The 144,179-nt window shown below is 37.7% G+C and overlaps 1 long non-coding RNA gene across 2 annotated transcripts; it reads right to left on the bottom strand.

Annotated features, from left to right (window-relative positions):
- Window positions 1-28,688: 28,688 nt before the first annotated feature.
- LOC132418770 (uncharacterized) lies at window positions 28,689-119,439 on the bottom strand. 2 transcript variants are annotated; one of them, XR_009518036.1, is made up of 4 exons: window positions 119,204-119,439; window positions 117,486-117,538; window positions 39,261-39,300; window positions 28,689-28,778 (listed from the first exon to the last, which is right to left on the bottom strand). It is a non-coding gene; the product is annotated as an uncharacterized lncRNA (long non-coding RNA). The 2 variants fall into 2 exon arrangements; XR_009518037.1 differs by lacking the exons at window positions 28,689-28,778; window positions 39,261-39,300 and adding exons at window positions 113,500-113,581; window positions 114,784-114,837.
- Window positions 119,440-144,179: the final 24,740 nt, after the last annotated feature.

Raw genomic sequence — 144,179 nt, 5'->3', positions numbered from 1 at the left:
AGGAATAGAGATGCAGATGTAGAGAATGGACATGTGGGCACAGTGGGGGAAGGGGAGGGTGGGACAAATTGGGATATTAGGATTGACATATATACACTACCATATGTAAAATAGATAGCTAGTGGGAACGTGGTGTATAGCACAGGGAACTCAGCTTGGTGCTCTGTGATGACCTAGATGAGTGGGATGGAGGGGTGGGAGGGAGGTCCAAGAGGGTGGGTATATATGTATACATATAGCTGATTCACTTCATTGTACAGCAGAAACTATTACAGCATTGTAAACAATTTGTAGTAAGGTGGACGGACCTAGAGACTGTCATACAGAGTGAAGTAAGTCAGAAAGAGAAAAACAAATACCGTATGCTAACACATATATATAGAATCTAAAAAAAAAAAAAAAAGGTCATGAAGAACCTAGGGGCAAGATGGGAATAAAGATGCAGACCTACTAGAGAATGGACTTGAGGATATGGTGAGTGCGAAGGGTAAGCTGGGACAAAGTGAGAGAGTGGCAAGGACATATATACACTACCAAACATAAAATAGATAGCTAGTGGGAAGCAGCCACATAGCACAGGGAGATCAGCTCTGTGCTTTGTGACCACCTAGAGGGGTGGTATAGGGAGGGTGGGAGGGAGGGAGACACAAGAGTGAAGAGATATGGGGACATATGTATAACTGATTCACTTTGTTATAAAGCAGAAACTAACACACCATTGTAAAGCAATTATACTCCAATAAAGATGTTAAAATAATTAAAAAATAAAACGTCATCACTATACCCAAGATCACCTAGTTTTCTCCTACATTGTTGTCTAGGAATTTTATAATTTTACATTTTGTTTTTGCATTGATGATCCATTTTGAGTTAATTTTTTGAAGGTTGTAAAGTCTCTACTTAATTTCTTTTTTTTAATTTTTTGACACGTAGATGTCCAACTGTTCCAGCACCATTTACTGAAAAAGAAAAAAAATCCTGTCTGTTTCATTTTATTGTCTTTACTCCTTTGTCAAACATCCATTGACTGTATTTATGTGGGTCTATTTCTGGGCTCTCTCTTCTATTCAACTGATCCATTTATTCCTTCACCAACATCACACTCTCTTGATTATTATAGCTTTGTAGTAGGTCTTAAGGCAGGTAGTGTCAGTCTTCAATATTTTTTCTTCTGTGTCTTTGCCTTTAGAATCAGTTTGTCCATACCCACAAAATTTTCTGGAATTTTACTGAGACTATGTTAAATCTGTAGATCATGTTGGGAAGAACTGACATCTTGACAATACTGAGTTTTCCTATCCATCATCATGTAATATCTCTCCATTTATTTAGTTCTTTACTTCATTCATCAGCTTTTTAGTTTTTCTCATGTAGACTTTATACATATTTTGTTAGATTAATATCTAAGTATTTCATTTTGGGGGTTGCTAATTGCAATTGGCATTGCATATTTTTATTGAAGTATGGTTGATTTACAACAGTGTGTTAGTTTCAGGTGTACAGCAAAGTGATTCAGTTATATATATATTTCAGATTATATTCCATTATAGGATATTATAAGATATTATATATACATATATTTACAGGTAATCCAAGTCTACTTTCAAATAACACTGTGTCACTTCATGGGTAGTGTGAATACCTTATAATAACAAAATAATGCTAATTTCTTCCTCCTGTCCCTTGTATCATTGTTGTCATCCATTTCACTTATATATAACCATACCTAAGGACACATATATATACATAAAATATATATATAAGCATACATACTTGAATACATCTTTGGTATTATTATTTTGAACAAATTGTTATCTGCTAGATCAATTAAGAATGAGAAAACAATTTTTATTTTACTTTCACTTATTCCTTCTCCAGTGCTATTCCTTACTTTATGTAGATCCAAGTTTCTGACGTATTATTTTCTTTCTCTCTAAAGAACTTCTTTTAATGCTACACTGGAAACAGATTTCCTGAAGTTTCGTTTATTTGAGAAATCTTTCTTTTTCACTTTTGAAGAATTTTGCAGGGTATCGAATTTTAGGTTGGTGGGTTTATTCCCTTAACACTAAATATTTCACTTCACTCTCCTCTTTGTTTGCATGATTTCTGAGGAAAAGTTGGATGTAATTCCTATCTTTGTTCTTCTATAGGTAAGGTATTTTTTTCCTCTCACTTCTTTCAGGATTTTTTCTTTATTTTTTATTTTCTGTAGCTTGAAAATCATATGCCTAGGTGTAAATTTTTGGCATTTATCCTGCTTGGTCTTCTCTGAGCTTCCTGGATCTATGGTTTGCTGCCTTACATTAATATAAGGAAATTCTCAGTCATTAATATATCAAATATTTCTTCTGTTTCTTTGTCTCTTCTCCTTCTGGTATTTGTATTATGCGAATGATACAGCAGTTGTAGTTGTCCCACAGTCCTTGGTTTTCTATTTTTTCCAGTCTTTGTTCTCTTTGCTTTTCATATTTTGAGGATTCTATTGATATATCATCTAGTTCAGAGGTTCTATTCTTAGCTCAGTCCAGTATATTAATAAGCTCCTCAAATGCATTATTCATTTATATTATAGCATTTTTCTTTTTCTTATATTTTTTTATTGAAGTACAGTTAATTTACAATATATCACCTCACACCAGCCAGAAAGGCCATCATTAAAAAGTCTACAGAAAATAAATGCTGCAGAGGATGTGGAGAAAAGGGAACCTTCCTACACTGGCAGTGGGAATGTAAGTTGATGCAACCACTATGAAGAACAGTATGGAGGTTCCTTAAAAATAGAGTTACCATATGATCCTTAAATCCCACTCCTGGGCATATATCCAGAGAAAACTCTAATTCGAAAAAATACCTGCACCCCAATGTTTATAGCAGCACTATTTACAATAGTGGCAATTACCATTTTACTCTCTGCTGCATGAGTTTATTTTATAATAGATATCTCATGTAAGTGGAATCATGTAGTACTTGTCTTTCTGTAATTGGCTTATTTCCCTTAGCTTAATGTTCTCCAGGTTCATCCATATGAATGCATATGGCAGGATTTCCTTCTTTGCTGATGCTGAATAATATTTCCATAATATGAATATACTGCATTTATTTTCTTTATCAAATCATACATTGATGGACATTTAGATTGTTCCCATAGCTTAGTTATTATTAATAATGTTGCAATGACCATGGTAGTGCAGATACAGCAAGTCACCTACATATGAACGAGTTCTGTTCTAAGAGTACATTCGTGAGTCCTATTTGTTCATAAGTCCAACAAAGCTAGTCTAGCTGTGCAACTAACACACTATATAGTACTGTACTGTAATAGGTTTATAATACTTTTCACACAAATAATACATAACAAACAAACACAATTGTAAATATTTATGCACCCAACATAGGAGCACCTCTATACATAAGGCAAATATTAACAGCCATAAAAGGGGAAATTGACAGTAACACATTCATAGTAGGGGAATTTAACACCCCAGTTTCACCAATGGACAGATCATCCAAAATGAAAATAAATAAGGAAACACAAGCTTTAAATGATATATTAAACAAGATGGACTTAATTGATATTTATAGGACATTCCATCCAGAAACAACAGAATACACATTTTTCTCTAGTGCTCATGGAACATTCTCTAGTGCTAGTGCTCAGGATAGATCATATCTTGGGTCACAAATCAAGCCTTGGTAAATTAAAGAAAATTGAAATTGTATCAAGTATCTTTTCTGACCACAACGCCATGAGACTAGATATCAATTACAGGAAAAGATCTGTAAAAAATACAAACACGTGGAGGCTAAACAATACACTACTTAATAACGAAGTGATCACTGAAGAAATCAAAGAGGAAATCAAAAAATACCTAGAAACAAATGACAATGGAGACACAACGACCCAAAACCTATGGGATGCAGGAAAAGCAGTTCTAAGAGAGAAGTTTATAGCAATAAAATCCTACCTTAAGAAACAGGAAACATCTCGAATAAACAACCTAACCTTGCACCTAAAGCAATTAGAGAAAGAAGAACAAAAAAACCCCAAAGTTAGCAGAAGGAAAGAAATCATAAAGATCAGATCAGAAATAAATGAAAAAGAAATGAAGGAAACGATAGCAAAGATCAATAAAACTAAAAGCTGGTTCTTTGAGAAGATAAACAAAATTGATAAACCATTAACCAGACTCATCAAGAAAAAAAGGGAGAAGACACAAATCAATAGAATTAGAAATGAAAAAGGAGAAGTAACAACTGACACTGCAGAAATACAAAAGATCATGAGAGATTACTACAAGCAACTCTATGCCAATAAAATGGACAACCTGGAAGAAATGGACAAATTCTTAGAAATGCACAACCTGCCAAGACTGAATCAGGAAGAAACAAAAATATGAACAGACCAATCACAAGCACTGAAATTGAAACTGTGATTAAAAATTTTCCAACAAACAAAAGCCCAAGACCAGATGGCTTCACAGGCAAATTCTATCAAACATTTAAAAAATAAAGGAAACATTTTTAATCTTACAGTACAGTACCTTCGAAAGTACAGTAGTACCACCTACATCACTGCTGCTTTTATGCTTGCTTCTGGACATCCTGAGCTTGAAGTGAAGATACTGTACTCTACACAGTACTGTACAGTAAAGTACATAAAATCACAACCACTTGTAGAGGATGCACACACGTGAAAATGTACCCCAGGCACCTGAACTAATTTATGTGATTGGACATGTGAACACACGTTCGCATCTGTGAAAATTCACAACTTGAAGGTTTGTATGTAGGGGACTTACTGTATCTCTTTGAGATTCTGATTTTGATGATTTTGGACATATACCTAGAAGTGGGATTGCTGGATCATATGGTACTTCTATTTTTTTAGTTTTTGAGGAACCTCCATAATGTTTTCCATAGCAGCTGTGCCATTTAAAATTCCCAGTAACATTGTACAAGGATTCCAATTTATCCACATCCTCAAAAACACTTGCTAGCTTTTTTTTTTAATAATAGCCATCCTAACAGGTGTGAGGTGATATCTCAATGTAGTTTTGATTTGCATTTCCCTGACGATTAGTGATGACAAGCACCTTTTCATATACCTTTAAGCTATTTGTGTATCTTCTTTGGTGAAATGTCTATTCAAGTCCTTAGCCCATTTTTAATTGGATTATTTGTATGTTTGTTATTGAGTTGTAGAAGTTCCCTGTATATTTTGGATATTAGTTCCTTTTCAGATATATGGGTAAAGTTAACATTTAAATCAGTGCACTTGGAGTAAAGCAGATTGCCATCCAAGATATGAGTGGGCCTCATCCGATCAGTTGAAGTCCTGAATAAAACAAAAGAATGACCTTCCCTGAGCAGGAGGGATTTCTGCAGCATATGGTAGCAACATTTATTGAAAAGACTCTCCTTTCCCCATTGAACAGACTTGGCATCCTTGTCAAAAATCACTTGACCATAGCTATATGAGTTTTATTTCTGGATGCTCAATTCTATTACATTGGTCTATATGTCTAGTCTTCTACTAGTACCATATTATTTTGATTACTGTAGATTTGTAATAAGTTTTGAAATCAGAAGTGTGAGTCCTCCAACTTTTTTTTCAATATCATTTTTGATTTTTGTAGCCCCTTGCAATTCCATATGAATTTAAGGATCAGCTTTTCCATTTCTGGAAACAAATAAAGACTGTGGGAATTTTAATAGGGATGACATTGAATCTGTAGATCACTTTGAGCAGTATTGCTGACATAATATTAAGTCTTTCAATCCATGAACACAGGATGTCACTCACTTTACTTATGTCTTCTTTAATGTCCTTACCAATGTTTAGTAATTTTCAGTATACAAGTCTTCCACCTGCTTGGTGAAATTTATCCCTAGGTATTTAATTCTTTTAGATGCTATTTTAAATGTAATTGTTGTCTTAATTTCATTTTAGGATTTTTCTTTACTAGCATATACAAATACATCTGACTTTTGTGTGTTGATCTTGTATCCTGAAACTTTACTGAATTTGTTTATGAATGCTAATAGCTTCTTTTTGTGGATTCTTTGGGGTTTTCTATGTATATGATTATGACAACTGCAAACTGAGATAGTTTTATTGCTTCCTCTCCAATTTGGATGTCTACATTGATTTTTATTGGTTAATTATTCTACTAGGTCTTCCTGGTACAAGGTTGAATAAAAGTGGAAAAAATAGGCATCCATATATTGTTCTTAGGGGAAAGTTTTCAGTCTTTTACACTGCATGATTTTGGCTGTGGATTTCACATAAAGCCCTTTATCTGGTTGAAGACATTTTCTCCCAATCTTAGTTTGTTATCTGTTTTTATCATAAAAATATTGTGGATTTTGCCAAATGATTTCCCTCCATCAATAGAGATGATCATGTGGGGTTTTTTACTTTATTCTATTAATGTAGTATATTACATTGATTGATTTTTGTATTTTGGACCATGCTTGCATTTGTTAATAGAAAATCCCAATTGATCATGATGTAAAGTTCCTTTCATGTTCTGCTAGATTTGTTTGTTAGAATTTCGTTCAGGATTTTCACGTTATATTCATAAGAGATATTTATCTGTAGTTTTCTTTTCTTGTGATGGCTTTGGCTTTGATGTTGGGATAATGCTGACCTGATAGAATGAGTTAGGAAGTATTCCCTCCTCTTCAGTTTTCTGGAAGTGTTTGAGAAGAGTTGGTGTTAATTCTTTAAATGACCTGTAGAATTCATTAGTGAAATCCTCTGGCCCTGGATTTTCATTTTTGCAAGGCTTTTGATTAATTATTTTATCTTTTTACATGTTATAGGTCTTTGTCTTAATCCATTCAAGCTGCTATTACAAAAATAACATAGATTGGGTGACTTAAGCAACAAACATTTATTTCTCACACTTCTGGAGGCTGGGAAGTCCAAGATCAAGGTGCCAGCAATTTGTTGCCTGGTGGAAGCCTACTTCCTAGTTCATTGACAGCAATCTTCTTGCTGTGTCCTCACTTGGAGCAAGGGGTGAGAGAGCTCTCTGGGGTCTCTTTAATAAGGGCACTAATCACATTCATGAGGGCTCCACACTCATGACCTAATCACCTACCAATAGTTTCCACCTCCTAATAAAATCACATTGGGGGCTAGTATTTCACCAAATGAATTTTGGGAGTACACAAAAATTCCATCCATAGTAGAACTGTTCCAATTTTCTATTTCTTCTTGAGTCAATTTTGATAGTTTGTGTGTTTCTGGGAATTTTTTTTCATTTTATCTATACTATCTAATCCATTGGTGTACAATTGCTTATAGTATTCTCTTATAATCCTTTTTATTTCTGTAAGGTTGGTAGTATGATTCTCCACTTTCATTTCTGATTTTAATAATTTGAGTTTTCTCTTTTTTTCTTAGTCAATATAGCTAAAGATTTGTCAATTTTGTAGATTGTTTTCGAAGAACCAACTTTTGGTCTCATTAATTTTCTCCATTGTTTTTCTCTTTGCTATTTTGATTATTTCTGCTATAATCTTTATTATTCCCTTCCTTCCATTGTATTTGGGTTTATCTTTCTCTCTTTTCCTAATTATTTTCCAAATAAATAACTTTAAGGTGTAAGGTTATTTATTTGAATTTTATCGATTATTATTAAATTTTCCTCTAAGCATTGTTTTTACTGTATCCTATAAGTTTTGGTATGTTGGAAATATTTTTCATTTGCCTCAAAGTATTTTCTTTTTTTCTAGTTTTACTGAGATAAAATTGACATACAGCACTGTATAAGTTTAAGGTGCACAGCATAATGATTTGACTTACACTGTGAAATGATTACCACAATAAGTTTAGTAAATATTCATCATCTCATATAGATAAAAAAAGAAGAAAAAAATTTTATTCCTTGTGATGGACTTCTTAGTGTTTTCTCTCTTAACAACTTTGAAATATATCATACAGCAGTATTAACTATAGTCATCATGTTGTAAATTTCATCCCCAGTACTTATTTATATTATAACTGAAAGTTTGTATGTTTTGCCTATCCCCTTCCAATTCTTCCTCCCCTCACACCACTCCTATGGTAATCATAAATCTGATCTATTTTTCTATGGGTTTGTTTTTGGTTTGCTTGTTTATTTTTTAGATTCCACATATGAGGTCATACAGTATTTGTCTTTCTCTTTCTGGCTTATTTCACTTAGCATAAAGTGCTCAAGATTCATCCACTTTGTCAAACATGGCTGGATTTCCTTCTTTTTTATGGCTGAATAATATTTCAAAGTGTTTCCCTTGTGATTTCTTCTTTGAACCATTGGTAGCTCAAGAGTGTGTTGTTAACATCTACATATTTGTACATTTCCAAAATTTCCTTGTTATAGATTTCTAGTTTCATTCCTTTGTGGTTGGTGAACAGACTTTGTATGATTTCAATCTTTTAATTTATTCAAATTTATTTGTGGCCTAACTTACAATCTATCTTGAAGACTGTTCCATGTGGCCTTGGAGAAAATATGTATTCCAGTATTGCTAGGTGAAATGTCCTGTACATGACTGTTAGGACTAGTTGGTTTATAGTGTTGTTCAAGTCCTCAATTTCCTTATTGATCTTCTGTCTAGTTGTTCTGTCCATTATTAATATTGGGGTATTATTATAGAACTGTCTTTTTCTTCCATCAATTCTGACAAGGTTTGCAGGTTTGCTTCACATATTTTGGGTTCCTTCCTTCCTTCCTTCCTTCCTTCCTTCCTTCCTTCTTTCTTTCTTTCTTTCTTTCTTTCTTTCTTTCTTTCTTTCTTGTGTGTACATTTATAATTATTATGTTCTTGAGGAAATAATCTTTAACCAATATGCAATGTACTTACTAATTTCTATTAACAGTTTTTAACCTATTTTTTATATTACTATAGCCACCTCAGGTCTCATTTAGATACTATTCACATGAAATATCTTTTCCATCCTTTTACTTTCAACCCATTTGTGTCTTTAGATCTACAGTGATTTTCATAGACAGCATATAGTTTGATCATATTTTTAAAATTCATTCTTCCAATTTCTGCTTTTTTATAGATCAATGGCAAATTTTATATATATATATAATTTTAATACTTATTTTTTTACCATCTTAAGCATTTTTAAGTTTACAGTTCAATAGTGTTAAGTATATTTACATTATTGTGAAACATATTTCCAGAACTTTTTGTCTTGTAAAACTGAAACTCTATACCTATTAAATGACAACTCCCCTTTTCCCCCTACTTATCCCTTGGTAACCACCATTCTACTTTCTATCTCTATGAATTTGACTATTTTAGATACCTCATATAAGTGGAAACATATAGCATTTGTCTTTTTGTAACTGGCTTATTTCACTTACTGTAATGTTCTCAAGTTTCATCCATGTTGTAACATGTGTCAGAATTTCCTTCCTTTTAAAAGCTGCATAATATGTCATTCTATACATATACATCACATTTTCTTTATCCATCCGTCAATGAACATTTGAGTTGCTTCCACCCCTTGTCTATTATGAATAATGCTGCAATAAACATTGATATGCAAAAATCTTTTGAAGACTCTGCTTTATATTTTTTTGTGTATGCACCCAGAAGCAGAATTGCTAGATAATAAGGTAAATTTATTTTGAGGAACTTCCATAGTATTTTCCATAACAGCTGCACCATTTTTACATTCCAAACTACATACACAAGGGTTCAAATGTCTCTTCACCAACACTTGTTATTTTCTGTTTTGTTGTTTTTTTTATAGTAGCTGTATTGGTCAGGGTGCTTCTGAGAAACAGAACCAATAAGATGTATGTGTATGAAGAGATTTATTATAAGAAATTGGCTCATACAATTATGGAGGATAACAAGCCCCAAGATCTTCAGGGTGAGTTGGAAAGCTAGAAATCCAGGAGAGTTGATGGTTTAATTCCAATCCTAGTCTGAAGGCCTGGGAAACGAGAGACAACTGGGTCATTCCAGTCCAAAGGATGGCAGGCTCAAGTGTCAGGAAGATCTAATGTTTCAGTTTGAGTCCAAAAGCAAGAAAAAAGCCACTCTCCCAGTTCAAAGACTCTCAGGAGGACAGAATTCTCTTACTTGGGAAAGGGTCAGCCTTTTTATTCTATTTAGGACTTTGAAATATTAGATGACATACACCTACACTATAGAAGGCCATCTGCTTTACTCAGTCTATCAATTTAGATGTTAATCTCATCCAAAACACCCTCACAGAAACACCCAGAATAATGTTTGACCAAATATTTGAATACAATCATGGCCAGTCATGGTGACACATAAAATTAACCATCATGGTAGCCAGCCTAATGGGTGTGATGTGGTTTCCACTTCCTTTTTTCCCCCAGATTTTTTAATTTTATTTTTTAACTCTTTTATACAATTTTAAAGGTTATTTTCCATTTACGTTTATTACAAAATATTGACTATATATTCCCCATGTTGTACAATACATCCTTGAGCCTATCTTACATCCAATAGTTTTGTACCTCCCACTCCCCCACCCTTATATTGCCCCTCCCACTCACTGGTAACCACTAGTTTGTTCTCTATGTGAGTCTGCTTCTTTTTGTTATATTCACCAGATTGTTGTATTTTTTAGATTCCACATATAAGTGATATCATACAGTATTCGTCTATCTCTGTCTGACTTATTTCACTTACCATAACACCCTCCAAAGTCCATCCCACGTTGCTGTAAATGGCAAGGTGTCATTCTTTTTTTATGGCTGAGTAGTATTCCATTGTATGTATGTATGTGTGTGTGTGTGTGTGTGTGTGTGTGTGTATATATATATATATATATATATATATATATATATATACCACATCTTTATCCATTCATTTGTTGATAGACACAGATTGTTTCCATATGTTGGCTATTGTAAATAATGCTGCTACAAACATTAGGGTGCATGTATCTTTTCAAATTAGCGGGGTGTTTTTTTTGATATATACCCAGGAGAGGAATTGCTCAGTCATATGGTAGTTCTAGATTAGTTTTTTGAAAAACCTCCATACTGTTTTCCACAGTGACTCCACCAACTTACATTCCCACCAACAGTATAAGAGGGTTCCCTTTTCTCCACATCCTTGCCAACATTTGTTATTTATATTCTTTTGCTGATAGCCATTCTGACAGGTGTGAAGTGATATCTCATTATGATTTTGATTTGCATTTCCCTGATTATTAGCAATGTTGAGCCTTTTTTCATGTGCTTGTTGGTCATTTGCATTTCCTCTTTGGAAAAACATCTACTCAGTTCTTCTGAATAGTTCTTCTGCCCAGTTTTAATTGGGTTGTTTGTTTTTTCTGATGTTGAGTTGTATGAGCTGTTTATAAATGTTGAATATTAACCCCTTATCAGTCATACCATTTGCAAATATTTTCTCCCATTCAGTAGGTTGTCTTTTCATTTTGTCAGTGGTTTCCTTTGCTGTGCAAATGCTTTTAAGTTTAATTAGGTCCCATTTGTTTATTTTTTTCTTTTATATCCTTTACTTTAGGAGGTGGATCCAAGAAAAAATTATTGCTAAGATTTATGTCAAAAAGTGTTCCTCCTATGTTTTATGTTTCCATTTACTTTTAAAGTAATTACTGATGAAGAATAATTTACTTCTTCCTATTTGCTATTTTTTTCCTATATGTCATATCCTTTTTGTTCTTCATTTTTTCTATTACTGCTTCCTTCTGGGTTTAATTGATTTCTTGATAGTGTACCACTTTCATTCCTTTCTCATTCCCTTTCTGCATATTTTAATTATTTTCTTAGTTGGTGACGTTGGGATCTATAATTATTTCTATAATATACAATATATATAATATGCAATATGATATACAAATATATACAATTAAATTATAATAATTAATTTTTAATTAATACCACCTTTGCTTCAATAGTATACAAAAACTCTGCTCTTATACATTCCCATTCTTTTCCCTTCATGTTGTTACAAATTACCTTTTTATACATTTGGTGTTCATTAACATAGATTTATAATTATTGTTTTATGTATTTAAAAGAAAAAAATATATATATATGAGGAGTTATAAATCAATAATACAATAATACTATACAATGCAACAATACTTTTATATTTTCCTATGTAGTTAACTTTACCAGAGTTCTATACTTCTTGTATGGCTTCAAGTTACTGTCCAGTGTCTTTTTATTTCAGTGTGAATGACTCCCTTTAGCAATTCTTGTAGGACAAGGCTACTAGCGACAAATTTCCTCAGGTTTTGTTATCTGGAATGTCTTAATTACTCCTTCATTTTTGAGGACAGTTTTACTGGATATAGAATTCTTGGTTGACAGGCTTTTTTCCCTTTCAACACTATAAATATCCCATCCCATTTTCTTTGGGCCTCCATGATTTCTAAAGCTAAATTGGCTGTTAAACTTATTGAGGACCCCATTGTATGTGATAAGTTGCTTCTCTCTTACTGCTTTCAAGATTCAACCTGTCTTTGTGTGGACATCTGTTCATCAATTCTTGGAGTTCACTGTTTCTTAGAATTGTAGATTCATGACTTTTATTAAATTTGGGACAGTTTTTGGTCATTATTTCTTAAAATATTCTTTCTGCCCTTCTCTCTCCTTTCCTTATGAGACTATCATTATGTGTTTCTTGGTACACTTGATGGTATCCCACAGATCTCTTAGACTTTGTTCATTTTTCTTTATTCCTTTTTTTTCTCTCCTCAGATTGGATAATTTTAATTGCCCTACTTTTAAGTTCACTACTTCTTTCTTCTGCTTGATCAAATCTGCTATTGAATATGTCTATTGAATTTTTAAATTTCAATGATTGTACTTTTCAGCTCCAGAATTGCCATTTGGTTCTTTTATCTAGTTTCTGTTTCTTTACTGATATCCTCTATTTGTTAAGACATCATCCTCCTGGTTTCCTTTAGCTCTTTGTACATGTTTAAGACAATAGATTTACTAATCTTTGTCTAGTAAATCCAATGTCTGTGCTTCCTCTGGGACATTTAGGTTAATTTGTTCTGTGAATGGGCCATACTTTGTTGTTTATTTGCATGCTTCATGACTTTTTGTTGAAATATGAACATTTTGAATATTATAATGTGGTAAGCCTAGAATTCAGATATTTTACCTCCTCTGTGTTTGTTTTTGTTGCTTGTTGTGGGTTGTAGTTGTTTTTTTCTTAGTGACTTTTATAAACTATTTTTATAAAGTCTGTATTCTTTTTTATGTGTGCTTTCTAAAGTCTCTTTTCCTATAACTTGTGGTCAGCTAGTCTCCTTTTTAAGGAGATTTCCTTGAATATCTGGAGTCACAAAAAAAGAAGAAAGAAAGAAAAAAACCCCACTATCCCAGACCTTGCAAATTGGTTTTTTATTAACGCACTCCTGCATCACTTAACCAAGTCATTTATAACTGCCTTACCTTTCACTCACTGCTAATGTTGAGCTTAGAGATCAGTCAGATATGACAGATTGTGTTCTTCTGAAGTCTTTTCTGAACTACATCCTGCCCTGGGAACATACATGGCTTTCTAAATTCCAAACTATATACACATGCTTTTTGAATGTCCTAAAGAAATGTCCCAAAGAAACTCTCTCCTAGATTTTCCTCCCAGGCTTTCAGCATATCTATTGTTTGCCTCAATTGTAATGTTTTGACAAAGGTTGCGGCAGGTTATTCAGTTGCCTTATAATGTTTTTGAGGAATGTCCTCTGCATAACCACTTCTCTAGCTTTTTTTAACAGCTTTATTGAGGTGTAATTGATATACAAAAAAATGACACATATTTAATATATACAGTTTGATGTGTTTGGATACATGAATGCACCCATGAAACCATCACCACCATGAAGGTAATAGACATCTCCTTCACCTCTAAAATTTTCCTTGTGTCCACTTGTTCTTTATAATAACTTAACATGGGATCTAACTTCTTCAAATTTAAGTGCACAATACTGTATTGTTATGTAAGGTGTATAGGTGTTATGTAAGTTCTAGAGATATGCTGTACAACATAGTGCTTTTCTATCTTGAGTGAGTTCTCACGTAGGTGGAACAAAGACAAGCACCTTGCATCAGTTCTTCAGATAGCCCCAAGAAGGTCAGAACAGACAAAATCAATTCTTTGAGCATGAGATCTGCTCTGCTCTATCTGGAACCATGGACCAGAGTCCCACACTGGGAATGCAGATTGCTATCTTCAAGAATGCAGGTGAACTGGGGAAGGGGTTAGGGAAAGGGCAAGTAAAAATTCTGCAAAGTTTCCTACCATTCAAAAATTTTTCCTTTTTTATTGAAATATATTGACATATTACATTATATTAGTTTCAGGTTGTGCAAGATAATAATTTGATATTTGTATATATTGTGAAATGGTTACTACAAGTCTAGTTAACATCTGTCACCATACTTAGTTACAAAATATTTTTCTTGTGATGAGTACTTTTAAGATTTACTCTCTTTAGCAGCTTTCAAATGTGCAATACAGTATTTTTAACTATAGTCACTATGCTATAAATGATATCCCCATGACTTATTTATTCTATAACTGGCAGTGTGTACCTTTTGAGTATCTTCCCACATTTCACCCACTCCCCAACTCTTGCAATTACCAATCTGTTCTCTGTATCTTTGAGCTCATTTGTTGTTGCTGTTTTGTTTCCTTTTGTTTTTAGATTCCACATATAAGTGAGATCATAAAGTACTTGCCTTTCTCTGCCTGACATTTCACTTGGCACAATGCCATCAAGCTCCATTCACATTGTCACAAATAGCAAGATTTCCTTATTTTTTGTGGTTGAGTAATATTACAGTGTGTGTGTGCATGTGTATGTTTCTACAGTTGACCCTTGAATAACATGGGGGCTAGGGGTTCTGATTCCCCCACTCACAGTAGAAAATATATGTATAATTTTACAGTCAGCCCTCTATATCTACAGTTCAATACCCACAGATTCAATCAACCATGAATTGTGAAGTACTGTAGTATGTATTTATTGAAAAAAGTCGGTATATAAGTGGACAAGCGCAGTTCAAACCCATGATGTTCAATGGTCAACTGTACATGTAACACATTTTCTTTATTCATCCATTGATGAACACTTAGTTTGCTCCCATATGATGACTATTGTAGATAATGCTGCGATGAATATGGGGATGCAGGTATCTTTTCAAATTAGTGTTTTTGTTTCCCTGGGATTTATACCCAGAAGTGGAATTGCTGGATCATATTGTAGTTCTATTTTGAATATTTTGAGGAAGCTCCACACTGTTTTGTATAGTGGCAGTACCAATTTACATTCTCACTAACAATGCACAAGTGTTTGCCTTTCTCTATATCCCTGTCAACACTTGTTATTTGTTGTCTTTTTGATGATAGCCATTTTAACAGTTGTGAGGTGATATCACATTGTGCTTTTTTTTAACATCTTTATTGGAGTATAATGGTTTTACAATGGTGTGTTAGTTTCTGCTGTATAACAAAATGAATCAGCTATACATATACATATATCACCATATCTCCTACCTCTTGTGTCTCCCTTCCACCCTCCCTACCCCACCCCTCGAGGTGGACACAAAGCACCGAGCTGATCTCCCTGTGCTATGAGGCTGCTTCCCACTAGCTATTTATTTTACATTTGGTAGTGCATATATGTCCATGCCACTCTCTCAGTTCATCCCAGCTTACCCTTCTCCCTCCCCATGTCCTCAAGTCTATTCTCTATGTCTGCATCTTTATTCCTGTCCTGCCCCTAGGTTCTTCAGAACCAATTTTTGTTTTTTAGATTCCATATATATGTGTTAGCATATGGTATTTATTTTTCTCTTTCTGACTTACTTCACTCTGTATGACAGTATCTAGGTCCATCCACCTCACTACAATTAACTCAATTTCATTTCTTTTTATGGCTGAGTAATATGCCATTCTATATATGTGCCATATCTTTATCCACTCATCTGTCGATGGACAGTTAGGTTGCTTCCATGTCCTGGCTATTGTAAATAGAGCTGCAATGAACATTGTGGTACATGGCTCTTTTTGAATTATGGTTTTCTCCAGGTATATGCCCAGTAGTAGGGATTGCTGGGTCATATGGTAGTTGTAGTTTTAGTTTTTAAGGAAACTCCATACTGTTCTCCATAGTGGCTGTATCAATTTACATTCCCACTAACAGTGCAAGAGGGTTCCCTTTTCTCCACACCCTCTCCAGCATTTATTGTTTGTAGATTTTTTGATTATGGGCATTCTGACCAGTGTGAGGTGATACCTCAATGTAGTTTTGATTTACATTTCTGTAATGATTAATGATGTTGAGCATCCTTTCATGAGTTTGTTGGAAATCTGTATATCTTCTTGGAAGAAATGTCTATTTAGGTCTTCTGCCCATTTTTGGATTGGGTTGTTTGTTTTTTTGATATTGAGCATCATGAGCTGCTTGTATGTTTTGGAGATTAATCCTTTGTCAGTTTCTTCATTTGCAAATATTTCCTCCCATTCGGAGGGTCTTTTCATCATGTTTATGGTTTCCTTTGTTGTGCCAAAGCTTTTAAGTTTCATTAGGTCCCATTTGTTTATTTTTGCTTTTATTTCCATTTCTGTAGGAGGTGGGTCAAAAAGGATCTTGCTGTGATTTATGTCATAGAGTGTTCTGCCTATGTTTTCCTCTAAGAGTTTGATAGTGTCTGGCCTTACAGTTAGGCCTTTAATAAATTTTGAGTTTATTTTTGTGTATGGTGTTAGAGAGTGTTCTAATTTCATTCTTTAACATGTAGCTGTCCAGTTTTCCCAGCACCACTTATTGAAGAGGCTCTCTTTTCTCCATTGTATATTCTTGCCTCCTTTACCAAAGGTAATGTGACCATATGTGTGTGTGGGTATATCTCTGGGCTTTCTATCCTGTTCCATTAGTCTATATTTCTGTTTTTGTGCCTATACCATACTGTCTTGATTACTGTAGCTTTGCAGTATAGTCTGAAGTCCTGGAGCCTGATTCCTCCAGCTCCATTTTTCTTTCTCAAGATCGCTTTGTCTATTCGGGGTCTTTTGTGTTTCCATACAAATTGTGAAATCTTTTGTTCTAGTTCTGTGAAAAATGCCATTGGTTGTTTCATAGGGATTGCATTGAATCTGTAGATTGCTTTGGGTAGTAGAGTCATATTCACAATGTTGATTCTTCCAATCCAGGAACATGGTATATCTCTCCATCTGATTATATCATCTTTAATTTCTTTCATCAGTGTCTTATACTTCTCTGCATACAGGTCTTTTGTCTCCTTAGGTAGGTTTATCCCTAGGTATTTTATTCTTTTTGTTGCCATGGTAAATGACAGTGTTTCCTTAATTTCTCATTCAGATTTTATGTCATTAGTGTATAGGAATGCAAGAGATTTCTGTGCATTAATTCTGTATCCCGCTACTTTACCAAATTCTTTGAATAGCTCTAGTACTTTCCTGGTAGAATCTTTAGGACTCCCTATGTATAGTATCATGTCATCTGCAAACAGTGACAGCTTTACTTCTTCTTTTCCAGTTTGGATTCCTTTTATTTCTTTTTCTTGTCTGATTGCTGTGGTTAAATCTTCCAGAACTATGTTGAATAATAATGGTGAGAGTGGACAACCTTGTCTTCATTCTGATCTTAGTGGAAATCTTTTCAGTTTTTCACCATTGAGAATGATGTTGGCTGTTGGTTTGTCATATATTGCCTTTATTATGTTTAGGTAAGTTCCCTCTATGCCTAATTTCTGGAGGTTTTTTTTTTATCATAAATGGGTGTTGAATTTTGTCAAAAGCTTTTTCTGCATCTATTGAGATGATCATATGGTTTTTCTCCTGCAATTTGTTAAGATAGTTTATCACATTGATTGATTTGCATATATTGAAGAATCCTTGCATTCCTGTGATAAACCTCACTTGATCGTGGTGTATGATCCTTTTAATGTGCTGTTGGGTTCTGTTTGCTAGTATTTTATTGAGGATTTTTGCATCTATGTACATCAGTGATATAGGATTGTAGTTTTCTTTTCTTCGTGACATCTTTGTCTGGTTTTGGTATCTTTCACTGTGGTTTTGATTTCCATTTCCCTGATGATGTCGAACAACTTTTGATGTGCCTGTTGACCATCTATTTGTCTTCTTTACAAAAAATGTCTATTCAGTTCCTCTGCCCATTTTTAAATCCCATTTTTTTTTTACTATTTATTTGTCTGAACTCTTTTTATTTTTGTATATTATCCTATATGAGATTTACAAATATTTTCTCCCATTCAGTAGGTTGCCTTTTCATTTTGTTGATGGTTTCCTTTGTTGTATAGAAGCTTTTTAGTTTGATGTAGTCCCACTTCTTTATTTTGCTTTGTTGCCTTTGCATTTGGTATCAAATCCAAAAAAAAAATTATCTCCACTACAGACGTCAAGGAGCTTACCATTCATGTTTTCATCTAGGAATTTTATGGTGTCAGGTCTTATGCTCAAGTCTTTAATCCATTTTGAGTTAATTTTTGTGTATGGTGTAAGATCATGGTCCAGTTTCATTCTTCTGTATGTGGCTGTCCAAGTTGCCTTTTTCCTGATTGAGAATTTTCTTGGTTGCTCTGAAGTTTTGAATATTTTGCATAGTTCTTACAAAGTTGATTCTGACAGATTTTTGCTCAGTTATTTAGTGTTTCTTTTGAGGAATTGATCCTGTGCTACCTACTCCACCAATTTTGCTTCCCCTTTGTTTCTTTTAAAACTGTGTCAAAGGCATTTTTATTCTTCAGTGGCAGCTAGAGTAGCCAGCTCTGGACCTGTTTTGCACCAGCCCATTCAGAACTCATGAGAACCTCAGTCTGCTTCCTGAGCTATCATATTGAATGAGATGTCTCTAGTGAGTGTCAGCCGAATCTAAAATTATATTTCTCATTCTCTTGGTAAATAGAACCTTCAAAATCCACACTCACACATTCTTTCCAAGATATCTCCCAATATTCATTAGAAAATCCAGTAATAGTTTTATGGGTGGAATTCTTTTTATTCTGACTCTAATTATTCATACTACTCTATGGATATTTAGTTTTAATTATATTTAAGTGTGAGCTAAAATTATTGTGGCACACATCAGGAGGAAATAATACTTTCTTACTACAAGTAGTAAGTATTTTTATGGGGCCTGTGTTATTTCCCACATACTCTGTACTCTCAGGTTAGAAATATTGGAAACCAATTTTATCTTACTTAAGCAAAAAAAGTAAGTAATTAGGATGAAACTAGGGTATGTCACAGAATTCAAGATACCACGGCAGCTCTGGGGACCTCAGCAACAAGAGTGTTTGAGCCTTCCTCCTACTGCTTTGTCATTAAGGTGATATATTTTAATCTCTCTGTGTCTAAGTTCAGAATCACAATTTTGTGAGAGAGAATCTGATCGATCTTGTTTGGATTAAGTGTACCTATCCTTAAACCATTCATCTATGGCATACATACATCACATGTTACGGTCTGAATGTTTATATTTCCCCAAGATTCATATGTTGACATCCTCAACATACACTCAATGTAATGATATTAGGATGTGGGGCTTTGGGACGGTACTTAGGCCATGAGGGTGGAGCTCTTATGAATAGGATTAGTACTGTTATAAAAGAGACATCACAGAGCTCCCTGGTTCCCTTCCACCATGTGATAACACAGTGAGAAGTCAAAAGTCTGCTCCCTGGAAGAGGGCTTTCACCAGAACTTGACCATGTTAGCACCTTGATCTTGGACTTTCCAGCCTACAAACTGTGAGAAAGAAATTTCTATTGTTTATAAGTTACCCAGTCTGTAGTAATTTGTTATAGCAGCCTGAATGGATTAAGACAATATATCTAGAGCTATATTAAATAGATATTATAGATAATAATATATGTATTGTATGTATTAAGAGATTTATTAGTAATTGGCTCATGTGATTGTGGGAGCTGACTAGGCAAATCCAAAATCCATAGGGCAGACCATCAGAAAATATATGTTAGATATCTTGGGCACAAGCTGAAGCTGCTATCCACAGACAGATAATTTATTCTTCTTCGGGGAAGCTTTTACTTTCCTCTTAAGGCCTTACAACTGATTGGATAAGAGCCACCTATACTATCTAGGATAATCCTCTTAAAGTTAACTGATTATAGACTTCAATCACATCTACAAAACACCTTCCACAGCAACAACTAGATTAGTGTTTGAGTGAATAATGGGGGACTGTAGCCTAGCCAAGTTGACACATAAAAATGACCATCACAATGAGTGAGACCTCATCTCTGTGGCTCTGGGCTCAGGTCTGTAGATTAAAACAGAGTAGTAACCAGAAAAGGAAGAATTGCAGAGATCTGGGGAGGCAATCCTGAGGATACGTTAAAATGTCCACTCAACAGTTCTGAAGTTAACATAAGCAGCATTATAATTTATTGAGACACTAATTTGTGGGGGTTTCTCTGCATATATATATATTTTTTAAGGTTTTCAAAATAACATTTATTTCTTAAAAGTTAACATGTGCATAATAGGAAACCAAAGAACACAAGAAGCAAAAAACAAAGTCAATCATCATCACAAGCAGTTTACCATTTGATGTGTCCTTCTAGGTCTCGTTTGTGTATTTAAACACAACTAAGCATCCATTTTTATGTAATTAAGGTCATACAGTTATGTATCATGCTTTTTCACACATCATGAATATTTACCATTTGAAAGTCCCAAAGCTATGAATATTTTCATAATCAAAAATACACTACACCAACTCAATCTGGAAGGAAAAAAAATGTAATCCTTTCTTGGTGATGAAAACTTCAGAAAAGACAAAAATGGCAACAGGCCTCTAGATAAAGATATTGGCAGAGTTATGATTAAAATACTACATTCCCTTAACGTTCAATTAAAAATGAGACATAAAACCACAAAGTACCCACAGTATCATGCTTTTAAGAGGATTCATTATCTGATCTAAACTATTAAAGTATTAGCAAGGAGGTATGTTTCCACTGAATTACTTAACAATATATTCCTATAGTACAGCTAAGAGATGCACACACATCAATGGTTATCATCAAAATATAAAAAGGAACACATCCACATACTTCCCTCCCTTTTATACTCCCTTCTGCCCCTCTGCTGCCAACCTAATGAACAAGTCCTGGTGTACATTTCACAGATGGTTTAACAATTCCATATCCAAGATGCTACTTTTTTACCAATTATAACAAGGATATTTACAAATTGGTTAACTCATTAGCTCTACATTTTATCATACATTGTCACCTCAGGACTCCTAAAAAGCCTAGACGTTGCAAAATAATGAATGAACCTTGTCCATAGTAAGCATTGGTACTTTACAAAAATGCACATTTAGACCTATGGTTATAACCTAAAACTGTCTTCTAGATATGGAGATATTAGCTAAGAGCCCTTCCCTTCACCCTTCCTCTTACCCCTCCTCCAGCATATCAGCGACTAAGTACAGGGCTATATCTAGCTCCAAGAGGTGGATTAACATAGACGCTCCCAGAAGACACAGCCCTTACTAAAAACCAACAAAAGGGCATTTATTAAGGGGTTATTTTACTACCTCTACTTTTAATATACTTTGGGCATTAGGACTTGCTTATTCTTTAATACACAGCAATATTAACTAAAACACACAAATAGAACAATGGTTAGACAATCTGAACTTGTCTAAAGACTCATGGGCACAGATCCCTTCTTTGTACTTCCTTCCCTGTCCGTTCCCCACCTCCCCACCACCCAGTGAATAGTCAGCTTACTCTCCAATACTCAAGTTTAACAATTTCCACTCCCCCAATACAACCATTCCTATGAATTAACAGAAAAAAAATACTTAAAATGTGTTACTTTTAACTCTCTATTTTCAACATATGTTGTGCACTTTTACACATCTAGAAAGATTAGATGTTTCAAATACAGATTTAACTTTGTCCACCATGTATACACATAGTAGCACTGAAGAAACTGCACACAAAGGCTATAGTCACAAAGTGTCTCCTAAACAGGAACACTCTGGCCTAGAAGCTTCCCCTTCTCATCTCTATCAACCCAGTGGACAAGAATAATAAGCAACTGTAATGCTTAGAGGGGATTTTAACAATTTTACTTCCTCCAGTTGTTTTCAGAAGTCTTTCCTATGAATTTTAACACAAAGTGTACACAATGTTATTATCGGCTATTTTTGTCATACACTGGCAACCTCTTTAACATCTAGGAAGACTAGATGTTGTGAATTTGGACCCTCTGTCCTTTATGTACACTATGTACACAGCCAAGTAAAACAAAACACAGAGACACACCAGACAATGGTTAGTCTTGGTATAAAGCCCTTTACACTTCTTTTTTCTCCCTGAACTAGCACAAATAAAATAATGTGTACTGCTCAAAGAGGTGGTTTGATCATTTTGATCACTCCATTTCTAAAAGAGTATTTCATATGAATTTTAACAAAAGGATATATCTACAAAATATGTTACTTCACTACCTCTACTTTTAACATACTTTGTGCACTTCTAAACGTCTAGAAAGACTAGATGTTTCAAATAATGGCTTAAGTTTGTCCACTATATACACAGTAGTCTTGAATAAACTACACACATGTAACAATGGTTATATCTGAAAATGTCTTCTACATAGGAACATTCTAATCTAGAACACTTCATTTCTCCCAGTACCTCCTTTCTGCCATCCATCCAACATTGGGCAAGTACAGGCACAGGTGTCACTTAGATGTGATTTACAATTTCACTTCCAAAGGCCCTTTTCAGAAGACGGCCTTTCAATGAATTTTAACACAAAGTGTCCTAAATGTGTTAGTTTACTAACTCTACTTTTGTCATACATTGGCAACCTCTTTAATGTCTAGAGACTAGATATTATAAAATTGGGACCCATTGGTCCAGTATATACAAAATATATACAGTAAAGTTAAACAAAATGCATGTAACATATAGAGCAATGGATAAGTTGAAATGTTCTAGTACCTGCTAGCAAAACATCTTTTGCAATCTTCCTTCCCACCTCCCTAAACCAAATGAACAAGCACAGAGTATATTGTTCAGAGAGGAGGTTTAACAATTCCATTTCCAAAAACAGTATTTCCCATCAGTTTTTAAAAGCTATTTACAAGAAGCATTATTCTACTAAAACTACTTTTAAATACATCAAGCACTTCTAAACATCTAAAAAGAATAGATATTTCATATAAGAACTTACTTGTCCACTATCCATATATTTTTTTCCTATTCCATTATAAAAGCAAAGACTTTTGTATTTTCTTACCTCAGAGGTGTTAGAACCAAAACCAGAAGATACCTACAGAAAATCTCTTTTTGTGGTTAAAAAAATAATCTCACCCATAGTTATCACAGAAGCTATAGAGCCACCAGATTTCAAGGGTAGTAAGCAGGCACGGACAATAAGGATATCATCACTAAATTGTTCCAGAACCACACAAACCTCTAATAGTCTTCTATAACTTATGGGAATGGGAGGACCTCAAAATTTACTTGCATTTAACTTCTCACCAGCTCAGTGAGGTGAAAATTTGGAGTTGGATTTAATTATTTAATTAAATTTAAATAAAATAATGGATTTAATTAAAGTTAAATAAAATAATGTAGCATTACCCACGCTCCCATTTGTGGAGTTCAGAGTTATACTTCCTACACGTATAGTAAGCTTGGCCACAGAAAAAATTTTCTCCCTTTATCCCAATTCTAACTCTGTAGGGAAGAGACTCTGAATAGCTCAGCTGAGTCTGACTCCTACCCCCGATCCAATCAGCTATGATCATAGGAATATTGTAATTATTAGAGATCATAGGAATAGTGTAAAAATGATCATTATGATCATAGACATAGTGTAATATTGAAATACAGCCACTGGGAACCCTTATGATCATGTATATTGGGAATGTCATTTCCCAGAAGAAGTGGGGGTCATGTTTAAAATACCCACTACAACACCACCATTGGCTTCTTTCCCTTGGTCTAATCCAGAGGGTGTCATCATGTACCTAATTATTATCTGGCTCTTCAGCAGCTTCAGTTTAAGTCACCTTTCATAAGTGATGCAGCTCCAAAATCTTACTATTTGAACCCAAGTATCTCTCTGTCTTACATTTCCAAAGTTAATATCCTAAATTCCCAAATCCTCCTCTTGATGTCTACCACAAATATAGCCAATATTAATTGGCCTTCCAGGGATATGGACAGATATCCCATATAGATACCTAGTATACATATGCCCCAAAAAGAGGAAATTCTGTCATTTCTAGAAACTTGACTACTAAGGGAGGTGCTGGGATGAGAGGTCCTGTTCATTCTACAGCATATGGGAAGATTTTTTTCAACTGAGCTTGTGAGGATTATTCATGTTTTTTGACTACCATCTGGTTATGTTTGTTTGCCTCACCCAGGTGTCTCTGAGTGGAAATACCAGATAATTTTTATTTATAAAACAAATAACTTGATTTTTTCAGGCATTTATGTGGAAATACCAGATAAATATTGCAGAAATACCATGCAAATATTCATTCAATTAATCATTAATCCAATCAACAAATATTTATTAAATGCTTTCTACTACTAGATACCAGTATAAGTACTAAGTATACAAGCCCTCTCAATCCACCACTCTTAAGTGACAAGGTTATACATTGCACAAGCATCATTATACTGCATATAATATGATAGCATCACTCTAAAATGCCACAAATTTCCCCCTCACATTTAACTATATAAATATCCTTCCTTTCCAACAAAGCTCAACAGTGAATAATATATGTTGTTCAGAATATAACAGAATCATTATAATTCAAATAATATAATGACATCAATTTAAAATACTAATGACATTCTCCTTCAATAACAATACAACCCTTCACCCCAGAAATCTCACTACAAAGGTTATATATTTTATACTCTAAAAGAGCATCATCAAAACCAAACAACATATGACAGAGGCATAAAATGTCAACTATCCTCCATCCTCTAACATTTAAAACTATTAATTCCCTTCTATCAATTCAACCACTTCTTCAAAAATAAATTAAATGCCCAAAATATTTACAAAGAATCAGTTTTCTTCCCTCACCCTCTGCCTCACCATTATCTTCTCAGTCTTCTCAGATCCAACTTTTCAAATTCCTGGTTGGGATTATTAGACAAATGTAAATCAAAACTACAATGAGGTGTCACCTCATACCAGTTAGAATGGTCATCATCAAAAAATCCACAAACAATAAATGCTGGAGAGAGTGTGGAGAAAATGGAACCCTCCTACACTGTTGGTGTGAATGTAAACGGGTACAGCCACTATGGAGAACAGTATGGAAGTTCCTTAAAAAAACTAAAAATAGAGCTACCGTATGATCCAGCAATCCCATTCCTGGGCATATATCTGGAGAAAACCATAATTCAAAAGGATACATGCACCCCATTTTTCATTGCAGCACTACTTACATTAGCCATAACATGGAAGCAACCTAAATGTCCATCGAAAGAGGAATGGATAAAGAAGATGTGGTACATATATATACAAATGAATATTCCTCAGCTAAAGAAGAAAATAATGACATTTACAGCCACATGGATGGACCTAGAGATTTTCATGCTGAGTGAAGTAAGTCAGACAGAGAAAGACAAAGATGATATGATATTGCTTACATGTGGAATCTAAAAAAAGGGTAAAAAGGAAATTATTTACAAAACAGAAATAGAGTCCCAGATGTAGAAAACAAACTTATGGTTACTGGGGGGTGGGGGGGAGAGATAAATTGGAAGATTGGGATTGACATGTACATGCTGCTATATATAAAACAGATAACTAATAAGGACCTACTGTATAGCACAGGGAACTCTACTCAGTACTCTGTAATGGTCTATATGGGAAAAGAATCTAAAAAAGAGTGGATATATATTTATGCATAACTGATTCACTTTGCTTAACACAACATTGTAAATGAACTATATGCCAATAAAATTTTTTTAAAAAATCCTGGTTTGAGCCCAGGTCCCTCCTTCAGTTGTAGACTAAGGTGCCTTCTGGTATAAGTAATGAGCCCTGCTGCTATATTATTTAAACCCCAGATCTCTCATGTGTCCTATAATTTTCAAAGTTTCTGATCAGATACCAAAAATTTCCCTTCTGGCATCTACACCTCCAGTAGATAATAACAAAAACATATTTCAAATAATGTATTTCTATACAAATTTCTTCTTACTGTCAATTCAGCTCTTAATCCTCCAGATAAAGTCCCAACATATATACAAAACTTTTTAAATATAGCTTTCATTTAAAATATTTAATTCCAGGGAGAGTGATCTCATTCTCAAGAAATTGGTTTGATTTTGGGTCTCTTTAGCAACTGCACACTGATATTTCTCCCACTGGAAGTGACAAAGCATCTCCAAAGTCTTTCGTGAGTCTCAGCTTTCTAAAGTTTAAAGAGCAGCTATTAGAGTATGTAAGAATATAACATCAGTCCCACTCTCATGAAAACTTGAAAACAAAATAAAATTCCTGAACTAAATGTGATCCTTCAAGTGGCTGAGACTCTAAAGAACCATCTCTTATATAAGAGCATTTCCCAAAGAAAAGTGATATTCCTAGAACTACATTTTTATTAGAAAAATAGTCCATAACAGAGGCTTAATGTTATTTGGACAAAAGGGAGAGAGAGAGAGAATCAAAGAGATAAAAGAAGTACTGGTCAATCCATGACAGCTTCTCAGATCCTACAAAGTATGAATTTAAATATCCCATTTAAAATCCACCACTCATTCAAAATACCTTCTCTCTTAAGAAGGGCACTTAAGAAACATTCCTATAGTTTAGAAAAAAATAGAAATGTGTAATATTGCCACCTGTCTTTTTAAGTTTTTTCCTACGACTCCACCCTATGCACACTTTCCTTTAATTTCCAGTTTATATATTTAAATCTATTTTTCCACCATGCCTGACATACTCTCCACTTTGTCCTGCAACACAACCTTTTCTCTTGTGTTCCAGCCCTCATTTTTCTGAATTAGAACATGTATACAGCGACCGATTAGGGTCCTTCCTTACTTCCTGGACATGCTACTAGAGAATTAGTGTTTATGGCCGTATGCAGAATTAGTGTTTATGGCCATATGCAGAAGTGTCCAGATGCTCTAGAGACTGGCTTCTTGATAGTTCCTGGGCCAGCTGTTAGGATGTAGTGGCATGCTGACTGGCTGTTCCCCCTTGCAGATCTGATGAATGGCAGCTCTGGTCAGAAACTCCTGGGTGGGACAAACAAACATAACCAAATGGTAGTCAGAAACCATAAATAATTCTCACTTGCCCAATTGAAAAAATTATCCTCCCATTCACTGTAGAATGAACAGGATTCATCTCAACACCACCCTTATTAGTCAAGATTCTAGAAATACCAGCCTGACAGGTTTTCCTAGTAAACGAGTATACTAGATACTTTTGAATTTTATAATATTTGTAATTTTTATAAGGAAACATATACATATGTATGGATTTTCCATATCTATTTTCTGAAGGATGGAGTTGGACTGGTATTGAGGGTGTTGCAGGGGTCTTTGGGGAGAAGAACCTATGAATATACACTGATCACCCAGACAGTTGGGTGAAAATCAGGAGAACCTCTTACCTGCAATTATGCTGTGTAGATCTGGAGTAAGAATACAGACTATCAGGTCTGAAAGAAGGGGAAACATTCAAGCCAGAAATGCACGTCCAAATTAACTCATCAAGCTTTTAAGTAGTCATGAGTTGAGGATCAAAAAGCAAAGGTGTGAAGCCAAATTGGGTTCAGAGATGTTGGAAACAAGGAACAGTAGGTCTAAACAAGAGAAGTGGTGCATATTTTTTAGAGAAAAGAGCATTAATCCATGGCTGACTTTTTACTAGCTAATTGTCTGTGTTTGCTCGCACAAGTGAGTCCATTGAAGAGGCTGAGTTGGGATGAACTTTTGTCCCCAAGATACCCTTCCTTAGACAGAGTCTGGGGTTTTACAGGTTTACCCATAGAGATCCCTAATGCTCTCTTGTGCATTCCTGAGGTGGTAGGCAGTTAACATGACTGCTTTTGTAATTTGTACACGTTTCAGGGAACCAGGTACCCAAGCTGGCTACTGTCTCACCATGATTACAGCATATTTTTCATGTTATACTTGTATTATCCTTCTTGGGTTGGAGAAATTAGTAGGATGAAACATAAAGCATGAAAACTTGAATGAATGTTTATGAATTGGCAAGGGTATTCAGTATAAAATTGTAGTGAAGGGAACTAAAAGAAGTCTCCCACTTTGATGTCCTTGCCTGAGCCTTTGTGTTGATTAGAATACTCTTTATATGTCTCTCTGTAAGTTGTCAAGATATTGGTGAAACTAGGAAACACAAGGAGGTAGCAAGATTGGCAATTGTAATTGTTCTGAAAGTGAATATTCAGGATAGAGAAATGCAGTGAGTTGTTATAGGGAATATCATGGTAGTAAACTAGTTAGCCCAGCTGGATTATCATTAGGAGACATAGCAGTAGTCATAATCCAGTACCTTGTTTGATACAAATGATCTGGCCATTAGTCTCCTGGTGTTTGGCAGGAGAATGTGTATATGTGAAGCTTTCACCAGAAGGAGTCAAATGTGCAATAAAAATAAGGGATACAAACTAGGCACAGTAGTCAAAATCTGTCAGATGAAGATCCCATAGAAGTGGAAGGCTTTCTTCAGGAATGAGGTATCCATGGCCTGTGCTGTAAAGGAGGTGAAAGAAACTGAAAGTGAAAGACTTGTGAACAAAGTAGCCATGGTCAATGCTGACAAAGAGAATATTTGTTCATAAACAAAGTAAACACAGTGTTTGGAACAGTAAGGCAAATGGAAGCTTTCTTTCTTAAACAAAGTAGCCATGTGGCCAGTGGAAACAAGATATGGAATACTTACTTTCTGAAGCTATGGTTGGCACAAATTTGGAGATCAAAGACATTTTATGATCCAAGTAGACAGGACTAGTACAGACTAGAAAGCAAACCAAATTATCTAGTCCATTCAGGCTGATACAACAAAATACCACAGATTGGGTGGCTTATAAAAAACAGGAATTTATTTCTCACAGCTCTGGAGGCTAAGAAGTCCACGATTAAGGCACTAGCAGATTTGGTGTCTGGTGAAGGCCTACATTCTGGATCATAGTTAGCTGTTTTTTGCTATAATCTCACATGGTAGAAGGGGCTAAGGAGCACTGTGGGGTCTCTTTTAGAAGGGCAGTCATTAATCCCATTCATGAGGTCTCCATCCTCATGACTTAAGCACCTCTGAAAGGCCCCACCTCCTAATGCCATCACGTTGGGGGTTAGGATTTCAACATAAGAATTCGGAAGGGACACAATATTCAGACAATAGCACACATCTTTTGTGAACAAAACATCATCAACGATGCTGACAAAGAGGTGACAAATTGTTTAGGAAAGCCTTCTTTCCTAAACAATATAGCCATGGCCAATGCAAGAAGTAATAGGGAAGACTTTTTAATAAAAATTTTACCCATGGTCATTGTAGGCATGGGAAGTTGAACAGTTATTCATGAAAAAAGCACTTAGGTCTGGAGCTCTTTATATATTTTTCTTGTTGATTTGCAATATATAATATGAAAAAATAATATTATCCAACACTTCTAGTATTTACTGTGTGTTTTAGGCATTTTACATAGATTGTCATATTTAATCATGAAAACAAACTATGAAGTAGATATTATTCTATTGTTATTCCCGTCTTACAGATGAGGGAACTGAGGCATAAGGCAATTAAATTAATTATTCAAGGTTATACAACTAGTAAGGGATAGAGCCATACTTTAAATCCAAGCAGTATAACTGTAGGCATTCTGCTCCTAATCACTTTATGATACTTCCTCTGAAGGGAGGTGGGAGACTTAGTTAGAGAAAAAACTTAGCTATGGCCAGTTCAAAGAGGGAAGAAGGAGACTACTTTTCATATCAAAGAACTATGAACCATATAAGGAGGTTGAAGATTTATTTCATGAATACTGGAGCCATGGTTGGGGCAGACAAGGAAGTGGGAAACTGTATGTGGTGATTGGGTGTGTGAGATGGGGAAGAAGGGAGAATTTGTCTCAGCAAGGTCATGATGGTGGAAGAAATTTCCCATGTAAGTCAGTTATGTCCCTTGCAGGCACAGGAAGAAGAGTTCTTTTGTTAATAAATTTGCTGGGGCTAGTGAAGATTGAGAGGTAGAGTTAGAAAATGTGTTTACTAAGTACGTTGTCTATGGATAATTGCAAAAGAAATATGGAAGATTTATTTCATGAACAAGGTGATCAGCTATGACAAGTTTAAACTGGGAATTAGAAGACTTCTTGAATGAGCAAAGTAGCCATACCTGAGCAGATACAAGGGATGAATGACTACTAGTCTGGACAAGTGACCACTGCTAATATAAAGAAAGATATGGGAAAACTTTCTTCAAGAATGAAGTAACCACATCTAGTTTAGAGAACGAAACAACTACTGCTGAGATACTCAAAGAATAGGAAGACTTGTTTCATTATTTTTTAAAAAAGAAAAAGAAATCTATGCCAGTGCAGACATAGCAATATAAGATTTTCATTAGTAAAGTAACTATAGATGAAGCAAACAGGGATGAAAAGTGGAAGACTTCTCTCAAAAACAAAATAGTCATTGCTGTGACAGCCAAGGAGATAAAATAAATTTCATTAATTAAGTTACTATAACCAGAACATATAAGAAAATGGAAGACTTTCATCAATAAGGTAGGCAACTCTAAGGTAAATGGGGCAGTGGGATGATAAGATTTGTAAATAATATAGCTGCAGCCACTACAGAAAAAGAGATGAAAATTTCCTGTAAGACTTTTCTTTTTCCATGAACAAAGCAGTCCTGACGAATGTGAATTAAGAGATGGAAAATTTGTCTCCTGAACCATGCTGTCATCGCCAATGTAAATGAAAAAATCAAAACCTTATATATATTGAGATTATCATATAGTTTTTATCCTTCAATTTGTTAATATGGTGTATCGCATTGATTGATTAGAGTATATTAAAGAATCCTTGCATTCCAGGGATAAACCCCAGTTGATCAAGGGGTATGATCCATTTAATGTGCTGTTAGATTCTGTTTGCTAGTGTTTTGTTGAGGATTATTGCATCTATGTTCACCAGTGATATTGGCCTGCAGTTTTCTATTCTGTGAATTCTTTGTCTGGTTTTGGTATCAGGGTGGTGGTGGCCTCGTGAAATGAGTTTCAGAGTGTTCCTCCCTCTGCTATATTTTGGAAGAGTTTGAGAAGGATAGGTGTTAGCTCTTCTCTAAATGTTTGAAAGAATTTGCCCGTGAAGCCACCTGGTCCTGGGCTTTTGTTTGTTGGAAGATTTTTAATCACAGTTTCAATTTCAGTGCTTGTGATTGGTCTGTTCATATTTTCTATATCTTCCTGGTTCAGTCTGGAAGGTTGTGCTTTTCTAAGAATTTGTCCATTTCTTCCAGGTTGTCCATTTTATTGGCATACAGTTGCTTGTAGTAATCTCATGATCCTTTGTATTTCTGCAGTATCAGTTGTTACTTCTCCTTTTTCATTTCTAATTCTGTTGATTTGAGTCTTCTCACTTTTTCTCTTGAAAAGTTTTGACAAAATTCAACACCCATTTATGACAAAAACTCTCCAGAATGTAGGCATAGAGGAAACCTACCTCAACATAATAAAGTCCATATATGACAAACCCACAGCTAACATCGTTCTCAATGGTGAAAAACTGAAACCATTTCCTCTAAGATCAGGAAAAAGACAAGGTTGCCCACTCTCACCACTATTATTCAATATAGTTTTGGAAGTTTTAGCCATGGAAATCAGAGAAGAAAAAGAAACAAAAGGAATACAAGTCAGAAAAGAAGTAAAGCTGTCGCTCTTTGCAGATGACATGATACTATACAAAGAGCATCCTAAAGATGCTACCAGAAAACTAGTAGAGCTAATCAATGAATTTGGTAAAGTAGCAGGATACAAAATGCACAGAAATCTCTTGCATTCCTATACACTAACAACAAAAAATCTGAAAGAGAAATTAAGGAAACTCTCCCATTTACCATTGCAAAAAAGAATAAAGTACCAAAGAATAAACCTACTTAAGGAGACAAAAGACCTGTATGCAGAAAACTATAAGACACTGATGAAAGAAATCAAAGATGACACAAACAGATGGAAAGATATACCATGTTCTTGGATTGGAAGAATCAACGTTGTGAAAATGACTATACTACCCAAAGCAATCTGCAGATTCAATACAATCCCTTTCAAACTATCAAGGTCATTTTTCACAAAATTAACACAAAAAAATTAAAATTTGAATGGAAACACAAAAGACTACAAATAACCAAAGCAGTCTTGAGAAAGAAAAACAGAGTTGGAGGAATCAGACTCCCTGACTTCAGACTATACTACAAAGTTATAGTAATCCAACAGTATGGTACTCACACAAAAACAGAAACATAGATCAATGGAACAGGTTAGAAATTCCAGACATAAGCCCACTCACCTTGGTCACCTAATCTATGACAAAGGAGACAAGAATATACAATGGAGAAAATACAGTCTCTTCAATAATTGGTGCTGGGCAAACTGGACAGCTACATGTAAAAGAATGAAAGTAGAACACTCCCTAACACCATACACAAAAATAAACTGAAAATGGATTAAAGACCTAAATATAAGGCTAGATACTCTAAAACTCTTAGAGGAAAACATAGGCAGAACACTCTTTTTTAAAAAAATTTATTTATTTATTTTTTATATAGCAGGTTCTTACTAGTTATCTATTTTACACATATTAGTGTATATATGTCAATCCCAATATCCCAATTCATCCCACCACCATCAACAATCACCCCCGCCACCGCTTTCCTCCCTTGATGTCCATATGTTTGTTCTCTACATCCGTGTCTCTACTTCTGCCCTGCAAACTGGTTCATCAGTGCCATTTTGGCAGAACACTCTTTGATATAAATCACAAAAGATCTTTTTTGATCTACCTCCTAGAGTGATGAAAATAAAAACAAAAATAAATAAATTGGATCTCATTAAACTTAAAACCTTTTGTACAGCAATGGAAACTATAAACAAAAATACATCCCTCAGAGTGGGAGAAATTATTTGCAAATGAAGTGACTGACAAGGAATTAATCTCCAAAATATAGAAACAGCTCATGCAGCTTAATATCAAAAAAACAAGCAACCCAATCGAAAAATGGGCAGAAGATCTAAACAGACATTTCTCCAGAGAAAACATACAGATGGCCAAAAAAGCACATGAAAAGATGTTCAACATCACTAATTATTATAGAAATGTAAATCAAAACTACAATGAGGTGTCACCTCACACCGATTAAATGGACATGATCAAAAAATCTACAAACAATAAATGCTGTAGAGGGAACCCTTTTACACTGTTTGTGGGAATGTAAATTAGTACAGCCACTATGGAGACCAATATGCAGTTTCCTTGAGAAACTAATAATAGAACTACCATATGACCCAGCAATCCCACTCCTAGGCCTATACCCAGAGAAAACCATAATTCGAAAAGATACATGCACCCCAATGTTCATTACAGCACTATTTACAGTAGCCAGGATATGGTAGCAACCTAAATGTCCATTGATAGAGGAATGGATAAAGAAGATGTGGTACATATATACAATGGAATATTACACAGCCCTTAAAAAGATCAAAATAATTTCATCTGCAGCAACATGGATGGATCTAGAGATTGTCATACTGAGTGAAGTAAGTCAGACAAAGACAAATATCATATGATACTAGTTGTATGTGAAATCTAAAAAAATGGATAAAAATGAACCTATTTACAAAACAGAAATAGAGTCACAGATGTAGAAAACAAACTTATGGTTACCAAGGGGGAAATCAGGGGAGGGATAAATTGGGGGGTTGGTATTGACATATACACACTACTATATATCAAATGGATAATTAATAAGATCCTACTGTATAGCCCAGGGAACTCTATTCAATATTCTGTAATGACCTATATGGGAACAGAATCTTTAAAAAGAATTGATATATGTATATGTATAACTGATTCACTTTGATGTATACCTGAAACTAACACAACACTGTAAATCAACTATACTCCAATAAAAATTTTTAAAAGAAGATAACAAAAAAAGAGGTTTGGTTCAACATATGACAATCAGTCAAGGCAATAAACCACATTAATGGAATGCTGAGGAAAAAAATCCATGATCTTCTCAACTGAAGCAAAAAGAACATTTGACCAAATACTATACCATTTCATGATTAAAAATTAATAAACTAGAAAGAGAAGGGAGCTTCCTCAACATGATAAAGACTGTATATGAAAAGCCCACAACTAACATCATATTCAATGGTGAAAGACTATAAGCTTTTCCTCTAGCATCAGGAGCAAGTCAAGTTTGTGCACTTTCACCACTTCTACTCAACATAGTACTGGATGTCCTACCCAAAGCATTAGGCAAGAAAAAGAAATAAAATACATCTAAATTGGAAAGAAAGATGAGATTTATTTTATTTACATATGATATGATCTTATAGAGAGAAATATCTGAAGAACATTTTTAAACTGTTAGAGCTAATAAACTAATCAGCAAAGTTACATGACACAAAATCAACCTCAAATGTCCTCAAATATCAGTTGTATTTCTAAAGACTAGCAATGAACAATCTGAAAAGAAAATTAAGAAAAAAATTTACAATAGCATACAAAAGAGTAAATTATATAGGGATAACCTTAGCCAAGGAGGTTGCTATGGACTGAATCTTTATGTTTCCCCAAAATTCATATGTTAAAGCCCTAATCCTCAACGGTGGCATTTGGAGGTGGGTGGGGTCTTTGGGAGGTAATTAGGTCATGATATTGTAGCCTTCATGTATGGGATTAGTGCCTTTATTAGAAGATACACGAGAGTGATAAACTCTCTATCCATCATGTGAGGATACAATGAGAAGATGGCCATCTGCAAAGCAGGAAGAGGGCCCTCACCAAGAACCAAATTGACTAACACCTGGATCTTGGACTTCTTAGCCTCCAGAACTGTGAGAAATAAATTTCTGTTGTTTAAGCCACCTATTTATTCTATGGCATTTGTTATAGCAGCCCATGCTAAGACAGAGGTGAAAGTCTTGTACAGTGAAAACTATAAAACATTGCTGAAAGAAATTAAAGACCTAAATAAATGAAAGACATGTCATGTCCATAGACTGCAAGACTTATGGTTAAAATGACAATAATACCCAAAGAAATATACAGATTCAATGCAATCCTTATCAAAATACCAATGGCACTGTTTTTGCAGAAATTGAAAACCATATCCTAAAATTCATGTTGAATTTCAAGTGACTCACAATAGCCAAAACAATATTGAAAAAGAAGAACAAAGCTGGAGGACACATTTTCTGATACCAAAACTTACCGTAAAACTACAGTAACCAAGACAGTATGGAAGTGGCTTAAAGATAGACATAAACCAATGGAATAGGATTGAGAATCTGTAAATAAACCCATACATCTATAATCAACTGATTTTCAACAAGGGTATCAAGACTTTTCAATGGGAAATAATAAGAATAGTCTCTTCAATAAATGGTGCTGAGAAAACTGGATATCCATATGCAAAAGAATAAAGTTGGACCTATACCTTATATCTTATACAAAACTTAACTCAGAATGGATCAAAGACTTCAATTTAAGAGCTAAAGCTATAAAACACATAAAGGAAAACATAGGAGCAAATCTGCATGATCTTAGTTATGGCAATGGTTTCTTAAATATGACATAAGAGCATAGGCAACAAAAGCAAAAAATAGATAAATTGGACTTCATTAAACTTTCAAACTTTTGTGCATCAAAAGACACTATCAGAGAGTGAGAATACAAACCAGACAATGGAAGAAAAACATTTACAAATCATTTATCTGATAAGCTTTGTTATGGGCTGAATTGTGTCTCCCCCAAATTCATATTTTGAAGCTCTAATCCTCAGTACGATAGAATGTGACTGTTTTTGTAGATAGGGCCTTTAAAGACGTAATTAAGTTAAAGTGAAGCTGCTAGCATGGGTCCTAATCCAATATGACTGGTGTCCTTATAAGAAGGGGAGATTAGGACACAGAGGAACAGCCATCCGATGACAGAGTGAGAAGATGACCATCTATCTGCAAGCCAACGAGAGAGGCCTCAGAAGAATATAAACCTGTTGACTCCTTGATCTTGGATTACTAGCCTCTAGAATTGTAAGAAAATAAATTTCTGCTGTTTAAGTCACCCAGTCTATGGCGTTTTGTTATGGCAGCCCAATCAAGCTAATACAGGTTTAATATCAAGAATATGTAAATAACTCCTAAAATGAAACAACAAACAACCCAATTAAAAATGGGCAAAGGACTTAAATAGATATTTCTCCAAGGAAGTATATACATGAGTAATAAACACATAAAAATATACTCAAAATCATTTGTCATTAGGGAAGTAGAAATCAAAATCACATTGCAATGTTTTTACACCTACTAGAATGGCTGTTTTTAAAAAGGAAAAAAACAGGTTTGGCAGGATGTGGAGAAAGGTATTACATTCCCATACATTACTGGTGGGAATGTAAAATGATACAGCCACTGTGGAAGCTGGTAGTTCCTCAAAAATTAAACATAGAACTACAGTATGACCCAGCAATTCCACTCCTAGGTATATACTCAAAAGAACTGAAAACAGGGACTCAAACAGGTACTTGTACGACAATCTCCAAGAAAGAATTACAATAACCAAAAGGGGAAAACAACTCAAATGTCCATTAATAGATGAATGGATAAACAAAATGTGGCATGTACACACAATGGGATAATATTCAGCCATGAAATAGAACTCTGATATGTTCTGCAACATAGGTGAACCTTGAAAACATTATGTTAAGTGAAAAAAGCCAGAGACAAAATGTCACATATTGTATAATTCCATTCATATGAAATATCTAGAGCAGGCAAACTCATAGGGATATAAAGTAAACTAGAGGTTACCATGGGCTGGGAGGAGGGGGTTTTAGAGTTACCGCTTAATGGGAACAAAGTTTCTCTTTGGAGTCATGAAACATTTTGCAAATAGTGATCATGGTTATACAACTTTATTAATATAATTAATGCCACTAAATTATACACTTAAATTTGTTAAAATGCCAACTTTTATGCTACATGTATTTTACCACGATTTTTTGAAGTTAAAAAGAGAGAGAGATTAGCAGAGGATAAAAAACTGTGACCCAACTATAGACTGTCTACAATAAATTCACTTCAAATATAATGATATAGGTAATTATTTTAGCATGGTACAACCATAACCAGACATTGGATCTACAAAACTATAAGAAAATAAATTCATGTGGTTTTTATGCCAGTAACTTTGTGGTAATTCATTATGGCAGCAAAAAAAATACAAACTATCACATCTCATCTATTTTATATATAGAAAATTTATGAAAAAATCTATCAGAATGGGCTTCCCTGGTGGCACAGTGGTTAAGAATCTGCCTGCCAATGCAGGGCACATGGGTTCGAGCCCTGATCCAGGAAGATCCCATATGCCACAGAGCAACTAAGCCCGTGTGCCACAACTACTGAGCCTGCACTCTAGAGCCCGCGAGCCACAACTGCTAAAGCCCGTGCCCCTAGAGCCCGTGCTCCTCAACAAGAGAAGCCACCACAATGAGAAGCCTGCACAATGAAGAGTAGCCCCCATTTGCTGCAACTAGAGAAAGCAAAGACCCAACGCAGCCAAAAATAAATTTATATAAAAAAACTATCAGAACTAATAACTTTCAGCAAGATTGCAGGATACAAGATCAATATAAAAAATCAGTTGTATTTCTACACATTTGCAATGAACAATCTGAAAATAAAATTAAGAAAACAATTCCACTTACATTAGCAAAAATAAAAATAAAATAGGAATAAATTTAACAAAAGAAGTGCCAAATTTATGCTCTAAAAATGATAAAACATTGTTAAAATAAATTAAAGAAGATCTAAATAAATGGGAAAATATCCCATGCTCATAGATCAAAATAGGCAATATTGTTAAGATGACAACACTTCCTAAAATGATCTACAAATTCAACACAATCCCTATCAGAATCCCAGCTGAGTTTTTGCAGCTGAAATTGTTTTATTCATTGTAATGGCTTCATATGTCATATACTCTTTTTTTAGTTTGGTTTAGTTTAGGTTATGATTAACACAATTCCAAAGGTAGTTAAATAATATAATCTATTATATAAATGACACTCTGTACAGTAAAGCACATACTCAATATATTTTTAACTTAACACTGAAATTATTTGTATCAAATATCTTTAAGTCAAATAATCTAATACAGCTAGTGATGATTGATAATTTTATTACCTTTAAATACATGGCAAGATTTCTCCTCTATACTCTTTTTCCAAAGGACTTTGTTAGACACGGTTGCTACTCATTTTTAATTGGAAAGAGATTTGCATAGATTTCCTGGTAACTTTGTGAGAACTTCAGCATGTCTTTAGTCATTATTCATTACACAGACAGAATCTAACTCTTAAGAAAACAAAAACTTTACATAGTGTATTTTCAAGTGACTTGTGTTTAATTTAAAATAACTTTTCCACAGGTTCATGTTTAATCTCAGTTTTCATCTTGAATACAGAGTAAAGCAAACCAGCTGAGTTCTTTGTAGGAACTGACAAGCTTACTCTAGCTGATTCATTTTGTTGTACAGCAGAAACTAGCACAAGATTGTATAGCAATTATACTCCAATAAAGATGTAAAAACAAACAAAAAAAGGTACCAACCAGGGAGAAAGCAAAAATTCATTTGGAACTGCAAGGGACCCAGAATAGCCAAAACAACTCGAAATGAAGAATATAGTAGGAGGACTAAAACTTCCAAATGTCAAAATTTACTGCAAAGCAGTAGTAATCAAGACAATGTAGTCCTGGCACAAAGAGAGACATATAGATCAGTAGAATAGAATTGAGAGTCCAGAAATCATTGCATATATCTATGGTCAACTAATTTTGACAAGAGTATCAAGACTATTTAATGAGGAAAGAAAAGTCTCTTCAACAAATATCACTAGGATAACTGGATAGCCACATGCAAAAGAATGAAATTGGACACTTACCTTATGCCATAAACAAGAAAACTCAAGACAGGTCAAAAACCTAAAAGGAAGGGCAAAATCTATAAACCTCTTAGAAGAAAACACAGGAGTAAATCTTCATGACCTTGGATTTGGCACGAGCACATGCAACAAAAGAAAAAAGATAAATTGAATTTCATCAAAATTTTAAAAATTTGTGCTTCCAAGGACACTATGAAGAAAGTGAAAACACAACCCACAGAATGAGAGAAAATGTTTGCAAATTATATATCTGATAAAGTATTTGTGTCTAGAATTTATAAAGAATTCTTACAACTCAATAATAAAGGCAGATATAATTTTAAAATGGTCAAAGACTCTGAATAGACATTTCTCCAAAGGAGACTTACAAATGATAAATAATCACATGAAAAAATGCTTTTAGTTTCAATATGAAAGCCCAGAAAATGGTTTATATAGTATAATAGTGTATTCTATGTTATGTGCATGTTACCACAATTTTTTTTTTTTTGCGGTATGCAGGCCTCTCACTGTTGTGGCCTCTCCCTTTGCAGAGCACAGGCTCCAGACGCGCAGGCTCAGTGGCCATGGCTCATGGGCCCAGCTGCTCCGTGACATGTGGGATCTTCCTGGACCGGGGCACGAACCTGTGTCCCCTGCATCAGCAGGCGGACTCTCAACCACTGCACCACCAGGGAAGCCCCTACCACAATTTTTTAATGGGAAAAAAAGAGAAAAACAAACTAAAAAAGAAAAATCATATAATCTTATCATGTGATGCAGAAAAAGCATTTCACAAAATACAACTGTCCTTCATGATAAATACTGTCAGAAAAATAGGAATAGATGGAAACATCTTCAATGTCACAAAGAGCATCTACAAAAACAACTATAGCTAACAACACATATAATGGTAAAAGACTGAATGCTTTTTCCTTAAGATCAGGAACAATGCAAGGATGTCTACTCCCAGTACTCTTTTTTCTTTATTGAAGTAATATATATATAGAAGTAATATATAAACATATATACTGTATATATTATATATTATATATATACTATATATATTCTTTTTCAGATTCTTTTCCATTATAGGTTATCACAGGATATTGAATATAGTTCCCTGTGCTATACAGGTAGGTCCTTGTTTATCTATTTTATATATAGTAGTGAGTATCTGTTAATCCCAAACTCCTAATTTATCCCTCCCCCACTTTCCCCTTTGGTAACCATAAGTTTGTTATCTATGTCTGTGGCTCTATTTCTATTTTGTAAACAAGTTCATTTGTATCATTATTTTAGATTCCATATATGAGATATCATATGATATTTTTCTTTCTCTTTATGATTTACTTCACTTAATATGGTAATCTCTAGGTCCATCTATGTTGCTGCAAATGGCATAATTTCATTCATTTTTTATGGCTGAGTAATATTCCATTGCATAAACATACCACATCTTCTTTATACATTCATCTGTCAAAGGACATTTGGGTTGCTTCCATGTCTTGTTTATTATAAATAGTGTTACTATGAACATTGGGGTGCATGTATATTTTCAAATCAGAGTTTTTGTATTTTCCTGATATATGCCCAGGAGTGGGATTGCTGGATCATAGGTAACTCTATACTTAGGAATAAACCTACCTAAAGAGGCAAAAAGACCTATACTCTGAAAACTATAAGATGCTGATGACAAAATTGAAGATGACACAAACAGATGGAAAGATGTACTGTGTTCTTGGATTGCATGAATCAATATTGTTAAAATGGCCATACTATCCAAGGCAATCTACATATTTAATGCAATCCCTACAAATTACCAATGGCATTTTTCACAGAACTAGAACAAATAATGTTAAAATTTGTATGGAACACAAAAGACTCCAAATAGCCAAAACAATCTTGAGAAAGAAGAACGGAGATGAATGAATCATGCTCCCTGACTTCAGACTATACTACAGTGATAGTAATCAAAACAATATGGTACTGGCACAAAAACAGACACACAGATCAATGGAACAGGATATAAAGCCCAGATATAAACCTACACACTTATGGTCAGTTAATCTATGACAAAAGAGGCAAGAATATACAATGGAGAAAGAACAGTCTCTGCAATAAATGATGCTGGGAAAACTGGACAGCTACATGTAAAAGAATGAAATTAGAATATTGTCTAATACCAGATACAAAAATAAACTCAAAATGGATTAAAGATCTAAATGTAAGACTGGATACTATAAAACTCCTAGAAGAAAACATAGGCAGAACACCCTTTGACATAAATTGCAGCAATATTTTTTAGATCCGTCTCTTAGAGTAATGGAAATAAAAGCAAAAATAAACAAATAAAACCTTTTGCACATCAAAGGAAACCACAAACAAAATGAAAAGACAACCTACAGAATAGGAGAAAATATTTGCAAACAATGAGACTGACAAGGGATTAATTTCCAAAATATACAAACTGTTCATAAGCTCAATATAAAAAACAAAACAACCCAATCAAAAAATGGGTGGAAAATGTAGACATTTCTCCAAAGGAAACATACAGACAGCCAACAGGTACATGAAAAGAAGCTCAACATTGCTAATTTTTAGAGAAATGCAGTTAAAAACTAAAATGAGGTAGTACCACACACTTTTCAGAATGGCCATCTTCAAAAAGTCTACAAATAATAAATGCTGGAGAGGTTGTGGAGGAAAGGGAACCCTCCTACACACTGTTTAAAATTGATGCAGCCACCATGGAAAACAGTATGAGGTTCCTTAAAAAACTGAAAATAGAGTTACCATATGATCCAACTCCCAGTACTCTTATTCAACATAGTACTGGAAGTTCTAGCCAGTGCAATAAGGTAAGAAAAGAAAATAAACAGCATAGATATCAGAGAGGGAAGATTAAACTGTCCTTATTTGCAGATGACATATGATCTACATAGAAAATACCAAAGAATTTATAAATAAACTCATAAAAATAATGAGCTCAGCAATGTAACAAGATACAAGATTACATACAAAATTGATTCTATTTTTATATACTAACAATGAACATGTAGACACCATAATTAAACATATAATACTATTTACAATCATTAAAATTTTCCTTGTAAATCTAACAAAACATGTAGAAGATTTGTATACTGAAAATTACAAAGCACTGAGGAAAGAAATCAAAGATTTAAATAAATGAAGAGGCATACTACATCCCTGGATTGGAAGACTCAATATTGTAAAGCCAGTTCTTCTTAAATTGATCTGTAGTTTAATGTAGTCCTTATGAAAATCCCAGCAAAGTTTCTTGTAGAAATAAAGAAGCTTATTCTAAAAATTTGTATTACTTTTATTTCTTTTTCTTCTCTGATTGCCATAGCTAGGACTTCCAGAACTATGCTGAATAACATTGGCGAGAGTGAACATCCTTGTCCTGTTCCTGATCTTAGTGGAAATGCTTTCAGATTTTCACCACTGAGTACAATGTTAACTGTGGGTTTTTCATATATGGCCTTTATTATATTGAGGTAGGTTCCCTCTATGGCCACTTTCTGGAGAGTTTTTATTTTTTATCATAAAAGGGTGTTGAATTTTATCAAAAGTTTTTTCTGCTTCTATTGAGATGATCATATGGTTTTTATTCTTCAACTTGTTAATGTGGTGCATCACACTGATTCATTTGCAGATATTGAAAAATACTTGCATCACCGGGATAAATCCCACTTGATCGTGGTGTATGATACTTTTAATGTATTTTTGGATTTGTTAGTATTTTGTTGAGGGTTTTTGCTTCTATGTTCATCAGTGATATTGGCCTGTAATTTTCTTTTTTGTGGGAATTTTGTCTGGTTTTGGTATCAGGGTGATGGTAGCCTCATAGAATGTGTTTGGGAGTGTTCCTTCCTGTGCAAATTTTTGGAACAGTTTGAGAAGGATAGGTGTTAACTCTTCTCTAAATGTTTGATAGAATTTGTTGGTGAAGCCATCTGGTCGTGGACTTTTGTTCGTTGGGAGTTTTTTAATCACAGTTTCAATTGCAGTACTTGTGACTGGTCTGTTCATATTTTCTATTTCTTCCTGCTTCAGTCTTGGAAATTGGACCTTTCTAAGAATTTGTCCATTTCTTCTAGGTTGTCCACTTTATTGGCATATAGTTGCTTATAGTAGTCTCTTATGATCCTTTGTATTTCTGCTGTGTCAGCTGTAACTTCTCTTTTTTCATCTCTAATTTTATTGATTTGAGCTCTCTCCCATTTTTTCCTGATGAGTCTGGCTAAAGGTTTATCAATTTTGTTTATATTTTTTAAAAAACAGCTTTTAGTTTCATTGATATTTCCTATTGTTTTCTATTTTTTTACATCTTTATTAGAGTATAATTGCTTTACAATACTGTGTTAGTTTCTGCTATATAACAAAGTGAATCAGCTCTGTGTATACATATATCCACATATCCCTTCCCTCTTGCATCTCCCTACCACCCTCCCTATTCCACCTCTCTAGGTGGTCAGAGAGCATCAAGCTGATCTCCCTGTGCTATGCAGCTGCTTCCCACTAGCTATCTATTTTACATTTGGTAGTGTATATATGTCAACGCTACTCTCTCACTTCATCCCAGTTTACCCTCTCCCCACTCCCCATGTCCTCAAGTTCATACTCTACATCTGCGTCTTTATTCCTGTCCTGCTCCTAGGTTCATCAGACCCCCCCCTTTTTTTTTTAGATTCCATATATATGTGTTAGCATACGGTATTTATTTTTCTATTTCTGACTTACTTCACTCTGTATGACGGACTCTAGGTCCATCTACCTCATCACAAATAACTCAATTTCATTTCTTCTTATGGCTGAGTAATATTCCATTGTATATATGTGCCACATCTTCTTTATCCATTCATCTGTTGATGGACACTTAGGTTGTTTCCATGTCCTGGCTATTGTAAATAGAGCTGCAATGAACATTGTGGTACATGTCTCTTTGAATTATGGTTTTCTCAGGGTATATGCCCAGTAGTGGGATTCCTGGGTCATATGGTAGTTCTATTTTTAGAATCATAAAGATCAGAGCAGAAATAAATGAAATAGAGATGAAGAAAACAATAGATCAACCCTCAGAATGGGAGAAGATATTTGCAAATGAAGCAACTGACAAAGGATTAATCATAATCTTTATGATTTCTTTCTGTCCACTAACTTTGAGTTTTGTTTGTTCTTCTTTCTCTAGTTGTTTTAGGTGTATATTTTTTTAATGTTTTGAGGGAATTTCTTTTTCTTTTCTAATTGGTCTGGCTAGTACTTCTAGTACTATGCGGAATAGGAGTGGTAAGAGTGGGCACCCTCACCTTAGAAGCAAAGTCTTTACCCTTTCACCATGAGTATGATGTTAGCTGTGGCTTGTCATATATGGGATTTATTATGTTGAGGTATGTTCCTTCCCTGCCCAATTTGCTGAGAGTTTTTTTCACAAACATACGTTAACTTTTGTCAAATGCTTTTTCTGCATCTATTGAGATACTCACATGGCAAAAAAACTAGAATAGTTAAAAGCAACTATGAAAAACAGGAAGAAAGTGAGTGACTCACTCTAACCAACTTTAAAACTTATTATATAGCTCCAGTCATTAAAACAATGTGGTTCTGGTGGAGGGATAAACACATAAATCAGTGGAACACAATAGAGAAACCAGAAATAGCTCTACACAAATATTCCCAATTTCTTTTTATAAAGATGAAAAATCAATTGTTTGAAGGTGTAAATAACAAATGGTGTTGGGGCAATTGGATATCCATAGGCGAAAAGTTATACTCACACCTTATATAATAATTAACTCAAAATGTATCATAGTCCTAAGTAAAAAACATAAAACTATAAAACTTTTAGAACAAAACATAAGAGAAAATCCTTGGGACCTAGGGCTTGGTGATGAGTTCTGATATTTGACACCAAAAGCACAACCCATTACAGGGAAAATTGATGAATTGGACCTGACGTTATCAACATTAAAACCTTCTTCTCTGTAAAAGACCCTGTTAAAATAATGAAAAAACAGCTACATGCTGGAAGACAATATTTGCAAACCATATATCTGTCAAAGGACTTATATCTAGAACATATAAATAACTCACTGGGCTCCCAGAATTTGTCAGATTTGAGGAGTGTCTAGCCCTTGTTCTTGTGTCTGTAAGATATGCCTAAATTTTATATCATCAGGCCTGTCTAAATGTGACCCTTATAATTCAGACCCTTAGTCTGATTCTGATGCCTAATAATAACCTCCTGAAATTTCATACCTTGATACAGGAGATCTAAGCAATCTACCATTAATTTACAGACACTTTGCTGTCCACAAACTGCCCTGAGAATTCCTCTAGCTGTAAAAAAGGATTGATAGTACCTGGACTACCAGTAAGGCAACACTCTTGTTGCAAGTTTAAAAATTATTATTATCCTAGTTTTCCAGATTGAACTAATGAGGACCTAAGAAATGCAGCGACTTGCCCAAGATTATATACTTAAGTAATAGCAGAGCTGAGACTAGAACCCAGAGGTTTTGCTTCCTAGTTGGATGCTTTCTTTCCACCTCATAGCATTTCTCATACCAAGCTCCCTCACTAATATCAGAATGTAATGATACCTGAAAGAGAATTTTTTAACTCTTCAAATTAATAAAATTTGTAGTATATAAAATTGAGTAATATACTCATTCATCATTTCAACAAACATGTGCTGAGATCTTGCTATGTTGCAGACCTTGGGCTAAGTAGTGTGGATGTATTTGAGGTATTCAAATAGGAATCACTACTGGATAATTCTCATTAAATAAGTCTCTAGGAGCACTATTGTATATAACAGTCTGAATTTTTCTGAGACCTATTTAGAATCCCACATTTAAAAGGTTTTGCCAGAGATCAAGCCTCCAAGTAGAGGCACACCCAACTTAAGCATAGTTAATGCTAAGCACTGATCTAAGCGCTATACATACAAGTGCACACACACAGAGTAATTTAATCCACTCTATAATTCTAAGAGATAGGTGCTATTATCTCCACTTTAGAGATGAGGGAATTAAGGCTAGGACGATTAAGTGACTTGTCCATAACAATATAGCTAGTAAGTAGCTGAGCCAAGATTTCAACTCAGTCTGTTTTGGGAATCTACACTCTTAATCACTTCACTATTCAGCGTCTACATTATTTGGTGGCTATTGAACAGTATTCCCCAAATATCTCCACTAACCTAAAGTGAAAGACAGAAAGCAAAAAGGAAGGAAACAAAATAGTAGTCTAATAGTACTCTGTATTTACCTTTAAGCTCAAAGAAACTTATGGCACCATACCAAGCAAAAGCAAAAGTCATAGCATTTTCATAAAGGAGAGATGGAGACATTAAACTTGGACTTTTATTAGATTCCCTTACAAGGTTATACAATTGAAAATGTTCTGGGGGGAGATTTCTGGTGCCGTTTTTTAAATTTATTTTTTATTTTATTTATATCTTTATTAGAGTATAATTGCTTTACAATGTTGTGTTAATTTCTGCTGTATAACAAAGTGAATCAGCTATACGTATACATATATCCCCATATCCCCTCCCTCTTGCATCTCCCTTCCACCCTCCCTATCCCACCCCTCTAGGTCTTCACGAAGCACCGAGCTGATCTCCCTGTGTTATACAGAAGCTTCCCACTAGCCATCCATTTTATACTTGGTAGGGTAAATATGTCAGTGCTACTCTCTCACTTGGTTCCAGCTATGCCTTCACCCTCTGTGTCCTCAAGTCCGTTGTCTATGTCTGCATCTTTTCCCCTGCCCTGCCACTAGGTTTACCAATACCGATTTTTTAGGTTCCATATACATGTGTTATCATACGGTGTTTGTTTTTCTCTTTCTGACTTACTTCATTCTGTATGACAGACTCTAGGTCCATCCACCTCATTAGAAATAGTTTCTTCCTTCTTATCACCATCTCATTTTAATCTTCAGAGCAATCTCGTGAAGGAGGTAGGACAGATTCTTCTTTTTTTAACTTTTTAAAAACATCTTTATTGGAGTATAATTGCCTTACAATGGTGTTAGTTTCTGCTTTATAACAAAGTGAAACAATTATACATATACATATGTCCCCATATCTCTTTCCTCATGCATCTCCCTCCCTCCGACCTTCCTTATCCCACCACTCTAGGTGGTCACAAAGCACTGAGCTAATCTCCCTGTCCTATGCGGCTGCTTCCCACTAGCTACCTATTTTAGGTTTGGTAGTGTACATATGTCCATGACACTGTCTCACTTTGTCCCAGCTTACCATTACCCCTCACAGTATCCTCATGTCCATTTTCTAGTAGGTCTGCATCTTTATTCTCGTGTTGCCCCTGGGTATTTCTGATCTTTTTATTTCTTTTCCTTTCTTTCTTAGATTCCATACGTATGTGTTAGCATAAGGTATTTGTTTTTCCCTTTATGACTTACTTCACTCTGTATGAGAGTCTCTAGGTCCATCCACATCACTACAAGTAACTCAGTTTCGTTCCCTTTTATGGCTGACTAATATTCCATTGTACATATGTGCCACATCTTCTTTATCCATACATCTGTTGATGGACACTTAGGTTGCTTCCATGTCCTGGCTATTGTAAATAGTGCTGCAATGAACATTTTGGTACATGACTCTTTTGAATTACGGTTTTCTCAGGGGATATGCCCAATAGTGGGATTGCTGAGTCGTATGGTAGTCCTATTTTTAGTTTTCTAAGGAATCTCCATACTGTTCTCCATAGTGGCTGTATCAATTTACATTCCCACCAACAGTGCAAGAGGGTGTCCCTTTCTCCACACCCTCTCCAGCATTCATTGTTCGTAGATTTTTTGATGATGGGCATTCTGACCGGTGTGAAATGATATCTCATTGTAGTTTTGAATTGCATTTCTAATGATTAATGATGTTGAGCATTCTTTCATGTGTTTGCTGGCAATCTGTATATCTTCTTTGGAGAAATGTCTAATTAGCTCTTCTGCCCATTTTTGGATTGGGTTGTTTTTTTTTTTGTGTTGAGCTGCATGAGTTGCTTGTATGTTTTGGAGATTAATCCTTTGTCAGCAGCTTCATGTGCAAATATGTTCTCACATTCTGCGGGTTGTCTTTTCGTGTTGTTTATGGTTTCCTTTGCTTTGCAAAAGCTTTGAAGTTTCATTAGACCCCATTTGTTTATTTTTGTTTTTATTTCCATTTCTCTAGGACGTGGGTCAAAAAGGATCTTGCTGTGATTTATGCCACAGAGTGTTCTGCCTATGTTTTCCTCTAAGAGTTTGATATGTCTGGCCTTACATTTAGGTCTTTAATCTCTTTTGAGTTTATTTTTGTGTATGGTGTTAGGGAGTGTTCTAATTTCATTCTTGTACATGTAGCTGTCCAGTTTTTCCAGCACCACTTAATGAACAGGCTGTCTTTTCTCCACTGTATATTCTTGCCTCCTTTATCAAAGTTAATGTGACCCTATGTGCATGGGTTTATCTCTGGGCTTTCTAGCCTGTTCCATTGATCTATATTTCTATCTTCTGCCAGTACCATACTGTCTTGATTACTGTAGTTTTGTAGTATAGGCTGAAGTCAGGGAGTCTGATTCCTCCAGCACCATTTTTCTTTCTCAATATTGCTTTGGCTATTCAGGGTCTTTTGTGTTTCCATAAAATTGTGAACATTTTGGTTCTAGTTCTGTGAAAAATGCCAGTGGTAGTTTGATAGGGATTGCATTGAATCTGTAGATTGCTTTGGGTGCAAAGTCATTTTCACAATGTTGATTCTTCCAATCCAAGAACACAGCATATCTCTCCAACTATTTGTATCATCTTTAATTTCTTTCATCAGTGTCTTATAATTTTCTGCATACAGGTCTTTTGTCTCCTTAGGTAGGTTTATTCCTAGATATTTTATTCTTTATATTGCAGTGGTAAAAGGGAGTGTTTTCTTGATTTCACTTTCAGATTTTTCATCATTAGTGTATAGGAATGCAAGAGATTTCTGTGCATTAATTTTAAATCCTGCTACTTTACCAAATTCATTGATTAGCTCTAGTAGTTTTCTGGTAGGATCTTTGGGATGCTCTATGTATAGTATCATGTCATCTGCAAACAGTGACAGCTTTACTTCTTCTTTTCCAATTTGGATTCCATTTATTTCTTTTTCTTCTCTGATTGCTGTGGCTAAAACTTCCAAAACTATGTTGAATAATACTGGTGAGAGAGGGCAACCTTGTCTTGTTCCTGTTCTTAGTGGAAATTGTTTCAGATTTTCACCATTGAGGATGATGTTGCCTGTGGGTTTGTCACATATGGCCTTCATTATGTTGAGGAAAGTTCCCTCTATGCCTACTTTCTGGAGGGTTTTTATCATAAATAGGTGTTGAATTTTGTCGAAAGCTTTCTCTGTATCTATTGAGATGATCATATGGTTTTTCTCCTTCAATTTGTTGATATGGTGTATCACGTTCTTTGATTTGCATATATTGAAAAATCCTTGCATTTCTGGGATAAACCCCACTTGATCATGGTGAATGGCCCTTTTAATGTGTTGCTGGATTCTGTTTCCTAGTATTTTGTTCAAGATTTTAGCATTTATGTTCATCAGTGATATTGGCCTGTAGTTTTCTTTTTTTGTGACATCTTTGTCTGGTTTTGGTATCAGAGTGATGGTGGCCTCATAGAATAAGTTTGGGAGTGTTCCTCCTTCTGCTATATTTTGGAAGAGTTTGAGAAGAATAGGTGTTAACTCATCTCTAAATGTTTGATAGAATTCACCTGTGAAGCCAACTGGTCCTGGACTTTTGTTTGTTGGAAGATTTTAAATTACAGTTTCAATTTCAGTTCTTGTGATTGGTCTGTTCATATTTTCTATTTCTTCCTGGTTCAGTTTCAGAAGGTTGTGCATTTCTAAGAATTTGTCCGTTTCTTCCAGGTTGTCCATTTTATTGGCATATAGTTGTTTGTAGTAATCTCTCATGATCCTTTCTATTTCTGCAGTGTCAGTTGTTACTTCTCCTTTTACATTTCTAATTCTGTTGATTTGAGTCTTCTCCCTTTTTTTCTTGATGCGTCTGGCTAATGGTTTATCAATTTTGTTTATCTTCTCAAAGAACCACCATTTAATTTTATTGATCTCTGCTATCATTTCCTTCATTCTTTTTCATTTATTTCTGATCTGATCTTCATGATTTCTTTCCTTCTGCTAACTTTGGGGTATTTTGGTTCTTCTTTCTCTAATTGTTTTAGGTGTAAGGTTTGGTTTTTTATTTGAGATGTTTCTTGTTTCTTAAGGTAGGCTTGTGTAGCTATAAACTTCCCTCTTAGAACTGCTTTTGATGCATCCCATAGGTTTTGGGTTGTTGTGTTTTCACTGTCATTTTTTTCTAGGAATTTTTTGATTTCCTCTTTGATTTCTTCAGTGATCCCTTGGTTATTAAGTAGTGTATTGTTTAGCCTCCATGTGTTTGTATTTCTTACAGATTTTTTCCTGTCATTGATATCTAGTCTCATAATGTTGTGGTCAGAAAAGGTACTTGATACAATTTCAAGTTTCTTAAATTTACCAAGGCTTGATTTGTGAACCAAGATATGACCTATCCTGAAGAATGTTCCATGAGCACTTGAGAAGAATGTGTATTCTGTGTTTTTGGATGGGATGTGCTATAAATATCAATTAAGTGCATCAGGTTTAATGTATCACTTAACACTTGGGTTTCCTTATTTATTTTCATTTTGGATTATCTGTCCATTGGTGAAAGTGGGGTGTTAAAGTCCCCTACTATGATTGTGTTACTGTTGATTTCCCCTTTTATGGCTATTAGTATTTGCCTTATGTATTGAGGTGCTCCTATACTGGGTACATAAATATTTACAATTGTTATATCTTAGTCTTGGATTGATCATTATGTAGTGTCCTTCTTTGTCTCTTGTAATACTTTTTGTTTTAAAGTCTTTTCTGTCTGATATGATAATTGCTACTCCAGTTTTCTTTTGATTTCCTTTTGCATGGAATATCTTTTTCCATCCCCTCTCTTTCAATCTGTATGTGTCCCTAGGTCTGAAGTGGGTCTCTTACAGACAGCATATATACGGCTTTGTTTCTGTATCCATTGAGCCAGTCTATGTCTTTTGGTTGGAGCATTTAATCCATTTACATTTAACGTAATTATTGATATGTATGTTGCTATTACCATTTTCTTAATTGTTTTGGGTTTGTTATTGTAGGTCTTTTCCTTCTCTTGTTTTTCCTGCCTAGAGAAGTTCCTTTAGCATTTGTTGTAAAGCTGGTTTAGTGGTGCTGAATTCTCTTAGCTTTTGCTTGTCTGTAAAGCTTTTAATTTCTCCATCAAATCTGAATGAGATCCTTCATGGATAGAGTAATCTTGGTTGTAGGTTCTTCTCTTTCACCAGTTTAAATATGTCCAGCCACACCCTTCTGGCTTGCAGAGTTTCTGCTGAACATTCAGCTGTTAACCTTATGGGGATTCCCATATATGTTTCTTGTTGTTTTTCCCTTGCTTATTTTAATATTTGTTCTTTGTATTTAATTTTTGATAGTTTGATTAATATGTGTATTGGCATATTTCTCCTTGGATTTATCCTGTGTGGGACTCTCTGTGCTTCATGGACTTTATTAGTTATTTCCTTTCCCATATTAGGGAAGTGTTCAACTATAATCTCTTCAAATATTTTCTCAGTCCCTTTCTTTTTCTCTTCTTCTTCTGGGACCCCTTTAATTCGAATGTTGGTGCATTTAATGTTGTCCCAGAGGTTTCTGAGACTGTCTTCAATTCTTTTCATTCTTTTTTCTGTATTCTGCTCTGCAGTCGTTATTTCCACTATTTTATCTTCCAGGTCACTTATCCTTTCTTCCTCCTCAGTTATTCTACTATCGATCCATTCTAGAGAATTTTTAATTTCATTTATTGTGTTGTTCATCTCTGTTTGTTTGCTCTTTAGTTCTTCTAGGTCCTTGTTAAACGTTCCTTGTATTTTCTCCATTCTATTTCCAAAGTTTTGGATCACCTTTACTATCATTATTCTGAATTCTTTTTTATGTAGACTACCTGTCTCTTCTTCATTTGTTAGGTCTGGTGGGTTTTTTCCTTGTTCCTTCATCTGCTGTGTTTTTCTGTTTTCTCATTTTGCTTATCTTACTGTGTTTGAGGTCTCCTTTTCGTAGGCTGCAGGTTTGTAGTTTCTGTTGTTTTTGGTGTCTGTCCCCAGTGGTTAAGTTTGGATCAGTGGGTGGTGTAGGCTTCCTGGTTGAGGGGACTAGTGCCTCTGTTCTGGTGGATGAGGCTGGAACTTGTCTTTCTGGTAATCAGGTCCATGTCTGGTGGTGTGCTTTGGGGTGTCTGTGGCCTTATGATTTTAGGCAGCCTTTGTGCTAATGGCTGGTGTTGTGTTTCTGTCTTGCTAGTTGTTTGGCATAGGGTGTCCTGCACTGTAGCTTGCTGCTCACTGAGTGGAGCTGGGTCTTGGCATTGAGATGGAGATCTCTGGGAGATTTTCACCATTTGATATTACATGGAGCTGGGAGGTCTCTTGTGGAGCAGTGTCCTGAACTTATCTCTCACACCTCAGTGGCACAGCCCCATCACCTGGCTGGAGCACCAAGAGCCTGTCCTCCACATGGCTCAGAAGAAAAGGGAGAAAAAAAAAGAAAGGAAGGAAGAAGAAGATAAAATAAAATAAAATAAAGTAAACTACAATAAAATAATGATATTAAAATAAAAAATAATTTTTTAATTAAAAAAAAGGGACAGTCAGAACCCTAGGACAAATGGTAAAAGCAAAACTCTACAGACAAAGTCACACACAGAAGCATACTCATACACACTCACAAAAAGAGAAAAAGGGAATACACATATATATATTGTTGCTCCCGAAGTCCACCTCCTCAATTTGGGATGATTCGTTGTCTCTCCAGGTATTCCACAGATGCAGGGTACATTAAGTTTATTGTGGAGATTTAATCCACTGCTCCTGAGGCTGCTGGGAGAAATTTCCCTTTCTCTTCTTTGTTCCCACAGCTCCCTGGGTTCAGCTTTGGATTTGGGCCTGCCTCTGCATGTAGGTCGCCTGAGGGTGTCTGTTCTTCGCTCAGACAGGACGGGGTTAAAGGAGCAGCTGATTCGGTAGCTCTGGCTCACTCAGGCCATGGGGAGGGAGGGGTACGGATGCGGTGCGAGCCTGCAGCAGCAGAGGCCAGCGTGATGTTGCACCAGCCTGAGGCGGGCTGTGCATTCTCCCGGGGAAGTTGTCCCTGGATCACGGGAACATGGCATTGGCGGGCTGCACAGGCTCGTGGGAAGGAGGTGTGGATAGTGACCTGTGCTTGCACACACACTTCTTGGTGGCTTCAGCAGCAGCCTTAGCGTCTCATGCCCCTCTCTGGGGTCAGCACTGATAGCCGCGGCTCAAGCCCGTCTCTCAAGCTCCTTTACATGACGCTCTTAAACCCCTCTCATTGTGCACCAGGAAACAAAGAGGCAAGGGAAAGTCTCTTGTCTGTTCGGCAGCTCCAGACTTTTTCCTGGACTCCCTCCCGGCTAGCTGTGGCACACTAGCCCCTTCCGGCTGTGTTCATGCAGCGACCCCAGTCCTCTCCCTGGGATCCAACTGAAGCCCAACCCTCAACTCCCAACCCCCACTCGTCCTGGCGCGTGAGCAGAGCAGCCTCTTGGGCCGGTGAGTGCTGGTAGGCACTGATCCTCCTTGCGGGAATCTCTCCGCTTTGCCCTCCGCACCCCTGTTGCTGTGCTCTCCTCCATGGCTCCAAAGCTTCCCGCCCGCCCACCCCCTTCTCCACCAGTGAAGCGGCTTCCTAGTGTGTGGAAAATTTTCCTCCTTCACAGCTCCCTCCCACTGGTGCAGGTCCCGTACCTATTCTTTGTCTCTGTTTTTTCTTTTACCCTACCCAGGTACGTGGGGAGTTTCTTGCCTTTTGGGAGGTCTGAGGTCTTCTGCCAGCCTTCAGTAGGTGTTCTGTAGGAGTTGTTCCACATGTATATGTATTTCTGATGTATTTGTGGGGAGGAAGGTGATCTCCGCGTCTTACTCTTCCGCCATCTTGAAGCTCCTCTTAGCTGCCATTTTTTTTATTATTATTATTTTGGTCTCTTTAATATAGTCTCAACTTGCCATAAAATGGGAAAAAATGTAGCATTTCCCCTCAGCTTTTGAGTCCTTTGACATACACTCCAAAAGTGTTACTCATCCTACTTCCACCCCCCACTCCCACTGCCACTGCCACGCTGTAACAATCCAAGAAGTACTATAATGTACCTTTTGGGAAAAATGACTCTTTCCAATAGTTTTGGATCATAAGAATGTACACTTTTCTCCCCTGATGATTTCCCTCTTCAATTTCCCAGCAAAGAGTGTTTCCTAATGCCTAGACTGTTGGCAGTATTTCCACCAAGAAAAGCTGCTTCCCAGTCCTGCAGCATTCTCAAGCAGATAGTAATGCTGGAAATCCCAACAACTCTGCCAGCAAGGGTGACAGAGAGTCAGGCTACCTGCCCAGTGATTTCTGCTGCAATAAGGTTTCTGTGAGAGTGGTTACCCTGCAAGAACCCATGCACTGGACCTGTCTGTGTCACAGGAGATAAATGAAAGGAAAGTATGAGTGTTTGGGAGAGGATGGAAGAGGACAAACAGCACATGAACAAAAGGCATTAAGCTGTTTCAAGAATGGAGAGAAAAATGAAGGGCAACAAACTCTGTAACTCTCTGGCCTACCCCCAGAGAATGTGATGATGGTTTTGCAGGGAAGAATTTGATGTATTAGACATATTCCATCAGAAGAGTCACAACAGATCTGATCCATCTATCACAGAATCCTCAGGCTAGGGCGTATATCTTCCCTTCCACTGCTTTCCAGCCAGAGAGTACTAGAAAAGATGGTTTGTCTGCCTGGGTTTGGGTTTAGAGTTCAGGAATATTCAATCATGCCACAGGAGATTCCCTTGACTCATCCTTCTGATGACCCCTGAGATGGGCTGGGCCTCCAGTAAGAACTTGGAAGGGTGTGGCTCCAGGCTGCTTATCCCTACTGACCCCTTAGGTAATACACCCACACCCTGGAGCCAAAGCTCCCATTAGTCTGGCCTTACCTGGCATAGCTACCCCTGTTATTCTTGGCCAAGATGGAAATTACAGCAAACTGCTTCATGCTTTTCAGCAGGCTCAGCAGTGAGGAAAGCTGAAGCCTCATGGCAGACAGGTGCAGAGAAACTGAAGGTAGAGAATTCCATTCAGTGCCTTCATGGCACAAATACAGTCAATTTTTGGGTTAGAAGTGAGGAATGAGGTGTGGCAACTAGGAAAAAAAGATCAAAGATCAGCTTCTAAAAAATCCTTTTCACTAAATGAAAACAAACACAGAAATACAGAGAACAGCGTAGTGTCTACAAGAGGGAAAGGGGCAGCGGGGAGGGTGAAATGAGTAAAGGGGACCAACTGTATTGTGATGGATGGAAAGTAAATCTTTGGAGGTGAATACACTGTAGTGTATATAGAAGTAGAAATAGTGTAGTGTATACAGAAGTATACAATATAATGTTTTATACATGAAACATATAATTTTATAAACCAATGTTACCTCAATAAAAAATAAATTAAAAACCTTTTCACTCTGACATGTTTCCATGTTAGAGAGATAGCCCCCAAAAAACTGCTTTATATTTTAGAGGTAAATTTTTGTCCTAGAGGTATATATATCCAAGCCTACCTGTGTCTCCAAAACAAGAGAGTACAAAGATAGGATTGGGAAGGCATGACTTTGCAACAGCACAGGTTTTGTACACTCAGGCCCAGTAAGTTGATTCTGAGCTCAGGATGAGTTAGCAATCTGTCAAAATTCTAATGTAGGGCTTCCCTGGTGGCACAGTGGTTAAGAATCCACCTGCCACATATACACAATGGAATATTATTCAGCCATAAAAAGAAATGAAACTGAGTTATTTTTAGTGAGGTGGATGGACCTAGAGTCTCTCATACAGAGTGAAGTAAGTCAGAAAGAGAAAAACAAATACCATATGCTAACACATATGTATGGAATCTAAAAAAAAAAATGGTTCTGATGAACCTAGGGCAGGACAGGAATTAAAACACAGACATAGAGAATGGACTTGAGGACACGGGGAGGGGGAAGGGTAAGCTGGGACGAAGTGAGAGAGTGGCATGGACATATATGCACTACCAAATGTGAAATAGATAGCTAGTGGGAAGCATCCGCATAGCACAGGGAGATCAGTTCAGTGCTTTGTGTCCACCTAAAGGGGTGGGATAGGGAGGGTAGGAGGGAGACTCAAGAGGGAGGGGATATGGGGATATATGTATATGTATAGCTGATTCACTTTTTTATACAGCAGAAACTAACACAACACTGTAAAGCAATTATACTCCAATAAATATGTTAAAAAAAAAAAAAAAAGAACCCACCTGCCAATGCAGGGGACAAGGATTCGGGCCCTGATCTGGGAAAATCCCACATGCCGGGAAGCAACTAAGCCCGTGTGACACAATTACTGACCCTGTGCTCTAGAGTCCACAACTACTGATCTCACATGCCAAAACTACTGAAGCCCACGTGCCTAGAGCCCGGGCTCCACAAGAGAAGCCACCACAATGAGAAGCCCACATACCACAATGAAGTGTAGCCCCCACTCACCTCAACTAGAGAAAGCCTGCACACAGCAACGAAGACCCAACACAACCATAAATAAATAAATAAATAAATTTAAATCAACTATACTTCAATAAAAATTTTTAAAAATTCTAATGTAAAGTTAGGTTGTATCAATAGGACCATAATGCTCAGAATTAGAGAAGTGAAAGTTTCACTTTATTCTGGGTTTGTAAGACCACTTGAGATATTATTTTTCCTGCTGGCTACCATAGTTTATAACTGATATTGGTAAACTGGATCAGGTCACAAAACAGTAGTCAGGATGGTGAATGAAGAGGAACCTGAAAACTATTGAATGTGAGGAACAGTAAAATGAACTAGAGATGTTTATCATGAAGAATATATATATATATATATATATATATATATAATAGATTTATATATATAGATAATAGATTTATATATATATATATATATATATATATATATATATAAAATAGGGCTATAATAGGAGACTGAAATTAGACTTTCCTATATAATACAAATAAAAGTAGGACTACTGGATGGAAGCTGCTGACAAGTGCAGCTTTTCTAACAAATCTGGGAATATGCCAGAACTCAAAGAGATAGTTCCTAAAATCAGTTCTAAAGTGACTGGAGTGATTGCTTACCAATAGCAGGTAGAAGCAACAGTGAGCTGGCAGAAAGAGGGACCATCAGAGGACACAGACTGATGGGGAAAGCTGTGAATTTCATTGAAGTGAGGATAAAAGTAAACTCAAAAAGAACAAAAAATGCAACAGTGGGAAAGCAAAAAAAAATAAGAATAAAGCAAGGTGGAGTCCCAGACAGTACCAGTGGAAACCAAACAACCAGAAGAAATGCACATAGTAGTTTCAGATAAAGTCCAATTAGGAGAACCAACACAGAAACAGTAGCCATGGCCAGAAACATTAGTGACAGTTGAATTTTACCTAGTAAGTTATGTCATAGCTCCTTCAGAAATAGAAAATTTTTAAGAGGGTGACTCAAAAGGACAACTGACTATAAAGGTCACTGCCCCCAAGTGACTGAGGAATCTTAAAGCTAAAAGACAACTTAGAGAGCATATAGTCCATCCTCTTTCAGTTTCAGTTCTATCCTTGAAACTCTATTTTCTGCAGTGTTGAGTACAATTTTCCATAACATGCTAGTTTCAAACTGACAACCAGAAAAAGCACACAAACTTCACACTTGAGGAACACCATTTACAACAAGACAACTAGGTAGCCTTTCTCACTAGGGCAGCTGTCTTTTACAATATTGCAATGTACTTCATCTGAACACTATTTTCATGCCTGTATTTTCATACAGGTCAAAACCCAAGGACTTCCCTCATCCTGCCTCTTTCCACAACTTTCTCCACTTTATACAATTACCTTACATACACAGAGCAGTGTAGGCCGACATCCAATTATTCCTTCAACAGCCCAAGGACTTATATAAATGACCAAATGGAAATAGTACTCCTCAAGGAATCCTACTACCCTAGAAATAACATGCAGCTGCTCAGCCAGTTCCTGTTCATCGTGTTGTAAATTCCATAGCCTTTTAGTTAGAGCTATCAAATATTCTCAAGATCTATATCATCTTCCACTGATCCTCAGCTAAAGTTAGCCCTACATCCTAGTCACTATCAAAAAATGCCCTTTTTAATACAAGTGAAAATAAAAAGGAGATATACACATAGGACGTCCTATATGGGCAAAATTGTGTAAATTCATATCTCTCTCCCTTTCTCCCACTAAGTACAATTACATGTGACAAACAAAGAAGAACTCTGAAAGGTAGAACTGGTTAGGGAGCCCCCAGGATTGCAGGAAAAACACAGCAGCAGGGTGCCTTACATCATGCCATTCAATGGAAGAAAGTAACCCATGCCTGGAATTTCCCAACCTCCAACTTGACAACAGAACGTGGTGCAAGTAGGCTCATTTCTCCCCCAGCTCACCTGAAGTGCTGCCTACAACACCAGGCCAGCCTAGCATCACAGGAAAGGGGGACGTTGATCTACCCACTGACAATAAGTAGCCAGAGAAGTGCTCTCCTTCCCTGTAGGCCTGAAACTCCCCTCCCTCACCAAAAGATACTCAGTGGCTGGGTAGCACTGACAAAGAGATCTCATCACAACAACCATCAACAGCTGGGTATGAAGTACAGTTTATTCTCACAGGCTAGAGACTCCATTCCCCCACTTAGAAGCACCAGATGACTTCTCATGGGGAAACTCCTTCTGCCTCTCCAATTAGTATCACCTGAGACCAGTGGGAGCCCCAGAGCACAAGATAAACCAAACAGATGAGAATAGCACTGGAAAGGTTCTGAAAATTACACATTCATTGAAACTACAGCTCACAAAACCTTCATGTTAAATCTAAACAGGGTGAGTACCTACTAAAATAAAAAATTTAAATAGGACTCAGAATCTGCTAATGCAATAGAAAAATATATCCAGGAAACAATCAAAAATCACCTATAACAACAAGAACAATGAAAATCACAACCTGGATGAAAAAAGACAATCAATTAATGACATCATCAAAATGAAACATACTGTTCATTATTGGAATTATCTGATGAAAATTTTAAAGCAGCAAGGATTTTAAATCAAAAAAGGATTCGGTAAGCATTACAAATTCTTAGAAAATCTCAGCAAAGAAAGAGAAGTTATAATAAAAACCAAATGGAGGAGACCTTCAAAATGGCAGAGGAGTAAGACATGGAGATGACCTTCTTCCCCACAAATACATCAGAAATACATCTATGTGTGGAACAGCTCCTACAGAACACCTACTGAGTGCTGGCAGAAGACCTCACACTTCCCAAAATGCAAGAAACTCCCCACATACCTGGATAGGACAAAAGAAAAAACAGAGACAAAAGAAGAAGGATGGGACCTGCACCTCTGGGAGGGAGCTGGGAAGGAGGAAAAGTTTCCACACACTAGGAAGCCGCTTCACTGGTGGAGAAGGGGGTGGGCGGGCGGGAAACTTTGGAGCCATGGAGGAGAGAACAGCAACAGGGGTGCGGAGGGCAAAGCGGAGAGATTCCCACACAGAGGATCAGTGCTGACCAGCACTCACCAGCCTGAGAGGCTTGTCTGCTCACCAGCCAGGGCGGGTGGGGGCTGGGAGCTGAGGCTTAGGCTTCGGAGGTCAGATCCCAGGGACAGGAATGGGGTTGGCTGCGTGAACACAGCCTGAAGGGGGCTAGTGCACCACAGCTAGCTAGGAGGGAGTCCGGGAAAATGTCTGGAACTGCCTAAGAGTCAAGAGACCATTGTTTCAGGGTCCGCGAGGAAAGGGGATTCAGAGCACTGCCTAAACGAGCTCCAGAGATGGGCTCGAGCTGCGGCTATCAGAGCGAACACCAGGGATGGGCATGAAATGCTAAGGCTGCTGCTGCAGCCACCAAGAAGCCTGTGTGCAAGCACAGGTCACTATCCACACCTCCCCTCCTAGGAATCTGTGCAGCCTGCCACTGCCAGGGTCCCGTGATCCAGGGACAAATTCCCTGGGAGAATACACAGTACACCTCAAGCTGTTGCAACATCACGCTGGCCTCTGCCACTGCAAGCTCGCCCCACATTCCTTACCCCTCCTTCCCCCCAGCCTGAGTGAGCCAGAGCACCTTAATCAGCTGCTACTTTAACCCCGTCCTGTCTGAGTGAAGAACAGATGCCCTCAGGTGACCTACATGCAGAGGCAGGGCCAAATCCAAAGCTGAAGCCCAGGAGCTCTGCGAACAAAGAAGAGAAAGGGAAATTTCTCCCAGCAGCCTCAGGAGCAGTGGATTAAATCTCCACAATCAACTTGGTGTACCCTGCATCTGTGGAATACCTGAATAGACAAGGAATCATCCTAAAATTGAAGCAGTGGACTTTGGGAGCAACTGTAAACTTGGGGTTTGTTTTCTGCATCTAATTTGTTTCTGGTTTTATGATATCATAGTTTAGTAGTTAGAGTTTATTATCATTGGTAGATTTGTTTATTGATTTAGTTGTTCTCTTCCTTTTTTCTTATATATAGATATATATATTATTTTCCTTTTTCTCTTTCTGTGAGTGTGTACATGTATGCTTCTTTGTGTGATGCTGTTTGTATAGCATTGCTTTTACCATTTGTCCTAGGGTACTGTCTGCTCTTTTTTTTTTTTAGTATACTTTTTAGCACTTGTTATCATTGGTGGATTTGTTTTTAGGTTGGCTGCTCTCTTCCTTCTTTCTTTCTTTCCTTTTTCTTTTTTAAATTACATTATAATTTTTTATTTTTAATAATTTTTTACTTTAATAACTATTTTATTTTACTCTCTTTTTTCTTTCTATTTTTTCTCCCTTTTTTTCTGAGCTGTGTGGCTGACAGGGTCTTGGTGCTCTGGCCAGGTGTCAGGCCTGAGCCTCTGAGATGGGAGAGCCAAGTTCAGGACACTGGGCCAGCAGAGACCTCCCAGCCCCACATAATATCAATCAGCGAGAGCTCTCACAGAGACTTCCATCTCAAGCTAAGACCCACCTCCACTCAATGACCAGCAAGCTACAGTGCTGGACACCCCATTACAAACAACTAGGAAGACAGAAACACAACTCCACCCATCAGCAGACAGGATGCCTAAAATCATAATAAGGTCACACACACCCCAAAACACACCATCAGATGCAGTCCTGCTCACCAGAAAGACAAGATTCAGCCTCATCCACCAGAACACAGGCACTAGTCCCCTCCACCAGGAAACCTACACAACCCACTGAACCAACCTTACCCACTGTGGGTAGACACCAAAAACAATGGGAACTATGAACCTGAAGCCAGCAAAAAGGAGACCCCAAACACAGTAAGTTAAGCAAAATGAGAAGACAGAGAAACACACAGCAGATGAAGGAGCAAGGTAAAAACCGACCAGACCAAACAAATGAAGAGGAAAAAGGCAGTCTACCTGAAAAACAATTCAGAGTAATGATAGTAAAGATATCCAAAATCTTGGAAGTAGAAAGGAGAAAATACAAGAAATGCTTAACAAGGACCTAGAAGAACTAAAGAGCAAACAAAAAAATGATGAAAAACACAATAAATGAAATTAAAAATTCTCTAGAAGGAATCAGTAGCAGAATAACTGAGGCAGAAGAATGGATAAGTGACATGGAAGATAAAATAGTGGAAATAACTACCACAGAGCAGAATAAGGAAAAAAGAATAAAAAGAATTGAGGACAGACTCAGAGACATCTGGGACAACATTAAATGCAAGAACATTCAAATTATAGGGGTTCCAGAAGAAGAAGAGAAAAAGAAAGGGACTGAGAAAATATTTGAAGTGATGACAGTTGGAAACTTCCCTAATATGGGAAGGGAATTAGTCAATCAAGTCCAGGAAGAACAGAGAGTCCCATAAAGGATAAATCCAAGGAGAAATGTGTCAAGGCACATATTAATCAAACTATCAAAAATTAAATATAATTTTTATTTAAAAATATATTAAAAATATATTTTAAAATATTTTAAAAATTTATATTTTTACAAAAAAATTTATAAAATTTTATAATTTTAAAATAATTTTATAATAATAATATAATTTTATAATAATTTTATTATAATTTTATAATTATATATTAATTATAAATTTTATAATTTTATAATAATAATATAATTTTAAAACTAAAATAATTTTAAAAATTTTATAAATTTTTATAAAATTTATAAAAATATTTATTTAAAAAATTTATATTTTTATAAAAAATATATAAAAAATAAAAAATATATATATTAAAAGCAGCAAGGGAAAAGCAACAAATAACATACAAGGGAATCCCCAATAAGGTTAACAGCTGATCTTTCACCAGAAACTCTGCAAGCCAGATGAGAGTGGCAGGACATATTTAAACTGATGAAAAGGAAAAACCTACAACCAAGATTAGTCTACCCTGCGAGGATCTCATTCAGATTCAATGGAGAAATTAAAATATTTACGGACAGGCAAAAGCTAACAGAATTCAGCACCATCAAGCCAGCTTTACAACAAATGCTAAAGGAACTTGTTTTTAGAAATCTAAAGATTTCTTAATTGGATTAAGAAAATGGTAATAGGAACATACATATCAATAATTATCTTAAATGGAAATGGATTAAATGCTCCACACAAAAGACATGGACTGGCTGAATGGATACACAAATGAGACCCATATATATGTTGTCTACAAGGGACCCACTTCAGACCTAGGGAAACATACAGACTGAAAGTGAGGAGATGGAAAAAATATATTCCATGCAAATGGAAATCAAAAGAAAGCTGGAGTAGCAATTCTCATATCAGACAAAATAGGCTATAAAATAAGGACTATTAAAAGAGACAAAGAAGGACACTACATAATGATCAAGGGATCAATTCAAGAAGAAGATATAACAATTGTAAATATTTATGCACCCAATATAGGAGCATATCAATACATAAGGCAAATGTTAATAGCAATAAAAGAGGAAATCGACAGTAACACAATAATAGTAGGGGATTTTAAAAGCCCACTTTCAGCAATAGACAGATGAATGAAAATGAAAATAAATAAGGAAACACAAGCTTTAAATGATACATTAAATAAGATGGACTTAATTGATATTTATAGGACATTCCATCCAAAAACAACAGAATACACTGTGTTCTCAAGTGCACATGGAACATTCTCCAAGATAGATCACATCTTGGGGCACAAATCAAGTCTTGGTAAATTTAGGAAAATTGAAATCATATCAAGTATCATTTCCGGACACAACTCTATGAGACTAGATATCAATTACAGGAAAAATATCTGTAAAAAATACAAACACATGCAGGCTAAACAATACAAAACTAAATAACCAAGAGATCACTGAAGAAATCAAAAAGGAAACCAAAAAATACCTAGAAACACATGACAATGGAAACACGATGACCCAAAAACTATGGGATGCAGCAAAAGCAGTTCTAAGAGGGAAGTTTATAGCAATATAACCCTACCTAAAGAAACAAGAAGTATCCCACATAAACAGCCTAAGCTTACACCTAAAGTAACTAAAGAAAACAACAACAAAAAAATCCCAAAATTAGCAGAAAGAAAGAAATAATAAAGATCAGATCAGAAATAAATGAAAAAGAAATGAAGGAAATGATAGCAAGGATCAGTAAAACTAAAAGCTGGTTCTTTGAGAAGATAAAAAAATTGATAAACCATTAGCCAAACTCATCAAGAAAAAAGAGGGAGAAGACTCACATCAACAGAATTAGAAATGAAAACAGAGAAGTAACAACTGATACTTCAGAAATACAAAGTATCATGAGAGATTACTACAAGCAACTGTAAGCCAATAAACTGGACAAGCTAGATGGAATGGACACATTCTTAGAAAAGCACAACCTTCCAAGACTAAACCAGGAAGAAACAGAAAATATAAACAGAACAATCACAAGCACTGAAATTGAAACTGTGATAAAAAATCTTCCAGAAAACAAACGCCCAGGACCAGATGGATTAATAGGTGAATTCTATCAAACATTTAGAGAAGAGCTAACACCTATCCTTCTCAAAGTCTTCCAAAATATAGGAGAGGGAGGAACACTCCCAAACTCATTCTACAAGGCCACCATCACCCTGATACTAAAACCAGACAAAGATGTCACAAAAAAAGAAAACTACAGGCCAATATCAATGATGAATACAGATGCAAAAATCCTCAGCAAAATACTACCAAACAGAATCTAACAACACATTAAAAGGATCATACACCATGATCAAGTGGGGTTTATCCCAGGAATGCAAGGATTCTTCAATATACACAAATCAATCAATGTGATACTGCTTATTAAAAAACAGAAGGATAAATACCATCTGATAATCTGAATAGATCCAGAAAAAAGCTTTAGAAAAAATTCAACAGCCATTTATGATAAAAATTCTCCAGAAAGTAGGCATAGAGGGAACTTACCTCAACATAATAAAGGCCATGTATGACAAACCCACAGCCAACATCATTTTCAATGGTGAAAAACTGAAACCATTTCCACTAAGATCAAGAACAAGACAAGGTTGCCCACTCTCACCACTATTATTCAACATAGTTTTGGAAGTTTTAGCCACAGCAATCAGAGAAGAAAAGGAAATAAAAGGAATCCAAATCGGAAAAGAGGAAGTAAACTGTCACTGTTTGCAGCTGGCATGATATTATATAGAGAGAACCCTAAATACACTAGCAGAAAACTGCTAGAGCTAATCAATGAAATTGAGAAAGTAGCAGGATACAAAATTAATGAACAGAAATCTCTTGCATTCCTATACACTAATGATGAAAAATATGAAAGAGAAATGAAGGAAACACTCCCATTTACCATTGTAACAAAAAGAATAAAATACCTAGGAATAAACCGACCTAAGGAGACAAAGACCTGTATGAAGAAAACTGTAAGACACTGACAAAAGAAATTAAAGATGATACAAACAGATGGAGAGATATACTATGTAACTGGATTGGAAGAATCAACATTGTGAAAATGAATATACTATCCAAAGCAGTCTACATATTAAATGCAACCCTTATGAAACTACCAATGGCATTTTTCACAGAACTAGAACAAAAAAATTTCACAATTTGTATGGAAACACAAAAGAGCCCGAATAGTCAAAGCAAGCTTGGGAAAGAAAAACGGACATGCAAGAATCAGGCTCCCTGAGTTCAGACTATACTACAAACCTACAGCAATCAAGACAGTTTGGTACTGACACAAAAACAGAAATATAGGGGCTTCCCTGGTGGTGCAGTGGTTGAGAGGCCGCCTGCCGATGCAGGGGACGCGGGTTCATGCCCAGGTCCGGGAAGATCCCACGTGCCGCGGAGCGGCTGGGCCCATGAGCCATGGCCGCTGGGCCTGCCTGTGCTCCGCAGCAGGAGAGGCCACAGCAGTGAGAGGCCTGCGTACCGCAAAAAAAAAAAAAAAAAAAAAAAAAAAAAAAAAAAAAAAAAAAAAACAGAAATATAGATCAATGGAACAGGATAGAAAGCCCAGAGATAAACCCATGTACATATGGTCACCTTGTCTTTGTTAAAGGAGGCAAGAATATACAATGGAGAAAAGACAGCCTCTTTAATAAGTGGTGCTAGGAAAACTGGACAGCTACATGTTAAAGAATGAAATTAGAACACTCCCAAACACCATACACACAAAAAAACTCAAAATGGATTAAAGACCTAAATGTAAGACCAGGCACTATCAAACTCTTAGGGGAAAACATAGGCAGAGCACTCTATGACATAAATCACATCAAGATCCTTTTTGACCCACCTCCTAGAGAAATGGAAATAAAAACAAAAATAAACAAATGGGACCTAATGAAACTTAAAAGCTTTTGCCCTGCAAAGGAAACCATAAACAAGACGAAAAGACAACCTTCAAAATGGGGGAAAATATTTGCCAATGAAGCAACTGACAAAGGATTAATTTCCAAAATATACAAGCAGCTCATGAAGCGCAATATAAAAAAACAAACAACCAAATCCCCAAATGGGCAGAAGACCTAGGTAGACATTTCTCCAAAGAAGATATTCAGATTGCCAACAAACACATTAAAGGATGGTCAAAATCACTAATCATTAGAGAAATGCAAATCAAAACTACAATGAGGTATCACCTCCCACTGGTCAGAATGGCCATCATCAAAAATCTACAAACAATAAATGCTACAGAGGGTGTGGAGAAAAGGGAACCCTCTTGCACTATTGGTGGGAATGTAAATTGATACAGCCACTATGGAGAACAGTATGGATGTTCCTTAAAAAACGACAAATAGAACTATCATATGACCCAGCAATCCCATTACTGGGCATATACCCTCAAAAAACCATAATTCCAAAAGAGTCACATACCACAACGTTCATCGCAGCTCTATCTACAATAGCCAGGACATGGAAGCAACCTCAGCATCCATCAACAGATGAATGGGTAAAGAAGATGTAGCACATATATACAATGGAATATTACTCAGCCATAAAAAGAAATGAAATTGAGTTATTTGTAATGAGGTGGATGGACCTAAAGTCTGTCATACAGAGTGAAGTATGTCAGAAAGAGAAAAACAAATACCATATGTTAACAGATATATATGGAATCTAAAAAAAATGCATGTGAAGAACCTAGGGACAGGACAGGAATAAAGACACAGATGTAGAGAATGGACTTGAGGACATGGGGAAGGGGAAGGTTAAACTGGGATGAAGTGAGAGAGTGACATGGACATATATACACTACCAAATGTAAAATAGGTAGCTAGTGGAAAGCAGCCGTATAGCACAGGGAGACCAGCTCGGTGCTTTGTGACCACCTAGAGCAGTGGGCTTGGGAGGGTGGAAGGCATACGCAAGAGGGAGGAGATATATGGTGTTATATGTATATGTATAGCTGATTCACTTTGGTATAAAGCAGAAACTAACCTACCATCGTAAAGCAATTATACTCCAATATGTTAAAAAATGAAAAAGAGACATGCACCCCAATGTTCATTGTAGCACTATTTACAATAGCCCGGTCATGGAAGCAACCTAAATGCCCATCAACAGACGAATGGATAAAGAAGATGTGGTACATATGTACAATGAAATATTACTCAGCCATAAAAAGGAATTAAATTGCGTCATTTGTAGAGACATGGATGGACTTAGAGACTGTCATACAGAATGAAGTAAGTCAGAAAGAAAAGCAAATATTGTATATTAATGCATATATGTGGAATCTAGAAAAATGGTACAGATGAACCACTTTGCAAGGCAGAAATAGAGAAACAGATGTAGAGAACAAACATATGGACACCAAGGGTGGGACAGTGGAGGGCAGGGGTGGTGGTGGTGGGATGAATTGGGAGATTAGGATTGACATATATACACTAATGTGTATAAAATAGATAACTAATAAGAACCTGCTGTATAAAAATAAATTAATTAAATTAAATTTAAAAAACTAAAAATAGAACTGCCATATGACCCAGCAATCCCACTACTGAGCAGATACCTGGAGAAAACCATAATTCAAAAAGAGTCATGTACCACAATGTTCATTGCAGCTCTATTTACAATAGCCAGGAGATGGAAGCAACCTAAGTGGCCATTGACAGATGAATGGATAAAGAAGATGTGGTACATATATACAATGGAATATTACTCAGCCATACAAAGAAACAAAATTGAGTTATTTGTAGTGAGGTGGATGGACCTAGAGTCTGTCATACAGAGTGAAGTAAGTCAGAAAGAGAAAAACAAATACCGTATGTTTACACATATATATGGAATATATTAAAAAATGGTCTGACGAACCTAGGGACAGGACAGTAATAAAGACGTAGGCGTAGAGAATGGGCTTGAGGACATGGGAATGGGGAACGGTAAGCTGCAATGAAGTGAGAGAGTGGCATGTACACATATACACTACCAAATGTAAAATAGATAGCTAATGGGAAGCAGCCACATAGCACAGGGAGATCAGCTCCATGCTTTTTGACCACCTAGAGTGGTGGGATAGGGAGGGTTGGAGGGAGATGCAAGAGGGAGGGGATATGGCGATATATGTATACGTATAGCTGATTCAGTTTGTTATACACCAGAAACTAACACACCATTGTAAAGCAATTTTACTCCAATAAAGATGTTTTTTAAAAAAATAGGGACTAGTTCAGTAAAGCTGGAGAATAGGGTATATGAAAGTAATGGTAAAAGTTGAACCTAAGTTAGACTAGGTTCAGAATGTGAAGGGCCTTATATGCAATTCTGTTAGGATTAATCATATAGGTTCAACTCCAATGGGTAGTCACTGAGGATTTGTTAACTAGGGAGGGACAGGATCACGTCTGTGTTTTAGAACCAAACCTCTGTCTGCAGTGCAAAAGTTAGATTTGAGGAGGGCAGCCTGGAGGTAAAGAAGCTTCTCATTGCAGAAATCTAAATAGAAGGTGATGAGAGCCTGAATCTCACTTTCTAGGAGACAATGAGGAAGGTAATGGGGCAGAGAAATGTGGGTGGTACTTTTGTGAGAAAATAATATCAACTTAACCATGTGACCCTTCCAGATCATGAGCAAAGCTTTACATTTCTTTGTCTCCCACAATGCCCTGTTTTCTGCTGGGCCCACAACAGACATAGGATACACTAATCTCCAGAAATTGAAGACTTAGGAATTTTTGGCTCTACTAAGCTTTCTAAGCTAGTTTTCACTTGAAGTAACACATAATTGAGCATGGAGGAGTCCACATGGTGATGCTCCAAGTGAGTCAAGAAGTCTGGTTTGGATAACTTTAAGCTCTTATTTTTTTTTAAATAAGGATTAATTTGGCAGTCTCTACTGATGAGGCAGGACTAGGCTTATAAGGCCTTGACAGGAGATTTTTGTGCATCTTTTGATTAGAGCCTTTATTTCTTGGACCATATTACCTGTTGTTACATTTATCAAAAAATTATACCTTAAAGCTTATTTTATTTAACTAGTCCCTATTCCAGCCTAATACAGAGACCCCCTCATAACATCCTTGACAGGTATTACCCAGCCCAGCATCTGCCTAAAATTCCCTAAGGATGGAATTCCCATTACTTCCCAAGACACCTAGATTCAGAACCTAAGGGCAGAGGAATTTAGTTAGTCTATGACCATGTACTAATTTTTCAAAGCCAAGGCAACTATTTTGAACATGCAGTAGTTTGTTCTTAGCACCTCTCAACCCCCTACCTTGTACTTTAATAGTATTCTGTTTATATGTTACTAGGTAAATAACATATTTACAAGCATTCAGTATTTTAACAATACTTATTGAACTCTTAAACTATGTGCAGGACTCTGTTGTGGCTAGGCAGCAGGAGGGGAAGGTGGTTGAATGGGGCTAGAGAAGGAAGTTAGACACAGACATTAGCCTCAATGAGTATGGCATCTAGTAGGACCAGATCACTGGTGCCAAATACAGCATAAGCCATTGGTGCCAAAGATCATTTACCAAGCTACGTGTGATTAAGAACATGGCTTGGCCTCTTAAGAATTGACAGAACCAACTTTTCCAATGAATCTTCTAAATTTATCCAGTGGCTCGCCACATGGTGGAAAGTGTTTATCTCCTGCTTTCAGTTTTTGTTGGCATACCAGAACCTACTCTGTGAATGATGGCTTCCAAATGCACCCTCTCTTGGGCCCATTAATCATGAGTACTATCCAGTAGAGGAACTAGATTTTAAAATGCTTCCTTAAGGATTCCAGAATTTGTTGATGATATCCAATCTAAAGAATATCTAAAACCATTATTCTCTCCCTACTAAGACCTCAAAGATCTCTAGTTTCCCTGAATTGCCAAGAAATGCTATTAGCATTTGTCAAAAGGAGCAAAAGAACACTATATCACCATGTATGTGACTTTTCTAAGTTCAATAGATTTTATTAGCAGGAGTATTCCATCTTGCCTTTCATCATCTGCACTGTTATTCCCCTCAAAATAACTACTTCTTATGTTTGGAAATGATTTGTATCTTACACAAATCTTATCTCTTTCTCAGTATGAAAAAATTCAAGATGCTGTAGTGAGGCTTTCCAATTTGATTAGGAAGAGTATCTCAGAGCCTTATTTTTTTTAATTCATAAATTCCATGTGAATAAGTAGATGGAATATAATTTGTTTTAATGACTCAAGGTTACCACTACAAGCATGAATTGCTGTACTATGCTATGCTTCTCTCAGGTGTAATTAAGGTGTGTAGGTAGATTAGCCCCTAAGCTAACTGATCCAGCTTACTGTTCTTAAATAATTCTCTTCACTTTTATCCCCTCCTCACTGTAATCTGTCCCTTCTTGTTGCTGTCAGCATGTATGACTCTAGATGAAATGGCTGCTTTCTGCTCCTTAATGGATTAACTATTCTGCTCCACAATGGATTAACTAGCTATTTTATTAACTAATAGAGCTCAAAATTAATGGATAAAAATAGTTTAATATCCCTTATGGGATCTGCCAGTCTTAAATGAATCTAAACACCTCTCCAATCTATCTTCTCAACCTGTACAATCTCTCAAAATATCAGGTTCCATGTGCTTATCACCCTTGCTTATCACACTTTTATTTTCCTGAATTTACTTGAAATTTTGATATGCAGGAATATAGGTAGCCCAGTGAAGGATTCTAGAATTTGGTAATCAAATCCAAGTTCGTGTAATCCATATCCTTATAGACTTAAGTGAAACCTCTTTAACTTGTCTTCCAAATAATGAGGCTCATCTTTTCATACTACCTTTATATGATGTCTTATGTGACATGATCCATATATAATATCTTTTTCCACTTGTACATTTTGTTGCCCTTCCTCCTTTTCCAATTGTTTTTTACTTTTTCAAGATCATTACATCATTCCTCATGCACAGTGATAAGACATTTGGGCAATGCCTTTCTGTATTGTATACTGCAAAGAACATCGGTGTTCTTCACTTGTAACTTAGTAGATGCCACCTTGCATCCTTCTTTATTTCTGTATTATCAATAAAACCCAATATTGAATATTTAATAGGTGAAGGACACAGAGAGGAATAAGCATCTGTTTTTCAGGGTACTGCTAATTTCAAATAGTCTACCCAAATTTTCACATGGTGTGCTCCGATTTTTGGTTTGGAAAATATGGTCACCATAAGTACAAGGTATACATGAAAAATATCACACAGTAAATAATTAGATCAGTGTAATTCAGTCCTAGAGACAAAATGAATTTAAATAAGGCTAAAGGAGTTCAAAGAAAAAACAGTGTGGCCTGAAGGAACTAGAGGGGCTTCACAAGGGAGATGCGCATGAGCAAGGCCTCTGAGAGATGGGTCATATCTGGATACAGTGGGGATGGAAATGAGGGTGAGGGTCATCATCTGAGAAAATTAAAGGACTCACTTATGTGACTGTCAAATCCTGCTTAGCAACATCTTATCCTACCAACCATTCCTTGGCACCTATACTACTAGATTCTGAGGTCACTTGTCAGAAGGCCCTGTCCAGCCACTCAGATGTTTCCCTCTTGGTCCCACAGCCCATTTTGCCAGTTCATTCCCTGGAATCATCTCACTGATCTCTAGTTCCAATGGTCAATCAGAAGCTGACCAAATCAGTTTAGTTGTCTAGAGGGACGAAAAATGTTCCAGCCTGTGAGGATAAAGAATTCCAGTCAGTGATTTGATATGACCTTAACACTCAAAAGCTAGACTAACTCAACTTTTTTTTCCTTCATCTACAAATTAGTTTGGGGTGGTTACATAGATATAACCCATAACAGACAATGATGACATAAACCATTTCAAAATAGTGAATGAAAACAAGATAAATTTGGTCAGGAACCAAATATGCAGAATTAAACAATTACACTATGTGTAGACCCAGCCCCATTAGTGGGGAAATGAACAGGGACAGGCAAAAAAGTTTCATGTTTAGACAGACTGAGATTGATAAAAATTACTAGGTTTCTTTTGAGTGGCCTAGGAAAGCTTGGAAGAGTTAGGGTATCAAAAACTACTTGGGTAGAGTCTAGTGGTTCAAGGAAAAAAACAAGGGAGCTTGAGCTAAAGCCTGTGAACAGAAATAAGAAAATTTGGACAGGGCTTTAGAATATCCAACAAACAAGATTCTCTTTACTCTTATTTATTGGTTTCTTTTATTCCTAGTGCCTTTCAACATGAGCATGTCCAAAACTTTGGCTCACCAAAAAGCTGGTAAAAATCCAGGAACCTGTAAGAGCTATGAAAATATGGTAGTACCATTATTACTTGAATTATTATCAATATCTAGACATACAAACAGATAAATAAGCAGAATTGTAAATGCAAATGTTACAATCCAGGGATGACATGGGGATGGCCAGTTAGCATCTTGAAGGCTTCCTATATATTTCGGGCATCTTGCTAGTTGCTTATATGTTACAGGCATTGTGAACAATTTCTAGGAATGACTTACAAACATTATACACATTACCTAGGAATTGTTTACAATTCCTGATTTAACATTCTGCCTGTAACATAAATACCAGTTAAAATACAAAGAACTTGATCATACACTGGCATCAAGTCAGAAGGCAGTATTTCTGCAGTTCTATCATATAACCAGAAGATTGATTTATATATTTAAAATGTAATATAGCATAGGTAATGGCCAAATAACTATGCTATACTTTTAAAGACCTATATGCAGAAGACTATGTATTAATTGACTGAAAGAACCTAAGTACAAAGAAAAATTTGATTCAGTACTTTTAAAATAAGCTAATTTTATAACTGCTTACTGAGTTGTACAACTCTAATTCAAACATATAATGGATACATATTAAAAAACTATTTTTTAGTTCAAGTTTTTTATTTCACTGTTTTTTTAAAATAAATTAACTGCTAACTTAATATTTATTTTAAAGACATACCAGAACTTGTACATCAAAATGCATGCTGTACTATTCAAAGTAGTCCCCTTGGGACTATTTTTACTTATTTTGATCATGATGCTATTGCCCAGAATATTTTTGAAATGCTGCTTTAGAACTGCCTTCAAAGCCAGTTTATGAGCTACACAATTAAAAGTCATATTTTCTTATCATAATTCAAATGGTAATGTTTATGATATACACCAGCTATACAACATATTAGCTATATAATTTATATAAACCAAATTAAACTGATAAATCTAGTCATTTCATTATTAAAGCCCTTTCCCAAACTACCCTCTGAGCCTTTTCTCAGGCTAGATCCAAGAGTAGCTCCTCCCGCTCCACCCAACCCTGCCTCCCAGAAGATATGTTCAATTGAAAAGTATTGACCATCATTTGTTTCAAAAATCTAGACTGAACTTACCCCAACAAAGTGTCTTAGTATACTACATTTGGCCAGACCAAGCAGCTAGATGTGAGCTTCATGATATAGCAGGGAACTTTTCTGTCTGGTTCACTGCTGTATCCCCAGTGCCTAGAGCAGTGTCTGGCATGTCGAAGTTGCTCATTAAATATTTGTTGAATGAGTGAATGAATGGAAGAAATAATGAAATTTCTTTCCGAGTCATTATGGATCAACAAACATAGGTGGACATATGTGAAATATCAAGGTGATGGCTATATTGAAGTAAAACCTAGCTTCCATCTGACAATGAGCCCAAGAAATCACTGTTTGGCAGTGGTTAACAAAGATACTGGTGGTGACTATAGCTTGTCTCTGGATTAGGAGCTGTTTAGCTTAGTGTGACTTTAGAGGCTGGTACCATGCCCCTTGTGGACCAGTTTGCTCATACCATATTCCATTCATAGATTAGGGCTCTGGTACAGGCCAGGTGGCTTGCAAATAAGTGCCATGGGGCTTTATTTTCAAGGGTAGTTACCAAAACCTAGAGATTTAAAGTAGTTTGGGCTAGGTCACATAGCAAACTAATGAAAACTGGAAGAGCTTGGGTCTGAGATAAGAGAAACACAATACCAGGTCTCTGTACTCTGGTATTTACCCTGTTCCAAGCTAGAATTACAGTCCTGCAATCTTCTTCATTGATACTACCACCTTCTTTATAAGCTAGGAAATCATGACCTTGAGACCCTCTACGACACTTCAACTCATTTGGGAAAAGCTCTCATTGCCAGGAGTAGTAGAAAAAGAAGTAGTAGTAATAGTAGTAGTAGTAGTTATTGTTGTTATAGTTGTAGTAGTAGTAGAAGTAGTAAAGGTAGAAATACTTCTAGTAGTAATGTACTGAGTGCTTAATACATGACATACACTGTGCAAACTCTACATGTCTTAGTTCTCTTCACAAACCTATCAAGTAAGCAATGCTATTATCACCATTTTACAGATGAGGAAACTGAGGCTATGAGAGGTTAAATCACTCACCTAGTCAGAAGTCTAAGTCTTTGCCTGCCTAACTCTGAAGCCAAGGCACTGAGGCATGACAGAATTCTGCCTCCTTAGCATTATGCTCTGTTATCCGAGCCATCCTTCTCCTGGCTTACAATAAAGCTACAAGTAAAATCTGAAGAACCACCATGGTTCAAACCTTGAAGTAATTTGGTTGTACTTATAACATTCAATAATAATGGCTGTAAATCAATACAATCCTAGAGACTGAACATCTGTTTTAAGACCTCAAATGAGTAGGTTTTTCTGGAATATCCCCTTAGAAATGTTTTTTGAACATTTGTTCAAACAAGTTGAAGTCTGGACACCCTCTGATGCCTTTCTCGATTGGTTATGTGCCAAGTATGACGTGATCCTTCTGCATGTGGTTTGAGTTAGGTGGAAGCATTGTACATGCCTGGGACACTGGGCAAGCCCTCCAGAGCTGCCCCTAAATCCAGACGAGCAGGCCCACTGAGGAAATATCAGCCCTGGAGTGGCTAGCCTGGAACTACTGATTGGCTGGATCACCCAGAACCCGCAATGAGGAGGCAGCCTTTGCCTTAGAGTTTCAGGGGCTCTGAGCCAAACAACTAGCCCAGGGCTGCTACAGCCTTACTTTCCTGCTGCAAGCCACCTGAGCTCTACCTGCTGTACCATGAAATCATTAGGAAACATTAATGTCATCGGCAGGTGTCTCAGTGCACATAACTGGAAGGGACTACAATTCCAGACAGCTTAACAGCTTTGGCAGGGTGGGAGTATATTCTGTGGACAGACTGAATGTCACACCTTAGCCTACATTTGTGGGAGATGGTTGCAGAGCCCATCAGCAAACCTGCCACATGGCCAAGTACATGTGAGTGATGGAAACATGACTGTGGTAAGAGGCCAAGGCTGGTAATGAGGAGGGAGATACTAAAATCTAAGGGAAATCCCTGAATTCCCAACATTTGTGAGACGATTAGATGAGACTAGAGGGTAAAAAGCAACAGAAAAGCATTCAGCTGATATAGGTATATAAGGAAGGAAGCAAAGAAGATCAAATCTTATGTTGAGGCCAACGGGAATGCTATAGATGTCAGGTCTACTTCAGCATGCAAACTAGGAGATAAAATATATAATGGGAGTGCTTCAGAGTTAGACACAAATCTAACTATGGGAGCATCTTTCCTTAGTCTATGATGAACTCCTGAAATTTCCTCCAGCTACTCTAGGAAGTCCTGCAAACTAATGCTATTCCTTCTTCACCTCTCTTAATATAAAACACACTTGTACCACTAAAAACTGAGGTTATCACCTCCCCGTAAACTTGGTCTAACCTCACTGATGGGAAAAAAAACTAAGCTCAAAGTTGTTGTATTGATTGAAGTTAAGGTTTAGAGGGAATGGACCAGAAAATGTTATTATAATATTTGAAATGAGAAGTTATGAAGGTCTAAATGAGGGTTGTAGTAGTGAGTATGGAAAGGACTTCTTGGTTGTGAGAGAGATTATGAAGAAATATCCACACAACTTGGGAACTAACTGGATTTAGTGGGGCAATAAAAAGAATCAGAGATATTGCCAAGGTTATTAGTCTTAGTGATTGGGAAAATTAAAATGGTGATGTCAATAATAGAAAGAGTAAATTCAGAAGAATAAAAAGGTATTATAGGGAAGATAAAGGAGTTTGAGGTGCCATACTGAGAGACAGAACAGGCAATTTAACATTCTAGTCTGGTACTCACGAGAGGTTGGGCTGGAGATAAAAATTCAAGTAGACATCACTTGCCTGCTCCTTCACCTAAGTACAAATTTTCTGGCTCTCAATCCCTATAAGCAGCAGCCATACACAAAGGATATTTGAAACTTTCCTTTCTCTGCTTCTGCTGATATTCCTCCCCATTCCATGGGTTCTTCTGCCCTCTAATTATCTCTAGAACCTTACTGTAGAGAAACTTAGTTGATCTCTTTGTTCAAGCATTCAATGTAAATGTCTATTTTTAAGAATAGTTCTTTATATTCCCAAATACATGTCATTTGTGAGTAGGAAGTGATCCAAGCAGATTACATTTATAGAAAGTTTCAATTACTTTGAAAATTATTTATACCAATGAAAAATTAATATACATGAGAAAAACCTAGAAAGGAAAGATCAGGTGAGTGCTACACAGTTAAAATGACCATATTTTCTGAAGCAAAAAATGGGCATTGGTTTCTGATAAAAAAAAATATTTGTGATCTGAAGTCCTTTCTGACTGAATGAGGAAATTCAGGAGATGCAATTAGAATGGTGAAACATTGCAATTACCAGGGCATTTGGATTGTTTCTAGGGACAATGGGATAAGATATTTATCCTGGGAAATCTGGGAATTGCATAGAGTGGAATACTAATAACACAATGCATATTTTACATTTTTGTACTATAAAATTATTTTATTATTTTATATTCTGTAACTTTCAGTTTAGGATACCTGACTGTCTTGGTATTTGCTCCCTTTCTAAATAACTTTGAGGACTCAAAAGTATTGAAGGTCAGAGTGAGAAGGTATCTTGGATATCAATTAATCCAACCACTTAAAAAAATATAAAGAAACTGAGGATCAGAACTAAGAAATTACTTGCCCAAGTTCACACATCAAGTCAATGGCAGAACTAGGACTAGAATCCAAGTAGCCTAATCTCCCATACATCCTTTCTCCAAACACCAAGTCTCCATTTAGGCAACAGTTTTTCCACTCCTTCTTCTTCACATTTCATCCCCACCCTTTGCCTTGGGAATCCCTGGAGGAATGGGGCCCACTGCTAGGAGGGCACAGTGTAAAAGTGCAGAACACTCAATGCCTATCATCTTGAATTCCTTTGATCTAGAAGGAGCACCACCTCCCCTCACCGAGACATCTTTCTCTCTTCTCAGCTGAAACACCCATACTGCTGTTACAGCAGATGTTTTAGGGTCAAATGGGACATCAAGGGGGAATGCAGGTGAAACTTGGATAGCTGATATTCCGAGGTGATTACAGGTTGAGAACTTTGCACATACCTGGACTGCTGGAATGTCAACACATTTCCTTCATTTCAAGCTTCTCTTAAAGTTGTTGGAAGGACCAAACCTCCTATTCAGGGGCAAAGATTCACTATTAAGATAAAATTCACTGATGGTCATACCTCATTCCTTGAGGTTTGTTCAACTCCTCCCTATGGTTAAACAGGAAAACAATATTGCTTTGTATATCTTGCAAAAAGTGAATTGCCCAAAACCAGCACAACAGAGCTAGAACCCAGGACTTACACTTCACGTATCCAAGACCTCCCAAGGCTGACAGAAAAACCAATGGCCAGGAATGGAACAGGGGTAGCTCACGCTCCCTCATGTATGACATCTTTACATGGAGCAAGCTCCTATAATTCCATTAACCATGTATGACACTTTAGAAGTTTCCCCTATGAACTTCTGAGCTTTTTGAAGGAGGGATTGTAGATAGATTGGTCTGTCTATCCCCAGGGACTAGGATGCAACCAGTAAGTATGTCACAAATGAGCGCAACAGGTTAGAATGTGGAGGGCTTTGAGTGATACTCCTGGAGTCTATAGTTCCCAACATAGACTGAGACTGTGCATCTTTGTGTTTTATGCAAAACAGAACACTTTCAACATTGGAGTATATAGTTCTGTGCCAAGTAGGAATTTTTAAAATTATCTCCTTGGTTACTTCAGTGCCTATACAAGAAGTGTTCAGCCTTTTTTTTTTTTAATATTTGAGGAACTCATAGTTCCCAGGCACTCACTCCAATATGTCGCAAGCAATTTGATTGAAGTATTGCATATATCTTGGGCCTGAGACCAAGTGTGAGAAATTTCACCCCATCAGAAAAACCACTGAGGCAGCTTAAGGTAATGGAAACTGGTGCTTTGGAGACTAAACCTGTCTCTTTCCATCTCTGTTTTTGGTGCTTGGATAATGCCTTTGAAGGATAAAACAGAGAGCATATAGATTTAATACTTTGGATTAAAGAGGAAAGAAAGACAAAATGGAAAGGATATAGAGATATGTTAAAGTTTTTAATTCAGGTGCCAACTGAGATCTAAAGACTGACAAACAGATAAGTCATGATCAATAAGGTAGAGTAGGAGGACAGGGAACTAACCTCCTCCAACAAACACATAAAAAATACATCTACATTGCCAACAAACACGTGAAAGGATGCTCAACATCATTAATCACTAGAGAAATGCAAATCAAAACTACAATGAGGTATCACCTCACACTGGTCAGAATGGCCATCATCAAAAAATCTACAAACAATAAATGCTGGAGAAGTTGTGGAGAAAAGGGAACCTTCTTGCACTGTTGGTGGGAATGTAAATTGATACAGCCACTATGGAGAACAGTATGGAGGTTCCTTAAAAAAGTAAAAATAGAACTACCATACGACCCAGCAATCCCACTACTGGGTATATACCCTGAGAAATCCATAATTCAAAAAAAGACATGTTCCACAATGTTCATTGCAGCCCTATTTACAATAGCCGGGACATGGAATCAACCTAAGTGTCCATCAACAGATGAATGGATAAAGAAGATATGGCACATATATACAATGGAATATTACTCAGCCATAAAACGAAACAAAATTGAGTTATTTGTAGTGAGATGGATGGACCTAGAGTCTGTCATACAGAGTGAAGTAAGTCAGAAAGGGAAAAAAAATACTGTATGCTAACACATATATATGGAATCTAAAACAAAGAAAAATGGTTCTGATGTACCTAGGGGCAGGACAGGAATAAAGACGCAGACGTAGAGAATGGACTTGAGGACATGGGGAGGGGGAAGTGTAAGCTGGGGCAAAGTGAGAGAGTGGACATGGACATATACACACTACCAAATGTAAAATAGATAGCTAGTGGAAAGCAGCTGCATCGCACAAGGAGAACAGCTCAGTGCCTTGTGACCACCTAGAGGGGTAGGATAGGAAGGGTGGGAGGGAGACACAAGAGGGAGGGGATATGGGGATATATATATACATATAGCTGATTCACTTTGTTATACAGCAGAAACTAACACAACATTGTAAAGCAATTATACTCCAATAAAAATGTTAAAAAATACATCTACATGTGGAACAATTCTCACTGAAAACTAACTGGAGCATGGCAGACGTGTACAACCAAGGATGTAAGCAAGATCCACGTGGGAAACTGGTAGGAAGGGAAGAAAGCAATCAGGTTGGGACCTGTGCCCCTGGGAGGGGACTCAGAAGTAAAGGGGGATTACCCTGGCAGAGATCGTCATTGAGGATAGAGTGGTTGGAGCCACATATTGGGCGCCCCAGCCCTGGGATCCAACACCAGAAAGATGAGTCCCCTTGGCTGGCTAGAGGGCCTGTGTGACTAACGGGAGGGCTGTGGGAAGTTTGAAATCCACTTGTGAGGAGCATGCACACACTTGCTTATTCCTGAAACAGGGCAGAGAGGGCAGACTGAAACTCCATGGGACTCTGGCACAGCAAAGGAAACCAACGGCGAAACTAAAAGACAACCTATTGAATGGGAGAAAATATTTGCAAATGATATGAAAAATAAAGGGTCAATATCCAAAATATATAAACAGTTCATAAAACTCCATATTAAGAAACAAACAACCTGATTAAAAAGTGGACAGAAGACCTGAAAAGACATTTTCCCAAAGACGACACACAGATGGCCAACAGGCACATGAAAAAATGCTCAATATCGCTAATCATCAGAAAAATGCAAATCAAAACCATAATGAGATGTCACCTCACACCTGTCAGAATGGCTATCATCAAAAAGAACACAAATAACAAATGTTGGCGAGCATATGTAGAAAAGGGAATGCTCATACATTGTTGGTAGGAATGCAAATTGGTGCAGCCAATATGGAAAACATTATGGGGGTTCCACAAAAAACTAAAAATAGAAGTACCATATGATCCAGCAATTTCACTCCTGGATATATATCTGAAGAAAATGAAAACACTAATTCAGAAAGATACATGCACCCCAATGCTCACAGAAGAATTATTTATAATAGCCAAGATATGTAAGCAACCCAAGAGCCCATCATATATATGTGTGTGTGTGTGTGTGTGTATATATATATATACTTACATACACAATGGAATATTACTCAACCATTAAAAAGAATGAAATTCTGTCATTTGCAACAATGTGGATGGACCTAGAGGGTATTATGCTTAGTGAAATAAGTCAGACAGAGAAAGACAAATACTGTATGGTAACACTTATATGTGGAATCTAAAAAATAACATGAATGAATATAACAATACAGAAACAAATTCACAGATATAGAGAACAAACTACTGGTTATTAGTGGGGAGAGAGAAGAGGGGAGGGGAAAGATAGGAGTAGGGGATTAAGAGGTACAAACTCCTATGTGTAAAATAAATAAGCAACAAGAATATATTGTACAGCACAGGGAAATATAGCCATTATTTTATAATAATTTTAAATGGAATATAACCTATTTGTATATTGAATCACTATGTTGTACACCTGAAACTAATATAATATTGTAAATCAACTATACTATAAATAAATAAATAAATAAATAGTAACATAAAAAGAAAACTTTCAAACCAGGGGCACCCCACAGGCCAGTAGGTTCCACTGTCACTACTCAAGCTTAGAACATTTGCTCTTTTGACTAAAATACAGGACTACGGCCTTTCCCCTTGTCTCTTCTTGTGTTTCCCAACCTTCTGTAGTGTATTACAATGACAGTGTCTGTTAGAATTCATTTACTACAGTGTTGGATATAAAACACTAAAGGCTAATGGTAAATAAGTTGCAGGCTTATAGCATAGTTACCGATTACAGTTTTAAATGGCTTAGTTACAATAAAAGGAGTATTAACAAGAATACTTAAAATTCATATAAAGCTTTACCATATTCAAATATCATTTGCTTTGAATTAACGTTCACAATATTAAAAAGTAGGTATTTGTATTAGTCTGCTCAGGCTGTCATAACAAACTACCATACACTGGATAGCTTAAACAACCCACATTTATCTTCACACAATTCTGGAGGATAGATGTACAAGAGCAAGGTACCAGGGATGGTTTCTGGTGAGACATCTCTTCTTGTCTTGTAGATGGCCACTTTCTCAGTATATTCTCAAATTGCCTTTCCTGTGTGCTTATGCAGAGAGAGAGATATCACCAGTGTTTCTTCTTCTTATGAGGTCACGGATACTATCAGATTAGGAGGCATTTATGCCTCATTTAACCTTAACTACCTCCCTAAAGGCCCTGTTTCCAAACACAGTCACATGGAGGGTTAGGACTTCAACATACAAAATTTGGAGGTGTACAAAACAGTATTATCATTAGTCATACTTTACTGGTGAAGAAACTAAGACTCAAAGAGGTTTAGTGATTTGTACATACTAATAAGTAATAGAAGCCAAGGCTAGAACTCAGAACTTTAACCTCTAGCCTTATGTTTTTTCTGTTATATCATGTTGCCTTATTGAATGAGTTTGAATGTATTCCTTCAACTTCTGTTTTCTGGAAGAAATTATAGAGAATTGGTATAATACCTTTAAATGTTTGGTAGAATTCATCAGTGAACACAACTGTGCCTGGTACTTTCTGTTTTAGAAGGTTATTATTGATTCAATTTCTTTAATAGACATAAACCTATTCATATTCTCTCTCTCTCATTGCATGAGTTTTGGTAGATTGTGTCTTTCAAGGAACTGGTCCCTTTCATCTAGGTTATCAAACTTGTGGTCATAGAGCTGTTCATAATATACCTTTATTATCTTTTTAATATCTATGGGATCAGTAGTTATTGCCTCTCTTTCATTTTAAATGTTAGTCATTTGGGTCTTCTCTCTTTTTTTTAGTACCTGGCTAGAGGTTTATCAATTTTATTAGTCTTTTCAAAGAAGCAAATTTTAGTGTGTTGATTTTCTCTGTTGATCTCCTGTTTTCAATTTCACTGATTTCTGTTCTAATTTTTATCACTTCTTTCTTCTGCTTACTTAGGATTTAATTTACTCTTTTCCTAGTTCCCTAAGGTGGAAGCTTAGATTATTGATGGCAGATCTTTCTTCTTTTCTAAAATATGCATTCAGTGTCATAAATTGCCCTCTAAGTACTACTTTTGCTGCATCCCACAAATTGTGATGTTATATTTTTTCATTTAATGTGAAATATTTTGTAATTTCTCATACTTTTTAAAACATCTTTATTGGAGTATAATTGCTTTACAATGTTGTGCTAATTTCTGCTTTATAGCAAAGTGAATCAGCTATATGTATACATATATCCCCATATACCCTCCCTCTTGCATCTCCCTCCCACCCTCCCTATCCCACCCCTCTAGGTGGTCACAAAGCACCAAGCTGATTTCCCTGTGTTATGCGGCTGCTTCCCACTAGCTATCTATTTCACATTTGGTAGTGTATATATGTCCATGCCACTCTCTCACTTCGTCCCAGCTTACCCTTCCCCCTCCCCGTGTCCTCAAGCCCGTTCTCTACATCTGCATCTTCATTCATGTCCTGCCTCTAGGTTCTTCAGAACCTTGTTTTTTTTTTTTTAGATTCCATATATATGTGTTAGCACACAGTATTTGTTTTTCTCTTTCTGACTTACTTCACTCTGTATGACAGACTCTAGGTCCATCCACCTCATTACAAATAACTCAATTTTGTTTCTTTTATTGGCTGAGTAATATTCTACTGTATATATGTGCCACAGTACTTCTTTTTTGACATCTGTTTTATTTAAAAGCATGTTTTTTAATCGCCAACATTGTGAGGTTTTCCAACTATCTTTCTGTTATCGATTTTAGTTCAATTCCATTGTTATCTGAGAGCATACTTTGTATGATTTCTATTCTCTTAAAATTTGTCAAGGTATGTTTTATGGCCCAGAATGTGGTCTTGGTAAATATTCAATGTGATCTAGAAAAGAATGTACATTCTGCTGTTGTTGGATAAAGTATTCTATAAAATACTTATAGAACTGATTAATCCACTTGACTGATGGTGCTGTTCAGTTCATCTATGTCCCTATTGACTTTCTGTCTCCTGGATCTGTCAAGTACTAATAGACAGGTATTGAAATCTCCAACTATTATAGTGAGCTTATCTATTTCTCCTTGCAGTTCTATAAGATTTTGCCTCACATATTTTGATGCTTTATTGCTAGGTGCATACATATTAAGGATTTTTATGTGTTCTTGGAGTAGTGACCCCTTTATCATTATATAATGTCTGTGTTTATCCCTGATAAGTTTACTTGCTCTGAAGTCTGCTTTGTCTGAAACTATTATAGCTACTCCAGCATTCTTTTGATTAGTATTAGCATGGTATATCTTTCCCTATTCTTTTACTTAAGTTATCTTTGTCTTTATTTTTTAAATTTGGCTTCTTATACAACAGCTCAGCTTCTTATAGTTGAGTCTTTTTTTAATCCACTATAAAAGACTCTATTTCATTTTTATGCTTTTTTCCAGCTAAAAGTCTTTAGTTAAAATAAATTGACTTAAATGGTTTAAATGAGATAAGTACCACTAGAAAAAAAATGTTAAAAATCAGTGTCTCAAGTTGTCAGGAACTATTTTAATCACATGGTCTTCAAAATGGTTCTATAATATATATGAAAGAAACAAAAATTGTAAAATGCTTCCCAGCTAGAGTTAGTTTTCTGCTTTCCTCCCATGATGGCATGGTTACAGTTCCTTTCAAAAGCTCACCTGTGTGTCCAGAAGCAGATTTGCTAAGATGTTAATGAATTTAAGCTACCAGGCCTCTCACTTGTGGGGCTCCTGGAAGTATGTTCATGTGAATGACAGATATCATTGCAAAATTTGCAAAAGTAATTTTATATTCTTTTTTCTTAAAGAGGGCCCACAAAATGTTGTAAGTTTCAGGCCTCCCAAATCCTGGCTCTGATGAAGGCTGTTACGGTTCTAAGGTGCAGAGGCCTGCTCAAGTTAGCCCATGTTCTGAAACATGGACTCTGGGGGTATATGTGGGAAGAAACGAAACTGGGGTGTCCCTAAATGTAGCCAGACACAGATATAGGACCCTCTGCCTCCCCATCACCCCATCACCTTCTTTCTTTGGGCTTTTGTTTCTTTCTCTCTCTTTCCCTACTGACTGCCCATCTCACTCCACGTACCATTTCTCTCCCTCATCCTTTCTCTTTAACCATGGAGTCTTCTCCCTTATGGCTTCAGCTTGCTTTTGGCCTGCTACAGCCTCCCCAGCCTCTCCCCATCCTCTCAGATTCAGCTCCTCTCCCTGCCTGCCCCGAACTCTTCATGGTCCCCAGTTCATACCCTTGCAAGAGAGAAGCTCACAGGCCAGCCATTGTTTTTCTCACATTCGATCTCGTCAATGGTCTCTGGGCAACTTTGGGTTCATTTTCTTTGCATCAGTGGCCATAGTCTGATGGAATGCACTGTGGTGACCTGAGGGTCAGGGGTTCAAAAGAAAAGCCATGAAAGACCTGCAGCTCTGGTTAATCAAACAAAACACGCATGCACTACATGAGATTCAAGGAAGTGGGCAAAAAATAACGCAATTTATCAGAGCAGGAGGAAAACAAATGGCTAGCAAGTGTGGGTGAGGGGAGTGGAATTTTAAGTTACACCTGGAAAGAAGCTTTGATTTGCAAACATTTAGAGGAGAACAATTTAATTAAATTAAAACTGCACGCATTTCACGTGTACGTTGACAGCTTGCCATGTGTGGGGCTCTGCGTCAGCACCTTGGCAGAGAGGTGAGCCAGATTAGGATAGGGTGTGGTATGGTCAAGGAGGAAAGGACTCTGTCTTTCAACTGAGGGTATTTATACCATTGACATTTAAAGTGATGATTGATATAGTTGGATTAATAGCTATCATATTTGTTACTGTTTTCTATTTGTTGCCCTTGTTCTTTGTTTCTTTTTTTGTCTTCCACTCTATTTCTGCCTTATCTGATCTTAAATATTTTATATGATTTCATTTTCTCTCTTTTCTTAGTATATCAAATATACTACTTTAGTGGTGGCCTAGAATTTTCAATATACATTTACAACCAATGCAAGTCCACTTTCAAATAACAGTATACTACTTCACGAGTAGTGCAAATATCTTATAACAGAGCATTCCCAATTCATTCTCCCCACCCTGTATAACACTGCTGTCATTCATTTTATTTATGCATAAGCTAGAATCACCAAATAAAATGTTATCATTATTATTTAGAACAGTTATCTATCAGATAAATTAAGAATAAGAAAACTATTGGGAGTTTGGTATTAGCGGATGCAAACTATTATATAGAGAATGGATAAACAACAAGGTCCTACTGTATAGCACAGGGAACTATATTCACTATCCTGTGATAAACCATAATGGAAAAGAATATGAAAAAGAATGTGTGTGTGTGTGTATATATACATATACATATATATATATATATATATATATATATATATGAATCACTTTGCTGTACAGAAGTTAACACATTGTAAATCAAGTATACTTCAATAAAATAAATTTTTAAAAAATAATAAGAAAAATAATATATTTTATTTTACTTTCATTTATTCCTTCTCTAATGTTCTTCCTTAATGAAGATCCAAGTTTCTGACCTATATCCTTTTCCTTCTTTCTGAAGAACTTTAAACATTTCTTGCAAGGCAGGTCTACTGGTGACAAATTCTCTCAACTTTTATCGCAGAAAGCATTTATTTCTCTTTCAATTTTGAAGTGTAATTTCTCTAGATACAGAATTCTCAGTTCCTGGGATTCTTCTTTTGATACTTTAAATATTTCATTACACTCCCTTCTTGCTTGTATAGTTTCTGAAGAGAAGTCTGATGTAGTTCTTATCCTTGGTCCTCTACAGGTCAGGATTTTTGTTCCTCTGGCTACTTTCACGATTTTTCCTTTGTCTTTGATTTTCTGCAGTTTGAGTATGATATGCCTAGGAATAGGTTTTTTCTTTTTTTTGTATCTATCCTGCTTGGTGTTCTCTGAGATTCCTGGATCTGTGGTTTGGTGTCTTCCATTAGTTTGAGAACATTTGCAGTCATTATTACATTAAATATTTCTTCTGCTCCTTTCTTTCTCTTCTCTCCTAATATTTGTCCTGTGCATTTATTACACATTTTGTAATTATCCCATAGTTCTTGGATATTCTGTTCTGTTTTTTTCATTCTTTTTTCTCTTTGTATTTCAGTCTTAGACGTTTCTACTGACATTTCTTTAAGCTCATTAATTCTTTCTTCAGCTGTGTCCAGTCTACTGCTTTTGATAAATCTATCAAATGTATTCTTCATTTATGTTACAATGTTTTTTTATTTTTAGCATTTCCTTTTGATTCTTTCTTAGAGTTTCCATATTTCTGCTCACATTATCCATCTGTTTTTACATGTCATCCATTTTTTCCATTAGAGCCTTTAGCATATTAATATAGTTGTTTTATATTCCCAGTCTGATAATTCCAATATCTCTGCCATATTTGAGTCTGATTCTCATTCTTTCTCTGTCTCTTCAAACTGTTTTTTTGTCTTTTATTTTATTTATTTATTTATTTATTTTTAACTTTCTGTCTTTTAGTATGTTTTAATTTTTGTTGATAGATGGACATGATTACTGAGTAAAAGGAACTGAGGTAAATAGGCCTTTAATGTGAGGTTTCATGTTTATCTGTCTAGGAGTTAGACTGCGTTTACTGTTTGCTTTAGCTATAGGTGTCAGAGACTAAAATTTATTCTGGTGCCCTTGTTTTTTTCTCCCCTGTTGTCTTTGGATTTCCCTAGAGACTTCTTAAATAAGGTTTGAGACACTTGGCTATTTCAGTTGCATCCCTCTGTTATTATACAGAAGTCTTATTGATGTAGTGGTAAGGTATGGGGAGAAGGGAAGCATTCTACAGTCCCATGATTAGGCTTCAGTCTTTTAGTGGGCCTCTGCCCCTGAGTTGTGACCTTCATAAGTACTTCTAGGTTTTTACCCTCTTAGGTGAGACAGGAAGGAAAGAGGGGGCTGGAGTTGGGTATTTCTCTTCCTCTAGGTCACTTAGGCTCTGGCAAAGCCCAAGTCAGACTTTGGTAAATAGTTTCCCTTGGAGGCAGGCCTTGTTAAGAGGAGCAGAATGTTCTAGGCATATTTCAAAATGGCTATTTCCCCCTCCCTCTGCTGAAAGCACAAGGGGATTTTTCTCAGATCCTTGCTGTGAGAACTTGGTAGGGCTCCTGGAAATAAAACTCATGAAAATGTGGGCACTCCCCTAAAACTTGTGTCCCCTGGGGGTTTTAACTCACAAGCTTGTCCACACTGGGTTTTCAGCAATTCACCAACTACAATTTATTTTCCTACCCCAGTACTACTTCCAGTGGTGGTTTCTGCTCCTGGCCTTCTGCTTTGGTAATCTGTGATTCTCTGTAACTGCCTGCATGTCTCTCCAATTTGGGGGACAGCAATTTTCTCTGTGACTTCAACTCTCCAGTGCATCTAAGAAGAGTTATTGATTTTCTGCTTGTTTCATTTTTTCTTGTTATGAGGACAGGAGTGATGATTTCCAAGCTCCATACATGCCAGAACAGACACCAGAAAAGTCACTTTCAGCTCTAAACTTCTTAGCTTGTTCTTGGAATCCCTAGTCCTAGGAAACCCTCAAGCTTATCCTATTCAGTTTCAAACCCTTTTCACTCCATACCTCACTTAGTCTCAGATCAAAACTTCTTAGTCTTCACCATCAGCATCTACCTGTTAGTGGAAGCTCCAATTAAAACATTTGTGTTGCTTCATTATTAGTTTTGTTTCAAGTTCAAATAATTAGCTACATCTGTGTACTCCAATATCCAAGCTCCAATACCTTGTTTATGTACATTTTTTGTATTCCTTATAGAGTTTGGCACATAGTAGGTATGCTACAAATGGGGAATTTCTTTTAAAGGATTTTTTTTTAGTGACTAGGGCAAACACTATAATGTGTATGATCAATTCCATGTGTTTGGCAAGAGCCTCATGTTTTGGAATGATCAAGAAAGTATTCATGATGGAGGCTGAAACTGAATATTGCTTTGAAGAATGGATAGGATTTATATTGATTGAGAGGAGAATAAAATGGCATTTCAAATTTTGGGCACAGTATGAGCAAAAGTGCAGAGACAGAATAAGAAAAAACATCTGCTTTGAAGGACATATTCTGTCTGCTACTAAAATGAGCAGTTATTAGGACAGCTTGGGTGACTTGAAAGCTTTGAAAATATTAACGTACTCCAGCATTGATTAAGTATGGTTACATTGAGGAAATACACCCAGTTTGGAAGATATTGACTGAGTCAATAACAAGCAATAACCAAAGCCTTATCACAAAGTATTTAATGCTTAAGCGTTAACTGTTCTGATTTAAAATATTTATTATAATATTGGGAAGGTCTCAAGTTCTTTTGTGGGCTCAGGTAGAGACATATATATATGGGGGAAGTTGTTAAGTGAAGTTCAGAGAGATAAAGCAACTTCCTCATTATCACCCAATAAAGTATGGAGGCAGGATTCAAATCCAGGTCTGTCTAACTTTCTTAAAAAATCATACTATTTAAATAACATTGTGCTTTATCTAAATAAGAAAAGTCCAAAAATGGAATGGACTGCCTTGTAAGGGATTGACTACCTTAAACTCCAAGTGTGGGGCCAGAGGCTGAATCACTGTCAGGAAAGGATTTTATAGAGGTGATTCAAACGTGGGGGTTAAGGGATGAGGTGCACTTGCTACTTAACTATTAAAGATCCCTTCCAACTTGAAGAATCTCTGATCTAATCTAAATGATTTAAGGGCACTTTATTTTACTGTTATACTTTCAGAGTAGATGCACACACACACACACACACACACACACACACACACACACATACACACTAATTATACAATAAATGACTTTTCCTTCCCAGCAAAATTTCCTCCAAGTATCCTTCCTTGGAACTTATATTTCAGCTTTCCAGTGTTCTCAATCATTATTGCCTAAGGTTTTCTGGCTGGAAAATGCTACTTCTTTGAAGGCTTCTTTTATTCTGAAATAAATCACTGGGCCCTCTACCCAGGAATGTTGAACCTGCAGAGTTCTCCGGACAAAACTAAGGGTGTCATAGTTACTGTAAAGTAAAATGGCTGTCCAGTGAATGGCCTAGAACTGCACAAGATAACTGAGCATATCACTGCAGTAATTTAGAAACATCATAGAAGAAAATTGGCCTCTGTTGCTTGAAATCAAATAAAAAGATATCAAGGGTGTCACTGTACAAGTTTGGGAACTATTAAAATCTTATGATGTTGTCTTTACTTAACACTATCAGTGTGCTACACTGAGTACTGTCAAAGAAAAATGAACATTTACAACACATGGTAAACATTGTACTCTGGTTATCAAAGCATCTGTGGGGAATATCTGGTGATGGTGCTTCTGATTTCCTCTCTGAGACCCCATCATGGCTGTAGGACAGACCGCCACTTCATAGCTATAACAATCAAACAAATTTTAATAAAATGGATCTTCTGCTTTAGACAGCTACACAGAGGAAGACAGCTTGAATCAGGCCTTAATAGCTGTCAAGAAAAACATCTTGCTTCATCTCTCTCCCCTCCCACCCTCCAGGTTTAGGGTCAATCACCTGGAACTGAAATGATTGTCAGGAGCAAATTTCTAGTTCAGAGCAAGAAAAAATTTGGAATGATTTCTTTTTAATGACAACAGGATTTAGTTTGCTTAGCATAACCTAATTGCATTATCCTATTCATATCTTCTCCGTAATTTACTTTTACTTTTACTTCTTTTTCTTTGCATTGAGTTGTAGAAAGCTTCCCTCTCTCTCCCTTCCTCTCCCCACCACCTCCTTTCTCTCTCTATCACTCATTATCTCTCTCTTTCCCCCAACTAAAATTATGAGAATAACCCCCTGTTGAGGTCAGCCAACTAAACTTCCTCTTATAGTTATGTATGAGAGATGGGAAATGCCTCTCCCCTACTTGACTATAAATTAATTCAGAAAAGACCAACCACACTTTGACAACTTGAGGGTCCCCAGCTTATAATAGACCTTAAAATAATAATAATTTTTGTAAAACAGCAAACTAGCACAGTGCCATAGATGTTCACCTCTATTGCCTTACTACCAACCCCATCCTCTTGCAGGAAACCAAGAATATAACACAACCTTCATATCTAAAGGCTTGAAAAAAGTATCTGGGGTCAGAAATCACTATTTGGCCATGAATGAAAGGCAAGCTGGAGTTATAAGTTGCAACCCTGTGCTGAAAGCCTCTGAACCAGGGCAGAATTAAAGCAGTTGTCCACAACCAACAGTCTTTTCCCAGAACTAAACCTGACTGAAAAGCTTCCAAAACAGATTTTGAACAGCTTTCCTTGAGGAGTCAGTCCTCCAAAGATTTCCCAAATGAGTACTACTAAGTCTAAGACAGCAAATTCAGTTCTCTCTGTGTCCAGCTGCAATTCCTCTACTGGATATCATCTTGATATTAGGGGGAAAAAAGAACTTGACTCTTACAGACTGTTCTTTTAAATATCAATGGTTCTGAGTTTATGCAGCATGAAATCCTACCTATTAAGGATCTCAAAACCAAAAGGAATAAGGTCACAGCTTTGGGTATCTAATATGCGGTCTTATCCAATGTGTGACTGAATTTTTCCAACTGCTATGTATATTATTTTAGGAAGAGAAGAATGAGCCATGAAAGAATGAACTATTTTTATCGATGATTTCATACATTTAACTTTACCAAGGGGTGAAAAGGTTAGTTGAGATGAGAAGGGGGCAGGAACAAACCTAAGCCCTGAGCTGCCACTCTGGGACTCATTGTCACTGGAAATGCTAGACTCTGAATAACAGTAACAACACATTTTAACTGATCTCTTACTATGTGTCTTCATGTTTTCTATGGATACAGGAAAAAAGATTCAGTCATATCCTCAAGGAGCTATTGCAATCCAATAGGGTAGGCTTTCTCCAGACACTCTAGCAGTTTGTGCTTCCCTATCACTGTGTTCATAGAACAATTAAAACTCTTATTGTCATCCATATATTTATAGTGAATGTCTTCCCATCTGGGCTGTGAGGCTTTTGAGGGCAGTTCTTTTCACTTATATATCAATTACATCTAGAAAAGATAGTGGACACCCACTGAAAAGTGTTTCAATAAATAAATAAACAAATAAAAGAAGACAGGTATGGCCTACACAGAACAAAATCAGGAGTGGGTCAAAGTTGAAAGCTTCTAATCTCAGCTTTCTCCAATATACTTTCTACACTTCTAGCATAGTGAACTTTCCCACAAATTTGATCAGATCACTACCTTAGTTGAATAAGTCTGCACTGCCTTGGGGCTACAACCTGAACCCATTAAGCACAGTACACAAGGCCATCATGACGTGCCCTCTGTCTGCCTTATCTCTCACCATAGCATGGGTCATACTACTGTAAACATGGCTGACTCCAACTAGACTATAAGTTGCTTGAGGGTAAAAATCTTGTCTACTTTATCTGCATGGTACAAGTGCCTAAGCAGACTGTCTTAATACCTGCTAAACATTTACTATTTACCAGATCCCTCCAGTGATACTGGGATACTACCACATATTCATTTATTCTTATAGTCTCTTTTATTTAACTGTGCCTCATAACCCTTATAAAATTTGTCAAATAAACAATAATTCCCAAGCCTTTTTATGAATCACTAAATTCAGCTTCTAGTCATGGCTATCCTACTATTTAGCTGAATTCATCTCTGATTTTTTCCTCACTCATAAAACAAAAATAATATCACCTATATTTTTTACCTTACATGATATTCTAAGCTGACATACTTTCTGGAATATGGTAGAATATAAATAAATACCCACATACACAAATGTTATATAAAGAAAATAATGTAATTATATAAGTATAAAGTGGTATAGTTATAATATTTTATATGGATTGACTGAGCCTGGATTCAAATCTTGACTTAGCCACCTGTGATCAAGGGTTCTCTTTTAATCAATGTCTTAACCTATAAATAGAGATACTAATTGTACTTACTTCTTTGGGTTGTATTAAAGATAAGTAAATTCATGTAAAATGCTTAGAACATTACCTGGCATGTAGTAGATACTCAACAAATGTCAAAACAAGTGTTTTCTCCAGTTATCTGTGACTTGATTGTGGCAGTGACTGTCAAGTTATCCATCCAGTAAAGACATCAGCTGTACACATCTGATAGCTACCTAAGCCCTAAGAGCTAAATCCCAGCATGCTCAGAGGTAGACTCACCTCTAAATTCTACCCAAAATGTAATATGCATGGCCAACTCTTGAGAACTTTCCAAACACTTAAGGTATGCCACCTAGTCCTCAAGATTGAGTACATTTTTGCTTATTTGAAAACTTTGTGAATTTTCCCAAGTAACCAGGGAAAGTTCCAAGTTTATATATATCCAATGTAATAGCCAACTCCCCTCAGGTAGGTGTGATATGAGAGGCTCCCCAAAACCCGTTTTCAATAAATCCCTACTGAACTTCTCTTTCCACCACCCTCCCGTTTGATAAGACAGCCAATTGTCAGACCTCTCTTGAGTCAGCAAAATCTTCAGAGAATGAAAGGTTGGCGAGAGCTTTTTATGCTAATCACTTCTCAGAGTTGCAAACAGGGTAACTGAGCTCCCTTGAGACAGTTCAGCTAGGATTATATCTTATCACAGTTTCCCAAATCCTATTCAAAGGATATCATAGAGAATTTGATTTGGAAGGGAAGTCAAGAAGAAGGGGTAGGATGTACACAGAAGGTAAATGTGCTTGATTTTAGACATCTGAATTTGCAGTGTAGGTGGAACCAGACATTCTTATTGATCCTAAAGTCAGATTCCCAGGGATGGAAGATTTTTTTCCTGTTTCACACAACAAAAGAAAATTTGAAAAAGGGCAATTTGATTGGAGGGTATGAGCTAGAGGTAATTTTGAAAGGATGAAAGAGATTTGAGTCTTATTTAAAATACTAGAAGAATGGACCTAGAAAGGAAAAGGAAGAGTTCACCAAATGGCTTACTTTAGAAAAACTGATCCAAAGATGAGCTACAAACATGAGAAGTCACTATGTTGGCCCAATTCTGATTGCCTCATCCCTACCCCAGCCTTTCATCTGCTAGCAGATAGGGTAGTATTGTTTTGGTTTCCAGCAGTCTGTTAAAGTTGAATTTATGATGCTTGCAATGAATTCTAAGTGTATTTTTAGTATGTGTATTTTTCTCGATCCTCCTCCAATGTACTTATTTTTGATGTTACTTTTAAAATGACCTATTTCAGTTGCTTCTGCAGATCACACCCAATTCCCAATAACTAATTTTAAGTTTTTCATCTGGTTCCAAGAATAAGCCAGTGCCCAGCAGAGAGCTGATGTTGCTCTTGGAAAACTGCACTCTCTCAAAATTCATCAGACCAATGGGCCTCTCTAGGTACAGTTAATAGGCTTAGATAGGAGACGTGATGTGTGCAAGCTCAAAACTTCTCAATCAGACTCTCAATTCAGAGTTGTTCTTTTTTAACTCCTATATGCCAAGGAGATGAAAATTTCCTATTCTGTAATTCTTTTCCAATTTTGCTTATGGTCAACATGATGTTAACAAGCCAATCATTTTGATGAAACAGATTAGTTAGTTGTCTCTAGCAAGGAAAGAGTTGATTCAGTCCTACAGTCAAGTCCATTTTTTAAAGTCAGTCTTAAAAAATTAAGTCAATTTGGTCAAGGGAACATTCTGCCAGTCAATTCAATCAAGGAATTACTTCAGTCAAATAGATAATTCCATCTATCAACAAGTCAGTTCCGTTTCACAAGTAATTAATTCAGTATAACCATTTATTAGTTCTGTCAATTAATCAGTTTATTCAGCCTATCAAACAACCAGATTTAACAGATTCTATTCACCTCATTGGATAAGCTGACAAGAATAGACAAAAATGCTTGGGGGTGGGGGGAAGAGGGCTCAGAGTTCCTCAAAGATTCCTGCATCTAGAGTAAGAGGTTGCTCTCTTTCCTGGTATGTATTGAATGTGCCCAGCCAAAGCAAACTCATGAGAACTCTGAACTAAGGGAAATTTGTGGGAAAATAAAATTGCAAATAATAGCTTATTGTTAACATGATATACTCAAGACAGACTGTGGAAACATTTTTTGATGTATCATTCACACCTGGAAATGTTGGTTCAGAGTTTTCAGTTCCACTGTGAGAAAAGATTTATCAATTTTATCCTTAATAGGCCATTCCAGAAATGACTATCAGCATCATCAGTAGCCTCAAAATGCATTTAGTAAGAAACTTACCACACAGGAGTATTGGAACAAAATTTACACAAGCTTTGGCCTGCTTACTGGCAGCTAATATTCTAAAGATGAGTCAAATATGTATTTATAGGAAATATATACAACCATATCAAAACATTAAACTTAAGATGTGAACAAGCATTAAGATATATGCATCCAGGTCAAAGGTAAATGTAACCTAGGAGCAAAGATCAGTAGGAAAGTTTTTCTGTTCGACTAATGTGATATCAAGGGAGGCTTCACCTCTTCTCTCACTAATTCCAGAAGACTTCATAAAGTTGGAAACCCATCTTGACTTAATCAGATCCTCTTACACACTAACTTCACCTCCCTCCCATAATTTATACACCACATATCCACATGGTACAGACATTGGAACACTTCTAAATTCTCTAGAATAAACTTTTTTTCTTCCTCTAGCCCCACTCCTACCCCATTATATTATGATTTAAATTATAAGATAGCACACTAATAGCCTTCATTTCAGGGCACATACTGTCACCAAAAATATCTTATTTAGTAGCTGCAAAGAAATCTCTGTATTTCTAAAGTGTTCTTTTCGAACACTTAAAAGAGAAAAATGACATATTCTTCAGAAGGACACAGAAATTAGAAATATGGAGTTTTCTTTGCACAAATATCTTTTCTTTTCCTATTCTAAACCAAAATAATAGCAAAGGGAAAACATAATAGTTCAACATGTGTTAAGCTCATGCTATGCCAGACTCTAAGCTTCTTGAGACGAGGAACTATGTATTTTCGTCTTAAGGTCCCCGGCACCAGAATGTTTGGACACAATATACATTTAACATATATTTGATAACTAAATGAATTAATGAAAAGCATATTGTAACCAGCAAATATGACTAAAACATGGCTCATTCTCTCAAAGAGCTCATAATATAATAAGAAGAATCAGTTGTATAGACAGTTTACTGAAATACAAAATAAGTGTTATAATGGAAGTACAGAATAAGGACAATGGAAGCAGAAGGAGAGCAGTTAATTTTGACTGGGGGCATCTGGGAAAGCCCCTGAAAGGGGCAGCACTTCAGCTGAGCATCAATTCAGATTTTTATACAAGCATTTTGACACCAGGAAATTTTGACTTGGCTACCTTAGCCCAGCCATTTTGATGTGGCCTAAAACAACAAACCATTACATTTTCACTTGTTTTATAAAGTACCAAGCAATGTGTAAAACTGTTGTCCATACCCCATTCCCAGCACTCACCCTAATGTCAGCCTCTACCCCTGAGAAGAGTGATGTTCAGGGATGGAGTGGGAATTTGGCACATTTTTTTCATGTACCAAGAACGATGTGTTGACCAGCCTTGATCATCTCATAAAGGGTCAACCATCATACTCAGTAAACTATCTTCTCACTCTCCAAGAATTTACTTTTCTCTTGATAGACAATTCAAATACCCTGATTTTTCCCTAAAAGTCAAAGATGTTGGGAAGAGAAGGTATTTGAGCCCTATTATGATCTCTTTTTCTTAGATCCAGGCTGTACAGAAAATCTTCAGTTGAATCTCTAACAGTCTCAGGCATCTTAAGAATATGCATATATTTAATATCATAGTATTCCTTTAATTGAGAGTTTTTAAAAACATGATTGATACCTCCTTAGCAGTTAACCTGGCTGGCTCCAACAGATATATATTTAAAAATATTTTCTAAACATAAAGATAATACACTCATCAATTTTTTAGTAAAGAAATTAATAAATGAGAAAGTAAAAGACCCTGATAATTATCAACTGATAAGTTTAAAGCAAAAATAACCATTCTTAGTTGGAACAGTTTCATCAAAACACTGAGGTGAAAATGTCCTGCTTTAGATTTTTGACAGTAGGAGGTAGCTGATTTGAAAAGATGGAGGACCAGAATAAAAGGGAGTGATTTGTTAGTGATAACTAAGAACATTACCAGAAAAAAGGAAAGTGATGTCATCAAATGAGACTCTACTAATGCCAACAGCTTACAAAGAGATGTATAGTGACTTTATAAAATGGAGAAGTAGGGACATTTCAATACTCCGTCGAAGTGAGAGATAAAGCAATGAAGATAAGATGAAAATAAATAATGACATAAAAATAGATTAAAAAGTTTTTAGGGTCTTCCCTGGTGGCGCAGTGGTTGAGAGTCCGCCTGCCGATGCAGGGGACATGGGTTCGTGCCCCGGTCCGGGAGGATCCCACATGCCGCAGAGCGACTGGGCCCGTGAGCCATGGCCACTGAGCCTGCGCGTCCGGAGCCTGTGCTCCGCAACAGGAGAGGTCACAACAGTGAGAGGCCCGCGTACCGCAAAAAAAAAAAAGAAAAGTTTTTAGTTTGTACATGTTTGCATTTCTGTAAACCTTACTCTACTATGACATATTTAAGGAAAAATAAAGATGAATATGTATGCTTTTATTTTACTAAAGAATAATGTGCTAAATGATCTCCACATCTAACTATCCTGAACTAGAGCATGTCTAGCTAGTGGATCTATATGACAAATATATAAGTTCCAGCATTCCCCTGTCACCTTATTGGGAAATACCAGGAAAAACTAACCAGGGGCCAAGCCTGTAAATCTGAATCTATGTAGCAGTTGTTCTTAACTTTTGGAGGATTTCAGACCCTTAGAGAATTTAATCAAACCTAAAGACCCCAGAAAAATGCACATATGCATATACACATGAGTTTTTGCATACAATTTCTGGGGATTCATAGACCTGAGTTTAAAGTCCTCTGTCTTGGTTTATTTTGGCTTGAGCATGGTGCTTCCTATCCTGGCTAAAGATATAACATTCTTACTTGAATGCTAGTAGGGTTGCCTTCCAGAGACATGCTCCTTGCTTTCTCTGTGCCTCAAGTACTATGTTGATGAAGTGTGGATAGTGACACAGCTCAACTTCACTTGGGGTCCTTGGGAAATTGGCATATACCACAAGTGGTAACCCTGTCTTGGAGGCTAATGTGCCAGCTCATGTATAACAATAATATAGTAAAAATAACAGAACAAGAACTCCCCAAAACTTTTTTTACCCAGCACATTGACAGGCATGCAAAACCCGACTGGAGATGTAATTTTCTTCACCTTCTTTCTACATTAATTTTTCTTCCTGATTTCAATTAGCCAAACTTGAATGGAGACATTACAGACAGTTCAACCCTACCTCAGAGCTGTGCAGACAGCACTTGCTGCCAAGCTGTCTATCACCAAGACAACTAGGCCAATGTGCTTTGCTCTGTGTAAATACCTCATCAGGGCCAGTTGCAGAAGGAACCTCTTTGCAATGACTTCCCATCAGATCAAAATCCTTACTCTTAGCAATCCAAAATATTTTTTGAAAGTAACTGGGGTATAAATAATCATTAGTATTTTTAAATAATCTTTCATGCTGATTAGCAGGAAGCTTATTTTCAGAGATAGTCTCACATGAAGGCAGGTTGATTCAAGGAATCTAGAAAATCTCTCTCTTCCTCCGTAGGTCTGAAGTTCTTCTATTTGTTAGTCATTATTATTTTTTTCTTTGCATTAATCATAACTTTCTTCCAACATCTTCTTCTAAGCCACAGATTCCCCTGAAGTGGTCATCAATAATATAGCAATCTTCTGTCTCTAGTCTCTTGTCTTTAAAACATTTTGAATAAGAAGAGATGATAAAAGGTGGGATGACTGACATTGTTACCTCAAATGAAAAATTGAGGAGATAGGTAAACTTCTGGACACAGCAGCATTAGCAAAGTGATACTTTTGATAAGTTCAGTACACATAAATGAGTCAAAAGCAAAAAACTCAAAGAAAGGTTTTTAAATCTCAGCAAAAAATAATGTTGATTTTTTGGTCCTTGGGGACCTAGCAGAGGTGCCAAATCATTGTACTCCTCCCATCTAGACTTCATTACCACTTATCCGCCCTCAGGAACCTTCTGAGCAGCCCCTGTTTGTTGGTCTCCTTGGCGGCAGGTGTCTGCTAATCAAAGGCTTAAGAAGGTGTGGGATTTAGGAGTCAGCACTGACTGGAAGGAAAACTTTCCATTCAGCCTTGGGCAACAATATTGGAGCTTTTTTTGAATGCTGTAATCAACTCTGTGCCAAATGGGGCCCAATCTCCCCCTACACAGCCCCAGGAATCCAAAGAAAGAAGTGTTTTCAATTCTCTTCAGAATGTCTGATCTCTCACACTGCAGACCAAATAAAAACAGTCTGAGCTAATTGTGCCTCCCCTACCCCCATCTACTGTGTAATCCGCCTAGGAGAAACTCAGGAAAGTTGGCCTCAGGCCAGCACGGGCCTTCTGTAGAGGCAGAAAAATTCCCTCACCTTCTTTCCACAGACTGTTCTGGACACCAAAAGGAGAGCCTCTACCCCAGATATCCCACAGAGAGAGAGGCAGCTGTGAGGGTTAGGGCAGGACCTGAGATGATGTAGCTGAGGTGTTAAAAAGTTCTAACACCTGAGTTGGTATTTTCTGTATGCATACTATTTCACTAGTTACATTTTTTATTGTTAGGTAGACTATGAGGAAAAGTGAAAAGAGTTGCTTGGGAGTTGAAATGGCTAGGGATTGAATCTCACTCAGAACTAATGCTTACTAGCTATAACCTTAGACAACTTATTTTACAGACCAAGGCTCTCATCCCAATTCTCTCACTGAACAGCTCTGTGACCTTGGCCAAATCCCCAAGTGCAACCTTGGTCTCCTCATCAAAAAAATGAGAAGATCTCTATGGACCTCTTCAAGTCTAGTAGTTTAAGTCACTTCTGGGATCCTGAATTAAGAAAATATCCAAGTGGGATTAGACTTGGAAGTTGTTGTCCACCCCATCTCCAACCACCACCAAACTCAAATGGTTTTGGCCATAGCTCCCCAAGCCATTTTCTTGGGAGGGCCTTCTAGGCCTAGGAACAGGAAGTAGGAGTAGACAATGCAAGAACAGGTCCACAACAAAAGTCCAGCTGGCCATGCTCAAAGTAAAAGCAGCTCGAAATTGCAGGTTTCCAGGTCAGAAATAGCAGTTTGAGCTAATAATAAGGTAATATCAACTTTTCCCTAAGAATTTTACCAAGCAAAGCTTGTCAGGTAGCAGAGGGGTACCCTGGAGAACACAGTTCAAAACTGCCATAGCCAAGGCTCAGACTGGGACTACAGCTAATGTATCCTGAAGATACTAAAGGAAAAGTAGGTGGTCCAGTCCAGGGGAATCAGGGAACATGAGGATGGGAAAGTTCTTGGACACAGAACTATAGAAGGAAACACCTCTAAGAACCCAACAGAAGGACACAAGGACAGAAAGCCTTTTCGTGCTGTGAGGGTTATCAACTGTGCACCAGAGGAGATGATGTCAAAGGCCTGGATAAGCCACAGACAAATAATGGAATGAGGATTCTTAGAAACTAAAACTTAAAGACCTAAATGAACAAAAGTTTAAAAGGCAATCATGAAATTTCAGATACTATCGTAACTTCTTAAGGAAAACAGTTGGGAGAGTGGAATGGGATGGTGATGTTGAAAATAATCCCATGAAATTCTTTTTTTGTTTGTTTGTTTGTTCTTAAGATATAATCATTACCACTTAAAGCTGTTGGGGGTAGGAATATGTGGGAGACTATAGTGAAATTCTAAGTAATATGATGCTTACAGTAGAAATACAGGCTATTTCCATACTCAAAATATTTTAGTCTGAATTTATTAAAATAAAACTAAATGAATAAACCTAAAATAAAACTAAATTAAGAACAAGGCTAAACTGAAACTTACGTTTTTGTGTTCATGACACTAAATCAACAAATTTTAATGATTTCTCCCTTTTTAACTAGTTGGTTGGTATTGTATAGATGTGGCCAGCATCTAATGTGCTTTCAATTGTGTCCTCAGCCCTCAAGACCCTGGGGGTCTGAAATCTCAGCCAACTTTGCAATTTAATCCAAAACCCAAAGCAGTTCAGATTCCAAGTAACCTGTTACCCTCTGCTATCAAAACATCACTCATGGTTTGAAAAATACCATTTTTAATAACCCCTTTTCAGTTTCCTGGCAGGCCCCCAGCTTCACTTCAAAGTTGATTTTCCCCAGTGAGAGTACAGCTAGAAGAATCCAGAAGTGCACTGAGCCATGTTCCCACTACCCCAGGCTGTGAGGGCCCAGCTCTAGGGCAACGAAGAAGGCTGGAGTGGGAAGGTGGGCAGGGGGAGGGCCAGGATGTGGATCATAGGCAAATGGCCTAAATTCAGGCCTTCCCAGAGACAAAACAATGTATCACCCTCAAGAGTGAACAACTGGAGAAATTGAATCCAAATTAAATTTTGGATTATATCATTATGCCTTATTTTTTAATAAATTTGATAAAAAGATATCACTATAATTTGAGCTGCCTCTTGAGTGCCATGTTGTTTTGTTTCAGTGACCCACTCTTCAGATGTCAAACAAACAGATACCAAGAAAACAATCTATGAAGAGAGGCACTAGGGGCAGGAGTGGGAGCAAGGAAACAGAACTTCATCTTTGGAGACCTAGGGTCTCTTAAGACAAGTGCAGACTGAACTCTCCTTAAACTCCAAGACAGTAGCCTTGATGTCCTAAATTTACTCTTGTATTTCTTGCCCAGGACTAGTGAAGTTGGGGTTGCCAATAAAATGACCATTTTGCTCAAAATGTTGCATTTAAAATCCAAGTCTTCTTAAAACAGCAGAGTAGGATTTTGGCCAGAAAATGCTTTCTAGTACAAACACTAGTGCAGTTTTACAAGGCAGGTAAAGCCCAAAATTATGTTGCTAATTAATTTTATATTTCCTCCAGCTACCTAGAACCAACTGCAGCCCAACATTCCTCAATTGGGATTTTGCCAAGAATTCAGATAATGCCATTTATGGACCATGCCAACAGCTGAGGTCATGTTTTCTGTCTAAAGGGAAAAAAAGAAAGAAAAATAAATAGGGAACGATTCATGGGAAGTACCTATTAGAACAGGGATCCCCAACCTTTTTGGCACCAGGGACCGGTTTCGTGGAAGACAATTTTTCCACGGATGAGGTGGGTGGGGGATGGTTCAGGTGGTAATGCAAGCAATGGGCAGTGATGGGGAACGGCAGATGAAGTTTTGCTCGCTTGCCTGCCGCTTACCTCCTGCTGTGCGGCCTGGTTCCTAACAGGCCATGGACCAATACTGGTCCACAGTCCAGGGGTTGGGCACCACTGTATTACAAGATAGGGACAGAAGGGAGAGGAAAGAGATAAGAGGTAAAAATCTTTTTAGAGCAACAATCCCAAACAGACACACATACCTGGAGGGCCTGGAGGTTTTGAGTTTGTATTATTTGGGGGTAAAAGTGGAGCAAAAGAGAATGAGTGACTGTAGGGAATTTTAGAGAACCAACAATTTGATCTCAAAGAAATAACCTTCCTCCGCACAAAATGTAAAGAATACGAAAAGGGAAAAGCCCAATGTCTTGCATCATGGCTGGTACAAGTGTTCTCTGTCATGTGCATGCCAGGAATGTGAATTGCTTGCTACTTGATTTGGGGTTCTGTAACTATCAGTCTTTTTTTTTTCCAGAACAAACTCACATTCCAAGGGCTAGAAAGTATCTTAAACATTAGAATTAGAAAGGAACTCGGATCTCATCTTATCTAATTTTCCCCATTCTAGGGATAAGGAAACTGAGGAAAATGAAGAAGAAACTTGGCCAAATGTCATACAGTAAATTAGTGGCAGAGTCAAAACTAGAACACAAATCTAGTGGGGCAGTTCCTAAATGTCAGTTCATAATGAATATTTCACTGGTCCAAGGGAAGAATGAGAAAAACAAGGATTATGTAGTGATTGTTTTATAAAGTTAATTTTTTAAAACTATTTCTAATTTTGAGATTATGTCCTTTCTACTTTTTATGTTAAAATATCCCTTCTTCTATGAAATAACCAAAGAGAGTAGTTATTTTTATAATGTCCTTAATTAGCAAAACAATAAATTGGCAGCCCTATGTGAAGGTGCAAGATTTTTGGGAAAATATTTGGTATGCAAAAACCGTAAGTCTTCTACCACTAGTCCAATTCCCTGGTGTCAGGCAGGATATCACCACTCAATCCAAGATATCTTCTGCCCCTAAGAGGTTCTATACCCACTGAATATGCCACTGAAATGTCATATAGTGAACAAAGTGTCAGAAAGAGACTGGTTTGGCTGGGATGTGAGGTGGAAGACAAACTAGAAAAGGAAAGAAGCACATGGTTGAACATGGAGAAACAAATTGGTTTACGATTAATGTCTCATCATGTCTTTTGTTATGGTACCTTCAAGTTAGCATAATACCCTGATTTAATAGGCAATAGCTCTTCCACTATATATATTTTTATTTGTGGCTTAATTCAAATTTTCATCATGAGGAAAAATGGCACAGATACTCAATTTCTGTGAAGTAGTCACATTGTATAGAAGAAGCTAAAAGATGTTAACTGACTTGCCCAAGACAACTTGGTTCATATGGTATTGAGCCAGGAATAAATCCTAGAACTTCATTCTAGATCTAATAATCCTTCTTCGAGCGCACATTTCTATCCTGTGTGCATCTTAACTGAGTTTCTGGATATGACCCATCAACTGGCCAATGACATTGTGGTATGCACCATCTGTCCCCAAAGTGCCCAGCATCACCATTCTAGGTGCCAGGTGCAAGAAGCACCAGGCTCCAGGACCCAGATGAATTACAAAGTTACAGGGAATATAAAGGCCTCTGGCTCTTGGCTACCTGCTGATGTGATCTGTGGGAGATAGGTGCCCCAACAGTCCTATCAATGTAGCCATATCTTGCTACCACTTCTGGCCATATAAAGGCCAGAGGAGTGAACCAGTGTATCAAAATGCACACCCAAGCAGCAGCAGCAGCAGCAGCAGCAGCAGCAGCAGCATCACCATCATTATCATTACCAAATTTTCAATGATCTTCCTTGAGATGACTTGACTTATGGATTAACTAGGTTAAGTGTTTCATCCTAGCCATCACCTTCTACCATTCAATCAAGACCCACCCTGATAATCCAAACAGATTTTAACATCAGCCTAAACCAAACAATTTTAAATGTAGAGCAAAAATACTCTATAATGGGGGCTTCCCTGGTAGCACAGTGGTTGAGAGTCTGCCTGCCGATGCAGGGGACACAGGTTCGTGCCCCAGTCCGGGAAGATCCCACATGCCACGGAGCAGCTAGGTCCGTGAGCCATGGCCACTGAGCCTGCGCGTCCAGAGCCTGTGCTCCACAACGGGAGAGGCCACAACAGTGAGAGGCCCGCATACCGCAAAAAAAAGAAAAAAAATATATATATATAATATATACTCTATAATGTACCCCAAAGCCAAACCCAAATGCCTTTGAGATTCCTGCTATCTGGAACAGTCACTGTTTGGGATGCTGCTATTTGCAATTCTGGATGTTTGGGACAATCCCCATCTCTGCATCCCTTTATGTAAGTGGGCAAGAATCACATGTTTTTAAAAGCAGATGGCAAAAACTGCCTTCTGGCTGCTTGTTACATTGGTGGCTAGCAACTTCCAGGGCCCTGACTCAGCACAGTGCTAGGAGGAACTACATAGCAGTCACTGAGCTGTGGCCTAGCCAGAATCTGCCTTCATTCACAATAAATAACCTTTGAGAAGGAAACCAATATCTCTATCTGGGCAGGCACACCCCAGTACAGATCTCATACCTAGCCCATCAATAAATGTTCATCTCTCAAACCCTGGTAAAACAAAACAGGGCTCAGAGGCTTTGGGTAAAAGTCAGCTTCCCAGACTCACATGGGAAAAGTTAATATGGTGGTAATGAGCCACTTAAATGCCTGTCTGCCTATGTTACAATAACATGCCCTTTTCATTCCTTCAACAGCTCTCAAAAGGCACTGTGGACAGCCGCATTTTGTGGGTATTTCTCACGGTCCACAAACCTACCCACAGAAAGCAAATTTCTTTTTATGTCTCCCAAACTTTGTTTTTTATAGTTATTGGGGCTTTCCTTTTCCTTTAAGTGTTTTTCTTTTTGTTTTGTTTTTCTTTCTTTTGCGCTTTTTATCCTTGAGATTTTTTCTTTTTATCCTTTCTATTGTTTGGGGTTTTTTTTCTTTGTTGTTTTTGTTGCTGTTACTACTGCTGATGTTATTCCCTTTCCTTTCATTCTTTTTCCCATTGCTTTTTCTTTTTTGTTGTGTTTTGGAGCAATTTCCTTTTCTGTTTGGGGAGATTTTAGTTTTTTGCATTTGGTGATTTTTCTTGTTTCTTTTTTACTTTGTTGTTTTATGTTTTATGGGGGTTTTCTGTGTTTGGTTTATTTGTTTCTTTCTTTGTTTTTATTTTTTTTCTTTTCCAGGTTTTCTCTTTTTATCTTCTTTTTCTTTTTTGTTAGCTTGTTTTTCTCTTTTTCATATTTTTCTTTTCTATGCTTTTTTTTCTTTCTTTGGGTTTTATTGTGTTTTAATTTTTGTTTTGGTGGTTTTTTGAGGGTTTTTTAGACTTTTTAGAATTTAGGGTCTTTCTTTTTCTTTTAAAGTTTTCCCTTTTTTCTATGTTGTTTCTTTTCTTAAGTTTATTGAAGTACAGTTGATTTACAATGTTGTGTTAATTTCTTCTGTACAGCAAAGTGACTCAGTTATACATATATATATTCTTTTACACATTCTTTTCCTATATTGTTTCTTTTTAAAAATCTTATTTTCTTTCTTATTTTTCACTTTTTGCCTCTTATCTTCTTTTAACATTTTAGTAATATTTTAAATGTGGTATCATTTTAGATTTACAGAAAACTTGCAAAGATAGTACAAAGTGTTCCCATTTACTCAAGACCCAGTTTTGAGTCTGGGTCTTGAGTAATAATAATAATAATAATAATAATATATTATTATTATTATTATTAACTAAAGTCCACACTTTATTCAGATTTCCTTAGTTTATACCTAATGTCTTTTTTCTGTTCCAGTATCCCACCCAAGATACCATATTACATCTACTTGTCATGTCTTCTTGGGCTCCTCTTGGCTCTGATAGTTTCCCAGACTTGTTTTTTGATGATCTTGATGGTTTTGAGGTATTGGTCAGGTATTTCATAGAATGCTCCTCAGTTGAGATTTTTCCAATGGTTTTCTCATGATTAGACTGGAGTAATGTATTTTGGAGAGGAAGACCACAGAGGTGAAATGCTTTTCTCATCACATCAAAAAAGAGCACATACTATCGACATGACTTATGGCTTTTGAAGTTAACCTTGATCAGCTGGCTGAGGTATGTTTGTCAAATTTCTCCACTATAAAGTTACTTTTCCCACCTTTCCATACTCTACTTTTTGGAATCAAGTCATTAAGCCCTGACTGCATTTAGAATGGGAGAGATTAAGCTCCATATCCTGGATGGGGGACACATATCCAAATAAAGTATTTGTAACCCAATATCATATTATTTATTATGTTGCTCCAATTATTCGAGTTCTGGCCATTGAGAGTTCTTTCAAGTTTGTTGCTGTGATCCTTTTAACATGCTCCCTTCTTTTTGTTTTTTTACTTGTTTAACATTTTAAGATTATCTCCTCCTCTTTCTTCTTTTTTCTTTCTGTTTTGTTGGCCCTTTCTTTGCCTAAGGTGGGGTGGGGGAAAATCACAGTTTACAAAGGTAAGTGGATGTGAGGGACACTAGGAAGGCCTTCACCCAAACATCAGCCTCTATAGGACCAGATATTTCACTGTTAACATTAACAATCTATTTCTTTGGTTTAAGCAATGTGAATTCCCTAAGCTTCCCCTGGAAAAAGAAGTGCATTCAATCCCTGACACCATAAATCTAAGGAAGGTAGAGAAGGAGGGCCAAGAGGAAGGGTTGCTCTTTGGAATGTGAAATATTTGCTTCAAGTGAACCAAAGACTTATAAAGAAAGAAGTGACCTTAAAGATCTTTTAATTCACCCTGAAACTTAACTATAATAAGCAGTCTCTCAAATTAAAAATTAGAAATGAGGGCAGGGGCTTGGACTGGGAAGAGAGAGGTTCTAGGTCGTATACAAAGGTTAAACCAGGAAAAGATTTTCATTTTGGGGGTAGTTGGTATATGACCTTGAAGGGAAGAGACAAGATGGCACTGAGAAAAATGAGGGGACACAGGTAAAACTAGGTCAGTGTATGGAGCAAGAGTGTGTTGAGGTCTCATATTTAAAAAAGAACTTGCAATGAATTCCAAGGGTACAGAAAACTCTTTTGAATGGCCAGACATCTACATGATGGTTTTTTTTAGTTTAGGTCCCTCAGGTGAATTGAAATAAAATGTTTCTGTTAAACCAAACACCTAGCAGACCTCAGACCAAGTTATAACCTCCATTCAAATAAAAGTATAGGCAGAAACAGTGGCAAGTGTTAAATTTTACTCTCTTAATAATATAAAATATAGAAAGTATACTTCTGAGGTTTGTTATGGACCTATTTAGAATATTATAGGATACAATAAGCCCTCTCAGGAAAAAAATAGCAAAAATTCAGCAGCAAGCTCCTCTTTTGTTATGTTTCCTTCCCTTACATTAAGCCCTGTGATGTGTATAGGAGTGATAGTGTTATTTAGGGGAAAATGGAAAGATGGGGAAATGGAAAAAAGTTCCTGTGTTACCTTCCAGAGATAATCTATATATTTACACACACACACATTATAAAAACCTCTGTGAAGGCGTCTCTCAGGTTTACTTCACAGCAACACATCATTCCCATGGCAAGGTCTAAACCATGTGTCCAAAACAATCTCCAAAGATTCAGAAAGGCAACAGTCTACCTCAATACATACCCAGGACCCAAACTACCACAATAGGGGTAGAATGGGGATAAATCCTGGGAAAACAATGTGTAATTGTCTTAGGAAAATGGGACTATTAGTACCTATGTCACAGGATTGTTGTTAAGTCCTAAAAAACTTTAGTATGCATAAAATGTTAAAACACTGCCTGGCATAAGTGCTATATAAGTGTTAGCTGTTACCATCATCATTTTTATTGTTGTTGTTTGATGTTGTTACTGATAAAGGACAGCTTGGGGCTTCTTGAATCTATTCCTTATTTTCTCTGGGTTTTCCTCACAGGTATCTCCAAAGCTGGGAACATCTATCTGTTACTATTCTTCCTCTGGGATACCTCCCCCACCAGGATCTAAAGTGTGGAGCCAATTGGTAACCAAAGTTGTACCTCAAAAGGTCTCCTGGACACAAGGAGCTTAGCCTCATTGCCTGACATTCCTCTCACAGCATCAATGAGATAAACTGTTTTATATGTTATTACTCACTACTGTTCTTGCAAAGACCATGGAAATGCATGGACAGATCAGCAGCTCACCACACTTTCTGGGGAATTACTCAACCTAGAACATGTTGCTTCCATCTCTTTTGTGTGATTCAGTTCTTCCTCAGCCCTACACTTCTCACTGCATCTGGGGAGTTACATGTTACCGGCTAGCCACAGACATTGCACTGCCTTACTCCACTGGCTAGGTCTTTAGGCAGCCGGTGCTACTGGGACAGGCTGGACTACACAGTCACAGGTCACCATCTTCTGAAGCCTGAGTCTGCCATCTCATTACCTTAGAAGTCCTTCAAGGAGTTGAAGCCAAGGTAATAGATACCCAGCAAATCTTCTCTCACTTACCTCTTTGTCTGGAAAGGTAGGTAAATGACAACTGAGACACTAGCTTTCTCCCACCAGTCTCATCACTGGCATTTGCCTACTTCCTGGTGTCTCCCAAACATAAATTGAATGTTTGGCTCCTGATGCATGTCTTTATACCATTATGGAGGGACTTTAACATCCATGAAGATAAACCATACAGCACCACTTGGCTCAACTCCAGAGATTTTCCCTGCACTTCCGTTGTCCACACCCTAGGCCACATCCAGGGTCTTTTCATCACTCATTACTACTCCACTTCTAATATCTTAAATTTGTATATGCAACTCTCTGGCTACTGTTTTTTTTTCCCATTTAAGGGCTTTTACTTCCTCATTCTTACAATTCATATTCTTTGGTCTCCTGTTTTCTCCCAATTTATCAGTCTCCTCCAGACTAATTTTCTTTCCTGACTGGCCTGGGCCCTACAATCCATGACTTCAACCACTATCTTTTCCATATTCTTAATTCATCACATTTTGACCTGGTACCACCAAAAAAATTCATGGTCTCCTGCTTCAGGAAAGTTCTCAGTGTTATACAACAATTTTTCTAAGAATTCATGGACAGCTTTATCTCCTATCCCTTCCTATTCCCTCAGAAATCTCTTTCCATCAATCACTACTCTTACTTCTGAATCTTCACCCCTTCCCTCTCTGATGTTTCTTTCTCCTCTGCACAACAGTATGTTCAGACCTCTCATGGTTTAAGAAACAGTTCCTCAACCCTGCCTCTCTCTGTTTGCTGCCCTCTCTTTCCTTCTCTTTCTAACCAAGCTTCTTGAAAGAACAGTCTACATTCACTGCCTTCACTTCCTCTTCCCATACTCACCCCCTGACACACTGCAATCTAGTTCTGTTTCTAGGGTAGGTCACCTCCTACCCTTGTTTTTACCTCTGTCATTAAACATATCACACTATTATAACCACCACTAAACCTAAGCACCTCAAAAAGTAGAAGCTTGTCTATTTTATCTATGTGGTCCCAGAACCTAGCACAGTGCTTGATTGATAGGAGGTGCTCAATAAACGAATTATGTCACAAACACTTACTGAACACCTACTAGGAGCCAAGCACTGTAGCGGCTCTGCTAGAATGCGCAACACCTAGACCCCTGTAATCCATCATCAAAACTACATTCGAATAGACTTATTCTCACAGAAATGTTCTCCCCTTCATGAATGTCAAGTCAGTACATTTAATTAAGCCACACAACCCTTGCCTTGCTCTGTGCCTTACTCATAGAAATTATTTATCATTTGTTGAATGAATGCCTGATAGAGCTCAGCAGACTCAAAGAGCTATAAATGGGCACACAGGGGTCTGTTCTAGGATCTGGTTCCTTACAGAAGGCTTTTGGGGTTTTTAAAAGCTATTTCTAAACAGTTCGTTCCATAGAAACATATTCATTTGCAACTCTATCTCAATATTGCTGATAGTTTTGGTAAGCCACTAGCCTGTTTACAACCCCTCCCTCTCAGTTATCTTAACTTCTCTCCAGGCTTCTTCCCCTCCACCTATAAACAGTACAAAAGTCTCTCCTAGCCTCAGATAAAGAAATACCTAAATTAGAAACCCTATGTTGACCCCCAAGGTCCCACTTTACCTAATACCCTTCCTTTCCCCACTGATCTTTTGAAAAAGTAGTCTACACTTGCTGGCTCAAATTTCCTTCTTCCCACTGGCTCCCACATCAAGTGGCCAAAAAGTATAGGATATGGGTTAGGTTGGTTAGGGAAAAGCTTCATGGACAAATAAGGACATAGGACACAGGGGAAACTCTGAGATTAAAGTACAGGAGATGTAAATGTATTGGGGGAGTATGAGGTTTTGGTATTTTGTTTTTAGTCTGTTTTTATAAGTTTCCCTTTTAAGCAGGTAACATGCCTATGACACACAGTTCAAAAGGTATAAAGGGTACAGTGTGAAAAGTAAGGGTTCTTCCCACTCCCACCTAGTTCCCCTCTCTGGAGGCAAGCGCTGTTGAACAGTTTCTTATGTATTATTCCAGAGATAGTTTATACATTTACAGATATTTACATAGACAGAGTCTCTATATATAATGGTAGAAAATAATAAGTGCCATGAGAAGGGTGATCTGACAAGCACAGGAGGAGATGTTGAAGAACTAGCGAATATCATCTTCCCTCCAATATACTCTCTCACCTCCATTAATAGCCTTTTCATCCTCCCAAGTTGCTGAAGCTCAAAGTTTCTGAGCATCTCCCATGGGTACAATGGTTTGAAATTTACAGAACACTGCCACAGCCCTTAATTCATCTAACTTTGGTACAACTCTGTGAACTAAGCAGAGTCCCAACAGTTAGCTGCACATTAAAGTTAAGCTGATTAATAATCCCTCCACCCTTGCTACTGCTACATCCAAATTTATTTCCAAAATGTAAATTACATGCATCCACTCCTCACTACCTCCACTATCCTACCCTCCTTCAGACCCTCATTACATCTCATCTGTAAAATTGGAATAACTGCCTATTTTTAGTTGTTAAGTACACTCAGTAAAATTAAATAAGAGCTATAACACCACAACAAATTTTTGTTCTCAACAAACATTTCTTCCTTTCTCTTTCTTGCCCCAACATCTCCCCAACCTTTAATCCAGTCTCCACATTACATACCTCCTTCATCAAAATGATGTAGAATTCTTGAATTTTTTTTCTGTGTACATCCCCTATTGATCCCAAGATCAGGGCATCAGAATATGACAACATACCTGGACTCTGAGGAAAAGCAGTAGAAAATTCTAGGTGCAGCCATACCAAAGGAAAATTGCTCTCAGTGCCTCCCAAAGGCATTGCTTTTAAAGTCTAGGGTAGCACCATTAACATTTAGAAGCTAAGAAGGTCAAGATGTGCCCTGAATTTTCCACCTAGGAAAATCCTACATATACTTCACTACTCAATTCAAATGTCACCTTCTTCTTGAAGCCTTACAAAATCCTGTCAACGTCACCTCTTCACACAAATCAGAATGAATCTTTCCTTTCTGTGTATTACCAAATGTCGGGAGAGGGAAGGAGGAAGAGTGAGGGAGAAGAGAGACAGGGAGTGAGAGAGGGAGAGAAAGAGAAGGAGAGGAGAGGGAAAGGGGAAGGGAGAGAAGGAGGGGAGAAGAATGAGAGGAGAGAAAAATGGGGAGGGGAGATAAGAGGAAGGGGAGGAGGAGAAGGGGAGGGGCAAGGGCAAGAGAGAAGAAAGGGAGTCCAACTTCTGTCTTTCCCTGGTGTGGTCCAGCCCAGTAGTTCCCAGGTCCTTGTTCTGACAAAACCCACTGACCAATCTACTAAAATATACCCAACTGAATAAAGTTATAATGATGGTTACCAGACAGCAGAGGGGATCCCATCTACCCCTAGCTCCTGGTTAGAAATTAAAGACACATACAATAAAATATGCTTTACTGTTAAATAAATTTATTTATTTTCAGGTTGATTTAGCTTTGTATACATAACTTTAGTATAATTTAATTTTATCATATAGTTCATAATCTGCTTTATATCAATTAAATCATTAACATTTTCCCATTCCATTAACTTTTCTTTAAAAATTTTTTTTAACAGTTTCTAAGTCTCCTATCTTGTTTCCATCCATAATACATCATTTCCCCTATTCTTGGGCATTTCCATTCTCATTTTTACAAATAACGTTTTACTGAAGGTACATAAATCTTTATCTGAATCTCTATTTCCTCAAGAAACATTCTTAAAAATTGAATTTCTAAGTAATAAGATATTGAGATTTTTAGAGCTATTGATACATATCCTCAAGCTATTTCCCAAAACAACATATCAATTTAATCCACTGGCAATGTACAAGAATGACCACTGCACTCTAATTAGCACAGAATATTATCTTTTCTATTTTTTCTAATTTGATAGGCAACAAAATATGACATGTCATCATTGCTTCAATTTGATTTCCTTGATTACAAGTAAAATAGAAGAGTTTTTTTCAGTAACATTTATATACATGGTTTGTTTTCCTTGTTTTGTGAATTACATATATATTTCTTTTGCTCATTTTAAAACCAGGATCTTCCTTTTAAAATCAATTTACATGTATTTTGACATATTTAGCATGTTATATTATAATCATAACTGTATACAGTCGATTTTCATTATTCACATTAGTTATGTTTTATAAAGTTACTGCAAACACTGAATTGGCAAATCCTGAATGACTGTTCCTGGGGAAACACAGAGTTAGGTTTCTGCAAGCCTCCGTAACAATATTTTTCTCAACAAGTCAATACATACCTTGCTTATGTGTGTTTCTGTTTAAAGATACTTTATTTAATGTATATATTGTTGATTCATTAACACTGAACTCATAGCCAATAGCACTATAACTAATGCCTGAACTAAGCTTATCTAACACACATATTTTCTCCATAAGGCACATCACAGCCTTCTTGCACTCAGGAACACTAGACAGCAATTCAGCACTATGCCTTGGGGACATTTTAAACAGCAAAATCACAATAAATAACCATTTCCTTTGTGATATCATATATTATTTTAAGCCTATTCAAAGAGGAAATAACTTATTCAGCTACAATTTCTTCTATTTTTCAGTCTTTAATATTTTGCATAAAACTCTTTAATACACCTGAAATTTAGTTTGGTGGATAGTGTATCTTTTGGGGATATACAAGCCACCAATCATCAATCAATGAACCTCACCTTTTGAAGCCTCTATTATTCTGGCTCCCAATGAAGTGCCTTTCTAAATACAGGTCAGCCAGTTCCAGAGTATCTAAGAAGCTTCAAAAAATGGAAAAGCAAAGTTAAAAAAAAGTTTCACCTTTCCCACTAAATCCAAGTGTTAGATATCAAGAAATGAAATGGGGCTGGTGGTATTCTACTGCTATTTCAATGGCTGCAATCTGCAGTGAAGCAGGACCAGCAAAGGGATAGAGGCCAAGTCACTGCCAGGAACTAAAATGGGTCAAATGCAGTATCCTCTGTGTCATAGGACAGTATTCCTCAGAGTATTGTAAAGGACAACCTGCATCTGAGTCACCTGAAGTGTTTGTTAAAACAGATTCCTGGGCCCCATTGCAGACCTATTGACTCACAATATGGTGACTGGGTGCCCAGGATCTGCATTTTAAACAAGCTTCCCAAGTAAATCTTATGCATACTAAGGTTTGAGACTCGCTGACACAGACAATCACTATTTCATAATTAGAGGGTCAATAATATGGCTTATCAGTAGTACCTGTTAAAGACTTAGGAGGTTTACTCAACAGTATACATGATATGAGTCAGTGGTAAGGCATGGAGACCAAAAATGAGCTAATGTGACCTTAGGCCACATAAGTAAAAGTACAGTGTCTAGAATGAAGGAAGTGATGGTCTTGCTCTTACTCCACACCATACCAGGAGTACTGAGTTTAGCATTAGAACACCACACCTCAAGACTAATAAAACCAAAATATGATATGTCCTCAAAAGAACAACTTGGCTGATGAAGAGGCTAGAATTCAAGACAAGTGCAGAATTATCAAAGATAATTCTGACATCTAGGGTTGTCAAGCCTAGAGAATTGAATAATCTGGATAACATGACTGTCAACCACAAATAGCTGAAGAGCTGTCATATGGAAGAGATCCCTCTGCCTAGGCAATGCCATCCATGCTTGTGACTTTATATACCTTCCCCTTGGCTGTGGACTCTCAAATCTGCATCTCCAGACTAGGTCATTTTCCTGAGCTTCAGCCTTCCTAAATCTCTCCACCTGTATTTTCCACAAGTATCTCAAGTATCTACATGGCTAAAATCAAACTATTACTCCCCTTTTCACAGATAATGATTCTGAAGCTCAAGGAAGTTAAACAATTTCACATGGGTTCAGGTAAATAAATTAAACCCAATCTATCTGACTCTAAAGCTTATGCTCTTTATTTTTATCATGCTGGCTTCTATAATATTAGGGGAAAATAACAAACCAGAAGATTACATACCTATCTTGTAGCTCTGAAACAGAGTAGCAAGCTTCATAGGGGAGTTGTTCCTTCCTGAAAAACAAATCTGCTCTAAGAAACTCTAATCCTAAATTCACTAGATTATATTTTTAAAAGTAAATCCCTGGCAATATCAGGGGCAAAATTATTAAGTGGAAGAAGTTGAGTCCCTTCCCCTCTCTGGGTCACAACTTCTTGGTCTTCAAAATAGATAGGATTGCCTGGACTTTGAAGATCTTTACATCCTCTTACAGCTGTACCATTTGGAGAGTCTATGGAAAACAGTATTCCGTATAAGGTACAGACATTATGAATAAACAGTCATGCCATTTAGCCTGTGTAATAGCTTAGCTGCCTTCCAACACCATCCTCCAGGACCTGCTGGACTAGAGACTGATCATATATCTTCATGATATTCTCATCTACTCCAGGCACCCAGCCCAGCATGACGCACTTGTTCACACAGTCCTGACTTGACTCTGGCAATACCAGCTCTTTACTCAACTGGAGAAGTGATCAGGTAAAAATTAGAAATTCTGTCACATTTTTCCCTACATAGGGTTTTGATTGCTTCCCCAAAGTCACTTACTAGCTGCATGACCTTGGGCAAGTCACTAAGCCTCTCTGAGCCCCTGTTTTCTCATCTGTAAAGGCAATACTACTAATATATAAGTCACCTGATTGTTGTAAAAATTTAAAAATAATGTGTGTAAAAGCACGAGGCACACACTAGGTACTTAGTAAATATTTCCTTCCTTCGGTGTAATCCTTGGCTGGACCACACCAGTTAACCCCAGGGTTTCCTTGGATTCACTAGCAATTATCAGGGTTTACCTTATTCCTCTCCTTTCTGATCACCACCCGCTCCATCAACCAGACAAAGAACATTCAATAAGTGCTCATGGAAATTCTCTCAATCCACTGAACTATACCAATTAAGGTTGCATTTGAGATTTTGTAGCAAAATTTAAATCCCTAGTAAGTAGTCAGCCAGCTTCTGCTAAAATGTTTCCTATGATAGGGAACTCATTCACTTCTAACACAGCCCATTTCATCTTCAGTCAGTTCTGTTATAACTTGTACATAACAGTCCTAATTCTGTCCCTTGGGGTCACATTTTACAGATATATATAAAATCGTCTTTCTTATGACAGCCAGCCCTGCACATACTGGAAGATAGTAATCATGTCCCACTCTGCCCTCCAAGCTTTTCTTCTTAGCCTCTATTTTGTATTTGTCCGTCTTTAAAAGATAACTGCCCTAACTAAGCACAATACTTGAGGTGTAGTTCTACAAACTCAGGAAAGAGTGGGATAATCACCTCCTTTTGGAGCCTGTGTTTCCATTAACTTTTTGGCAGCCATATGTAACATATATCCATTCTTTAGAATTGCTAATATTTTTTAAATTTTATGAAAATTATGCAAGATGTTATACATTCTTATCAAATTAATTTTGTGGTTTTTGAACCGCCTTTTCAGTCTACTAAATTTTTTTTGGATTCTTGGTTCTGTCATCCAATACATATACTTTCCCTCCTGCTCCAGTTCTCTTAATGTTTAATGAGCATACTTTTCTACATCTCCATCCAAGTCATTAATTAAAATGTTGACTGTACAGAGCCAGGTACAGAGCCCTACAGCTCACCACCAAAGATCTCTCTTTGCAATAGTGAAGCTCAACCTTTTTCCTGCCTTCTACATACCTGAGAGCCATTCCTACTACCTATTCACATCAATCACATTAGCTCATAAAACATCAGAGATACTCAAGGAGAGGCAGGCCTTCTAAAAGGGAGTACTTTAATGGGGGGAAAGGCCTATATGGTTTGGAAAAACCCTCATTCAGGCGATTCTGATAAACCCCTCAGAGAATGTGCCCTCACCCCACCTTACTCCCCCCCACCACACACACATACTTCTTAAGAATTCTGGATCCAGAGGAACATAGAATCAATAATTAGCACCCTTTGTAAATGGTTTCCTCATCTGTATGATAGAGCTAATAACACATAGCTCATAAGGCTATTGTGAGGATTAAAAGATTAATGCATACAAAGTACTTATTAGCACAATGTCTTGCACATAGTAAGTGCTCAATAAATAGTAGTACTTAAAAAAAAACTATTTCAGAATCCAACTAAAGGAACAATGTTCCAGCTCTTGTTTGCTACATCTTGTTCACCAGGATGTCATAAAAATAAAAATCTTTGTAACACGCCTTGCTGCAATATAGGTACACTGTAACCATCACATACTTGCATCTATTAGTCAAATGGTCCTATCAAAAAGGCCATGTTTCCAAGACCACAAATCTGAATATAGGACATAGCTCCCTAATGGGGCAATTATGGCCAAAAATATATTGAAATTTAATTTTTCAAGCTCAGGCTCTACTGCCTGACCTGGCTCCCATCCCCCTCACTTATTAATGGCAGAATCAGGACCTCCACATTCATGAAGGTCTACATCATTGCCCTTCCTGTTGCTCCTGTACCTGATCCTGCTGCTTTCGGGGAGGGTGATAAATCCAGGTGAGGTAATCCAGGCTTGCCTTGCAATAAAATCATTTCAAGATGTTTTTGGTTGAAAGACAGATTGTGATACCCACAATGGACCCCACCTATCACCTATATTTCTGACATGATCCCCCCCATCGTCCATCCCCCACCTTTAGTCACCACAGTTTATAATGCTGCATACCATATCTCAGGGCTTCTGGTGGCCACAGGTCCAGGATGAAGTAGGAAATGAATCTGGAACCAGAGATATCTGTGAGTCTGAAACACTGGAAGCCATTTTATGCTGTGGCTTTTGTGAGTGTCACGTTAATGACAATTAACATACTATTATAAAAATAACAATTACTCACATCTATATTGTGCTTTGTAGTTTATAAAATACTTCAATGAACAATTTCTCCTTTGTCCTCAAAATAGTTCAATAGCTTCATTTGGGGGCAACATTGTTGAAAATTTTAAGAGAAATTTTCTTTATTAAGCTAAATTATGTATTATTTCCCCCACATATCCACAAAATAGTGCCTGCCACACAATCTAGTTTAATCAAACAAAAATGTTGAATGGCAGCTACTTTGCTCAAAAAGGCACTAAACTCTAAGGTTCTTATTTTTTAGGGCAGATGATATTTATTTTACAAATAAGGAAAACAAGCCTTTGGGAGGTTAGATAATTTGCTCAACATCCACATAGCAAATAGCAGAACCAGGATTCAAAGCCTAAATTATCTGACTCCAAATTTTCTAATATTTTTCTACCTCAGAATCTGGAGGGGCCATTCAACTGTCTTCTCTAAAATGGTCACCATCCTCCCCTGTCAAGAAATAGGCAGTGGCTAACTGAATTAATCTTCCTGAAAGACATCTTTCAAATTACAGGATTCTAAGCCAATTCTCTCACAAAAGGATCAGTTTCCTTCCCAGGCAGCTAAGTTCCTATGCCATTCTAGGAATACTTTCGTTTTTACCTTACAGGTAAGCAGCCATAGAGCCTCACCCATCTTCAGAAAAGATGTTGAGATGTTGTAGCAAACCAGAGGTCCAGCCCCACCCTCAATCTTGCAGCATTCTGTCACTCGTCATCAAAGTATCGGTCCTGTCCATTGTCCCATTGCAGAGATTTTGCACAAATTAGAAATGTTATAGTCTATAAAAATTTCATTTTTCATCCTCCATTTTTTCAATCCCTACCCTTCACAGTGCAGTCCCCACAAAGGACAAAAAGACAACCACCTGGGAGAAATACCAGACAACACAGGCCAATTTCTACTTCAGCCCACAGCAATGAGGAAATAAACAGTCCCATAGGTGAGAAATTAGATACTGTTCTCAACCTACCACCTTTTCTTATACAGTTCTCTAAAAAATTGCAAGGTATAGTCCTCAACTCAATTTTAATTAACTGAGTCAGTCATTTCATGTCTTACCTATTGTAATTAGCTCTTTTCTTCAAGATTTACCAGTTCTTTCTTCTAACCTAAATAGCATCCCTAAACACCTAAAAAGTATCATGACCATCCACAAAGGGGTAGAAAGGTTGTCATTCATGGTTTGGGACTCTAAAAATTGCGACCTGAAATGAGGCTAGATACAAAGAATGATCCCACGGGCTGGCTTTCAGGCAGCACCAGGGCCACATACAGTCCAGTCTCAGCTCTAGCAGGATGGGGCTGCTAGATGGTATCGGCTCCCATACTGCTTACCAGACATACCAAGGCACAGAACCCCAAATCCTGAATTACCTCCTCAAAATGGCCTCTCACCTCTTAAAATAAATAGGTTTGAGTGCAACTAAGTTCTTTTGGGCCTCCCCTCAACCAACTCTGGCAGCTATATTTTGCTGTCTCATTTGATCTGTTTTCTTTCCTAGTCCTCAGCTCAGTTTCAACATCTGTTTAAGTACCTGATTCCTTGCTGTGGCTCAAATCAGCATCGTCTTCAGCCATCTTCCTGGGTTTACCGACCTCAGGCTCCAGCTCGGCAGAATTAGTTTAAACTGGTCAAAATAGATTTGAAGTGGTCAGAACTGATTTTCCCTTGTGAGAAAAGATTTGAACTGGTCAAGAGCAAGTTCTGATCATTTAAAACCCATTGGGGCCAGTTTTACATTGCTAATGCAAGAATAAGCCACTGAAGGGATCAAGATGAATTAGGAATGAGATGAAGCAGCTTCAATCTGCTTAGAAGACCAGTGGGGGTTACAAAAAGGACCTAATGCTAAGGACCATACCATTTGTGGTGGTGATGCTGGAGGGGGGATCAGAAAGGACCTAATTGTCTGTGAGGTAGGACCAAACCACTGTAGACCCCGGGGGAGGAGCTAAAAGAAACTGATGCTCAATGACGCAGGATCAAATCATTGGCGTGAGACAAGAGGGGGAATGATGCTGATGCTCTCCAGACAGGATCAAACCACTGAGATGTATAGAGGGCTGAACAGGGATGCTTTTCTATAAGGTGTCTTCAAACCACTGTGAGGTAGGGATGGAAGAAAGGAGAATAAGAACACAAAGGGCCTAGTAGTTTGTGAGATAGGATCAGACTACTGTGGAGGATTTGCAGAAAGGGAAAGCTGTTCTAAGAAGCAGGATCAAACCACTGTGGAAGGGAGGGGAGCAAAAAGAAGATGAATTTTCTTGAAGCAAACTTAATTCCTTTTAGTAAAGCAATAGTGCATATGATATTCTGTAAGGCAGAATCAAACTCTTTTTATCAATAATAAAGGGCATTTACATGATCTCATTTGCTCTTTATTCTGCCCTGATGGTTGGGTCAAACCATCTTCCCACAAAGACCTCTGCAGTAATTCCCAGCTGCCTCTGATTGTTGCTAGGCAACAGTGTAGCAGCTGCCTGATGAACCTTGCCCTTTTGACATTAACCCTTGGGTTTCTGGAAGGGAAATAATAGGTGCACACATTTAAAAACTAGGGAGCAAATTGAGACCGTATCATCAAATGCTAGGTTGGGAAGAGTGGGAGACAACCACACGGACTTTCAAAAATAAAAGGAAAACAGCAAGTAGTTAGAAAATGATGGCTATATGGGGGAAGCAAAACTCACACACAAAAAAACAATCCTATATACTTGGAAAGCATCAAGTGCGAGCTCGCACAAGACTTCTGAGTTCATCTATGACGTCCCTGACCGGTGGTGCTTGAATACCTTTGGTGAAAAATGAGTAGCTCTAACTTCCTAGGCAATCTGTTCCATTTCCCTTTAATTCTGATCATTTTTGAGCCAAACTCTCTCCCCTGTAATTTCCGCCCAGTAGTCCGGTTCTGTCTTCTAGAGCTAGGTTGGCAAACTCGGGCTTACAGACCATATCCAAGCCACTGTCTACTATTGTTCAGGGTGTGAGCTGAGAATGCTTTTTACATTTTTTAAATGGTTGGAAAAAACAAAAGAAAAATATTTTATGACACGTGAAAAATTATATGAAATTCAAATTTCAGCCCATAAAATAAATTTTGTTGGAACACAGCCATGCTCATTCATTTACAACTTACCTATGGCTGCCTTCCTGCAACCACAGCAGAGTTGAATAGCTGAACCTATGGCTCTCAGAGCCTAAAATATTTACTATCTGGCCCTTTACAGAATAAGTTTCCTGACCCCCAATCTAGAGAAAAAAAGAAACAGTTTTGAATAGGACCCTGCTCAAGTAGGAATGTAATGGGAATGTTAGATATGAAAGAAAGTGAATAGACCTCACAAAGAGTCCCAAATTCTCAAAGAGAGGGAGCAAACTGGTGCCAAAATCCTCTGAGACCACAAATAACTTGAAGCCACTTCTCGTGGCTTCTAGGGATAAGGAGATATAACCTGTATGGAATTACTGGGAGTCTTCAAGAAGAATGAGAGAACAGATGGAAAGGTTGGGATCAGAGTGTGAAAGGCCTTGAATACCAAATACAGTTCCTTGGCCATACTGAAAACAATGGAAGAGGTGGGTTTCAGATAGGGTTGAGCGACAGGGTAAAAGAAATATTGAGGAAGATGATTCATGCTTCCAGACATCACTCTAGTTCTATTCCAGCTCTAGACAAGTTGAAGTGGTCTGAGAAGTTCAGGTCATTCTGGTCAATCAGGTTCAGAAACACCTCAATACAAGTATCTTAGTCTGAACACAATCTGGTTGAAGACCAGGATCCTACAGTAAATAAAAGATATATCTTGAGCCAGTTTCAAAGTATCTCTGCCTTAAGAGCATAAAAGAATGCTCATCACATGATTATCTGATTCTTACCCACTTTTCAGGACCCAGCCCAACCCATATCTCTCCCAGAGCTCTTGCTCTCCTCTGAACTCCTTCAGCACTTCTTTGTGCCATTCATATGGTCCTCTTTCTACTCTGTCCAGTACTGAAATTATCTCTTTGTGAAAATGGCCTATTTCCCCAGAAAGACCTTGAGATCCCAGAAAAAAAGGGATCCTAACTGATACCTTTCTGTGTTCCCACGGTATCTGATTGGCTGATTGGTAAGGATATTATTGATCTAATGATCTAGCAGTCCCTCAGTGTGGGGAGGCCCCCACTTAGGGGACCTCAGGCACTTTGGGAACTATGTCAGCTCTAACCACATATATACCTTCCTAGACTGGATACTCTGGGAAGGGATGAGGTATAGTGATGTATTCTAGCCAGTCCTGGGCTACAATGACCAAGCAAAAAGCAGCTAGCTTTCTGGCCCTGATACCACAAGGACCCCAGCTCCCCATCTTTCCTGTCTTCATGAGCTGAATGCCCTGGTCAGGAAGACAAAGCCCACAGTTCTGGCTGCCAGACATCTAGTCCCATTTTCCATGGCCTCTGTTGATCCTGGACCCAGCCTTCAGGCTGGACTCAACAGATTCAGGACAAAAATAGGCCCTTGGCTGGAAAGGCTGGCTTTCCACAAAGTGCTCTTTCCCCCAACGGCCAAAGCAAACGCCGCCAGCCAGGGCTAAAAGCCAACCAGCCGCTCCCGACCTCTGCCGGCCAGCACCAAGGAGTCCCAGAGTCAACAGTGCATGGACAGGTCTGCTATTTCATTCCTTCTCATTCCTCAAACATCAGATTTACCTTCAGTGAATCTAAAAAAACAGATAGAACTAATGTCAGCTCTAGCCTCTAGGAAAATGTCAAAGATCCCCCATGGGCCTCCGTTACTAATAGTTAGAGAGTCAACACAGCCCCCACCTCCATTCTCCTCCACCTCTCAAGGGTGCCCAAGCCCACAGGCCACTTGCTAGAGTCTCTCTGTTTAAATTGCTTTCCTCTGCTCCCTTAGGAAAGAAGAGGAGGTACTTAGGAATGAGCTCTCAGTACCCACTGTTCTTGCTGGCTCGCAGGCCAAGCTAAGACTCAAAACAGAGTTCAACCAATCATTTTTCCTGAATTAAATAGCCAGCCTCCTCTCATAATGATGGGGCAAGGGCTGGGTTTTAGACACTGGCCAAGAGGGACATGGAGAGAGGAAGGGGAAGGAAAAGGAGAGTGGAAGAAGCCAGACAGAGGGAAATATTTTTTATCTAACATACAGAAGTCTCTTCTAAACTTTTGGCTGATGAGCGGATAGAGGAGTGGGAAAATCTTGGCAAAGCTAGAAAATGGTACTGCTTTGAGAATGAATTTTTCTTGCCTGTTCACATAGAAATCACTCTCCCCTCTCAGACAGGGCGAGTTGGTGCTGACTTAGAAGAAACCTGGGACTGGAAGTGATTACTAACAAAAAGGGAGGTGTCCCTCCTCAGAGATATGCAACATCTGGGTTAAACTATTGGACCAGTGTCCTCTTTGGTACCCAGGTCCCTTCTAATAATAATCACAGACATTTTACAATAATAATAAGTACCATGTACTTAGCACCAACTATGTACTTGGCAATGTTCTATTCCCAAACTGTGCACCAAGGCACCCCAGGGTACCATAGTCAACTCAAAGGGATAATGTAAGAGATTTTAAATTTGAGGGAAACACAGCGACATCTGTCGGACATGGCATGAATTACTACCATTAAGTTTTTGCACCTAATTACTTAATAAGCAGAAGTGTTAAATATTTCTTTTGGCTTAGGAGTGCTCTGAAAACAATTTCAAAACAATTACACTAAGGGCACAGTGAACCAAGATAATTTGGGAACTTTTGTTATATGCATTACATGGATTATCTCATGCAATCCTCAAATCTTATGTGGTAGATCTTAATTTTTTTTCTACTTTATAAATAAACTAAAGCTCCAGGAGATGAAGTAATTTGCCCAAGGTATCCAGCTAAGTGATGGCAAATCAGAGGTGATGGCAGACGACTTCAGAGACTATGCTCTTGAACCATTCGTAACACTGTCTTCTCATAATTAGCTTTGTCCACTACTCTCATTTCATAGACAGGCTGTAAGGATGCCTTGATAGGACAAGTGATCTCTATGTTATGGAAATAGTGTTGCTATTCTAGCAGTCCATAATTTTGTCTCAATTCAACACACATACCATAAGAGGCATAGGAAAAGTAATGTCATTTAAAATCAAGAATTAAACAAATATGAAGCATAAGCTGAAATTGAGGCTGCCTTCAAGCTATTTGAACTGTTCAATTGCTTTTGAACTAATTCTTTGTAGACCTCCTATGCTTATTATAATCTTACCCTAAAATTTACTTATCCCAAAACACTAAGGTTCACTTTTGTATTACAGTGTGAGAAACAATGCTTTCTACTTCACTGGATATAAAACAAGAAGCATCAGCCCTGGTTGCCACTGGTTTCCCTCTTTTAACTATGAGGAAAACCATCCTGAGAACAAGGCCAACATACAGAGGAAGACAGAGTCAAGAGAGTCACAGAGGAAAGAAGCAGAGTCATAACTGAACCATGCTTGGCCTGTCCTACCTCTAGATTTTCCTGTTATATAAGCCAATAAATCCCTGGTTTGTCTCAGCCAGTTTAAGTTGGGCTTCCTGTATTTTGCAACCAAAATAATTCTGAGTAATAGTTACTCTCCTAAAGCACTTACCACAATGCTTAGTATACTCATCCATAAGAGCCCAATCCCAATGTCAATTCCTCAATGAAGCTTGTTCTTAATCCCCAAACAGAACATATTGCTCTATCCTTTGTGTACTCATTGCTCATTATACCTAACTAACTTTACTGTATAACATATCACATTGAGTTCTTTATTTACAGTTACTTCTCTACTCATTGTCTTTCCCACTTTAATGTGAACCTTTGGTGTCTTATAAAATGCCTAGCACATAAGCGATACTCCATAAGCATGTTTTGATATGAACTGAAATGAAATATTAAACATTCAATCAATGTTAGTTCAATCCTCCTTCCTCTGGAGGGCAGAATGATGTCTGACAGACCCTCTTCTTATTGCAAATTCCAAGGCTCATGGACCTGACCCACTCTAGCCCTAGGCACATGCAGAACAACTACAAATGGTAATACTCAGTCTGCTGCCCCAGCATCCAACACCTTTTGCACCAGAAGGTGTTGGCAGAAGATAATCAAGAGGTTGCTGGGACAAGTTGTGGACCCCACTGAACCCAGCCCAGACAGTAGCAACACAGTAAAGGCTACCAAAATGCAGCCAACTTTCTAATCAGAGAAGTACAAAGGTATTTTTAGAAAGGCCCTCAAAATATATGCATTCAATTCTCTCCTCTCTGCCCCATCTCCAAGTCTGCAATTCTTCCATAATAATTTAATTGTGTTAACTGAGGGCTTCGGCCTTTTCTAACTTCCAATTCCTTTCTGTACAGTACTTCCCCCTTATTCTGAACTCCCACAGTGCTTTATAAATTCTTGCATCATCATTTCTCTTATTGGCTTGTGATTATCTATATATGTGCCTGTCTTTCCCACTAGACTGTGAGCTCCTTGAGGGTAAGACCGTGTTTCCTCAGTCTGCATCCCATGGACTTAGTGTAGTGCCTAAAACAGAATAGGTGCTCAGAAAGTGTTTGTTGAAATTAATTATTGTTAAATACCCCTCAAAAGAATGGATCAGTGCTATAGGTTAGATTTGATGCCATTTTTAACCCTTGATACCTCCTTGTGCAATGGAAATATTTAGGAATTGAAGATGGCGGTAGAAGACATGGATTTGAGCCTGCCTTAGCCAATTACTAGCCTTATATCCTTATATCCTATTTCCTTATATCCTATATCCCTATACCCTTGCTCAAGTCCTGTAACCTCTCTGAACCTTAGTTTCTTTGCCATCTCAATGAGGACAATCATATACATACCTCACAAGGTTGTAGTAAGGATAAAATGTACTGTCTGAGGTAGTACTTTGTGAATGCAAAGCTTGTGGAAAAGTTGTATTATTATATAACAAAATTTAATTGAAGGAGAATTTTTTCATAATTCTTTTTGCTGAGGGATAGATAGGGGTTCCTTCAGAGAGTTGCAGGTATTGCCATTATGTGTGCTGGACATGCCCTGAGGGGTTTTTCATGACCGTAGGCCCATTCTCCCTGCCCCTCCCACTAGACCATTAGACAATAAACAGCTTTCATCCTTCCTTTTAGCAATCCTCCCTGAGAGGTGTTGAATGTTGGCAAATGGCAGTGGGAACAACCCTGAACTGGCACTTAGAATCAGCACTAGAATGATATTCTTGCAGACGAGAGGCCTTCCGCGTTCAGCTGCACTTCAGTTAATATTAACATCAATGTTTATGTTTCCTGAGCACCTGCAGGCTGGATGGTGAGAGAAGCCATCCAGGAACAGGGATAATCATAGGGGAAAAGTCACCTCTGAATGTCGGACTAAAGCCTGCCAAATTGAACTACTTATTGCTCCTCATACATGCCCTGTAATTTTTCTACCTTTGCTCTTGTGCGCCAGAGGTCTGAAATGGCCTCCTTCCACCCCTTTTTCAATGTCAAGTGCTAACTATCCTTCAAGGCCTGGCTCAAATTTTATTTTTATGAAACTTTCCCCATATATCAAACTCCCCACCCTTCACCTGCACGTTGTTTCTCCCTCTTTGATATTCCCCAAAATCACCTTCTGGCGCTTACTGCTTTTATATTATCTGTCTCAGTTAGTGTCTTTCCAGTTTACTCTCTTCCTAGGCATTCATCATCTACTGCCTAAAATGTTACAGTTAATACTAAGCAATCTTCCTGTCGCCAGTTTTTCTAGGCAGCTTTCTAAAATACAGACCACTCCTATGATTTAAACTTTCTGGTGGCAGGAGAAAAATCTAAATTCAGTAACATGATATAGCACAGTAGCTACCAAATACAGATCCATGAACTCACTACATCAGAATCATGAGGGATGGGGGGAGGACAGGGGGAAGCTTGTTAAAAACTTAGGTTCCCAATAAGTTTCTGTTTCCTGAAAATCTATAACTTTAAAAGCATTGCAGATCAGACAAGGATGGCAAATATATTTCATCTCATGAATCAATTCAACTTGGCTGCAAGTAGCCATTTGGAATACTGTGTTTACAAGGATTCTAAGCCATATCTAGGCACACTAGGAAAGAACGATATGTCTGATTAAAAATTTCTGCCATGGGCATGGCAGGAGCTGATAGTGGTGATCATGCCAGGCATTTACCATATCTGCTTTAGACACACAGAATAACAAGCCATTCCCTAAACAAGCCAGACAACCCCTACCTTTATGTGATGTTCCATTTGTCTAGAATGACTCCCCCTACCCACACCTTCAATCCCTGATTCCCTAGAAAACTCCTAATCATCCTCTGAGTTCAATTCAAATATCACATAATCTGGGAATCTTTGGCTGATTCACTCCACGTCACTCTTTCTCTCATCTGGGCTCTCATTAAAATTTATTCTTAAACAAAACTTACCATGTTTACCACCTCAAATCCATTTTACAAATGAAGGGGGATATAAATAAACTATTTTTTCAATACTGAATTATGTTGTAAACCTCTGTGCCTATCTATCTATACTATTAGACTTTGACCTACTAGAAGTAAGCAATTCATAGCGTATTCATCTTTTTATTACAAGCCCCTGGCTCAATGCCTGCTACCCACAGGGTGCTCAGTAAACCTGTACTTAACTGATAGCAGACTCCATCTGGGGGAGTGAAAAGAAGGGGAAGTAACTAAATCAAACACATCTTCCTTCCCTTGAAGAACCATGGAGATAGGGTCAGATCCATGGGTGCAAGAGAACACTTCTGAACAAAGGAAGACAAAGCACTGACATGAATGAAGTCTGAAATAAGTGCAAAGATGTCTCGTTTCCTCCATAATGACTTTTTGGACTAGTTCAGCCCTCAGTGGTCTCCTGCTATTCTCAATGGTGCTTATTGTCTGTATCTCACAATTTGGTATCTGCTTATCTCAGGCAGGTGAGTCTTGCCTCCACTGCTAGACTGCTCCTAGAAAGCAGGAATCAGGACTGAACATCTTTATATTTCCTTAAGCAACTAGCACAGGTCTAAGCACATGTTAGGCACTCAAAAAAGGCTTGCTAATTGATTTACTGAATGACTGTTATTTGTGGTTTAATAGGTCAGACATTTATGTAATACTTGGTCCAGTTGTTATTGCCCTCCAAAACCAGAGAGAAAAATGTTCAAGGAAACTCCTGTTTTTGGAAAAGCCAAATTCTTCCACCTCCACATTAATCTGTCCAGAGCTTACTTCTCCAGATAGACAATGCCTTGCCTTTGTTCTGTATTTGAAAAATAAGACTAAAATTTTTGTGTCTAGTATGCTACAGTAGGAAAAGTTATGAATCTAGGCTTAGATGACTTGAACTCTTCTTCTGACTCTGCCGACAGCTTTCTGTATGGCCCTGGGCAAGATCCTTCCCCTCAGTCTTCTGTTAAATGAGGGAGGTAGATAAGCAGGTCTCTAAAGGCCTCTTCTGCTCTAACTTCCATTGTTCTATTAAGACAAGCATGTTTAGCATGAGGAACATGAATGGGGAAATTGAACAGTGTCTGTCCTTAAGCTTTTATGGTCTTGTTTATTTATTTACCCAACAGAATTTTTTAAATGTCTACAATGTGCCAAGTATTATTCTGGAGGCTAGAAATATAGCACTGAACAGAACAAAGTCCTTATTCTCAAGCAATTCATATTCTACTCAGGAGAGATAGACCATAATCAAATAAATAAGCAAAATCATAGTATGTCAGTGAGTACAATGAAAAATAATAAAGGAGAGCATAGAGGAAAGAGTGCAAGGGTGTATCATTACTAGTTCACATAAAGAAAGTCCTCTTTTATAAAGTAACATTTGATTAGGAAGGAAGTGAAGGAGCTAACCATGTATCTGGGGGAAGATAATTCCAGGCATTGGGAACAGAAAGCACAGAGTCCCTGCGAAAGAATGTATTGGAAGTGTGCAAGGAAATGCAAGGAAGCTCATGTGGTTGGAGCAGAGCAAGCAAGGGGAGAGTAATAAGAGAGGAAGTCAGAGAAGTTGCAGGTAGTATGAAGAGCATGGAAGGGCTTGCAAGCCATTGTTAAGAATTTGGATTTTACTCTGAGTGAGATTGGGAAACACTGCAACGTTTTGATCACAGGAGGTGTTACGATCTGACTTGTATCTTAAAAGGATAGCTTCTGTGTTGAGAGTAGACCACAGGGCGGGCAGTAAAAGCTGAAGCAGGGAAAAGTCAGAAGGCTTTGTTAAAAATGATGATGACTTGTTGGGGGAACATAAACATCTACACAAAAAACTCAAATAGGAATAATGAAATGACTACACCTGGGATATAGAGTTTAAGTACTATGGTTGATGGGCAGTGGAGGGACAGTGTAAGAATGGAATTACTGTACGGGAGGTAAAGCTCAAGCTGGCCCTTAAAGGATGCAGAGGTAGGATCTATCAAATGAGAATAAGGATCCAACCCCTGTCAATCCCACAGGATTCATGTGAAACTCAGCTGAGAGCCTTGATTGAAGAGAATTATGTAAAACACAGTGTAGCATACAGAGATATGGAAGTATTACTCCTGCTCCTTGACCTGGCTATCCCCTACTCTTCACTAGCAACTACAAAAAGGGGACTGGTAACCATGTACTTTCAGACAGACTGGAATACTCAAATCTCACTAAGGAATTGATCAACTCAAAAGACCTGTGTATATGGTAGCCCATATGAGTTGCACTATTCTCATGAATAGGACAGTGCAGCCTTGTTAACTAAAGCCTAGAGGTTCTACTGCATTTCAGTCTGAGAGCATAGTCTACACTAGTGGAAAATATTATCAACAGTCAAGCTTAGCTCAATTGGAAAGGCCCAATATTTGATGACCAGCACCACAGAAGCTGCTCCACCTCCCAAGCCTGAGGATTCTTCTTTCCTGCTCTGTGTAATCACTGAGAGAAAACTGTCAATGCCGTAGGCTACAGCTTTTCCCTTTGCTCCTTCCTCACCTCTGTGACACCCATACTACTCAGGAAACCTCCTCAAATTCTTAAATAAGCTATAAGGAGGGGTGAGTAAAGGTTCCCAGTGCTGTTGCCAGGCAAGCAGAGTCAGAGTGTCTGAGCTAGCAGGCACCTCACATACTATCTAGTCCAAAGATTTACTCTGTTGAAGCAGAGGGATGATGAATAGCTCTTGCTGTTTCTCTCCCTTCCACCTCCACTTCAATAGGCACTGACAGGGCTCTCCATGTCCCTGGTGTACCACAGAGCAGTTTGAAAGCCAGTCATCTACCCAACCAAGTATCCTCATTCATAGATGAGTGTTACTGGAGCCTAGAGAGGATAAAATTTTCCAGTCACAGAGTTCACAGCAGAAGTAACCTAAACCCAGGTTTCCTAAGTCTCTTCCCCATGCCCTTTCTGCTATAACCAAGTTTCCTTGCTTCATCTAGGTTTGCACATTCACTTTTCTCAGATGATCATCATTTGCATCTATGGATCCTATATGTGCCCACAGCTCAAAGACATCATTTGGACTCTCCCATCATTTTTCAACCTTGGATACATTTTAAGACTGTTTCCATGCTGGGAGGCCTCATCTGAAACAGCCAACTTACTCTATGTTTGCTATATGAATCACCATTTTGCCAGGCTCAAAACCCTGGAGATTTTTTCTGTCTCTCTCCCTTATCTTTTATCCCCTAATTTTTCCTGCTCTTAGCAAGTCACTCTGATTCTCAAACTCTAAATAAAATTATAATCCTCACACATATAACCTATACCTCATTTGTGTATTACTTTTCTCCTTAGCATTTAATACCATCTAATGTACTATGTTTTCTTTATTTGTTTGTCTATCCCTCTCTACAACCACAATGTAAGCTTTATAATGGCAAAGATTACTGTTTAGTCATTGTCCTATCCTCAGTATCTAGAACAGTGCTTTGTATATATTAGCCACCCAATAAATATTTCTTGAATCAATACTTCACTGGGCAGAAACTATGTGAGAAACAGCCTCTCTCCACAGAAAATTAGCATAAGCACAATAAAATTAAGCCCTTTCATATGTGTATGTTTTTCAAAGTTGAGAAACCTGTAAGTCCCAATTCTGTGAGACCTTGACCAAGGGACATGATATCTTTGGGCCTGTTTCCTTATGTATTTAATAGTAAAGTTCTAAGTTTCAAATACAGTAGAAGATGTAAAAGTGATCTGTAAACTGCAATGCCTTATACAAATGAGAAGAATTATTATATCTGATCCTCACAACTATGCTCTGAGGGAGGCAGCCCCAACCTATCCCCTGCAGCTGCTCCAAAGATAGGGATCAAACTTGGTATTTCCATCATACTAGCTTTTTGCTATACTGGCCTCCATTACAGATGGTATTTCAGCTACCTAGAGAAGAGGGCTGACCTGAGTCAGTGCAGAGAAACTTATCTCATTATAGAAATCTACCAGCCCCTGAAAAGCTATTGCCTTAATGAGCCATTTATAACATCATTATTTAAAAAGGATTAATTGGGAGATTGGGTTTGACATAAGTACACTCCCATGTGTAAAATAGATAGCTAGTGGGAACCTGCTGTATAGCACAGGGAACTCAGCTCAGTGCTCTGTGATGACCTAGATGGGTGGGATGGGGGGGGTGGGAGGAAGGTCCAAGAGGGAGGGGATATAGGTATACATATAGCTGATTCACTTTGTTGTACAGCAGAAATAAACATAACATTGTAAAGCAATTATACTCCAATTAAAATTTTTTTAAATACATTTAGAAATGGAACAAGAATCTAAAAAAATTTTTTTAAATAAAATAAAAGGGTTAATCAGTTCTTGTGTACCCTATAATATCGAAGAAAGAGAGCAGGTCCTGTTCTCAAGTAACCATTGTCTGGGTCAGTGCAATATAACAAATATGTTTTAGAGTCATATAGGCTTAGTTTCAAATCCCAGTTTCACCATTTAATAGCTGTGTGGTCTTGAACAAGTAAGTTAGCCTCTCCAATCATCAGTTTCCTAATCAGTAAGATGAGAATAATAATAGTTTCTACTGTTATAGAGTATACTCAAGATATAACTGATGAAGGAATGAATGAATGCATTGAATGCTGATCTCTTAGCAGTGCGCCTGGCACACAGCAGATGCCAGGCTCTTTACTCCAAGATTAAGGTCCTATGATTAGTAAATATATCATAAATATTCACTGAAAATGGTAGCCTGAAGGTTAAATAATATCTTTGTGTTCAGATATGTTACTTCCAAGTAGAAAGAACACTGGGTTGCAGGGTGAATTACCCGAAATCCATCATTCATTTATTCTTCCATTCATTCAATTAATCAAGAAATAACTGTAAGCATCCATCACATGCCAGGCCCTGTGCTACATTCTAGGGACATGGTGGAGAGTTAAAATTGACATGGTTCTTGATCTTATGGCACTCACAATCTACCAGAAGACACAGACAGCTTAACAGATAATATATATTATTATAATATATATAATTATATTATAATTATTATAATATAGCATAATAACAGCATATTAACAAGAAAGTCCTGGGTGACATGGGAGTTCAAAGAGGCAACTAACCCATCCTGAGTAAGGAGGCAGGCAAGGGGAATTTCCTAGAGGAGGCAATGTCGAAGCTAGAGCTTGAAGAACAAACAGGAGTTTACCAAGTAAAGAGGATTAGGGGAGCAGAGTGTGGCAAGAAGAGGGAATAGCATGTGTACAGACTAGAGCCAGAGTCTTCAAAGACCTGAAAATTTTCAGTTATTGGAGAAAAGAATGCAAGGAAGGAGTGGGAAGAGCTAGAGATAGTGGAGAGCTAAGCCATACAGAGCTATGTAGGCCATATTCAAGAGGTTGCTTTTTATCCTAAGAGCAATTGCAAAGAGTTTTAAACAGGACAGTGTCATAGTCAGCTTAACATGTTAGAAGGACCAATCTGACTGCTATGTGAAAGATGGACTGAAGGGTTTGGGCTACAGTGGTGACAATGATGATGGAAAAAAGTGGACTGATTGAGAATGAGGTATGGAAGAAAATCACCCAGACTTGGCACTTGAGTGGAAATAGAAAGAAAGTACTCTAGGATGCTGATGGAGTTTTTTCCATTCTCAGCCTGGTATTATCACTTAATAACTAGAGGACCTTGGCCATCACTTCACTGCTGAGCCACAGTTTCTTTGTGGGTCAAATGGACATAATAACTGTTAGTGTACTTGCCTCTACTGTATTAGGGAGACTCAAATGAAACAGTGGCTGTGAATGCTTTTTCTAAAGCACAAAGAGCTATAAAACAGGAGGACTGAGGATAACTCATGGGTTTAGACTCACTGCAAGCACAAATGGTTGATCAACAGGTGATAAGATGCCTAGTCCAATAACACTTTTTCAGGTTTTTTTTCTTTCTTTTTTAAAACAAATTCTCCATGTAAGAGTCCTTGTAAAGACAGAACATCTTACTTTATTCTCAGGAGGATAGGAACCCTGAGGTCTCACAGCAGTGCTAGGATGCCACTAAACCATCTGTACTGTTATCCAGGCCTTCTCATAAGCAATTCAGGGCTGTTCGTCTGGCTAGTGGATACCATACTGGACAGCACATGTGTAGATCTCAGGAGGCTGGTAATTCAGAGATAGGAGCACCAGAGAACTGGTAGGACCAAAGTGAACCCTGATGCCAGGGCAGAGGCTGTTTGTTCTCTACTCTCTGACACCCCCTCTCAGGTATATGCAACCCAAGTAACACTCTGTCCCAAAGGAAATAAGAGGCTTGAAGATACCAAAGCTAAGGCAAGGGTCTGACAATACAAGCGACCAATGAAGGCAATTTCTAGAGTAGCATTAGCACAAGTCTATGGCATAATGGTAAGATGCAATAAAATTTGTCTTTGGCACTCTCTGCCTTGCTGGCATCCCATGTGTCACATCTGATCCCAATATATTGTTTCCCATTATCATAGGACTTTGTTTCCAACTGACTGTCAACATCTCCTTGATAAGATTTTAGGGTATCCCCATTTTCATATTGTGTTATGCCACTGCTTATACCACCATTCTTCCCTTTGCCTTATGGCTATCTAAATCCTTGGAGATGTTCCCATATCCTGCCATTCTACAAACACCATAGGACAGGGGAAAGGAAAGAATAGCAACTAGTTTAGTTCTGTGGGTCTGGAGGAGGTAAGAACAAATTCCTAGCATTCCTTCATTTCCCATAGCACATTCATCAATGACCTCCACACCTTGTTCCTACTCCATATATGTGAACCAGGTATTGGTAGCTCCACTTTAAATGGAAGAATCTGAAACACAAAGAGGTGATGACTGATTGCATAAAGTCACAATGCAAGTTGATGGCAGACCCAAGACCTAAACCCAGGTCTCCTGCCCCAGAGCCAGCCAGAGTTTCTATGCAAGGGCATATGCCCCTCCATCAGAAAATGACTTCTTCCTGTTGGACGTCAGTAAGTTAAAGAAATGCAACAAGCCACAAGCAGGGATCCACCCAGCAGGGGCCTGTTCAATGAACTCCTCTACCTCACCCCCAACCCCAACCCCAACAACACAATTTCAGACCTGAAAAATGCAAGCACTATCCAAGCTGGGAGCAGGGGTATACAGAATCTGGTTCCCCTCCTCCTCTTCCCCTCCAGATCCCTGGAGCTTGAGCATTGGAAAAGCCATGCATTACAAGGAGGGGGCCGCCCCATGACAGCTGCATGCAGGTTATTCCAGAGAATGTTGAGATGGCAGGAATATTTTCCAGTTGAAATCAACACAATTCCCTTTGCATTTGAGTCTCGGGAACATTCATGATGAAAATCTAGACAGCATGACATTGTATGAACTCTGAAAGCTGGGCTGATGCTACTCTGGTTGGTGTTGCCTTTGGCTCACACTGAGGACCCAGTCAGACTCCTGGAAAGGTCTGGCCAAAGCAGCTTCAGCCAAAGACCCTGTGCCATCCATATTTTAAAAGCTGTCTATGTTTAGTGGTCACCCAGTCTCTCAGCCAACGATTGGCTTTTTGTACTCTGCAAGGTAGATCTGGGGCTGTGAGCCTCACCTCTTGGAGTAGGCCAGGGAAGGGGAGTCCCTTGGTCATACCTTTGTTCCAGTGACCCAGGGTGAGGAGAGAGAATGGCAGAAAGGAAACATGGCAGGCTGCAGGCAAAGGTAACACATTCTCACCAAGAGTACTATTGGAATCAGACAGGGATGGATACAGGGCTATAAGCAGGCAGAGCCAAGGATTTTCCCACCAAGGTCTTTCAGTATACTCAAGGGAGGGAGTATGGTATTGAGGGAGGGACTCACAACTGGAAATGAGAAATTTGTTTTCCTGACTTTCTGCCTCCTTCTGTGCTCCAGCTTGGGCCCTGTCTGACATCTGAGAGGTTTTTCAGTATGCTCATAAAAATGATCACCACAACCCCAACAGCACAAGTAGAAGCACAGAATATTGCCTAGAAGGCAGAATAAGTGGGCTGTGCCACTCACTGGCTACATGACAAGTTACTTCCCCCACTCTGGTCTTCAGTTTCATCCTGCCCATGTCACAAGAACCAAATGAGATAATGGGTATGAGTGAGATTTGGAATCTGTAAACTGTGAAACTTAGAGCTAGGGTCCCTGGAGCTGACTGGGTGATGCAACTGGCATGGTAATGTGTATAACTAGCTTCCCTGGGCTTGGGGCATTATGAGAGGAATGAAAGGAAGAGTGAAGTATGCCCTAAACTCTGGGACCCTGGCTTATAATACATAGAAATTTGAGTGCAAAATGAAACCAGAGAGCAGAGAACAGCACTGAGCTTTAGCAAGGACTGGTGTGAGTGCAATCTAGGGAGGAGGTCTCCACAGCATTATGTTCCAGGACCAGGAAGGCTCCAGCTCCCAAATATCCCCATCACTAATGGCTGAAATCCCAGAATAAAAACCACGTTTTTGCAGCACATTGTTTCTTCTGTTAAAAATGTACTCATGGCATGGGAAGGACGGTGGGTCTGTGGCATTCTAGCTTACATTTGGGGCTACTTCTTATATGCATCGCTCCCTCCAAGTAGTCTCCCACTCCAATCCACCAGGTACTACTGTACTACACCATTTGAGTAATATCCCTGAATTACAGGTAATGCCTCACAGCAGATCCAGAAACTTCAACAGTATCCCATTATCTACAGGAGAAAATTTAAAAGCCTCAGCCTGGCATTCCAGGTTCTCCATAGTCCTGACCTAGCCTCCCTCCAGCTGTACCTCAAACACATGCCTTTTTTTTTTTTTTTTTCTTTGCGGTACGCGGGCCTCTCACTGCTGTGGCCTCTCCTGTTGCAGAGCACAGGCTCCAGACGCACAGGCTCAGCGGCCGTGGCTCACGGGCCTAGCCACTCCGCGGCATGTGGGATCTTCCTGGACTGGGGCACAAACCCATGTCCCCTGCATCGGCAGGTGGACTCAACCACTGCACCACCAGGGAAGCCCAAACACATGCCTTTTAAATTTTGTATTTTGGCCAGACTGCTCCATTCCAGAAGCCTCAGAGCAAATACAGATTACAAGGGCAATACACTGGACTAAAAATTAGGAGAAATGGCTTCCAGTCCCATTAACTTTCTGAGTGACCTTGTATAAGTCATTTATTCAACCAGAATGTCCAGAGTTTGAAGATCACTTGGAAAGTGTGTTAAAATCAATTTGTCATTAAATTAACATATAAACGTTTGTGAATGACTTAATTTTATATTCTAGAATGGAGTCTAGGTCCTCCACATAATGCCATCCGTGTTCATAGTTTTTCCAGTATGTTTCCCAGAATGGGAAGGAAATGACTGGCGTTACAGCCAGCACCCAGGGAATCACCCTGAACCCTGGGTAAATATAAGGATCCTTCTAGTTTTAATGCTATAACAAGAGGTCACATGCTTTTTTTTCTTCTGTGTGCCTTACCTTCACGTTCATCGCTTATAATGTCCTCCCACTTTCCTGGAAAGTGTTTAAATCCTCCCTATCCTTCAAGACCTCACTACTACTAATACTAAAAGTTTTCTCCAATGCCACAAATCCGCAGCCCGCAGTGAACTTCTCACCTACTACACACAAACACACACACATGCAATCTCTAATACTGGCTGTTCCTATTCTCTGGCTCTTCAAAATAGTTGTCTTGTGACTTCATCTCTGTCAAACATCTGAAACAGCTTGCCTTACCTAACTTACCTACTCACACAGTGTATATGCTCCTGAGGGCCTCTGTCTTACAGGACTTGAGAGAAACTCCATAGGGGATGAGGGTGTGGGTAATAGGATACTGATTTAGGGGATAAACCTGGCTGCTGAAGTATGGCTTAAAGTCAACAGGAGCATCATCCTTATCATCATCAATACCGTCATCCCTGAAATGTATAGGGCACAGTTTAAAATGGATTTTTACATCCACTATCTTATACAATCAGAGAATCTAAACTGGAAGGTCCTTAGACAATTCCAGTACAGTGTTTCTCCTTGCCTGGGGTGGGGGTGCTTGTTAAAAAACACATTTCTTGGTCCCACCCACAGAGTATCTGATTTTCTAGATGTAGGATGAAGCCTGAGAACTGACATTTCTAAAAAGTTCCCAGGTGATATGGTTGCTGCTTATCCAGGGATCACACTTTGAGAACCACTGATCTGGTCCAATCCTACCACTTTATAAATGAGGAAAATGAGGCCTAGAGAAAGGAAGAGAGTGGTCGAAGGTTACCTCACAAATAAGTGACCAAGCTGTGACTCCTGATTCCTAAGCCAGAGCTCTTTCTTATCACCACAGCTAAACCTATTCCCCTTCTTTTCTCCTTCCCAAGAGTGCAGTGGAGATAAATTAAATGCTGTCTGGAAAAGCCCTCTGGGTTCTGCAAAGCTAAGATGCTCATAACCAGGTGTCAGTGTTACTGCTCTGCAGAGACATCTGATCCCAATTAGGCCTCTCCTCCTCTCTGCCTGGACTGATATTTGGATGATCCCCTTTGCCCCACCCCCTCCCAGCTGTGTCTGCATCAAATAGCCACACTTCTTGGCCACAAGCCAGCTTGGGCCACTGTTAATAGCTCTGCCTTCCCTGAGGCTGTGTGCACATGGAAGGCCCAGCTCAGCCAACGGGATTGTAGGGGAGGGGAGCTGGTTTGCTTCAAGTAGGGACCCAGATGGGCCTAGGCTCAGGTTCCACCTGTGACCTGAACATTCCCCCACCCTCCCCAGGCCCAGCCAAGAGCAGTCTGGAAATTGCAGGCTATACATAGGTCCTATTGGGGATGGAGGACAGTCTACAGTCTTCCCATTATGCATCTGGTCACTGGGGCTCAATTCTGGGGTCACACCACAGATTATCCAGGGGTTGGCAACCTGTGGCCCAAATGTTGGATTTTGTCCATGACCTGTTTTTGTAGTGTCCATGAGCTAAGAATGGTTTTTACAGTTTAAATGGGTTTGAAGAAGAAGGAAAAGGAGAAGAGGGAGGAGGAGGAGGAAGAGGAGAGGGAGAAGGGAGAGAGGGAGGGGAGGGGGAGGAAAAGAAAGAGGGAGGAGGAGAAGGCAGAAGAGGAGAAAACAGAGAGTGTAGTGGTTCACAAAACCTAAAATACTTACTACCTTACCCTTTACAGAAAAAGTTCACTGACCTCTGGACTTTATACTGATGACAAGGGAACCCTCAAACTATAGAATGTCAGAATTGAAAGGGCTTTGAGAGCTCAGTTAGTCGAGGATCAAACTACATTCCTTGGTGTTCTGGGGTTCTAGAAGTGGCTCAAGAGATACCTCTGAGGTGAACCTGAGCCTCAGCCCTCTACTCAATCTTCTCTCTCAACCAGAGAAGCTATGCCAATCTCATTTTAAAAATGAGTTTCTCTGTTTTTAAAAATATTGAAAATCACTGGCAGAAACAAAAGCCTTCATTTTATGGATGTGAAAATTGAGGACCAGAGAAGGAAAGGATCATATTCAAGATCACATAATGACTCAGAACCAGAGCTAGAAGAGAAACTTTAGGTGTGCAGTTCCACAGGTCAGTGATCTTTACACATCAACATCCCACAAATAAAGGAGGACATAAGAGTAACAATGGCAATCATCATTTGCATAGGTTTTGTCACTTTACAAAGTTCCTCCACATGCTTGTCATCCCAACAGATAGCACATGTTGACAGTCCTTTGCCAATTACATTACTATAAATGATAAACCATTCTAGAACATCAGATCATCTCATCCAACCCTCTCATTATACAGGTGAGAAAACTGGGATCCAGGACATGTGGGTGACTTACCCAAGGTATACAATAAACCAGTGGCCACACTCTTTCTACTGCACCACACTTAGAAATCAAATAACACCAATCTGGGAAAAAGAAAACCTGCTTCCTCCCAGAGGATTAGCTTCCACGGCTTCCTAGTTCCTTGATAAACTATGCCCTGAGAACTTTCATGGAAATCTCTTCTCTCTACACTTAGTCCCTAATTTATCTCATCAGTTCTGATGGCTTTAAGTGTCACCTGTTTGCCAACAACTCCAAAATTATATCTCTATATTTGAGAAACAAAAATGTTTCTCAAATTCCATACTCATAAATACAATTGCCTATTCAACATCTCTACTCAGATGTCAAATAGACCTCTCAAACTCAACATGTTCAGAACTAAACTCCTGATCTCTCCCCATCTTCCAAAAAAACCACCTGCTCCACCCAGCAGGGAGAAAGCATCAATGATTTGGAGACCACTTGAGCCAACCCAAAGAATAAAAGTGTTGGGATGTATTGTGATGAGTGAGACATTACCTATATGGTATAAGCCAAATTCTTTTCCAAAAAGGAAGAAGCTGCACTTTGTCTCCTTTTTCCATCAGAGCATTCTGGGAGATCACAAAATCAAGTCATCTCAAACAGCATGAAATTAAAAGCAAAGGCAAAAGTGGTTTGTGGGATATTTTGCTGCTTTGAAAGTTACTATGAGGGGTAGTGGAAAAATGGAGGTAAACTAACCCAGTGATTGATAATCTTTGTTTATGACTAGAAGAGGGTGGGTAGTCATATGGAGATGAAAGGAGATAAGAGGAGAGACAGTATGAACAGGAAGCAATTAGAAGGGAGAAAAGAGGGGATAACCAAGCCCTGAGCCCCATACATCTGGGGCTCAAGTCCAAGTCTTCAAAACCCCCAAATAGGGTCTGAAGAGGCAACTGCACCATCCCCTGCCCTCAAAGCTCTAGACTGTCTCTTTTCATAATGACTAGCTGCAAATACTCTGCACACATTGCAACTAAACCCTATTTGTAACAGACTTCTGACCTCTTAGTCTTCTTCAAACTTCCCTGGACAGGACATAACCAGCTCAATGGGGCAGTATGGGTTAGTAGAAAGTATTGGACTTGGAGTCAGAAGACCTGGGTTCCAGGCCCAGATCCTCATTAATTCCTATGAGAACTTCCCCTACTCCCAACTTGGGCCTCAGTTTTACCACATTAAAAACAAGAGAACTACACTTGGAGTATGTATCTTTTTAAGCCGGTAGGAAGCCTTCAGCGTCTCAGTCCCCACTATGTTTTTTCCACTTCTTTCATTCAGCCCCATTCAGATGCCTACACTCCACTCCAGCAAATAGACAAAAAGTGAAGCTCTTGTACAAACTACTGGCTGTGTGCCCCTCTCAATAAGGCCTAGATATAGAAATCTATTAGTTAACCCTCATTCATTTTTAGATGAGGAAACTAAAAACTAAGGCCAGGAGAAGGGATGTAATTTTCCTAAAGTTATATAGGGAGCTAGTGGCAACAAACATTTCTGTTCAGTCTTGAAAGGGAACCACCCTGAGTGAACTGAGGCTGATGGAAGCTCTCAGAGGAGGAGATCAAAGGGGAAACTGGGACATGCTAAGGCCACAAAGCAACCTAGTAGAAAAAGCCCTATAATGAGAGTCTAGGAGTCCTTCTAACTCTGCCACTAACTAGCTGTGTGACCTTGGACAGGTCCCTTTACCTTTTTTGGTTTTAGATTCTTTACAAGTAAAATAAATGAATTGAGCTAGACATTCCCTAAGGACCTATACCCTACTGTTGATATTCTATAAGATATGATTCCTTGGCCCCAAGGAAGCTTATAGCAGGATGCAAGGATAAGCCTGTGAGAAAAACTCTAGCCACCACTCCCAAGCAAAGGATCAGGGCCCAACAAACACCTGGAAAACTGTTCTTCTCCTTCTCATGGAAATATATTTTCCTGGTGGACTCCTTCTGAATGTTAGAGACCCAGGTTTAAGCACCATCTCATCTGTGAGACTTTTTTTCTGACTACCTGGAACAGAACTGCTCGCAGCTTCTTTGTGTCCATCACTGTGCTTTGTATAAATGCCTCCGTTAGAGCATTAATCTTTCTGAATTAGCTTTTCATTTATGAAATGAATAAATGGCTATAAATATGGTAAAGAATGAGTGTTCAGAGGATAGAAAGCACAGAGATAAACCACACACATATGGTCACCTTATCTTTGATAAAGGAGGCAAGTATATACAATGGAAAAAAGACAGCCTCTTCAATAAGTGGTGCTGGGAAAACTGGAAAGCTACATGTAAAAGAATGAAATTAGAATACTTCCTAACACCATACACAAAAATAAACTCAAAATGGATTCAAGACCTAAATGTAAGGCCAGACACTATAAAACTCTTAGAGGGAAACATAGGCAGAACACTCTTTGACATAAACCACAGCAAGATCCTTTTTGACCTACCTCCTAGAGAAATGGAGATAAAAACAAAAATAAACAAATGGGACCTAATGAAACTTAAAAGCTTTTGCACAGCAAAGGAAACCATAAAAAGATGAAAAGACAACCCTCAGAATGGGAAAAAGATATTTGCAAATGAAGCAACTGACAAAGGATTAATCTCCAAAATTTACAAACAGCTCAATAACAAAAAGCAAAACAACCCAATCCAAAAATGGGCAGAAGAGCTAAATAGACATTTCTCCAAAGAAGATATACAGATGGCCAACAAACACATGAAAGGATGTTCAACATCACTAATCATTAGAGAAAAGCAAATCAAAACTACAGTGAGGTAACGCTTCACACCAGTCAGAATGGCCATCATCAAAAAATCTAGCAAACAATAAATGCTGGAGAGGGTGTGGAGAAAAGGAAACCCTCTTGCACTGTTGGTGGGAATGTAAGTTGGTACAGCCACTATGTAGACCAGTATGGAGGTTCCTTAAAAAACTACAAATAGAACTACCATATGACCCAGAAATCCCACTACTGGGCATATACCCTGAGAAAACCATAATTCCAAAAGAGGCATGTACCACAATGTTCATTGCAGCTCTATTTACAATAGCCAAGACATGGAAGCAACCTAAGTGTCCATTGACAGATGAATGGATAAAGAAGATGTGGCACATATATACAATGGAATATTACTCAGCCATAAGAAGAAATGAAATTGAGTTATTTGTGATGAGGTGGATGGACCTAGAGTCCGTCATACAGAGTGAAGTAAGTCAGAAAGAGAAAAACAAATACCGTATGCTAACACATATATATGGAATCTAAAAAAAACAAAAGGTTCTGATGAACCTAAGGCCAGGACAGAAATAAAGACGCAGATGTAGAGATTGGACTTGAGGACATGGGGAGGGGGAAGGGTAAGCTGGGATGAAGTGAGAGAGTAGCACTGACACATATACACTACCAAATGTAAAATAGATAGCTAGTGGGAAGCAGCTGCATCAAACAGGGAGATCAGCTTGGTGCTTTGTGAGCAGGTAGAGGGGTGGAATAGGGAGTGTGGGAGGGAGACGCAAGAGGGAGGGGACATGGGGATATATGTATACATATAGCTGATTCACTTTGTTATACAGCAGAAACTAATACAGTATTGTAAAGCAATTATACTCCAATAAAGATGTTAAAAAAAAAAAGAAAAAGAATGAGTGTTCAGGAACAGAAGGTAAAAGTTGGAGTCAAGTTTTGGAGGACCTTAAGGGCTAAGCAGAGGAGCCTGAACCAGATGAGGGTACACCAGTGAGTCAGTGATGAGTAGTTTTGTGCAAGGCATATGGTGAAACAGGTGTTCATTAAGGTAGGAGCATAGGTGTGGAGGTAGGAATGATCCTGAAGTTCAAATGTCTGCCTGTGTGTTAAGGGGTTGGGGGAAATAGTGAGAACTCAGGCCTGACCTTGTGTTGCCTACACTAAACTGTTGGCCAATTTCATAATGCAAAGGTCTTTCTTTGATGATAGATGGACCCAAGTAAATTCTTCTATATCATGACAAGTGTTTTTTAAGTGTTCTCTGGGCAGCTCCATATAGGAGCATGAAGACCAGGCTCAGGAAGGGAGGAAGGGGTAGTATCTGTAGCCCATTTTTGGGGGGGGACCATTTAGGAGGTAAAAGGGAATGAGAAGAGCTGGGTTCAAATCCCAACCCAACACACCAACTAAGGTATTGTGGTCTACCTCAGGAGTCAGCTCAGGGATGGTCCCTAAATACACACACACCTCTGGCAGCCCTTAGTGCTTTCACACAGCAGGGGAAAATCAACCTTCCCAGCAGCCTGCACAAAGGCCAAACAGCTGAGAGGCCCCTAAAGAGAATATTCAGAAGGTATAGGAGGGTGCAGGGAGTGGCTGGGCACAGTGACCAGCAAAGATTTTGGACTCCTGTTTCAAAGTGGGCTTGACCTGGTACTGCCAAACATGGCAGAAAAAGGCATAGCTTGGTTTTGGCCTAACTTCGGAGGGGGCAATAAGTGCCCACAAACAGCCTGCTATGAAAAAAATATCCGCTCCCTCTGGAAAATCATGGCCTTTAGCACATTCCCCAGAATGACATCAACCAGGGAAGAGTGCCAAAAATGTGACTTTCACATTTCTGCAGCAACAGACGATTTCCTCTCCCCACTTGGCTTTTTTTCTTATATGTATAAATAAAGGAGCCAGTCAATCGTTCAAAAAATATGAACATCTTAAGCACTTCCAGGCTTTGCAAGTAGTAATTATTAATAGAAGCAAGTGACCATGCCTCTTAGAAATGTTATTTCACATACCCCTTTTCTGGTTACTTAAAGGAGATTTATATATGCAGCCATGCTGAACTGAAATAATAAGAGTTGACACAATGACCGCACCAAAATGAATTTTTTTCCCTACTTGATTTATATCAGCAACCTTGTACGTGAATGTTCCATTTGGTCTGCCCAAAGACTCTTAAGCCTGGAGGCAAGGGACTGGAGGTCACCCAGCCCATGGTGGCTGAGGATAGAATCAACAAGGGCAAAAGAAGTATGGAAACATCAGGGAAGCCCAGCTGTGTGACTGGCCCGCTGCTGTTCAAACTTACTCAGAGGTCACTCTGAAGTCTAACAATGAGGGAAAAGCAATATTCATTGTTCAGCATTTGCCCTCAATTTCTATTCCCTCATTCTCACTTCCTTGCCTGATCTGCTTTTCTTCTCCAGCCATAGCATTC

The sequence above is a fragment of the Delphinus delphis genome, chromosome X, assembly GCF_949987515.2.
Source record: "Delphinus delphis chromosome X, mDelDel1.2, whole genome shotgun sequence".
Lineage (NCBI taxonomy): Eukaryota > Metazoa > Chordata > Mammalia > Artiodactyla > Delphinidae > Delphinus > Delphinus delphis.
The sequence above is the reverse complement of the archived record's forward strand: the minus strand, read 5'-3'. Positions and strand labels throughout refer to the sequence as shown.